The following is a 107,938-nucleotide window of genomic DNA, read 5'->3' on the forward strand; positions in this document are numbered from 1 at the left end:
ATGGCTTACACCCTCTGCTATATTGTGGATAAAGAGTTACCTGTGTTACGAACCGACTCGAAGCCCTTAACAAAAAGGGAGACAACGTAGAGATCAAGGAATAACAAAAATATATTTATTAACTGAAGCAACCTATATACAATTAACAATGGTGTATGTAGTCAGTAAGTGAGTGGTAGCGTGCATAGATGTGATAATGAGGGGTGTTGAAAGGTGCCAAAGCAAACAAACAAAATGGCCACAAAAATGCCACAACCAAAATCCAACAGTGTGTCTGGGTCCAGGTGTGTCCCATTTCACTGACGACCCTCTCAGCTCCGCCCACTGACATCCTATTAAGGAAAACAAGAACAAAGAGAAGAATCCGGCAAACAGAGTGGGCGGGTCATCAGCGAAATGGGACACACCTGGGCCCGGTCTAACAGAACACAATGGAAGCCTCTCCTACATAATCCACGTAGAATCAGGAATTCCCCAGGACAGCTGTCTAGGCCCATTACTTTTTTCAATCTTTACTACCGACATGCCACTGGCTTTGAGTAAACCCAGTGTGTCTATGTATGCGGATGACTCAACACTTTACACGTCAGTTACTACAGCGACTGAAATGACTGCAACACTTAACAAAGAGCTGCTGTTAGTTTCAGAGTGTGTGGCAACGAATAAGTTAGTCCTAAATATACTGCTCAAAAAAATAAAGGGAACACTTAAACAACACATCCTAGATCTGAATGAAAGAAATAATCTTATTAAATACTTTTTTCTTTACATAGTTGAATGTGCTGACAACAAAATCACACAAAAATAATCAATGGAAATCCAATTTATCAACCCATGGAGGTCTGGATTTGGAGTCACACTCAAAATTAAAGTGGAAAACCACACTACAGGCTGATCCAACTTTGATGTAATGTCCTTAAAACAAGTCAAAATGAGGCTCAGTAGTGTGTGTGTGGCCTCCACGTGCCTGTATGACCTCCCTACAACACCTGGGCATGCTCCTGATGAGGTGGCGGATGGTCTCCTGAGGGATCTCCTCCCAGACCTGGACTAAAGCATCCGCCAACTCCTGGACAGTCTGTGGTGCAACGTGGCGTTGGTGGATGGAGCGAGACATGATGTCCCAGATGTGCTCAATTGGATTCAGGTCTGGGGAACGGGCGGGCCAGTCCATAGCATCAATGCCTTCCTCTTGCAGGAACTGCTGACACACTCCAGCCACATGAGGTCTAGCATTGTCTTGCATTAGGAGGAACCCAGGGCCAACCGCACCAGCATATGGTCTCACAAGGGGTCTGAGGATCTCATCTCGGTACCTAATGGCAGTCAGGCTACCTCTGGCGAGCACATGGAGGGCTGTGCGGCCCCCCAAAGAAATGCCACCCCACACTATGACTGACCCACCGCCAAACCGGTCATGCTGGAGGATGTTGCTGGCAGCAGAACGTTCTCCACGGCGTCTCCAGACTCTGTCACGTCTGTCACGTGCTCAGTGTGAACCTGCTTTCATCTGTGAAGAGCACAGGGCGCCAGTGGCGAATTTGCCAATCTTGGTGTTCTCTGGCAAATGCCAAACGTCCTGCACGGTGTTGGGCTGTAAGCACAACCCCCACCTGTGGACGTCGGGCCCTCATACCACCCTCATGGAGTCTGTTTCTGACCATTTGAGCAGACACATGCACATTTGTGGCATGCTGGAGGTCATTTTGCAGGGCTCTGGCAGTGCTTCTCCTGCTCCTCCTTGCACAAAGGCGGAGGTAGCGGTCCTGCTGCTGGGTTGTTGCCCTCCTACGGCCTCCTCCACGTCTCCTGATGTACTGGCCTGTCTCCTGGTAGCGCCTCCATGCTCTGGACACTACGCTGACAGACACAGCAAACCTTCTTGCCACAGCTCGCATTGATGTGCCATCCTGGATGAGCTGCACTACCTGAGCCACTTGTGTGGGTTGTAGACTCCGTCTCATGCTACCACTAGAGTGAAAGCACCGCCAGCATTCAAAAGTGACCAAAACATCAGCCAGGAAGCATAGGAACTGAGAAGTGGTCTGTGGTCCCCACCTGCAGAACCACTCCTTTATTGGGGGTGTCTTGCTAGTTGCCTATAATTTCCACCTGTTGTCTATTCCATTTCCACAACAGCATGTGAAATTTATTGTCAATCAGTGTTGCTTCCTAAGTGGACAGTTTGATTTCACAGAAGTGTGATTGACTTGGAGTTACATTGTGTTGTTTAAGTGTTCCCTTTATTTTTTTGAGCAGTGTATTTCAAAAACTAAAGGCATTGTATTTGGGACAAATCATTCACTAAAACCTAAACCTCAACTAAATCTTGTAATAAATCATGTGGAAATTGAGCAAGTTGAGGTGAGTAAACTGCTTGGAGTAATCGTGGATTGTAAACTGTCATGGTCAAATAATATTGATACAACAGTAGCTAAGATGGGGAGAAGTCTGTCCATAATAAAGCACTGCTCTACCTTCTTAACAGCACTATCAACAAAGCAGGTCCTACAGGCCCTAGTTTTGTCGCACCAGGACTACTGTTCAGTCGTGTGGTCAGATGCCACATAAAGGGACTTTGCAATTGGCTCAGAACAGGGCAGCACGGCTGACCCTTGGATGTACACAGAGAGCTAACATTAATAATATGCATGCCAATCTCTCCTGGCTCATTGTGGAGGAGAGATTGACTTAATCCCTACTTGTATTTACAGTGCATTCGGAGGTATTCAGACCTCTTTACTTCTTCCACAATTTGTTACGTTACAGCCTTATCCTCATCAATCTACACACAATACCCCATAATAACAAAGCAAAAACAGCTTTTTAGAAATGTTAAGATTTGGGGATTTTTTAAACACGGAAATATCACATTTACATAAGTATTCAGACCCTTTTCTCAGTACTTTGTTGAAGCACCTTTGGCAGCGATTACAGCCTCGAGTCTTCTTGGGTACAAGCATGGCACACCTGTATTTGGGGAGTTTCTCCCATTCTTCTCTACATATCCTCTCAAGCTCTGTCAGGTTGGATGGGGAGCGTTGCTGCACAACTATTTTCAGGTCTCTCCAGAGATGTTCGATTGGGTTCATGTCTGGGCTCTTGCTGGGCCACGCAAGGACATTCAGAGACTTGTGACAAAGCCATTCCTGCATTGTCTTGGCTGTGTGCTTAGGGTTGTTGTCCTGTTGGAAGGTGAACCTTCACCCCAGTCTGAGGTCCTGAGTACTCTGGAGCAGGTTTTCATCAAGATCTCGCTGTACTTTGCTCCGCTCATCTTTCCCTCGATCCTGATTAGTCTCCCAGCCCCTGCCGCTGAAAAACATCCCCACAGCATGATGATGCCACCACCATGCTTCACCGTAGGTATGGTGCCAGGTTCACTCCAGACGTGACACTTGGCATTCAGGCCTAAGAGTTCAATCTTGGTTTCATTAGACCAGAGAATCTTGTTTTTGATGGTTTGAGAGTCTTTTAGGTGCCTTTTGGCGAACTCCAAGCAGGCTGTATTTACGTTTTTTTTTTTTTTATAAATTAGAAAACATTTCTAAAAACCTGTTTTCACTTTGTCATTATGGGTTATTGTGTATAGATTGATGGGGGAATTAAAAAATATATATATTTTAGAATAAGGCTTATGACGTAACAAAATGTGTAAAAAGGAAAGGGGTCTTAATACTTTCCGATTGCACTGTATGAGAGTTATTGACATGTTGAACGCACCGAGCTGTATTTGAGCTACTGGCGCACAGCTCGGACACCCATGAATATCCCACAAGACATGCCACAAGAGGTCTCTTCACAGTCCCCAAGTTCAGAACAGACTATGGGAGATGCATAGTACTACATAGAGCCATGACTACATGGAAAACTATTCCACATCAAGTAATTTATGCAAGCAGTAAAATTTGATTTAATAACATACAAATACACCTTATGGAACAGCAACACCTTGGGGATCCAAAATTAATACAAATACATAACGAGGGCAAGTATTGACATTAGCTTTCTGATTACAATGAAGAGCAAAACGTACCACTCTGTTCTGTGCCAGCTGCAGCTTAACTAGGTCCTTCTTTGCAGCACTTGGCCATATAACTGGACAATAATCAAGATCAGATAAAACTAGAGCCTGCAGGACTTGCTTTGTGGAGTGTGGTGTCAAAAAAGCAGAGCATCTCATTAGCAAGGACAGACCTCTTCCCATCTTTACAACCATTGAATCTATATGATCTGACCATGACAGTTTACAATCTAAGGTAACAGCAAGTAATTTAGTCTCCTCAACTTGTTCAACAGCCACAACATTCACCGCTTTTTACCAAATATGATGCTCTTCATTTTAGAGATGTTCAGGACAATTTTAATACTGGCCACCCATTTCAAAACTTACTGCAACTCTTTGCTAAGGGTTTCAGTGACTTCACTAACTGTGGTTGCTAACGCGTATAGGGTTGAATCATCGGCATGGGCACACAGATTGTTTTAAATGCCAGTGGCAGGTCATTAGTAAAAATAGAAAAGAGTAGAGGGCCAAGAGAGCTGCCCTGCGGTACACCACACTTTACATGTTTGACATTAGAGAAGCGTTCTATTAGATAGATAGCTCTGAATCCACGAAATAGCAGAGATTGAAAAGCCATAACAGATAACTTGGTGTTATTGTGGTGTATTGCTAGATATTACTGCACTGTAGTAGCTAGGAACATAAGCATTTCACTGCACACGTCATAAAATCTGCAAAATATGTGTACGCGACCAATAAAATTGGGTTTGATATCATGATGATTTGTATCAAGAGTGTGGTCTTTTGTTTTGCAAACTCTGGTAGACTTCAGTGCAGCTTTTGATATTATCGATCATACTGTAGTCTGCTGCTGGAAAAACGTATGTGTTAAGGCTTTACACCCCCTGCTATATTGTGGATAAAGAGTTACCTGTCTAACAGAACACAGAGGGTGTTCTTTAATGGAAGCCTCTCCTACATAATCTACATAGTCAAGGAAAATGAATGGAGTAAAAAGTACATGATTTTCTTTAGGAATGGAGTGAAGTAAAATTATAAGTTGTCAAAAATATAAATAGTAAAAATAAAAACCTTAAGTAGTACTTAAAATATTTTTACTTAAGTATTTTACACCACTGGTGTCACACACACAGTGTTTACCATTGTCCTAGCTAGCTAGAGTAGCGGTGTCACCTCCTGCCTGTGTCTTTGATCTTTTTTGTGTGTTATTATGGTGAATAAATGTATTGGCTGGTAAGAATTCTGAGTGTGGTATATTTTTTCATCTAGCTGCCACAGCGGCTGGTGGGCCAAAAATGTTGTTTTTAGGCCCTGTTCGTAAACCATGTCGAAGGTCATTCCAAATCCACTCAAAGGCATTTGTTTACACCTTGTTCCTTCATGTTAACTCAATAGTTAGTTAAAAACCTGGTTAATTTACCAGATTATCTAAACATTTGGGGGCACAGAAAGAAAGGAAAATGACTAGCTTCTTTAGAAAATCAATGATCATAGCAATATAAAATGACTGATCTCTTGCATGTCGTCACTCAAAAACGTTGCGTTCTTAAAGAGACAGTGTAGAATTTTCTATTTAATGCATCTCAATAGGTAGTGCTTTTACACCATGTAGAAACCTACTGTTCCACAAACGGCTTTGAATTAGTTTCAATTACAGGTTTTTGTATCAACATTTTATCTTTTTATAATAAACAAATATCTTTACAGGGTTAAATATTGGTTTCTAGAGCACAACATGTGCTTCAAAAGTAGATATAGGCCCAATATACTATATATCGATCAATTAAAAAATATTCTGGTTCTCCTAGATTTCATGTTGTGCTCCTAACTTTTAAAAATTAGGAGCACCAGTGCTACCAATGAACAATATTAATTTAGAGCCGTGTGTGTGTTTGAAGAGGAAGATAGGAAGGAAAGGGCAAAAATATGGAATCAGAAGAGCTACTGTGCATCATGACGGCCCGCCCTTGTGCGCCATGGTATCTCTATGGACACAACAACATGCACTTACTTCACAGGCACTGAACGAGCCTGAGTCTACATGCGGAGTGCTGATGTCACTAGTTGCTGGGCTACTTTTCAAAGGAATTAAATAGATCAGTCACTGTCCACCAACCACCACAAGCTGTGACAACTCACAAGTTCTCTATTTGATTCAAATAATTAAAGACGAAAAATTGTTCAAGTGGGGTAGGCTCATAGATTGTATACTGAACAGAAATATAAATGCAACAATTTTAACGATTTTACATGTTGTGTTTGTATTTTTGTTCACTATATATACACTGTATGTGTATATAGGATACACTGTAGATATTATTATATGGGTGTCACATCTGTTCAAATGATCAGACCAACGTGCAGCATGGTTGTAGTTCCACATCTTTATATTTATTGTGAAACGTTGCAATACACCAAATACTGAAATACAAAAACAACAAACCGTGACGCAGAGAGGAAAACACACTACCGTAAATTCTGGACTATAAGCCGCCAGTTTTTCCCAGGCTTTGAACCTCGCGGCTTAAACAATGACGCGGCTAATATATGGATTTTTCCAGCTTTCAATTTTTTTTTTCTCCAAAAAAACACATTCTGTGACGTGCTCAGTTTTTTGGCGGCATGAAACTTTCATTAGACCAATGAAATTGCCGAACAGGTTAAGGTCAAACAACTTTTTTGTTTACTGTTTAGATTAAATCGAGCGCTCTCAAACTTCCCATCATTCTGATTACGGTAGTCATTTTGTCACCCTCATCATGGCAAAGACACGGAGAAATGCATATGATGCAGCTTTCAAGTTGAAGGCGATTGATCTGGCTGTTGGAAAAGGAAATAGAGCTGCTGCACGGGAGCTTGGTCTTAATAATGAGTCGATGATAAGACGTTGGAAACAGCAGCGTCTGGAATTGACTCAGTGCAAAAAGACAATTAAAGCTTACTGCTAATTTTTTATTTTTTGTTACAAGCCGTGTTTCGTTAAAGCCTATTTATTTTTGTTACAAGCCGTGTTTCGTTAAAGCCTGTGTAAAGTTCATTTGTTTCAATGTACCGGTAGGCACCTGCGGCTTATAGACATGTGCGGCTTATTTATGTTCAAAATAATATATATTTTTTAATTCAGTGGGTGCGGCTTATATTCAGGTGTGCTTAATAGTCCGGAAATTACGATACTCAAAATAAACAACCCACAAACCCAAAAGGAAAAACCCCTTCTTAAATATGATCTCCAATCAGAGGCAACAAGGACCAGCTGCCTCCAATTGGAGATCAACCCCCCCCCCAAAAAAAACTAGAAATAGAAAACCTAGAACACAAAACATAGAAATAGAAAACTAGAAAACCAACCAAACACCCCCTGTCACACCCTGACCCATCTTTTGTAGTTAATGAACTCTTACAAGGATCAGGAAGTGACAAATGGTGAATTTGTTTGTTTTTTAAACATTGCCTGGATGTGCATTTAAAAATATTATTTAAATTAATTTCAAATGTAGGTTGCAACTTTCAATACACATTGTCTGAATGGAGTTGAAGTGAGTTAAATCAATTATCTCTTAATCTAATCCACTGTACAAGTGTTGTCAGCTACTTAAATTGCGGTATGGCTCTTTACTGTTGAGCTTCCCCACTGGGCACAGACGTCATTTCAACATCTATTCCACGTTGGTTCTTGAAATGACGTGGAAACAACATTGATTCAACCAGTGTGTGCCCAGTGGGTCAAGTCTGTTTGTTTACCTCGATCTTCTCTGCACGTGGTTAGGGAGGGAGTGTTGGCGGATTAGCGCGCTCTGATCATCATAGTCTACGTGCTACCATAACAATAGTGAATGAAGAAAAGGCAGTTTAGGATACAGTTTTCTCCTCATTGCTCGTGTTTGTCAGTGTGAGAATCTCTCTCTCTGAATTTAAATCATCCTTCGGCCACTAACCATGTCTCTGTCAGGTTCGCAGACTCCAGAGGACGGCTTGTACGGTAAGGGTTTGGGGGACTGAGCTGGCCGGGGTGGTTACTTTGTGTCAATGTATAAAAAATTCTTTATTGTTTTTGGGTCAATGCAAAGTCGGGTCAATGATGATTGATTTGTGTGTTACTATCAAATGTTTCTAAAAGCCTTGTTACTGCCCTAGGATGACTCTTTCTCTGTGTTTACCATAGGGATTAACTATGTCCAAGTGTTTTCTAGGTTACATTCTTTATAAATAATTCCAAAAGGGGTCATCAGGAAAATAACACTATTGATGTATAAATGATTATGTTCATCCTTAGGCCTATAACGCTTATTTGTTAGTAACAATCAATTAATGATGCATGAACATTGACCTCTTTCATTAGAAGAAGGTTGTTTGCTACATTTTACTTAATTCACACACAACACTTATATAATCATTAACCATGACAGAATACATGGATAGCGTGGACTAAAAGGGCAGGTTAGGGGAGAAACGTTAGCACACCCGTTTGGAGTTGTTGCAACTGACATGTCATTGTGTAAACGGATTTCATGACTCACCTTTTTCTATCTTCCTAAACCAATTAAACCCGGGAGATTTCCCTGAGGCTTATAGCTCACCGTACAGTTTGCTTATAGCCTCAACAGTACATGGGTGTCACGATCGTCATTGTAATCATACTCAGACCAAGGCGCAGCGTACATAGAGTTCCACATCTTTATTAAATGAAACTCACAAAAACAATAAAGGGCAACGAACACGTGAAGCTATGGCGTGCTCACAGACAACTACACATAAACAAGATCCCACAAACACCAGTGGGGAAATGGCTGCCTAAATACGATCCCCAATCAGAGACAACGATAAACAGCTGCCTCTGATTGGGAACCATACCAGGCCAACATAGAACTAGACAACCTAGATAGGAACACCCCCCCCCTAGTCACACCCCGACCTAACCAAAATATAGAATAAAAAAGGCTCTCTATGGTCAGGGCGTGACAATGGGAGATGTTGTCCAGCTGTCAATGTATAGACAACTCATACACAGATGGGAATAGTACATTGGACATGGTTGAACCGTAAACAGATTTATAAAGCCATAATATCTTGGACTTTAACGCAACGCTTTGGAACGAGCACAACAACACATTTGTGCTTTGTTTTTCAAGAACTAGGCCTATATTAACAGACATTACATAAACCTGATTGGCACTAATTCTATGGATGGATACTGGACTATCGACAGGCATTGGGTATTGCTGCAGTGCAACATGGTCAAGGCCACAGAGAGAGAAAGAGAGAGAGAAACAGCAGGCTGGCAGCCAGTGATTATGTCATAACTCTCTTTCTCTGGGAGGAAAACTAGGGCAACAGCATAGTTTCCCCTCTGTGCTCTCTCCTCCCCGCTCTCCTCTATTCATATGCCCTCTCCACTGTTACTGTTTACATGATCTCTCACTTCCTTAAAGAAAAGATAAAAGGGGAAGAGACAAACAGAGGGGATGAGGGTTGATGATGTTTGCATACATGCATTCCAGAGAGAGAGATAATGAGATAGGAGAGAGGAGATCATCTCATACAGAAATAAGATCTTATGTAAGCAGACGGCACTCTGTCAGGGCACTCTGTCAGGTCACTCTGCCAGGGCACTCTGCCAGGGCACTCTGCCAGTGCTTGGTCCTGTTTGTTTGTGTGTGTTGTGTTCGTCCGTGTGCATGTGTTGCATGTGCTTATCATGGAACACTCAAACAATGCAACGGACTAGTTTCAGAGGGAGCAGTGATGAGATTATCATTTTAAAGACCAGAGACCAGTAGGTTTAAAGATAAGTGCTAAATGCATTTTAAGGAATATAGTTGTAGTTGTTATCATAATAAAATATATACAATTCACAACGTGATTCACACAATAAACAATGTTCACAATAGGCCTAGTTACATTTCCATATCTCGGGTAAATAGTCTATTAGTATTTCAATACCTTGGATAAATAGTCTATGGGTATTTCAGTACCTCAGGTGCACCCATCTAATATCAATAATCACCGGTATATCACCAGATCAATTCAATATAGAACTTCGCTAGCACAGACTGGAATATGTCCGGGATTCATCCAATAACATTGAGGAGTTGACCACATCCCCGGCTTCTTCAATTAGTGCTACGACGACGTCTTCCCCACAGTGACCGTACATACATATCCCAACCAGAAGCCATCGATTACAGGAAACATCCGCACTGAGCTAAAGGCTAGAGCTGCTGCTAATCCAGACTCTTATAACAAATCCCGCCACAACCTCCGACGAGCCATCAAACTTGCAAACGTCAATGCAGGACTAATATCGAATCCTACTACGCCGGCCCTGACACTAGTCGGATGTGGTAGGGCTTGCAAACTATCACAGACTACAAAAGGAAATCCAGCCGCGAACTGCCCAGTGACGCGAGTCTACCAGATGACCTAAATGTACTGAACAAAAATAGAAATGCAACAATTGTTGGTCCCATGCTGAAATAAAAGATCTCAGAAATGTTCAATGTGCACAAAAAGCTTGTTTCTCTCAAATGCTGTGCACACATTGGTTATATCCTTGTTAGTGAGCATCTCTTCTTTGTCAAGACAATCCATCCACCTGACAGGTGTGGCATATCAAGAAGCTGATTAAATAGGATGATCATTACACAGGTGCACCTTGTGCTGAGGACAATAAAACGCCACTCTAAAATGTGCAATTTTGTCACAACACAATGCCACAGATGACTCAAGTTTTGAGGGAGTGTGCAATTGGCATGCTGACTGCAGGAATGTCCACCACAGCTGTTGCCAGAGTTAGAGAGAATTTGGCAGTACGTCCAACTGGCTTCACAACCGCAGCCCATGTGTAACCACGGCAGCCCAGGACCTCCATATCTGGCTTCTTCAACTGCGGGATCGTCTGAGACCAGCCACAAACTGTCAGAAATCGTCTCAGGGAAGTTCATCTGCGGGCTTGTCGTCCTCACTAGGGTCTTGAAGTTAGTATTGGCCCAGTAACGCGACGCAAACACAGTAGCTTAATTTGTGAAAAATTTTACTTAATAAGTAATGGTCCACAAACTCATTCAACCAGTCTCAGGACGAGCCCCAAATTAACTGTAGTATAGATCCATTACACTTTGTGATAAATAATGGGAAAGGGGAACCAGGATTGTTTTATTTTATATTAATTAATATATACAGTAATATATAGTAATATATACATTACCAGTCAAAAGTTTGGACTCACCTACTCATTCCAGGGTTTTTCTTTAGTTTGACTATTTTCTACAGTGTAGAATAATAGTGAAAACATCAAAACAATGAAATAACACATATGGAATCATGTAGTAACCCAAACAAATCAAAATATATTTTATATTTGAGATTCTTAAAGTAGCTCAAATAAGCATAGAGAAATGACAGTCCATCATTACTTTAAGACATGAAGGTCAGTTAATGCGGAAAATTTCAAGAACTTGGAAAGTTTCTTCAAGTGCAGTCATAAAAACCATCAAGCGCTTTGATGAAACTGGCTCTCATGAGGACTGCCAAAGGAAAGGAAGACCCAGAATTACCTCTGCTGCAGAAGACAAAATAAGCCCAAATAAATGCTTCACAGATTTCAAGTAACAGACACATCTCAACATGGTCGATTTGCTGCAAAGAAACCACTACTAAAGGACACTAATAAGAAAAAGAGACTTGCTTGGACTAAGAAACACTAGCAATGGACATTAGACAGGTGGAAGGTGGTCGCTTTGGTCTGATGAGTCCAAATTTGAGATTTTTGGTTCCAACCGTCACGTCTTTGTGAGATGCAGAGTAGGTGAACGGATGATCTCCGTATGTGTGGTTCCCACCGTGAAGCAAGGAGGACAAGGTGTGATGACGTGGTGGTGCTTTGCTGGTGACACTGTCTGTGATTTGTTTAGAATTCAAGGCACACTTAACCAGTATGGCTACCACAGCATTCTGCAGCGATACGCCATCCCATCCGGATTGCGCTTTGTGGGACTATCATTTGTTTTTCAACAGGACAATGACCCAACACATCTCCAGGCTGTGTAAGGGCTATTTGACCAAAAAGGAGAGTGATGGAGTGCTGCATCAAATGACCTGGCCCCACAATCTCCCGACCTCAACCCAATTGAGATGGTTTAAGATGAGTTGGAATGCAGTGAAGGAAAAGCAGCCAACAAGTCCTCAGCATATGTCGGAACTCCTTCAAGACTGTTGGAAAAGCACTCCAGGTGATATGTATATATATAAATATTGTATTACCCTACCTACTAACCCTATACTGATTAAAACCTGTAACTTATTCCAATCAATCAATCAAATGTATTTATGAAGCCCTTCTTACATCAGCTGTACAGAAACCCAGCCTAAAACCCCAAACAGTAAATAATTCCACTACTTTAACCCTATCTGATCCTACCCCAGGCCAATGTCCTGAGAGGACGGGACACTACTCAACACACTCTGTAACTCTTCTGAAGTCAAATCTCATACCCCCCTCATACCCCCCAAGTACTTCTCTGCAGCTGGCACCACAACATCTATTTTCTGTGATTCACGTTCCATTTCTGTGGTACAGTTGATAACCATTGCTATGAATGCTAAGCCAACCTTACTGAAGCATATGTCACTCATTGGTCTATCCCTCCCTGCTGGAACAGATCTACTATTCACAGGGATCCTCTCAGAATCCCTGACTACTGACCCATCCTCCTCTACTTTTTTCACTGCCTCAGTATACAACAACTTCTGAACTACTCTGACTCTAGCCACAACTTCTGCACTACTCTGACTCTAGCCACCTCAACCTGGACACTTCTGATCCCCAGCAACATGTGCACCCCTACAGCTGACACACACAACATTATCCACCAAAACTACACAGTCCTCTATCCCATGCCTTCCTGCACACTTCCCACATCTTGGAATCTCCCACCTGCACATAGCTGTGACATGACCATAAACGTTGCACCTGAAACAGTGCAGTGGATTCGCCACAAACACTCTAACAGGATAATTGATATATTCTAACATGACCTTGTCAGGTAAAGACTCTGACTCAAAACTCAAAAGGACTGACAGTGACTCCTCTGTTTCACCACGCTCACCACCGGGTCTGCGTCACACCAAACGGTGGGCGTCACAAACACCAGGAATCTTCAACTTCAAATGCTCCACCTCCACACGTAATGCTACCCCAGTTTTCACTCCTTTCAATCGTGCCCTGTTCCTAAGAGCAAAGCAAAAAACAGATCTTGACCCAAGTTGCATCGCATGGAGCGCCTCCTCCCTCTGATCTGAAGAAACCCAAACAAACATCACAAGACCACTTTGTGTTACCTTCACCGACTCAATAGAAAAGAAATGCAAAGGCTAGATTTTTCAAGCAGAAATTTACTTCCTGTAACACAAACTCAAAAAAGTTCTGGGACACTGTAAAGTCCTTGGAGAATAAGATCACCTCCTCCCAGCTGCCCACTGCACTGAGGATAGGAAACTCTGTCACCACCGATAAATCCACTATAATTGAGAATTTCAATAAGCATTTTTCTACGGCTGGCCATGCTTTCCACATGGCTAACCCTACCCTGGTCAACAACACTGCACCCCCCACAGCAACTCGCCCAAGCCTTCCCGATTTCTCCTTCTCCCAAATCCAGTCAGCTGATGTTCTGAAAGAGCTGCAAAATCTGAACCCCTACAAATCAGCCGGGCTAGACAATCTGGACCCTTTCTTTCTAAAATGATCTGCCGAAATTGTTGCAACACCTATTACTAGCCTGTTCAACCTCTCTTTCATGTCGTCTGAGATTCCTAAAGATTGGAAAGCAGCTGCGGTCATCCTCCTCTTCAAAGGGGGGGACACTCTTGACCCAAACTGCTACAGACCTATATCTATCCTACCCTGCCTTTCTAAAGTCTTCGAAAGCCAAGTCAACAAACAGAGGGGGGTATGCTAGTTCTGAACGTCACATGCTAATGTAAAAAGCTGTTTTTTGATATAAATATGAACTTGATTGAACAAAACATGCATGTATTGTATAACATAAAGTCCTAGGGTTGTCATCTGATGAAGATCATCAAAGGTTAGTGCTGCATTTAGCTGTCTTCTGGGTTTTTGTGACATTATATGCCAGCTTGAAAAATGGGTGTCTGATTATTTCTGGCTTGGTACTCTGCTGACATAATCTAATGTTTTGCTTTCGCTGTAAAGCCTTTTTGAAATCGGACAGTGTGGTTAGATAAAGGAGAGTCTTGTCTTTAAAATGCTGTGAAATAGTCATATGTTTGAAAAATTGAAGTTTTTGTATTTTTGAGGAATTTGTAATTCGCGCCACGCCTTTCATTGGAAATTGGAGCAGGTGTTCCGCTAGCGGAACGTCTAGATGTAAGTTAACACACTGCTCGCTTAACCTGGAAGTCAGCCATACCAATGTGTCAGAGGAAACACTGTTCAACTGATGACTGAAGTCAGTTTGCAAGCGCCGAGCACGCCACAAGAAGTCTCTAGAGCACGATGAGTCAATGACAGCCCCCCGGCCAAACCCTCCCCTGACTCATGCGCCGCCCTATGGTGTCAACTGTGACACAGCCTGGGATCAGCTCTTCGATGTAAGCTCTTCGATTAAAAAAAAATTAATTCAGAATATTTAGGCAAGTTAGCTGGCTAACTCATTGATCCTACTTTGTAGTATACCCCTCTGCATTACGTGTCTTAACCTTAAGACAGCCGTCTACTGTAATGATAAAGCAACAACAGACAATTAAAAAGCCTGTTTAGATCAAATCAAATGCTTTTGGTCGAGTACACATATTTTGCAGCTGTTATTGCAGGTACAGCGAAATCCTTATGTTAGTATACCTAACAATAGAAAACAACACAAGCAAATCCAAAAAATTTAAATAAAGAAATGAAGAAATATAGTACCCGCAAAACACTAGTCTCAACGTCAACAGTGAAGAGGCGACTCCGGGATGCTGGTCATCTAGGCAGAGTTCCTCTGTCCAGTGTCTGTATTCTTTTACCCATCTTAATCTTTTATTTTTATTGGCCAGTCTGAGATATGAATTCTTCATTGCAACTCTGCCTAGAAGGTCAGCATCCTGGAGTCGCCTCTTCACTGTTGACGTTGAGACTGGTGTTTTGCGGGTACTATCTAATGAAGCTGCCAATTGAGGACTTGTGAGGTGTCTGTTACTCAAACTAGAAACTCTAATGTACTTCTCCTTTTGCTCAGTTGTGTACTGGGGCCTCCCACTCCTCTTTCTATTCTGGTTAGAGCCAGCTCGCGCAGTTCTGTGAAGGGAGTAGTACACAGCGTTGCACGAGATCTTCAGTTTCTTGGCAATTTCTCACATGGAATAGCCTTCATTTCTCAGAACAAGAATAGACTGACGAGTTTCAGAATAAAAATATTTGTTTCTGGCCATTTTGAGCCTACTCAACTAGTCTAAAGAGGGCCAGTTTTATTGCTTCTTTAATCAGAACAACAGTTTTCAGCTGTGCTAACATAATTGCAAAAAGGTTTTCTAATGATCTGTGACGTAGAAGTCCGTCACTGGCCACGGGCAGCATTTGGTACTTTAACGCACGCACACATTCATCACTCCTCCCTGCTTCATTATCAGATAAGTTAACAATGTGGGTCGACACACAAGTTAACTTCTCTATCTTAGTACATACATTTCACACTTACTTCAGTAACCGGTTATGGTATAAAGAAATAAACAGACAGGTGTTCATATTTAATATAAGCAATATTTAGTATACTTATCGATGTTATGGATGAGCGCGGTTGTTTGTTCTGTTCCTCTCTCTCTCCATCTCTATAGCTTACGGGTATGCTGGATAAGGACCCGAGCTAAGGGAATTGGGCTTACTTTGTAGTGCCTGTCCGGAATAGCTTATTAACGTAAATGGGCATATTGGAAGACAGTCAGTAGTGATGTAATTTTGTAAATGTTATATTGTGATGTTGTTTCATAAACGTGTTGCAATGTATATATTTTGGTATGTTTAGATAAATGGAAACTGTATGTTGAATAGGTAATTGCTTAATTAATTAGTGTTAATTGTTCTGAGGGGAGGGGCTACCCCTACAAAAGGAGCCTCTCTTTCAGTTCATTGAGAGGCATTTTGGATTGAGCTGTGGGTGGGGCAGCTTTGTTTTTAAGCTGTCCCATAAGGTATACGTTTGATGGCAGTACTGTTGTTTTGTTCCGGAATCACTATGTAAATAAACACCTTTGCACAGAAGAACTTTTGTGGCTCCGCCATCTTTTTATTTTTTAATAGAGGTTAGGTTTTCCAGTTTAGCCTTCTGGCCTACTCTACGTGACATGATCAATTAGGCTTTTAAAATGATAAACTTGGATTAGCTAACACAATGTGCCACTGGAACACAGGAATGATGATTGCTGATAATGGGCCTCTGTACGCCTTTGAAGATATTCCATAAAAAATCTGCCGTTTCCAGCTACAATAGTCATTTACAAAATTAACAATGTCTACACTATATTTCTGATCAATTTGATGTTATTTTAATGAACAAAGAAATGTATGTGACCCCAAACCTTTGAACGGTAGTGTATATACAGTTGAAGTCGGAAGTTTTCATACACCTTAGCCAAATACATTTAAACTGAGTTTTTCACAATTCCTGACATTTAATCCAAGTAAAAATTCCCTGTCTTAGGTCAGTTAGAATTCGCTTCATTTTAAGAATGTGAAATGTCAGAATAATAGTAGAGTGAATAAATTATTTCAGCTTTTATTTCTTTCATCACATTCCCAGTGGGTCAGAAGTTTACATGCACTCAATTAGTATTTGGTAGCATTGCCTTTAAATTGTTTAACTGGGTCAAACGTTTCAGGTAGCCTTCCACAAGCTTCCCACAATAAGTTGGCCCATTCCTCCTGACAGAGCTGGTGTAACTGAATCAGGTTTGTAGAACTCCTTGCTCGCACACGCTTTTTCAGTTCTGCCCACACATTTTCTATAGGATTGAGGTCAGGGCTTTGTAATGGCCACTCCAATACCTTAACTTTGTTGTCCTTAAGCCATTTTGCAACAACTTTGGAAGTATGCTTGGGGTCATTGTCCATTTGGGAGACCCATTTGCTACCAAGCTTGAACTTCCTGACTGATGTCTTGAGATGTTGCTTCAATATATCCACATAGAATTCTCACTCCCCATGATGCCATCTATTTTGTGAAGTGCACCAGTCCCTCCTGCAGAAAAGCACCCCCACAACATGATGCTGGCACCCCCGTGCTTCACAGTTGGGATGGTGTTCTTCAGCTTGCAAGCCTCCCCCTTTTTCCTCCAAACATAACGATATTCATTACGGCCAAACAGTTCTATTTTTCTCCAAAAAGTACGATCTTTGTCCCCATGTGCAGTTGCAAACCGTAGTCTAGCTTTTTTATGGCGGTTTTTGAGCAGTGGCTTCTTCCTTGCTGAGCGGCCTTTCAGGTCATGTCGATATAGGACTTGTTTTACTGTGGATATAGACACTTTTGTACCTGTTTCCTCCAGCATCTTCACAAGGTCCTTTGCTGTTGTTCTGGGATTGATTTTCACTTTTTACACCAAAGTACGTTCATCTCTAGGAGACAGAACGTGTCTCCTTCCTGAACGGTATGACGGCTGCATGGTCCCATAGTGTTTATACTTGCGTACTATTGGTTGTACAGATGAACGTGGTACCTTCAGGCATTTGGAAATTGCTCCCAAGCATGAACCAGACTTGTGGAGGTCTACAATAATTTTTCGGAGGTCTTGGCAGATTTCTTTTGATTTTCCCATGATGTCAAGCAAAGAGGCACTGAGTTTGAAGGTAGGCCTTGAAATACATCCACAGATACACCTCCAATTGACTCAAATGATGTCAATTAGCCTATCAGAAGCTTCTAAAGTCATGACATCAATTTCTGGAATTTTCCAAGCTGTTTAAAGGCACAGTCAATTTAGTGAATGTAAACTTCTGACCCACTGGAATTGTGATACAGTGAATTATAAGTGAAATAATCTGTCTGTAAACAATTGTTGTAAAAATTACTTGTGTCATGCACAAAGTAAATGTCCTAACCGACTTGCCAAAACTATTGTTTGTTAACAAGAAATTTGTGGAGTAGTTGAAAAACGAGTTTTAATGAATACAACCTAAGTGAATGTAAACTTCCGACTTCAACTGTACATAGGGCAGCAGTCTCTAAGGTGCTGGGTGAAGGACATGGATGTTAGCCGGCTAGTAACAGTGACTAAGTTCAGGGCAGGGTACTTGGAGCAGGCTGGCTAGTGGTGACTATTTAAAAATCTGATGGCCTGGAATTTTTCAGACTCTTGGTCCCAGCTTTGATGTACCTGTACTGTCTCTGCCTTCTAGATGGTAACGAGGTGAACAGGCCATGGCTCAGGTGGCTGAGGTCCTTCATGGTCTTCTGGGCCTTCCTGTGACATAGCGTGCTGTAAATGCCTTGGAGGGCAGATTTATTTGTCTATTTTTAGTGTGCTCATGCTGTGTCCCTCACTTGCATGGCTGCTGGCTGATAGGCGGTTGCCAAACCCTCCTGGTTTAGCCTACAGTCTTCCAGAATGGGGATTTAGTAAAGTTATTGCGGGAGATTGAATAAGATTAACTGAAAAGTAAACTATGGAATGTTCCAGAATTAGCTCAGCTCTCAGTTTGCAACATTGCTGACAGGTTGCATGTCTCTGTCTCTGTCTCTCTCTCTCACACACACACACACACACACACACACACACACACACACACACACACACACACACACACACACACACACACACACACACACACACACACACACACACACACAGACTCGTGGGTGGAGCTGGAGGAGCTGCTATCAGCAGTGAGCAGCAGGGAGAGTCTGACAGGACAAGAACAGGACACAGCCTCCTGGGCCCTGCAGGGGGAGCTACAGAGGATCCTGCTAGAGGCACAGCTCGAGAGTAAAGACGGGTTAGTAGCTGAGAGGAGTAATGACAGGTTAGTAGCTGAGAGAGGAGTAATGACAGGTTAGTAGCTGAGAGGAGTAATGACAGGTTAGTAGCTGAGAGGAGTAATGCCAGGTTAGTAGCTGAGAGGACTAAAGACGGATTAGTAGTTGAGAGGAGTAATAACAGGTTAGCAGCTGAGAGGAGTAATGCCAGGTTAGTAGCTGAGAGGACTAAAGACGGATTAGTAGTTGAGAGGAGTAAAGACGGATTAGTAGTTGAGAGGAGTAATAACAGGTTAGCAGCTTAGAGAGGAGTAATGACAGGTTAATAGCTGAGAGGAGTAATGACAGGTTAGCAGCTGAGAGGAGTAATGACAGGATAGTAGCTGAGAGGAGTAATGACAGGTTAGTAGCTGAGAGGAGTAAAGACGGATTAGTAGTTGAGAGGAGTAATAACAGGTTAGCAGCTTAGAGAGGAGTAATGACAGGTTAGTAGCTGAGAGGAGTAATGACAGGATAGTAGCTGAGAGAGGAGTAATGACAGGTTAGTAGCTGAGAGAGGAGTAATGACAGGTTAGTTGCTGACAGGAGTAATGACAGGTTAGTAGCTGAGAGAGGAGTGATGACAGGTTAGTAAATTGTTGAGGAGTAATGACGGGTTAGTAGCTGAGAGGAGAAACAACAGGTTAGTAGCTGAGAGAGGAGTAATGACAGGTTAGTAGCTGAGAGAGGAGTAATGACAGGTTAGTAGCTGAGAGAGGAGTAATGACAGGTAAGTAGATGAGGGAGGAGTAATGACAGGTTATTATCTGAGAGGAGTAATGACAGGTTAGTAGCTGAGAGAGGAGTGATGACAGGTTAGTAAATTGTTGAGGAGTAATGACGGGTTAGTAGCTGAGAGGAGAAACAACAGGTTAGTAGCTGAGAGAGGAGTAATGACAGGTTAGTAGCTGAGAGAGGAGTAATGACAGGTTAGTAATTGAGAGAGGAGTAATGACAGGTTAGTAGCTGAGAGAGGAGTAATGACAGGTTAGTAGTTGAGAGAGGAGTAATGACAGATAAGAAGCTGAGGGAGGAGTAATGACAGGTTAGTAGCTGAGAGGAGTAAAGACGGGTTAGTAGCTGAGAGGAGTAATAACAGGTTAGTAGCTGAGAGAGGAGTAATGACAGGTTAGTAGCTGAGAGAGGAGTAATGACAGGTAAGTAGATGAGGGAGGAGTAATGACAGGTTATTATCTGAGAGGAGTAATGACAGGTTAGTAGCTGAGAGGAGTAAAGACATGTTATTAGCTGAGAGGAGTAATGTCCGGTTAGTAGCTGAGAGAGGAGTAATCACAGGTTAGTAACTGAGGAAGAGTAATGACAGGTTAGTAGCTGAGAGGTGTAAAGACAGGTTAGTAGCTGACAGGAGAAATGACAGGTTAGTAGCTGAGAGAGGAGCAATGACTGGTTAGTAGCTGAGAGAGGAATAATGACAGGATAGTAGCTGAGAGAGGAGTAATGACAGGTTAGTAGCTGAGAGGATTAAATACGGGTCAGCAGCTGAGAGGAGTAATGACAGGTTAGTAGCTGAGAGAGGGGTAGTGACAGGTTAGTTGCTAAGAAGAGAAAAGACAGGTTAGTAGCTGAGAGAGGAGTAATGACAGGTTAGTAGCTGAGTGGAGTAATGACAGGTTAGTGGCTGAGAGAGGAGTAATGACAGATTAGAAGCTGAGGGCGGAGCAGTGACAGGTTAGTAGCTGAGAGAGGAGTAATGACAGGTTAGTAGCTGAGAGGAGTAATGACAGGTTAGTAGCTGAGAGAAGTAAAGATGGGTTAGTAGCTATGAGGAGTAATGAGAGGTTAGTAGCTGAGAGAGGAGTAATGACAGGTTAGTAGCTGAGGGAGGAGTAATGGCAGGCTAGTTGCTGAGAGGAGTAATGACAGGTTAGTAGCTGAGAAAGGACTAATGACAGGTTAGCAGCTGAGAGAGGAGTAATGACAGGTTAGAAGCTGAGAGGAGTAAAGACAGGTTAGTAGCTGAGAGAGGAGTAATGACAGGTTAGTAGCTGATAGGAGTAAAGACAGGTTAGTAGCTGAGAGAGGAGTAATGACAGGTTAGTAGCTGAGAGAAGTAAAGATGGGTTAGTAGCTATGAGGAGAAATGACAGGCTCATAGCTGAGAGGAGTAATGATAGGTTAGTAGCTGAGAGAGAGGAGTAAAGACAGGTTAGCAGATGAGGGAGGAGTAATGACAGGTTAGCAGCTGACAGGAGTAATGACAGGTTAGTAGCTGAGAGAGAGGAGTAAAGACAGGTTAGTAGCTTAGAGAGGATTAATGACAGGTCAGTAGCTGAGAGAGGAGTAATGACAGGTTAGTAGCTGAGAGAGGAGTAATCACAGGTTAGTAACTGAGGGAGGAGTAATGACAGGTTAGTAGCTGAGAGGAGTAAAGACGGGTTAGTAGCTGAGAGGAGTAAAGAAGGGTTAGTAGCTGAGAGGAGTAAAGAAGGGTTAGTAGCTGAGAGAGGAGTAATGACAGCTTAGTAGCTGAGAGAGGAGTAATGACAGATTAGAAGCTGAGGGAGGAGCAATGATAGGTTAGTAGCTGAGGGAGGAGTAATGGCAGGTTAGTTGCTGAGAGGAGTAATGACAGTCTAGTAGCTGAGAAAGGAGTAATGACAGGTTAGTAGCTGAGAGAGGAGTAATGACAGGTTAGTAGCTGAGAGGAGTACAGACAGGTTAGTAGCTGAGAGAGGAGTAATGACAGGTTAGGAACTGAGAGAGGAATAATGACAGGTTAGTAGCTAAGAGAGGAGAAATGACAGATTAGTAGCTGAGAGAGGAGTAATGACAGATTAGAAGCTGAGGGAGGAGTAATGACAGGTTCGTAGCTGAGAAAGGATTAATGACAGGTAATTAGCTGAGAGGAGTAAAGACAGGTTATTAGCTGAGAGGAGTAATGACCGGTTAGTAGCTGAGAGAGGAGTAATCACAGGTTAGTAACTGAGGGAGGAGTAAAGACAGGTTAGTAGCTGAGAGAGGAGTAATGACAGGTTATTAGCTGAGAGAAGAGTAATGACAGGTTAGTAGCTGAGAGAGGAGTAATGACAGGTTAGTAGCTAATAGAGGAGAAATGACAGGTTAGTAGCTGAGAGAGGAGTAATGACAGGTAAGGAGCTAAGAGGAGTAAAGACGGGTTAGTAGCTGAGAGGAGTAAAGATGGGTTAGTAGCTGAGAGAGGAGTAATGACAGGTTAGTAGCTGAGAGAGGAGTAATGACAGGTTAGTAGCTGAGAGACGAGTAATGACAGGTTAGTTGCTGAGAGGAGTAATGACAGGTTAGTAGCTGAGAGAGGAGTAAAGACGGGTTAGTAGCTGAGAGGAGAAATGACAGGTTAGTAGCTGAGAGAGGAGTAAAGACAGGTTAGTAGTTAAAAGGAGTAATGACATGTTATGAGCTGAGAGAGGAGTAAAGACAGGATAGTAGCTGAGAGAGGGGTAATGACAGTTTAGTATCTGAGAGGAGTAATGACAGGTTAGTAGCTGAGAGAGGAGTATTGACAGGTTAGTACCTGAGAGGAGGAAAGACAGGTTAGTAGCTGAGAGAGGAGTAATGACAGTTTAGGATCTAAGAGAGTAGTAATGACCAGTTAGTAGCTGAGAGGAGTAAAGATGATTTAATAGCTGAGAGAGGAGTAATGACAGGTTAGTAGCTGAGAGAGGGGTAATGACAGATTAGAAGCTCAGAGAGGAGTGATGACATGTTAGTGGCTGAGAGAGGAGTAATTACAGGTTTGTAGCTGAGAGAGGAGTAATGACAGGTTAATAGCTGAGAGAGGAGTAAAGACAGGTTTGTACCTGAGAGAGGAGAAATGACAGCTTAGTAGCTGAGAGGAGTAATGACAGGTTACATTTACATTACATTTAAGTCATTTAGCAGACGCTCTTATCCAGAGCGAATTACAAATTGGTGCATTCACCTTATAATATCCAGTGGAACAACCACTTTACAATAGTGCATCTAAATCTTTTAAGGGGGGGTTAGAAGGATTACTTTATCCTATCCCAGGTATTCCTTAAAGAGGTGGGGTTTCAGGTGTCTCCGGAAGGTGGTGATTGACTCCGCTGTCCTGGCGTCGTGAGTGAGCTTGTTCCACCATTGGGGTGCCAGAGCAGCGAACAGTTTTGACTGGGCTGAGCGGGAACTGTGCTTCCTCAGAGGTAGGGAGGCGAGCAGGCCAGAGGTGGATGAACGCAGTGCCCTTGTTTGGGTGTAGGGCCTGATCAGAGCCTGAAGGTACGGAGGTGCCGTTCCCCTCACAGCTCCGTAGGCAAGCACCATGGTCTTGTAGCGGATGCGAGCTTCGACTGGAAGCGTGGAGTGGAGAGAGCGGAGGAGCGGGGTGACGTGAGAGAACTTGGGAAGGTTGAGCACCAGACGGGCTGCGGCGTTCTGGATGAGTTGTAGGGGTTTAATGGCACAGGCAGGGAGCCCAGCCAACAACGAGTTGCAGTAATCCAGACGGGAGATGACAAGTGCCTGGATTAGGACCTGCGCCGCTTCCTGTGTGAGGCAGGGTCGTACTCTGCGAATGTTGTAGAGCATGAACCTACAGGATCGGGTCACCGCCTTGACGTTAGTGGAGAACGACAGGGTGTTGTCCAGGGTCACGCCGAGGCTCTTAGCACTCTGGGAGGAGGACACAAGGGAGTTGTCAACCGTGATGGCGAGATCATGGAACGGGCAGTCCTTCCCAGGGAGGAAGAGCAGCTCCGTCTTGCCGAGGTTTAGCTTGAGGTGGTGATCCGTCATCCACACTGATATGTCTGCCAGACATGCAGAGATGCGATTCACCACCTGGTTGTCAGAAGGGGGAAAGGAGAAGATTAATTGTGTGTCATCTGCATAGCAATGATATGAGAGACCATGTGAGGATATGACAGAGCCAAGTGACTTGGTGTATTGGGAGAATAGGAGTGGGCCTAGAACAGAGCCCTGGGGGACACCAGTGGTGAGAGCACGTGGTGCGGAGACAGATTCTCGCCACGCCACCTGGTAGGAGCGACCTGTCAGGTAGGACGCAATCCAAGCGTGGGCCGCGCCGGAGATGCCCAGCTCGGAGAGGGTGGAGAGGAGGATCTGATGGTTCACGTTATCAAAGGCAGCAGATAGGTCTAGAAGGATGAGAGCAGAGGAGAGAGAGTTAGCTTTAGCAGTGCGGAGAGCCTCCGTGACACAGAGAAGAGCAGTTTCAGTTGAATGCCCAGTCTTGAAACCTGACTGATTAGGATCAAGAAGGTCATTCTGAGAGAGATAGCAAGAGAGCTGGCCAAGGACGGCACGTTCAAGAGTTTTGGAGAGAAAGGAGAGAAGGGATACTGGTCTGTAGTTGTTGACATCGGAGGGATCGAGTGTAGGTTTTTTCAGAAGGGCTGCAACTCTCGCTCTCTTGAAGACGGAAGGGACGTAGCCAGCGGTCAAGGATGAGTTGATGAGCGAGGTGAGAAGGTCTCCGGAAATGGTCTGGAGAAGAGAGGAGGGGATAGGGTCAAGTGGGCAGGTTGTTGGGCGGCCGGCCGTCACAAGACGCGAGATTTCATCTGGAGAGAGAGGGGAGAAAGATGTCAAAGCACAGGGTAGGGCAGTGTGAGCAGGACCAGCGGTGTCGTTTGACTTAGCAAACGAGGATCGGATGTCGCCAACCTTCTTTTCAAAATGGTTGACGAAGTCATCCGCAGAGAGGGAGAAGGGGGGGGAGGGGGAGGAGGATTCAGGAGGGAGGAGAAGGTAGCAAAGAGCTTCCTAGGGTTAGAGGCAGATGCTTGGAGTTTAGAGTGGTAGAAAGTGGCTTTAGCAGCAGAGACAGAAGAGGAAAATGTAGAGAGGAGGGAGTGAAAGGATGCCAGGTCCGCAGGGAGGCGAGTTTTCCTCCATTTCCGCTCGGCTGCCCGGAGCCCTGTTAGTAGCTGAGAGAGAAGTAAAGACAGGTTTGTAGCTGAGAGTGGAGTAATGACAGGTTAGTTGCTGAGAGGAGTAATGACAGGTTAGTTGCTGAGAGAGGAGTAAAGATCGGTTAATAGCTGAGAGTAGTAATGACAGGTTAGTAGCTGTGAGAGGAGTAATGACAGGTTAGTAGCTGAGAAGAGTAATGGTAGGTTAGTAGCTGAGAGAGGAGTAATGACAGGTTAATGGCTGAGAGAGGAGTAATGACAGGTTAGTAGCTGAGAGAGGAGTATTAACAGTTTAGCAGCTGAGAAAGGAGTAATGACAAGTTAGAAACTGAGAGGAGTAAATACGGGTTAGTAGCTGAGAGGATTATAGATGGGTTAGTAGCTGAGAGGAGTAATGACAGGTTAGTAGCTGAGAGGAGTAATGACAGGTTAGTAGCTGAGGGAGGAGTAATGACAGGTTAGTAGCTGAGGGAGGAGTAATGACAGGTTAGTAGCTAAGAGGAGTAAAGACAGGTTAGTAGCTGAGAGACGAGTAATGACAGGTTAGTTGCTGAGAGGAGTAATGACAGGTTAGTAGCTGAGAGAGAAGTAAAGATGGGTTAGTAGCTGAGAGGAGAAATGACAGGTTAGTAGCTGAGAGAGGAGTAATGACAGGTTAGTAGCTGAGAGAGAAGTATGAAAAGTTTGTAGCTGGGAGAAGAGTAATGACAGGTTAGTAGCTGAGAGGAGTAATGACAGGTTAGTAGCTGAGAGGAGTAATGACAGGTTAGTAGCTGAGAGGAGTAATGACAGGTTTCAAGCTGAGAGGATTATAGATGGGTTAGTAGCTGAGAGGAGTAATGACAGGTTAGTAGCTGAGAGGAGTAATGACAGGTTAGTAGCTGAGAGGATTATAGATGGGTTAGTAGCTGAGAGGAGTAATGACAGGTTAGTAGCTGAGAGGAGTAATGACAGGTTAGTAGCTGAGGGAGGAGTAATGACAGGTTAGTAGCTGAGGGAGGAGTAATGACAGGTTAGTAGCTAAGAGGAGTAAAGACAGGTTAGTAGCTGAGAGAGGAGTAATGACAGGTTAGTTGCTGAGAGGAGTAATGACAGGTTAGTAGCTGAGAGAGAAGTAAAGATGGGTTAGTAGCTGAGAGGAGAAATGACAGGTTAGTAGCTGAGAGAGGAGTAATGACAGGTTAGTAGCTGAGAGAGAAGTATGAAAAGTTTGTAGCTGGGAGAAGAGTAATGACAGGTTAGTAGCTGAGAGGAGTAATGACAGGTTAGTAGCTGAGAGGAGTAATGACAGGTTAGTAGCTGAGAGGAGTAATGACAGGTTTCAAGCTGAGAGGATTATAGATGGGTTAGTAGCTGAGAGGAGTAATGACAGGTTAGTAGCTGAGAGGAGTAATGACAGGTTAGTAGCTGAGAGGGGTAATGACAGGTTAGTAGCTGAGAGAGGGGTAAAGACAGGTTAGTAGCTGAGGAAGGAGTAATGACAGGTTAGTAGCTAAGAGGAGTAAAGTCAGGTTAGTAGCTGAGAGACGAGTAATGACAGATTAGTTGCTGAGAGGAGTAATGATAGGTTAGTAGCTGAGAGAGGAGTAAAGACGGGTGAGTAGCTGAGAGTAGAAATGACAGGTTAGTTGCTGAGAGAGGAGTAATGACAGGTTAGTAGCTGAGAGAGAAGTAATTAAAAGTTTGTAGCTGGGAGAGGAGTAATGACAGGTTAGGAAATGAGAGAGGAGTAAAGACAGGATATTAGCTGAGAGAGGGGTAGTGACAGTTTAGTAGCTGAGAGGAGTAATGACAGGTTAGTAGCTGAGAGAGGAGTAAAGACAGGTTTGTAGCTGAGAGTGGAGTAATGACAGGTTAGTATCTGAGAGGAGTAATGACAGGTTAGTAGCTGAGAGAGAAGTAAAGACAGGTTTGTAGCTGAGAGTGGAGTAATGACAGGTTAGTTGCTGAGAGGAGTAATGACAGGTTAGTTGCTGAGAGAGGAGTAAAGATCGGTTAATAGCTGAGAGTAGTAATGACAGGTTAGTAGATGTGAGAGGAGTAATGACAGGTTAGTAGCTGAGAAGAGTAATGGTAGGTTAGTAGCTGAGAGAGGAGAAATGACAGGTTAATGGCTGAGAGAGGAGTAATGACAGGTTAGTAGCTGAGAGAGGAGTAATGACAGGTTAGTAGCTGTGAGAGGAATAATGACAGGTTAGTAGCTGAGAGAGGAGTATTGACAGGTTAGTAGCTGAGAGGAGTAAAGACGGGTTAATAGCTGAGAGTAGTAACGACAGGTTAGTAGCTGAGAGAAGTAATGACAGGTTAGTAGCTGAGAGAGGAGTAATGACAGGTTAGTAGCTGAGAGGAGTAATGACAGGTTAGTAGCTGAGAGGAGTAATGACAGGTTAGTAGCTGAGAGAAGTAAAGATGGGTTAGTAGCTATGAGGAGTAATGAGAGGTTAGTAGCTGAGAGAGGAGTAATGACAGGTTAGTAGCTGAGAGAGGGGTAATGACAGGTTAGTAGCTGAGATAGGGGTAATGACAGGTTAGTAGCTGAGGAAGGAGTAATGACAGGATATTAGCTGAGAGAGGGGTAGTGACAGTTTAGTAGCTGAGAGGAGTAATGACAGGTTAGTAGCTGAGAGAGGAGTAAAGACAGGTTTGTAGCTGAGAGTGGAGTAATGACAGGTTAGTATCTGAGAGGAGTAATGACAGGTTAGTAGCTGAGAGAGAAGTAAAGACAGGTTTGTAGCTGAGAGTGGAGTAATGACAGGTTAGTTGCTGAGAGGAGTAATGACAGGTTAGTTGCTGAGAGAGGAGTAAAGATCGGTTAATAGCTGAGAGTAGTAATGACAGGTTAGTAGATGTGAGAGGAGTAATGACAGGTTAGTAGCTGAGAAGAGTAATGGTAGGTTAGTAGCTGAGAGAGGAGAAATGACAGGTTAATGGCTGAGAGAGGAGTAATGACAGGTTAGTAGCTGAGAGAGGAGTAATGACAGGTTAGTAGCTGAGAGAGGAATAATGACAGGTTAGTAGCTGAGAGAGGAGTATTGACATTTTAGTAGCTGAGAGGAGTAAAGACGGGTTAATAGCTGAGAGTAGTAACGACAGGTTAGTAGCTGAGAGAAGTAATGACAGGTTAGTAGCTGAGAGAGGAGTAATGACAGGTTAGTAGCTGAGAGGAGTAATGACAGGTTAGTAGCTGAGAGGAGTAATGACAGGTTAGTAGCTGAGAGAAGTAAAGATGGGTTAGTAGCTATGAGGAGTAATGAGAGGTTAGTAGCTGAGAGAGGAGTAATGACAGGTTAGTAGCTGAGATAGGGGTAATGACAGGTTAGTAGCTGAGAAAGGAGTAATGACAGGTTAGTAGCTGAGGAAGGAGTAATGACAGGTTAGTAGCTAAGAGGAGTAAAGTCAGGTTAGTAGCTGAGAGACGAGTAATGACAGATTAGTTGCTGAGAGGAGTAATGACAGGTTAGTAGCTGAGAGAGGAGTAAAGACGGGTTAGTAGCTGAGAGTAGAAATCACAGGTTAGTAGCTGAGAGAGGAGTAATGACAGGTTAGTAGCTGAGAGGAGTAATGACAGGTTAGTAGCTGAGAGGAGTAATGACAGGTTAGTAGTTGAGTGGAGTAATGACAGGTTAGTAGCTGAGAGGAGTAAAGACAGGTTAGTAGCTGAGAGCAGTAATGACAGGTTTGTAGCTGAGGGAGGAGTAATGACAGGTTAGTAGCTCAGGGAGGAGTAATGGCAGGTTATTAGCTGAGAGAGGGGTAATGACAGGTTAGTAGCTGAGAGGAGTAAAGACAGGTTTGTAGCTGAGAGGAGTAATGACAAGATAGGAGCTGAGAGAGGAGTAATTACAGGTTAGTAGCTGAGAGAGGAGTAATGACAGGTTAGTAGCTGAGAGAGGAGTAATGACAGGTTAGTAGCTGAGAGAAGTAATGAAAGGATAGTAGCTGACAGGAGTAATGACAGGTTAGTAGCTGAGAGAGGAGTATTGACAGGTTAGTAGCTGAGAGGAGTAAAGACGGGTTAATAGCTGAGAGTAGTAACGACAGGTTAGTAGCTGAGAGAGGAGTAATGACAGTTTAGGAGCTAAGAGAGTAGTAATGACAAGTTAGTAGCTGAGAGGAGTAAAGATGATTTAATAGCTGAGAGAGGAGTAATGACAGGTTAGTAGCTGAGAGAGGGGTAATGACAGATTAGAAGCTCAGAGAGGAGTAATGACATGTTAGTAGCTGAGAGAGGAGTAATGACAGGTTTGTAGCTGAGAGAGGAGTAATGACAGGTTAGTAGCTGAGAGAGGAGTAATGACAGGTTAGTAGCTGAGAGGAGTAATGACAGGTTAGTAGCTGACAGGAGTAATGACAGGTTAGTAGCTGAGAGAGGAGTAAAGACAGGTTAGTAGTTGAAAGGAGTAATGACATGTTATGAAATGAGAGAGGAGTAAAGACAGGATATTAGCTGAGAGAGGAGTAGTGACAGTTTAGTAGCTGAGAGGAGTAATGACAGGTTAGTAGCTGAGAGAGGAGTAAAGACAGGTTTGTAGCTGAGAGTGGAGTAATGACAGGTTAGTATCTGAGAGGAGTAATGACAGGTTAGTAGCTGAGAGAGAAGTAAAGACAGGTTTGTAGCTGAGAGTGGAGTAATGACAGGTTAGTTGCTGAGAGGAGTAATGACAGGTTAGTTGCTGAGAGAGGAGTAAAGATCGGTTAATAGCTGAGAGTAGTAATGACAGGTTAGTAGATGTGAGAGGAGTAATGACAGGTTAGTAGCTGAGAAGAGTAATGGTAGGTTAGTAGCTGAGAGAGGAGTAATGACAGGTTAATGGCTGAGAGAGGAGTAATGACAGGTTAGTAGCTGAGAGAGGAGTAATGACAGGTTAGTAGCTGTGAGAGGAATAATGACAGGTTAGTAGCTGACAGGAGTAATGACAGGTTAGTAGCTGAGAGAGGAGTAATGACAGGTTAGTTGCTGAGAGAGGAGTAATGACAGTTTAGTAGCTGAGAGAGGAGTAATGACAGGTTAGTAGCTGAGAGAGGAGTAATGACAGTTTAGGAGCTAAGAGAGTGGTAGTGACAAGTTAGTAGCTGAGAGTAGTAAAGATGATTTAATAGCTGAAAGAGGAGTAATGACAGGTTAGTAGCTGAGAGAGGAGTAATGACAGGTTAGTAGCTGAGAGAGGGGTAATGACAGGTTAGTAGCTGAGAGAGGGGTAATGACAGGTTAGTAGCTGAGGAAGGAGTAATGACAGGTTAGTAGCTGAGAGAGGAGTAATGACAGGTTAGTAGCTGTGAGAGGAATAATGACAGGTTAGTAGCTGACAGGAGTAATGACAGGTTAGTAGCTGAGAGAGGAGTAATGACAGGTTAGTAGCTGAGAGAGGAGTATCGACAGTTTAGCAGCTTAGAAAGGAGTAATGACAAGTTAGAAACTGGGAGGAGTAAAGACAGGTTAGTAGCTGAGAGGATTATAGATGGGTTAGTAGCTGAGAGGAGTAATGACAGGTTAGTAGCTAAGAGGAGTAATGACAGGTTAGTAGCTGAGAGACGGGTAATGACAGGTTAGTAGCTGAGGGAGGAGTAATGACAGGTTAGTAGCTGAGGGAGGAGTAATGACAGGTTAGTAGCTAAGAGGAGTAAAGACAGGTTAGTAGCTGAGAGAGGAGTAATGACAGTTTAGGAGCTAAGAGAGTAGTAATGACAAGTTAGTAGCTGAGAGTAGCAAAGATGATTTAATAGCTGAAAGAGGAGTAATGACAGGTTAGTAGCTGAGAGAGGAGTAATGACAGGTTAGTAGCTGTGAGAGGAATAATGACAGGTTAGTAGCTGACAGGAGTAATGACAGGTTAGTAGCTGAGAGAGGAGTATTGACAGGTTAGTAGCTGAGAGGAGTAAAGACGGGTTAATAGCTAAGAGTAGTAACGACAGGTTAGTAGCTGAGAGAAGTAATGACAGGTTAGTAGCTGAGAGAGGAGTAATGACAGGTTAGTAGCTGAGAGAGGAGTAATGACAGGTTAGTAGCTGAGAGAGGAGTAATGACAGGTTAGTAGCTGAGAGGAGTAAAGACAGGTTAGTAGCTGAGAGAGGAGTAATGACAGTTTAGGAGCTAAGAGAGTGATAATGACAAGTTAGTAGCTGAGAGTAGTAAAGATGATTTAATTGCTGAAAGAGGAGTAATGACAGGTTAGTAGCTGAGAGAGGAGTAATGACAGGTTAGTAGCTGAGAGAGGAGTAATGACAGGTTAATAGCTGACAGGAGTAATGACAGGTTAGTAGCTGAGAGAGAAGTAAAGACAGGTTTGTAGTTGAAAGGAGTAATGACATGTTATGAACTGAGAGAGGAGTAAAGACAGGATAGTAGCTGAGAGAGGGGTAATGACAGGTTAGTAGCTGAGAGAGGAGTAACGACAGGTTTGTAGCTGAGAGTGGAGTAATGACAGGTTAGTAGCTGAGAGGAGTAATGACAGGTTAGTAGCTGAGAGAGAAGTAAAGACAGGTTTGTAGCTGAGAGTGGAGTAATGACAGGTTAGTTGCTGAGAGGAGTAATAACAGGTTAGTTGCTGAGAGAGGAGTAAAGATCGGTTAATAGCTGAGAGTAGTAATGACAAGTTAATAGCTGTGAGAGGAGTAATAACAGGTTAGTAGCTGAGAAGAGTAATGGTATGTTAGTAGCTGAGAGAGGAGTAATGACAGGTTAATGGCTGAGAGAGGAGTAATGACAGGTTAGTAGCTGAGAGAGGAGTAATGACAGGTTAGTAGCTGAGAGAGGAGTATCGACAGTTTAGCAGCTGAGAAAGGAGTAATGACAAGTTAGAAACAGAGGAGTAAATACGGGTTAGTAGCTGAGAGGATTATAGATGGGTTAGTAGCTGAGAGGAGTAATGACAGGTTAATAGCTGAGAGGAGTAATGACAGGTTAGTAGCTGAGAGACGGGTAATGACAGGTTAGTAGCTGAGGGAGGAGTAATGACAGGTTAGTAGCTGAGGGAGGAGTAATGACAGGTTAGTAGCTAAGAGGAGTAAAGACAGGTTAGTAGCTGAGAGATGAGTAATGGCAGGTTAGTTGCTGAGAGTAGTAATGACAGGTTAGTAGCTGAGAGAGGAGTAAAGACGGGTTAGTAGCTGAGAGGAGAAATGACAGGTTAGTAGCTGAGATAGGAGTAATGACAGGTTAGTAGCTGAGAGAGAAGTATGAAAAGTTTGTAGCTGGGAGAAGAGTAATGACAGGTTTGTAGCTGAGAGGAGTAATGACAGGTTAGTAGATGAGAGGAGTAATGACAGGTTAGTAGCTGAGAGGAGTAATGACAGGTTAGTAGCTGAGAGGAGTAATGACAGCTTTGAAGCTGAGAGGATTATAGATGGGTTAGTAGCTGAGAGGAGTAATGACAGGTTAGTAGCTGAGAGAGGGGTAATGACAGGTTAGTAGCTGAGGAAGAAGTAATGACAGGTTAGTAGCTAAGAGGAGTAAAGACAGGTTAGTAGCTGAGAGACGAGTAATGACAGGTTAGTAGCTGAGAGAGAAGTAATGAAAAGTTTGTAGCTGGGAGAGGAGTAATGACAGGTTAGTAGCTGAGAGGAGTAATGACAGGTTAGTAGTTGAGAGGAGTAATGACAGGTTAGTTGCTGAGAGGAGTAATGACAGGTTAGTCGCTGAGAGAGGAGTAATGACAGGTTAGTAGCTGAGAGAGGAGTAATGACAGGTTAGTAGCTGAGAGGAGTAAAGACAGGTTAGTAGCTGAGAGAGGAGTAATGACAGTTTAGGAGCTAAGAGAGTAGTAATGACAAGTTAGTAGCTGAGAGGAGTAAAGATGATTTAATAGCTGAGAGAGGAGTAATGACAGGTTAGTAGCTGAGAGGAGTAATGACAGGTTAGTAGCTGACAGGAGTAATGACATGTTAGTAGCTGAGAGAGGAGTAAAGACAGGTTTGTAGCTGAGAGTGGAGTAATGACAGGTTAGTTGCTGAGAGGAGTAATGACAGGTTAGTTGCTGAGAGAGGAGTAAAGATCGGTTAATAGCTGAGAGTAGTAATGACAGCTTAGTAGCTGAGAGAGGAGTAATGACAGGTTAATGGCTGAGAGAGGAGTAATGACAGGTTAGTAGCTGAGAGAGGAGTAATGACAGGTTAGTAGCTGAGAGAGGAGTAATGACGGTTTAGCTGAGAGAGGAGTAATGACAGGTTAGTTGCTGAGAGAGGAGTAAATATCAGTTAATAGCTGAGAGTAGTAATGACAGGTTAGTAGCTGTGAGAGGAGTAATGACAGGTTAATGGCTGAGAAAGGAGTAATGACAAGTTAGAAACTGAGAGGAGTAAAGACAGGTTAGTAGCTGAGAGGATTATAGCTGGGTTAGTAGCTGAGAGGAGTAATGACAGGTTAGTAGCTGAGAGGAGTAATGACAGCTTTGAAGCTGAGAGGATTATAGATGGGTTAGTAGCTGAGAGGAGTAATGACAGGTTAGTAGCTGAGAGAGGAGTAATGACAGGTTAGTAGCTGAGAGGAGTAAAGACAGGTTAGTAGCTGAGAGAGGAGTAATGACAGTTTAGGAGCTAAGAGAGTAGTAATGACAAGTTAGTAGCTGAGAGGAGTAAAGATGATTTAATAGCTGAGAGAGGAGTAATGACAGGTTAGTAGCTGAGAGGAGTAATGACAGGTTAGTAGCTGACAGGAGTAATGACATGTTAGTAGCTGAGAGAGGAGTAAAGACAGGTTTGTAGCTGAGAGTGGAGTAATGACAGGTTAGTTGCTGAGAGGAGTAATGACAGGTTAGTTGCTGAGAGAGGAGTAAAGATCGGTTAATAGCTGAGAGTAGTAATGACAGGTTAGTAGCTGAGAGAGGAGTAATGACAGGTTAATGGCTGAGAGAGGAGTAATGACAGGTTAGTAGCTGAGAGAGGAGTAATGACAGGTTAGTAGCTGAGAGAGGAGTAATGACAGTTTAGCTGAGAGAGGAGTAATGACAGGTTAGTTGCTGAGAGAGGAGTAAATATCAGTTAATAGCTGAGAGTAGTAATGACAGGTTAGTAGCTGTGAGAGGAGTAATGACAGGTTAATGGCTGAGAAAGGAGTAAAGACAAGTTAGAAACTGAGAGGAGTAAAGACAGGTTAGTAGCTGAGAGGATTATAGCTGGGTTAGTAGCTGAGAGGAGTAATGACAGGTTAGTAGCTGAGAGACGGGTAATGACAGGTTAGTAGCTGAGGGAGGAGTACTGACAGGTTAGTAGCTGAGGGAGGAGTAATGACAGGTTAGTAGCTAAGAGGAGTAAAGACAGGTTAGTAGCTGAGAGACGAGTAATGACAGGTTAGTTGCTGAGAGGAGTAATGACAGGTTAGTAGCTGAGAGAGGAGTAAAGACGGGTTAGTAGCTGAGAGGAGAAATGACAGGTTAGTAGCTGAGAGAGGAGTAATGACAGGTTAGTAGCTGAGAGAGAAGTATGAAAAGTTTTTAGCTGGGAGAAGAGTAATGACAGGTTAGTAGCTGAGAGGAGTAATGACAGCTTTGAAGCTGAGAGGATTATAGATGGGTTAGTAGCTGAGAGGAGTAATGACAGGTTAGTAGCTGAGAGAGGAGTAATGACAGGTTAGTAGCTGAGAGAGGAGTAATGACAGGTTAGTAGCTGAGAGGAGTAATGACAGGTTAATAGCTGAGAGAGGGGTAATGACAGGTTAGTAGCTGAGGAAGGAGTAATGACAGGTTAGTAGCTAAGAGGAGTAAAGACAGGTTAGTTGCTGAGAGACGAGTAAAGACAGGTTAGTAGCTGAGAGACGAGTAATGACAGGTTAGTCGCTGAGAGGAGTAAAGACAGGTTTGTAGCTGAGAGGAGTAATGACAGGTTAGTAGCTTAGAGAGGAGTAATGACAGGTTAGGAGCTGAGAGAGGAGTAATTACAGGTTAGTAGCTGAGAGGAGTAATGACAGGTTAGTAGCTGAGAGGAGTAATGACAGTTTAATAGCAGAGAGAGGAGTAATGGCAGGTTAGTAGCTGAGAGAGGAGTATTTACAGGTTCATAGCTGAGAGGAGTAATTACAGGTTAGTAGCTGAGAGGAGTAAAGACGGGTTAATAGCCTGAAGAAGTAATGACAGGTTAGTAGCTGACAGGAGTAATGACAGGTTAGTAGCTGAGAGAGGAGTAATGACAGGTTTGTAGCTGAGAGAGGAGTAATGACAGGTTAGTAGCTGTGAGAGTGAATAATGACAGGTTAGTAGCTGACATGAGTAAAGACGGGTTAATAGCTGAGAGTAGTAATGACAGGTTAGTAGCTGACAGGAGTAATGACAGGTTAGTAGCTGAGAGAGGAGTAATGACAGGTTAGTAGCTGAGAGAGGAGTAAAGACGGTTAATAGCTGAGAGTAGTTACGACAGGTTAGTAGCTGAGAGGAGTAATGACAGGTTAGTAGCTGAGAGAGGAGTAATGACAGGTTAGTAGCTGTGAGAGGAGTAATGACAGGTTAGTAGCTGAGAGAGGAGTAATGACAGGTTAGTAGCTGAGAGAGGAGTAATGACAGGTTAGTAGCTGAGAGGAGTAAAGACAGGTTAGTAGCTGAGAGGATTATATATGGGTTAGTAGCTGAGAGGAGTAATGACAGGTTAGTAGCTGAGAGGAGTAATGACAGGTTAGTAGCTGAGAGAGGGGTAATGACAGGTTAGTAGCTGAGAGGAGTAAAGACAGGTTAGTAGCTGAGAGACGAGTAATGACAGGTTAGTTGCTGAGAGGAGTAATGACAGGTTAGTAGCTGAGAGAGGAGTAAAGACGGGTTAGTAGCTGAGAGGAGAAATGACAGGTTAGTAGCTGAGAGAGGAGTAATGACAGGTTAGTAGCTGAGAGAGAAGTAATGAAAAGTTTGTAGCTGGGAGAGGAGTAATGACAGGTTAGTAGCTGAGAGGAGTAATGACAGGTTAGTTGCTGAGAGGAGTAATGACAGGTTAGTAGCCGAGAGGAGTAATGACAGATTTGTAGCTGAGAGGAATAATGACAGGTTAGTAGCTGAGAGAGGAGTAATGACATGTTAGTAGCTGAGAGGAGTAATGACAGGTTATTAGCTGAGAGGAGTAAAGACAGGTTAGTAGCTGAGAGGATTATAGCTGGGTTAGTAGCTGAGAGGAGTAATGACAGGTTAGTAGCTGAGAGGAGTAATGACAGCTTTGAAGCTGAGAGGATTATAGATGGGTTAGTAGCTGAGAGGAGTAATGACAGGTTAGTAGCTGAGAGAGGAGTAATGACAGGTTAGTAGCTGAGAGGAGTAAAGACAGGTTAGTAGCTGAGAGAGGAGTAATGACAGTTTAGGAGCTAAGAGAGTAGTAATGACAAGTTAGTAGCTGAGAGGAGTAAAGATGATTTAATAGCTGAGAGAGGAGTAATGACAGGTTAGTAGCTGAGAGGAGTAATGACAGGTTAGTAGCTGACAGGAGTAATGACATGTTAGTAGCTGAGAGAGGAGTAAAGACAGGTTTGTAGCTGAGAGTGGAGTAATGACAGGTTAGTAGCTGAGAGGAGTAATGACAGGTTAGTTGCTGAGAGAGGAGTAAAGATCGGTTAATAGCTGAGAGTAGTAATGACAGGTTAGTAGCTGAGAGAGGAGTAAAGACAGGTTAGTAGCTGAGAGGAGAAATGACAGGTTAGTAGCTGAGAGAGGAGTAATGACAGGTTAGTAGCTGAGAGAGGAGTAATGACAGTTTAGCTGAGAGAGGAGTAATGACAGGTTAGTTGCTGAGAGAGGAGTAAATATCAGTTAATAGCTGAGAGTAGTAATGACAGGTTAGTAGCTGTGAGAGGAGTAATGACAGGTTAGTAGCTGAGAAAGGAGTAATGACAAGTTAGAAACTGAGAGGAGTAAAGACAGGTTAGTAGCTGAGAGGATTAATGACAGGTTAGTAGCTGAGAGGAGTAATGACAGGTTAGTAGCTGAGAGAGGAGTAATGACAGGTTAGTAGCTGAGAGAGGAGTAATGACAGGTTAGTAGCTGAGAGAGGAGTAATGACAGTTAGTAGCTGAGAGAGGAGTAATGACAGGTTAGTAGCTGAGAGAGGAGTAATGACAGTTAGTAGCTGAGAGTAGTAATGACAGGTTAGTAGCTGAGAGGAGTAATGACAGGTTAGTAGCTGAGAGAGGAGTAATGACAAGTTAGAAACTGAGAGGAGTAAAGACAGGTTAGTAGCTGAGAGGATTATAGCTGGGTTAGTAGCTGAGAGGAATAATGACAGGTTAGTAGCTGAGAGAGGAGTAATGACAGGTTAGTAGCTGAGAGAGGAGTAATGACAGGTTAGTAGCTGAGAGAGGAGTAATGACAGGTTAGTAGCTGAGAGAGGAGTAATGACAGGTTAGTAGCTGAGAGGAGTAAAGACAGGTTAGTAGCTGAGAGGATTATATATGGGTTAGTAGCTGAGAGGAGTAATGACAGGTTAGTAGCTGAGAGGAGTAATGACAGGTTAGTAGCTGAGAGAGGGGTAATGACAGGTTAGTAGCTGAGAGGAGTAAAGACAGGTTAGTAGCTGAGAGACGAGTAATGACAGGTTAGTTGCTGAGAGGAGTAATCACAGGTTAGTAGCTGAGAGAGGAGTAAAGACGGGTTAGTAGCTGAGAGGAGAAATGACAGGTTAGTAGCTGAGAGAGGAGTAATGACAGGTTAGTAGCTGAGAGAGAAGTAATGACAGGTTTGTAGCTGGGAGAGGAGTAATGACAGGTTAGTAGCTGAGAGGAGTAATGACAGGTTAGTTGCTGAGAGGGAGTAATGACAGGTTAGTAGCTGAGAGGAGTAATGACAGATTTGTAGCTGAGAGGAGTAATGACAGGTTAGTAGCTGAGAGAGAGTAATGACAGGTTAGTAGCTGAGAGGAGTAATGACAGGTTATTAGCTGAGAGAGGAGTAAAGACAGGTTAGTAGCTGAGAGGAGCAATGACAGGTTAGTAGCCGAGAGGAGTAATGACAGGCTTGAAGCCGAGAGGATTATAGATGGGTTATTAGCTGAGAGTAGTAATGACAGGTTAGTAGCTGAAAGGAGTAATGACAGGTTAGTTGCTGAGAGAGGGGTAATGACAGGTTAGTAGCTGAGAGAGGGGTAATGACAGGTTAGTAGCTGAGAGAGGAGTAATGACATGTTAGTAGCTGAGAGGAGTAATGACAGGTTAGTAGCTGAGAGGAGTAAAGACAGGTTAGTAGCTGAGAGAGGAGTAATGACAGGTTTGTAGCTGAGAGAGGAGTAATGACAGGTTAGTAGCTGTGAGAGGAATAATGACAGGTTAGTAGCTGACATGAGTAAAGACGGGTTAATAGCTGAGAGTAGTAATGACAGGTTAGTAGCTGACAGGAGTAATGACAGGTTAGTAGCTGAGAGAGGAGTAATGACAGGTTAGTAGCTGAGAGAGGAGTAATGACAGTTTAGCTGAGAGAGGAGTAATGACAGGTTAGTTGCTGAGAGAGGAGTAAATATCAGTTAATAGCTGAGAGTAGTAATGACAGGTTAGTAGCTGTGAGAGGAGTAATGACAGGTTAATGGCTGAGAAAGGAGTAATGACAAGTTAGAAACTGAGAGGAGTAAAGACAGGTTAGTAGCTGAGAGGATTATAGCTGGGTTAGTAGCTGAGAGGAGTAATGACAGGTTAGTAGCTGAGAGACGGGTAATGACAGGTTAGTAGCTGAGGGAGGAGTACTGACAGGTTAGTAGCTGAGGGAGGAGTAATGACAGGTTAGTAGCTAAGAGGAGTAAAGACAGGTTAGTAGCTGAGAGACGAGTAATGACAGGTTAGTTGCTGAGAGGAGTAATGACAGGTTAGTAGCTGAGAGAGGAGTAAAGACGGGTTAGTAGCTGAGAGGAGAAATGACAGGTTAGTAGCTGAGAGAGGAGTAATGACAGGTTAGTAGCTAAGAGGAGTAAAGACAGGTTTTTAGCTGAGAGACGAGTAATGACAGGTTAGTAGCTGAGAGGAGTAATGACAGGTTAGTAGCTGAGAGAGGAGTAAAGACGGGTTAGTAGCTGAGAGGAGAAATGACAGGTTAGTAGCTGAGAGAGGAGTAATGACAGGTTAGTAGCTGAGAGAGAAGTATGAAAAGTTTTTAGCTGGGAGAAGAGTAATGACAGGTTAGTAGCTGAGAGGAGTAATGACAGCTTTGAAGCTGAGAGGATTATAGATGGGTTAGTAGCTGAGAGGAGTAAAGACAGGTTAGTAGCTGAGAGAGGAGTAATGACAGGTTAGTAGCCGAGAGAGGAGTAATGACAGGTTAGTAGCTGAGAGGAGTAATGACAGGTTAGTAGCTGAGAGAGGGTAATGACAGGTTAGTAGCTGAGAAGGAGTAATGACAGGTTAGTAGCTAAGAGGAGTAAAGACAGGTTAGTTGCTGAGAGACAGTAAAGACAGGTTAGTAGCCGAGAGACGAGTAATGACAGGTTAGTCGCTGAGAGAGTAAAGACAGGTTTGTAGCTGAGAGGAGTAATGACAGGTTAGTAGCTTAGAGAGGAGTAATGACAGGTTAGTAGCCGAGAGAGGAGTAATTACAGGTTAGTAGCTGAGAGGAGTAATGACAGGTTAGTAGCTGAGAGGAGTAAAGACAGGTTAGTAGCTGAGAGAGGAGTAATGACAGGTTTGTAGCTGAGAGAGGAGTAATGACAGGTTAGTAGCTGTGAGAGGAGTAATGACAGGTTAGTAGCTGACATGAGTAAAGACGGGTTAATAGCTGAGAGTAGTAATGACAGGTTAGTAGCTGACAGGAGTAATGACAGGTTAGTAGCTGAGAGAGGAGTAATGACAGGTTAGTAGCTGAGAGAGGAGTAATGACAGGTTAGTAGCTGAGAGAGGAGTAATGACAGGTTAGTAGCTGAGAGGAGTAAAGATCAGGTTAGTAGCTGAGAGTAGTAATGACAGGTTAGTAGCTGAGAGAGGAGTAATGACAGGTTAGTAGCTGAGAGAGGAGTAATGACAAGTTAGAAGCCGAGAGAGAGTAAAGACAGGTTAGTAGCTGAGAGGAGTAATGACAGGTTAGTAGCTGAGAGGAGTAATGACAGGTTAGTAGCTGAGAGACGAGTAATGACAGGTTAGTAGCTGAGAGAGGAGTAATGACAGGTTAGTAGCTGAGAGAGGAGTAATGACAGGTTAGTAGCTGAGAGGAGTAAAGACAGGTTAGTAGCTGAGAGACGAGTAATGACAGGTTAGTAGCTGAGAGGAGTAATGACAGGTTAGTAGCTGAGAGAGGAGTAAAGACGGGTTAGTAGCTGAGAGGAGAAATGACAGGTTAGTAGCTGAGAGAGGAGTAATGACAGGTTAGTAGCTGAGAGAGAAGCATGAAAGGTTTTTAGCTGGGAGAAGAGTAATGACAGGTTAGTAGCTGAGAGGAGTAATGACAGCTTAGTAGCTGAGAGGAGTAATGATAGGTTAGTAGCCGAGAGGAGTAATGACAGGTTAGTAGCTGAGAGAGGAGTAATGACAGGTTAGTAGCCGAGAGAGGAGTAATGACAGGTTAGTAGCTGAGAGGAGTAATGACAGGTTAGTAGCTGAGAGAGGAGTAATGACAGGTTAGTAGCTGAGAAGGAGTAATGACAGGTTAGTAGCTGAGAGGAGTAAAGACAGGTTAGTAGCTGAGAGACGAGTAAAGACAGGTTAGTAGCTGAGAGAGGAGTAATGACAGGTTAGTAGCTGAGAGAGGAGTAAAGACAGGTTTGTAGCTGAGAGGAGTAATGACAGGTTAGTAGCTTAGAGAGGAGTAATGACAGGTTAGTAGCTGAGAGAGGAGTAATTACAGGTTAGTAGCTGAGAGAGGAGTAATGACAGGTTAGTAGCTGAGAGGAGTAATGACAGGTTAGTAGCTGAGAGAGGAGTAATGGCAGGTTAGTAGCTGAGAGAGGAGTAATGACAGGTTCGTAGCTGAGAGGAGTAATTACAGGTTAGTAGCTGAGAGGAGTAATGACGGGTTAGTAGCTGAGAGAAGTAATGACAGGTTAGTAGCTGAGAGGAGTAATGCCAGGTTAGTAGCTGAGAGAGGAGTAATGACAGGTTAGTAGCTGAGAGAGGAGTAATGACAGGTTAGTAGCTGAGAGAGGAGTAATGACAGGTTAGTAGCCGAGAGGGAGTAAAGACAGGTTAGTAGCTGAGAGGAGTAAAGACAGGTTAGTAGCTGAGAGGATTATATACGGGTTAGTAGCTGAGAGGAGTAATGACAGGTTAGTAGCTGAGAGGAGTAATGACAGGTTAGTAGCTGAGAGAGGGTAATGACAGGTTAGTAGCTGAGAGGAGTAAAGACAGGTTAGTAGCTGAGAGACGAGTAATGACAGGTTAGTTGCTGAGAGGAGTAATGACAGGTTAGTAGCTGAGAGAGGAGTAAAGACGGGTTAGTAGCTGAGAGGAGAAATGACAGGTTAGTAGCTGAGAGAGGAGTAATGACAGGTTAGTAGCTGAGAGAGAAGTAATGACAGGTTTGTAGCTGGGAGAGGAGTAATGACAGGTTAGTAGCTGAGAGGAGTAATGACAGGTTAGTTGCTGAGAGGAGTAATGACAGGTTAGTAGCTGAGAGGAGTAATGACAGATTTGTAGCTGAGAGGAATAATGACAGGTTAGTAGCTGAGAGAGGAGTAATGACATGTTAGTAGCTGAGAGGAGTAATGACAGGTTATTAGCTGAGAGGAGTAAAGACAGGTTAGTAGCTGAGAGGATTATAGCTGGGTTAGTAGCTGAGAGGAGTAATGACAGGTTAGTAGCTGAGAGGAGTAATGACAGCTTTGAAGCTGAGAGGATTATAGATGGGTTAGTAGCTGAGAGGAGTAATGACAGGTTAGTAGCTGAGAGAGGAGTAATGACAGGTTAGTAGCTGAGAGGAGTAAAGACAGGTTAGTAGCTGAGAGAGGAGTAATGACAGTTTAGGAGCTAAGAGAGTAGTAATGACAAGTTAGTAGCTGAGAGGAGTAAAGATGATTTAATAGCTGAGAGAGGAGTAATGACAGGTTAGTAGCTGAGAGGAGTAATGACAGGTTAGTAGCTGACAGGAGTAATGACATGTTAGTAGCTGAGAGAGGAGTAAAGACAGGTTTGTAGCTGAGAGTGGAGTAATGACAGGTTAGTTGCTGAGAGGAGTAATGACAGGTTAGTTGCTGAGAGAGGAGTAAAGATCGGTTAATAGCTGAGAGTAGTAATGACAGGTTAGTAGCTGAGAGAGGAGTAATGACAGGTTAATGGCTGAGAGAGGAGTAATGACAGGTTAGTAGCTGAGAGAGGAGTAATGACAGGTTAGTAGCTGAGAGAGGAGTAATGACAGTTTAGCTGAGAGAGGAGTAATGACAGGTTAGTTGCTGAGAGAGGAGTAAATATCAGTTAATAGCTGAGAGTAGTAATGACAGGTTAGTAGCTGTGAGAGGAGTAATGACAGGTTAATGGCTGAGAAAGGAGTAATGACAAGTTAGAAACTGAGAGGAGTAAAGACAGGTTAGTAGCTGAGAGGATTATAGCTGGGTTAGTAGCTGAGAGGAGTAATGACAGGTTAGTAGCTGAGAGACGGGTAATGACAGGTTAGTAGCTGAGGGAGGAGTACTGACAGGTTAGTAGCTGAGGGAGGAGTAATGACAGGTTAGTAGCTAAGAGGAGTAAAGACAGGTTAGTAGCTGAGAGACGAGTAATGACAGGTTAGTTGCTGAGAGGAGTAATGACAGGTTAGTAGCTGAGAGAGGAGTAAAGACGGGTTAGTAGCTGAGAGGAGAAATGACAGGTTAGTAGCTGAGAGAGGAGTAATGACAGGTTAGTAGCTGAGAGAGAAGTATGAAAAGTTTTTAGCTGGGAGAAGAGTAATGACAGGTTAGTAGCTGAGAGGAGTAATGACAGCTTTGAAGCTGAGAGGATTATAGATGGGTTAGTAGCCGAGAGGAGTAATGACAGGTTAGTAGCCGAGAGAGGAGTAATGACAGGTTAGTAGCTGAGAGAGGAGTAATGACAGGTTAGTAGCTGAGAGGAGTAATGACAGGTTAATAGCTGAGAGAGGGGTAATGACAGGTTAGTAGCTGAGGAAGGAGTAATGACAGGTTAGTAGCTAAGAGGAGTAAAGACAGGTTAGTTGCTGAGAGACGAGTAAAGACAGGTTAGTAGCTGAGAGACGAGTAATGACAGGTTAGTCGCTGAGAGGAGTAAAGACAGGTTTGTAGCTGAGAGGAGTAATGACAGGTTAGTAGCTTAGAGAGGAGTAATGACAGGTTAGGAGCTGAGAGAGGAGTAATTACAGGTTAGTAGCTGAGAGGAGTAATGACAGGTTAGTAGCTGAGAGGAGTAATGACAGTTTAATAGCAGAGAGAGGAGTAATGGCAGGTTAGTAGCTGAGAGAGGAGTATTTACAGGTTCATAGCTGAGAGGAGTAATTACAGGTTAGTAGCCGAGAGGAGTAAAGACGGGTTAATAGCTTGAAGAAGTAATGACAGGTTAGTAGCTGACAGGAGTAATGACAGGTTAGTAGCTGAGAGAGGAGTAATGACAGGTTTGTAGCTGAGAGAGGAGTAATGACAGGTTAGTAGCTGTGAGAGTGAATAATGACAGGTTAGTAGCTGACATGAGTAAAGACGGGTTAATAGCTGAGAGTAGTAATGACAGGTTAGTAGCCGACAGGAGTAATGACAGGTTAGTAGCCGAGAGAGGAGTAATGACAGGTTAGTAGCCGAGAGGAGTAAAGACGTGTTAATAGCTGAGAGTAGTTACGACAGGTTAGTAGCTGAGAGGAGTAATGACAGGTTAGTAGCTGAGAGAGGAGTAATGACAGGTTAGTAGCTGAGAGAGGAGTAATGACAGGTTAGTAGCTGAGAGAGGAGTAATGACAGGTTAGTAGCTGAGAGAGGAGTAATGACAGGTTAGTAGCTGAGAGGAGTAAAGACAGGTTAGTAGCTGAGAGGATTATATATGGGTTAGTAGCTGAGAGGAGTAATGACAGGTTAGTAGCTGAGAGGAGTAATGACAGGTTAGTAGCTGAGAGAGGGGTAATGACAGGTTAGTAGCTGAGAGGAGTAAAGACAGGTTAGTAGCTGAGAGACGAGTAATGACAGGTTAGTTGCTGAGAGGAGTAATGACAGGTTAGTAGCTGAGAGAGGAGTAAAGACGGGTTAGTAGCTGAGAGGAGAAATGACAGGTTAGTAGCTGAGAGAGGAGTAATGACAGGTTAGTAGCTGAGAGAGAATTAATGAAAAGTTTGTAGCTGGGAGAGGAGTAATGACAGGTTAGTAGCTGAGAGGAGTAATGACAGGTTAGTTGCTGAGAGGAGTAATGACAGGTTAGTAGCTGAGAGGAGTAATGACAGATTTGTAGCTGAGAGGAATAATGACAGGTTAGTAGCTGAGAGAGGAGTAATGACATGTTAGTAGCTGAGAGGAGTAATGACAGGTTATTAGCTGAGAGGAGTAAAGACAGGTTAGTAGCTGAGAGGAGTAATGACAGGTTAGTAGCTGAGAGGAGTAATGACAGGTTTGAGGCCGAGAGGATTATAGATGGGTTATTAGCTGAGAGTAGTAATGACAGGTTAGTAGCCGAAAGGAGTAATGACAGGTTAGTTGCCGAGAGAGGGTAATGACAGGTTAGTAGCTGAGAGAGGGTAATGACAGGTTAGTAGCTGAGAGAGGAGTAATGACATGTTAGTAGCTGAGAGGAGTAATGACAGGTTAGTAGCTGAGAGGAGTAAAGACAGGTTAGTAGCTGAGAGGAGTAATGACAGGTTAGTAGCTGTGAGGAGTAATGACAGGTTTAGGCTGAGAGGATTATAGACGGGTTAGTAGCTGAGAGTAGTAATGACAGGTTAGTAGCTGAAAGGAGTAATGACAGGTTAGTTGCTGAGAGAGGGGTAATGACAGGTTAGTAGCTGAGAGAGGGGTAATGACAGATTAGTAGCTGAGGGAGGAGTAATGAAAGGTTAGTAGCTAAGAGGAGTAATCAAATTTCAAATCAAATTTGACAGGTAATGACAGGTTAGTTGCTGAGAGGAGTAATGACAGGTTAGTAGCTGAGAGGAGTAAAGACAGGTTAGTAGCTGAGAGGAGTAATTACAGGTTAGTAGCTGAGAGGAACAATGACAGGTTTGTAGCTGAGAGGATTATAGATGGTTAGTAGCTGAGAGTAGTAATGACAGGTTAGTAGCTGAGAGGAGTAATGACAGGTTAGGAGCTGAGAGAGGGGTAATGACAGGTTAGCAGCCGAGAGAGGGGTAATGACAGGTTAGTAGCTGAGGGAGGAGTAATGACAGGTTAGTAGCCAAGAGGTGTAAAGACAGGTTAGTAGCTGAGAGACGAGTAATGACAGGTTAGTTGCTGAGAGGAGTAATGACAGGTTAGTAGCTGAGAGAGAAGTAACGAAAAGTTTGTAGCTGGGAGAGGAGTAATGACAGGTTAGTAGCTGAGAGGAGTAATGACAGGTTTGTAGCTGAGAGCGGAGTAATGACATGTTAGTAGCTGAGAGGAGTAATGACATGTAAGTAGCTGAGAGGAGTAATGACAGAGAGAGAAGTAACGAAAGGTTTGTAGCTGAGAGAGGAGTAATGACAGGTTAGTAGCTGTGAGAGGAATAATGACAGGTTAGTAGCTGAGAGACGAGTAATGACAGGTTAGTAGCTGAGAGAGAAGTAATGAAAAGTTTGTAGCTGGGAGAGGAGTAATGACAGGTTAGTAGCTGAGAGGAGTAATGACAGGTTAGTAGTTGAGAGGAGTAATGACAGGTTAGTTGCTGAGAGGAGTAATGACAGGTTAGTCGCTGAGAGGAGTAATGACAGATTTGTAGCTAAGAGGAATAATGACAGGTTAGTAGCTGAGAGAGGAGTAATGACAGGTTAGTAGCTGAGAGAGGAGTAATGACAGGTTAGTAGCTGAGAGAGGAGTAATGACAGGTTAGTAGCTGAGAGAGGAGTAATGACAGGTTAGTAGCTGAGAGGAGTAAAGATGATTTAATAGCAGAGAGAGGAGTAATGACAGGTTAGTAGCTGAGAGGAGTAATGACAGGTTAGTAGCTGACAGGAGTAATGACATGTTAGTAGCTGAGAGAGGAGTAAAGACAGGTTTGTAGCTGAGAGTGGAGTAATGACAGGTTAGTTGCTGAGAGGAGTAATGACAGGTTAGTTGCTGAGAGAGGAGTAAAGATCGGTTAATAGCTGAGAGTAGTAATGACAGGTTAGTAGCTGAGAGAGGAGTAATGACAGGTTAATGGCTGAGAGAGGAGTAATGACAGGTTAGTAGCTGAGAGAGGAGTAATGACAGGTTAGTAGCTGAGAGAGGAGTAATGACGGTTTAGCTGAGAGAGGAGTAATGACAGGTTAGTTGCTGAGAGAGGAGTAAATATCAGTTAATAGCTGAGAGTAGTAATGACAGGTTAGTAGCTGTGAGAGGAGTAATGACAGGTTAATGGCTGAGAAAGGAGTAATGACAAGTTAGAAACTGAGAGGAGTAAAGACAGGTTAGTAGCTGAGAGGAGTAAAGACAGGTTAGTAGCTGAGAGAGGAGTAATGACAGTTTAGGAGCTAAGAGAGTAGTAATGACAAGTTAGTAGCTGAGAGGAGTAAAGATGATTTAATAGCTGAGAGAGGAGTAATGACAGGTTAGTAGCTGAGAGGAGTAATGACAGGTTAGTAGCTGACAGGAGTAATGACATGTTAGTAGCTGAGAGAGGAGTAAAGACAGGTTTGTAGCTGAGAGTGGAGTAATGACAGGTTAGTTGCTGAGAGGAGTAATGACAGGTTAGTTGCTGAGAGAGGAGTAAAGATCGGTTAATAGCTGAGAGTAGTAATGACAGGTTAGTAGCTGAGAGAGGAGTAATGACAGGTTAATGGCTGAGAGAGGAGTAATGACAGGTTAGTAGCTGAGAGAGGAGTAATGACAGGTTAGTAGCTGAGAGAGGAGTAATGACAGTTTAGCTGAGAGAGGAGTAATGACAGGTTAATGGCTGAGAGAGGAGTAATGACAGGTTAGTAGCTGAGAGAGGAGTAATGACAGGTTAGTAGCTGAGAGAGGAGTATCGACAGTTTAGCAGCTGAGAAAGGAGTAATGACAAGTTAGAAACTGAGAGGAGTAAAGACATGTTAGTAGCTGAGAGGATTATAGTTGGGTTAGTAGCTGAGAGGAGTAATGACAGGTTAGTAGCTGAGAGGAGTAATGACAGGTTAGTAGCTGAGAGACGGGTAATGACAGGTTAGTAGCTGAGGGAGGAGTAATGACAGGTTAGTAGCTGAGGGAGGAGTAATGACAGGTTAGTAGCTAAGAGGAGTAAAGACAGGTTAGTAGCTGAGAGAGGAGTAATGACAGTTTAGTAGCTGAGGGAGGAGTAATGACAGTTTAGTAGCTGAGGGAGGAGTAATGACAGGTTAGTAGCTGAGAGGAGTAATGACAGGTTAGTAGCTGACAGGAGTAACGACATGTTAGTAGCTGAGAGTAGTAATGACAGGTTAGTAGCTGTGAGAGGAGTAATGACAGGTTAATGGCTGAGAAAGGAGTAATGACAAGTTAGAAACTGAGAGGAGTAAAGACAGGTTAGTAGCTGAGAGGATTATAGCTGGGTTAGTAGCTGAGAGGAGTAATGACAGGTTAGTAGCTGAGAGGAGTAATGACAGCTTTGAAGCCGAGAGGATTATAGATGGGTTAGTAGCCGAGAGGAGTAATGACAGGTTAGTAGCCGAGAGAGGAGTAATGACAGGTTAGTAGCTGAGAGGAGTAAAGACAGGTTAGTAGCCGAGAGAGGAGTAATGACAGTTTAGGAGCTAAGAGAGTAGTAATGACAAGTTAGTAGCTGAGAGGAGTAAAGATGATTTAATAGCAGAGAGAGGAGTAATGACAGGTTAGTAGCTGAGAGGAGTAATGACAGGTTAGTAGCCGACAGGAGTAATGACATGTTAGTAGCTGAGAGAGGAGTAAAGACAGGTTTGTAGCTGAGAGTGGAGTAATGACAGGTTAGTTGCTGAGAGGAGTAATGACAGGTTAGTTGCTGAGAGAGGAGTAAAGATCGGTTAATAGCTGAGAGTAGTAATGACAGGTTAGTAGCTGAGAGAGGAGTAATGACAGGTTAATGGCTGAGAGAGGAGTAATGACAGGTTAGTAGCTGAGAGAGGAGTAATGACAGGTTAGTAGCTGAGAGAGGAGTAATGACGGTTTAGCTGAGAGAGGAGTAATGACAGGTTAGTTGCTGAGAGAGGAGTAAATATCAGTTAATAGCAGAGAGTAGTAATGACAGGTTAGTAGCTGTGAGAGGAGTAATGACAGGTTAATGGCTGAGAAAGGAGTAATGACAAGTTAGAAACTGAGAGGAGTAAAGACAGGTTAGTAGCTGAGAGGATTATAGCTGGGTTAGTAGCTGAGAGGAGTAATGACAGGTTAGTAGCTGAGAGGAGTAATGACAGCTTTGAAGCTGAGAGGATTATAGATGGGTTAGTAGCTGAGAGGAGTAATGACAGGTTAGTAGCTGAGAGAGGAGTAATGACAGGTTAGTAGCTGAGAGGAGTAAAGACAGGTTAGTAGCTGAGAGAGGAGTAATGACAGTTTAGGAGCCAAGAGAGTAGTAATGACAAGTTAGTAGCCGAGAGGAGTAAAGATGATTTAATAGCTGAGAGAGGAGTAATGACAGGTTAGTAGCCGAGAGGAGTAATGACAGGTTAGTAGCTGACAGGAGTAATGACATGTTAGTAGCTGAGAGAGGAGTAAAGACAGGTTTGTAGCTGAGAGTGGAGTAATGACAGGTTAGTAGCTGAGAGGAGTAATGACAGGTTAGTAGCTGAGAGAGGAGTAAAGATCAGGTTAGTAGCTGAGAGTAGTAATGACAGGTTAGTAGCCGAGAGAGGAGTAATGACAGGTTAGTAGCTGAGAGAGGAGTAATGACAGGTTAGTAGCTGAGAGAGGAGTAATGACAGGTTAGTAGCTGAGAGAGGAGTAATGACAGTTTAGCTGAGAGAGGAGTAATGACAGGTTAGTGGCTGAGAGAGGAGCAATGACAGGTTAGTAGCTGAGAGAGGAGCAATGACAGGTTAGTAGCTGAGAGAGGAGTAACGACAGGTTAGCAGCTGAGAAAGGAGTAATGACAAGTTAGTAGCTGAGAGGAGTAAAGACAGGTTAGTAGCTGAGAGGATTATAGCTGGGTTAGTAGCTGAGAGGAGTAATGACAGGTTAGTAGCTGAGAGGGAGCAATGACAGGTTAGTAGCTGAGAGACGAGTAATGACAGGTTAGTAGCTGAGAGAGGAGTAATGACAGGTTAGTAGCTGAGAGAGAGTAATGACAGGTTAGTAGCTAGAGAGGAGTAATGACAGGTTAGTAGCCGAGAGAGGAGTAATGACAGTTTAGTAGCTGAGAGAGGAGTAATGACAGGTTAGTAGCTGAGAGAGGAGTAATGACAGGTTAGTAGCTGAGAGGAGTAATGACAGGTTAGTAGCTGACAGGAGTAACGACATGTTAGTAGCTGAGAGGAGTAATGACAGGTTAGTAGCTGAGAGAGGAGTAATGACAGGTTAGTAGCTGAGAGAGGAGTAATGACAAGTTAGAAGCTGAGAGGAGTAAAGACAGGTTAGTAGCTGAGAGGATTATAGCCGGGTTAGTAGCTGAGAGGAGTAATGACAGGTTAGTAGCTGAGAGGAGTAATGACAGCTTTGAAGCCGAGAGGATTATAGATGGGTTAGTAGCTGAGAGGAGTAATGACAGGTTAGTAGCTGAGAGAGGAGTAATGACAGGTTAGTAGCCGAGAGGAGTAAAGACAGGTTAGTAGCTGAGAGAGGAGTAATGACAGTTTAGGAGCTGAGAGAGTAGTAATGACAAGTTAGTAGCTGAGAGGAGTAAAGATGATTTAATAGCCGAGAGAGGAGTAAAGACAGGTTAGTAGCTGAGAGTGAGTAATGACAGGTTAGTAGCTGAGAGGAGTAATGACAGGTTAGTAGCTGAGAGAGGAGTAAAGACAGGTTAGTAGCTGAGAGTAGTAATGACAGGTTAGTAGCTGAGAGAGGAGTAATGACAGGTTAGTGGCTGAGAGAGGAGTAATGACAGGTTAGTAGCTGAGAGAGGAGTAATGACAGGTTAGTAGCCGAGAGAGGAGTAATGACAGGTTAGTAGCTGAGAGAGGAGTAATGACAGGTTAGTGGCTGAGAAAGGAGTAATGACAAGTTAGAAACTGAGAGGAGTAAAGACAGGTTAGTAGCCGAGAGGATTATAGCCGGGTTAGTAGCTGAGAGGAGTAATGACAGGTTAGTAGCTGAGAGACGGGTAATGACAGGTTAGTAGCTGAGGGAGGAGTACTGACAGGTTAGTAGCTGAGGGAGGAGTAATGACAGGTTAGTAGCTAAGAGGAGTAAAGACAGGTTAGTAGCTGAGAGACGAGTAATGACAGGTTAGTTGCTGAGAGGAGTAATGACAGGTTAGTAGCTGAGAGAGGAGTAAAGACGGGTTAGTAGCTGAGAGGAGAAATGACAGGTTAGTAGCTGAGAGAGGAGTAATGACAGGTTAGTAGCTGAGAGAGAAGTATGAAAAGTTTTTAGCTGGGAGAAGAGTAATGACAGGTTAGTAGCCGAGAGGAGTAATGACAGCTTTGAAGCTGAGAGGATTATAGATGGGTTAGTAGCTGAGAGGAGTAATGACAGGTTTGTAGCTGAGAGGGAGTAATGACAGGTTAGTAGCTGAGAGAGGAGTAATGACAGGTTAGTAGCTGAGAGGAGTAATGACAGGTTAATAGCCGAGAGAGGGTAATGACAGGTTAGTAGCTGAGAAGGAGTAATGACAGGTTAGTAGCCAAGAGGAGTAAAGACAGGTTAGTTGCTGAGAGACGAGTAAAGACAGGTTAGTAGCTGAGAGACGAGTAATGACAGGTTAGTCGCTGAGAGGAGTAAAGACAGGTTTGTAGCTGAGAGGAGTAATGACAGGTTAGTAGCTTAGAGAGGAGTAATGACAGGTTAGAGCTGAGAGAGGAGTAATTACAGGTTAGTAGCTGAGAGGAGTAATGACAGGTTAGTAGCCGAGAGGAGTAATGACAGTTTAATAGCAGAGAGAGGAGTAATGGCAGGTTAGTAGCTGAGAGAGGAGTATTTACAGGTTCATAGCTGAGAGGAGTAATTACAGGTTAGTAGCTGAGAGGAGTAAAGACGGGTTAATAGCCTGAAGAAGTAATGACAGGTTAGTAGCTGACAGGAGTAATGACAGGTTAGTAGCTGAGAGAGGAGTAATGACAGGTTTGTAGCTGAGAGAGGAGTAATGACAGGTTAGTAGCTGTGAGAGGAATAATGACAGGTTAGTAGCCGACAGGAGTAAAGACGGGTTAATAGCTGAGAGTAGTAATGACAGGTTAGTAGCTGACAGGAGTAATGACAGGTTAGTAGCCGAGAGAGGAGTAATGACAGGTTAGTAGCCGAGAGGAGTAAAGACGGTTAATAGCCGAGAGTAGTTACGACAGGTTAGTAGCCGAGAGGAGTAATGACAGGTTAGTAGCTGAGAGAGGAGTAATGACAGGTTAGTAGCTGAGAGAGGAGTAATGACAGGTTAGTAGCCGAGAGAGGAGTAATGACAGGTTAGTAGCTGAGAGAGGAGCAATGACAGGTTAGTAGCTGAGAGGAGCAAAGACAGGTTAGTAGCTGAGAGGATTATATATGGGTTAGTAGCTGAGAGGAGTAATGACAGGTTAGTAGCTGAGAGGAGTAATGACAGGTTAGTAGCTGAGAGAGGGGTAATGACAGGTTAGTAGCTGAGAGGAGCAAAGACAGGTTAGTAGCTGAGAGACGAGTAATGACAGGTTAGTTGCTGAGAGGAGTAATGACAGGTTAGTAGCTGAGAGAGGAGTAAAGACGGGTTAGTAGCTGAGAGGAGAAATTACAGGTTAGTAGCTGAGAGAGGAGTAATGACAGGTTAGTAGCCGAGAGAGAAGTAATGAAAAGTTTGTAGCTGGGAGAGGAGTAATGACAGGTTAGTAGCTGAGAGGAGTAATGACAGGTTAGTAGCTGAGAGGAGTAATGACAGGTTAGTAGCCGAAAGGAGTAATGACAGATTTGTAGCTGAGAGGAGTAATGACAGGTTAGTAGCTGAGAGAGGAGTAATGACAGGTTAGTAGCTGAGAGGAGTAAAGACAGGTTAGTAGCTGAGAGACGAGTAATGACAGGTTAGTAGCTGAGAGGAGTAATGACAGGTTAGTAGCTGAGAGAGGAGTAAAGACGGGTTAGTAGCTGAGAGGAGAAATGACAGGTTAGTAGCTGAGAGAGGAGTAATGACAGGTTAGTAGCTGAGAGAGAAGTATGAAAAGTTTGTAGCTGGGAGAAGAGTAATGACAGGTTAGTAGCCGAGAGGAGTAATGACAGCTTTGAAGCTGAGAGGATTATAGATGGGTTAGTAGCCGAGAGGAGTAATGACAGGTTAGTAGCTGAGAGAGGAGTAATGACAGGTTAGTAGCTGAGAGAGGAGTAATGACAGGTTAGTAGCTGAGAGGAGTAATGACAGGTTAGTAGCTGAGAGAGGGGTAATGACAGGTTAGTAGCTGAGGAAGGAGTAATGACAGGTTAGTAGCTAAGAGGAGTAAAGACAGGTTAGTTAGCTGAGAGACGAGTAAAGACAGGTTAGTAGCTGAGAGACGAGTAATGACAGGTTAGTCGCTGAGAGGAGTAAAGACAGGTTTGTAGCTGAGAGGAGTAATGACAGGTTAGTAGCTTAGAGAGGAGTAATGACAGGTTAGGAGCTGAGAGAGGAGTAATTACAGGTTAGTAGCTGAGAGGAGTAATGACAGGTTAGTAGCTGAGAGGAGTAATGACAGTTTAATAGCAGAGAGAGGAGTAATGGCAGGTTAGTAGCTGAGAGAGGAGTATTTACAGGTTCGTAGCCGAGAGGAGTAATTACAGGTTAGTAGCTGAGAGGAGTAAAGACGGGTTAATAGCCTGAGAGAGAGTAATGACAGGTTAGTAGCCGACAGGAGTAATGACAGGTTAGTAGCTGAGAGAGGAGTAATGACAGGTTTGTAGCTGAGAGAGGAGTAATGACAGGTTAGTAGCTGTGAGAGGAATAATGACAGGTTAGTAGCTGACATGAGTAAAGACGGGTTAATAGCCGAGAGTAGTAATGACAGGTTAGTAGCTGACAGGAGTAATGACAGGTTAGTAGCTGAGAGAGGAGTAATGACAGGTTAGTAGCTGAGAGAGGAGTAATGACAGGTTAGTAGCCGAGAGAGGAGTAATGACAGGTTAGTAGCTGAGAGAGGAGTAATGACAGGTTAGTAGCTGAGAGGAGTAAAGACAGGTTAGTAGCTGAGAGGATTATATATGGGTTAGTAGCTGAGAGGAGTAATGACAGGTTAGTAGCTGAGAGGAGTAATGACAGGTTAGTAGCTGAGAGAGGGGTAATGACAGGTTAGTAGCTGAGAGGAGTAAAGACAGGTTAGTAGCTGAGAGACGAGTAATGACAGGTTAGTTGCTGAGAGGAGTAATGACAGGTTAGTAGCTGAGAGAGGAGTAAAGACGGGTTAGTAGCTGAGAGGAGAAATGACAGGTTAGTAGCTGAGAGAGGAGTAATGACAGGTTAGTAGCTGAGAGAGAAGTAATGAAAAGTTTGTAGCTGGGAGAGGAGTAATGACAGGTTAGTAGCTGAGAGGAGTAATGACAGGTTAGTTGCTGAGAGGAGTAATGACAGGTTAGTAGCTGAGAGGAGTAATGACAGATTTGTAGCTGAGAGGAATAATGACAGGTTAGTAGCTGAGAGAGGAGTAACGACATGTTAGTAGCTGAGAGGAGTAATGACAGGTTATTAGCTGAGAGGAGTAAAGACAGGTTAGTAGCTGAGAGGAGTAATGACAGGTTAGTAGCTGAGAGGAGTAATGACAGGTTTGAGGCTGAGAGGATTATAGATGGGTTATTAGCTGAGAGTAGTAATGACAGGTTAGTAGCTGAAAGGAGTAATGACAGGTTAGTTGCTGAGAGAGGCGTAATGACAGGTTAGTAGCTGAGAGAGGGGTAATGACAGGTTAGTAGCTGAGAGAGGAGTAATGACAGGTTAGTAGCTGAGAGGAGTAATGACAGGTTAGTAGCTGAGAGGAGTAAAGACAGGTTAGTAGCTGAGAGAGGAGTAATGACAGGTTAGTAGCTGAGAGGAGTAATGACAGGTTTGAGGCTGAGAGAGATTATAGATGGGTTAGTAGCTGAGAGTAGTAATGACAGGTTAGTAGCTGAGAGGAGTAATGACAGGTTAGTTGCTGAGAGAGGGGTAATGACAGGTTAGTAGCTGAGAGAGGAGTAATGACAGGTTAGTAGCTGAGAGAGGAGTAATGACAGGTTAGTAGCTAAGAGGAGTAAAGACAGGTTAGTAGCTGAGAGACGAGTAATGACAGGTTAGTTGCTGAGAGGAGTAATGACAGGTTAGTAGCTGAGAGGAGTAATGACAGTTTAGTAGCAGAGAGAGGAGTAATGGCAGGTTAGTAGCTGAGAGAGGAGTATTTACAGGTTCGTAGCTGAGAGGAGTAATGACAGGTTAGTAGCTGAGAGGAGTAAAGACGGGTTAGTAGCTGAAGAAGTAATGACAGGTTAGTAGCTGAGAGGAGTAATGACAGGTTAGTAGCTGAGAGAGGAGTAATGACAGGTTTAGTAGCTGAGAGAGGAGTAATGACAGGTTAGTAGCTGAGAGAGGAGTAATGACAGGTTAGTAGCCGACAGGAGTAAAGACGGGTTAATAGCTGAGAGTAGTAATGACAGGTTAGTAGCTGAGAGGAGTAATGACAGGTTAGTAGCTGAGAGAGGAGTAATGACAGGTTAGTAGCTGAGAGAGGAGTAATGACAGGTTAGTAGCTGAGAGAGGAGTAATGACAGGTTAGTAGCTGAGAGAGGAGTAATGACAGGTTAGTAGCTGAGAGGAGTAAAGACAGGTTAGTAGCTGAGAGGATTATATATGGGTTAGTAGCTGAGAGGAGTAATGACAGGTTAGTAGCTGAGAGGAGTAATGACAGGTTAGTAGCTGAGAGAGGGGTAATGACAGGTTAGTAGCTGAGAGGAGTAAAGACAGGTTAGTAGCTGAGAGACGAGTAATGACAGGTTAGTTGCTGAGAGGAGTAATCACAGGTTAGTAGCTGAGAGAGGAGTAAAGACCGGTTAGTAGCTGAGAGGAGAAATGACAGGTTAGTAGCTGAGAGAGGAGTAATGACAGGTTAGTAGCTGAGAGAGAAGTAATGAAAAGTTTGTAGCTGGGAGAGGAGTAATGACAGGTTAGTAGCTGAGAGGAGTAATGACAGGTTAGTTGCTGAGAGGAGTAATGACAGGTTAGTAGCTGAGAGGAGTAATGACAGATTTGTAGCTGAGAGGAATAATGACAGGTTAGTAGCTGAGAGAGGAGTAATGACATGTTAGTAGCTGAGAGGAGTAATGACAGGTTATTAGCTGAGAGGAGTAAAGACAGGTTAGTAGCTGAGAGGAGTAATGACAGGTTAGTAGCTGAGAGGAGTAATGACAGGTTTGAGGCTGAGAGGATTATAGATGGGTTATTAGCTGAGAGTAGTAATGACAGGTTAGTAGCTGAAAGGAGTAATGACAGGTTAGTTGCTGAGAGAGGCGTAATGACAGGTTAGTAGCTGAGAGAGGGGTAATGACAGGTTAGTAGCTGAGAGAGGAGTAATGACATGTTAGTAGCTGAGAGGAGTAATGACAGGTTAGTAGCTGAGAGGAGTAAAGACAGGTTAGTAGCTGAGAGGAGTAATGACAGGTTAGTAGCTGAGAGAGGAGTAATGACAGGTTTGAGGCTGAGAGTGATTATAGATGGGTTAGTAGCTGAGAGTAGTAATGACAGGTTAGTAGCTGAAAGGAGTAATGACAGGTTAGTTGCTGAGAGAGGGGTAATGACAGGTTAGTAGCTGAGAGAGGGGTAATGACAGATTAGTAGCTGAGGGAGGAGTAATGACAGGTTAGTAGCTAAGAGGTGTAAAGACAGGTTAGTAGCTGAGAGACGAGTAATGACAGGTTAGTTGCTGAGAGGAGTAATGACAGGTTAGTAGCTGAGAGAGAAGTAACGAAAAGTTTGTAGCTGGGAGAGGAGTAATGACAGGTTAGTAGCTGAGAGGAGTAATGACAGGTTTGTAGCTGAGAGCGGGTAATGACATGTTAGTAGCTGAGAGGAGTAATGACATGTAAGTAGCTGAGAGGAGTAATGACAGAAGAATAACGAAGGTTTGTAGCTGAGAGAGGAGTAATGACAGGTTAGTAGCTGAGAGAGGAATAATGACAGGTTAGTAGCTGAGAGACGAGTAATGACAGGTTAGTAGCTGAGAGAGAAGTAATGACAAGTTTGTAGCTGGGAGAGGAGTAATGACAGGTTAGTAGCTGAGAGGAGTAATGACAGGTTAGTAGTTGAGAGGAGTAATGACAGGTTAGTTGCTGAGAGGAGTAATGACAGGTTAGTCGCTGAGAGGAGTAATGACAGATTTGTAGCTAAGAGGAATAATGACAGGTTAGTAGCTGAGAGAGGAGTAATGACAGGTTAGTAGCTGAGAGGAGTAATGACAGGATAGTAGCTGAGAGAGGAGTAATGACAGGTTAGTAGCTGAGAGGAGTAATGACAGGATAGTAGCTGAGAGAGGAGTAATGACAGGTTAGTAGCTGAGAGAGGAGTAATGACAGGTTAGTAGCTGAGAGAGGAGTAATGACAGGTTAGTAGCTGAGAGGAGTAAAGACAGGTTAGTAGCTGAGAGAGGAGTAATGACAGTTTAGGAGCTAAGAGAGTAGTAATGACAAGTTAGTAGCTGAGAGGAGTAAAGATGATTTAATAGCAGAGAGAGGAGTAATGACAGGTTAGTAGCTGAGAGGAGTAATGACAGGTTAGTAGCTGACAGGAGTAATGACATGTTAGTAGCTGAGAGAGGAGTAATGACAGGTTAGTTGCTGAGAGGAGTAATGACAGGTTAGTTGCTGAGAGAGGAGTAAAGATCGGTTAATAGCTGAGAGTAGTAATGACAGGTTAGTAGCTGAGAGAGGAGTAATGACAGGTTAATGGCTGAGAGAGGAGTAATGACAGGTTAGTAGCTGAGAGAGGAGTAATGACAGGTTAGTAGCTGAGAGAGGAGTAATGACGGTTTAGCTGAGAGAGGAGTAATGACGGTTTAGCTGAGAGAGGAGTAATGACAGGTTAGTTGCTGAGAGAGGAGTAAATATCAGTTAATAGCTGAGAGTAGTAATGACAGGTTAGTAGCTGTGAGAGGAGTAATGACAGGTTAATGGCTGAGAAAGGAGTAATGACAAGTTAGAAACTGAGAGGAGTAAAGACAGGTTAGTAGCTGAGAGGATTATAGCTGGGTTAGTAGCTGAGAGGAGTAATGACAGGTTAGTAGCTGAGAGGAGTAATGACAGCTTTGAAGCTGAGAGGATTATAGATGGGTTAGTAGCTGAGAGAGAGTAATGACAGGTTAGTAGCTGAGAGAGGAGTAATGACAGGTTAGTAGCTGAGAGGAGTAAAGACAGGTTAGTAGCTGAGAGAGGAGTAATGACAGGTTTGTAGCTGAGAGCGGGTAATGACATGTTAGTAGCTGAGAGGAGTAATGACATGTAAGTAGCTGAGAGGAGTAATGACAGAGAGAGAAGTAACGAAAGGTTTGTAGCTGAGAGAGGAGTAATGACAGGTTAGTAGCTGTGAGAGGAATAATGACAGGTTAGTAGCTGAGAGACGAGTAATGACAGGTTAGTAGCTGAGAGAGAAGTAATGACAAGTTAGTAGCTGGGAGAGGAGTAATGACAGGTTAGTAGCTGAGAGGAGTAATGACAGGTTAGTAGCTGAGAGGAGTAATGACAGGTTAGTAGCTGAGAGGAGTAATGACAGGTTAGTCGCTGAGAGGAGTAATGACAGATTTGTAGCTAAGAGGAATAATGACAGGTTAGTAGCTGAGAGAGGAGTAATGACAGGTTAGTAGCTGAGAGGAGTAATGACAGGTTAGTAGCTGAGAGAGGAGTAATGACAGGTTAGTAGCTGAGAGAGGAGTAATGACAGGTTAGTAGCTGAGAGAGGAGTAATGACAGTTTAGGAGCTAAGAGAGTAGTAATGACAAGTTAGTAGCTGAGAGGAGTAAAGATGATTTAATAGCAGAGAGAGGAGTAATGACAGGTTAGTAGCTGAGAGGAGTAATGACAGGTTAGTAGCTGACAGGAGTAATGACATGTTAGTAGCTGAGAGAGGAGTAATGACAGGTTAGTTGCTGAGAGGAGTAATGACAGGTTAGTTGCTGAGAGAGGAGTAAAGATCGGTTAATAGCTGAGAGTAGTAATGACAGGTTAGTAGCTGAGAGAGGAGTAATGACAGGTTAATGGCTGAGAGAGGAGTAATGACAGGTTAGTAGCTGAGAGAGGAGTAATGACAGGTTAGTAGCTGAGAGAGGAGTAATGACGGTTTAGCTGAGAGAGGAGTAATGACAGGTTAGTTGCTGAGAGAGGAGTAAATATCAGGTTAATAGCTGAGAGTAGTAATGACAGGTTAGTAGCTGTGAGAGGAGTAATGACAGGTTAATGGCTGAGAAAGGAGTAATGACAAGTTAGAAACTGAGAGGAGTAAAGACAGGTTAGTAGCTGAGAGGATTATAGCTGGGTTAGTAGCTGAGAGGAGTAATGACAGGTTAGTAGCTGAGAGGAGTAATGACAGCTTTGAAGCTGAGAGGATTATAGATGGGTTAGTAGCTGAGAGGAGTAATGACAGGTTAGTAGCTGAGAGAGGAGTAATGACAGGTTAGTAGCTGAGAGGAGTAAAGACAGGTTAGTAGCTGAGAGAGGAGTAATGACAGGTTTGTAGCTGAGAGCCGAGTAATGACAGGTTAGTAGCTGAGAGGAGTAATGACATGTTAGTAGCTGAGAGGAGTAATGACAGAGAGAGAAGTAACGAAAGGTTTGTAGCTGAGAGAGGAGTAATGACAGGTTAGTAGCTGTGAGAGGAATAATGACAGGTTAGTAGCTGAGAGACGAGTAATGACAGGTTAGTAGCTGAGAGAGAAGTAATGAAAAGTTTGTAGCTGGGAGAGGAGTAATGACAGGTTAGTAGCTGAGAGGAGTAATGACAGGTTAGTAGTTGAGAGGAGTAATGACAGGTTAGTTGCTGAGAGGAGTAATGACAGGTTAGTCGCTGAGAGGAGTAATGACAGATTTGTAGCTAAGAGGAATAATGACAGGTTAGTAGCTGAGAGAGGAGTAATGACAGGTTAGTAGCTGAGAGGAGTAATGACAGGATAGTAGCTGAGAGAGGAGTAATGACAGGTTAGTAGCTGAGAGAGGAGTAATGACAGGTTAGTAGCTGAGAGAGGAGTAATGACAGGTTAGTAGCTGAGAGGAGTAAAGACAGGTTAGTAGCTGAGAGAGGAGTAATGACAGTTTAGGAGCTAAGAGAGTAGTAATGACAAGTTAGTAGCTGAGAGGAGTAAAGATGATTTAATAGCAGAGAGAGGAGTAATGACAGGTTAGTAGCTGAGAGGAGTAATGACAGGTTAGTAGCTGACAGGAGTAATGACATGTTAGTAGCTGAGAGAGGAGTAATGACAGGTTAGTTGCTGAGAGGAGTAATGACAGGTTAGTTGCTGAGAGAGGAGTAAAGACCGGTTAATAGCTGAGAGTAGTAATGACAGGTTAGTAGCTGAGAGAGGAGTAATGACAGGTTAATGGCTGAGAGAGGAGTAATGACAGGTTAGTAGCTGAGAGAGGAGTAATGACAGGTTAGTAGCTGAGAGAGGAGTAATGACGGTTTAGCTGAGAGAGGAGTAATGACAGGTTAGTTGCTGAGAGAGGAGTAAATATCAGTTAATAGCTGAGAGTAGTAATGACAGGTTAGTAGCTGTGAGAGGAGTAATGACAGGTTAATGGCTGAGAAAGGAGTAATGACAAGTTAGAAACTGAGAGGAGTAAAGACAGGTTAGTAGCTGAGAGGATTATAGCTGGGTTAGTAGCTGAGAGGAGTAATGACAGGTTAGTAGCTGAGAGGAGTAATGACAGCTTTGAAGCTGAGAGGATTATAGATGGGTTAGTAGCTGAGAGGAGTAATGACAGGTTAGTAGCTGAGAGAGGAGTAATGACAGGTTAGTAGCTGAGAGGAGTAAAGACAGGTTAGTAGCTGAGAGAGGAGTAATGACAGTTTAGGAGCTAAGAGAGTAGTAATGACAAGTTAGTAGCTGAGAGGAGTAAAGATGATTTAATAGCAGAGAGAGGAGTAATGACAGGTTAGTAGCTGAGAGGAGTAATGACAGGTTAGTAGCTGACAGGAGTAATGACATGTTAGTAGCTGAGAGAGGAGTAAAGACAGGTTTGTAGCTGAGAGTGGAGTAATGACAGGTTAGTTGCTGAGAGGAGTAATGACAGGTTAGTTGCTGAGAGAGGAGTAAAGATCGGTTAATAGCTGAGAGTAGTAATGACAGGTTAGTAGCTGAGAGAGGAGTAATGACAGGTTAATGGCTGAGAGAGGAGTAATGACAGGTTAGTAGCTGAGAGAGGAGTAATGACAGGTTAGTAGCTGAGAGAGGAGTAATGACAGTTTAGTAGCTGAGGGAGGAGTAATGACAGGTTAGTAGCTGAGAGGAGTAATGACAGGTTAGTAGCTGACAGGAGTAACGACATGTTAGTAGCTGAGAGTAGTAATGACAGGTTAGTAGCTGTGAGAGGAGTAATGACAGGTTAATGGCTGAGAAAGGAGTAATGACAAGTTAGAAACTGAGAGGAGTAAAGACAGGTTAGTAGCTGAGAGGATTATAGCTGGGTTAGTAGCTGAGAGGAGTAATGACAGGTTAGTAGCTGAGAGGAGTAATGACAGCTTTGAAGCTGAGAGGATTATAGATGGGTTAGTAGCTGAGAGGAGTAATGACAGGTTAGTAGCTGAGAGAGGAGTAATGACAGGTTAGTAGCTGAGAGGAGTAAAGACAGGTTAGTAGCTGAGAGAGGAGTAATGACAGTTTAGGAGCTAAGAGAGTAGTAATGACAAGTTAGTAGCTGAGAGGAGTAAAGATGATTTAATAGCTGAGAGAGGAGTAAAGACAGGTTTGTAGCTGAGAGTGGAGTAATGACAGGTTAGTTGCTGAGAGGAGTAATGACAGGTTAGTTGCTGAGAGAGGAGTAAAGATCGGTTAATAGCTGAGAGTAGTAATGACAGGTTAGTAGCTGAGAGAGGAGTAATGACAGGTTAATGGCTGAGAGAGGAGTAATGACAGGTTAGTAGCTGAGAGAGGAGTAATGACAGGTTAGTAGCTGAGAGAGGAGTAATGACAGTTTAGCTGAGAGAGGAGTAATGACAGGTTAATGGCTGAGAAAGGAGTAATGACAAGTTAGAAACTGAGAGGAGTAAAGACAGGTTAGTAGCTGAGAGGATTATAGCTGGGTTAGTAGCTGAGAGGAGTAATGACAGGTTAGTAGCTGAGAGACGGGTAATGACAGGTTAGTAGCTGAGGGAGGAGTACTGACAGGTTAGTAGCTGAGGGAGGAGTAATGACAGGTTAGTAGCTAAGAGGAGTAAAGACAGGTTAGTAGCTGAGAGACGAGTAATGACAGGTTAGTTGCTGAGAGGAGTAATGACAGGTTAGTAGCTGAGAGAGGAGTAAAGACGGGTTAGTAGCTGAGAGGAGAAATGACAGGTTAGTAGCTGAGAGAGGAGTAATGACAGGTTAGTAGCTGAGAGAGAAGTATGAAAAGTTTTTAGCTGGGAGAAGAGTAATGACAGGTTAGTAGCTGAGAGGAGTAATGACAGCTTTGAAGCTGAGAGGATTATAGATGGGTTAGTAGCTGAGAGGAGTAATGACAGGTTAGTAGCTGAGAGAGGAGTAATGACAGGTTAGTAGCTGAGAGAGGAGTAATGACAGGTTAGTAGCTGAGAGGAGTAATGACAGGTTAATAGCTGAGAGAGGGGTAATGACAGGTTAGTAGCTGAGGAAGGAGTAATGACAGGTTAGTAGCTAAGAGGAGTAAAAGACAGGTTAGTTGCTGAGAGACGAGTAAAGACAGGTTAGTAGCTGAGAGACGAGTAATGACAGGTTAGTCGCTGAGAGGAGTAAAGACAGGTTTGTAGCTGAGAGGAGTAATGACAGGTTAGTAGCTTAGAGAGGAGTAATGACAGGTTAGGAGCTGAGAGAGGAGTAATTACAGGTTAGTAGCTGAGAGGAGTAATGACAGGTTAGTAGCTGAGAGGAGTAATGACAGTTTAATAGCAGAGAGAGGAGTAATGGCAGGTTAGTAGCTGAGAGAGGAGTATTTACAGGTTCATAGCTGAGAGGAGTAATTACAGGTTAGTAGCTGAGAGGAGTAAAGACGGGTTAATAGCTTGAAGAAGTAATGACAGGTTAGTAGCTGACAGGAGTAATGACAGGTTAGTAGCTGAGAGAGGAGTAATGACAGGTTTGTAGCTGAGAGAGGAGTAATGACAGGTTAGTAGCTGTGAGAGGAATAATGACAGGTTAGTAGCTGACATGAGTAAAGACGGGTTAATAGCTGAGAGTAGTAATGACAGGTTAGTAGCTGACAGGAGTAATGACAGGTTAGTAGCTGAGAGAGGAGTAATGACAGGTTAGTAGCTGAGAGGAGTAAAGACGTGTTAATAGCTGAGAGTAGTTACGACAGGTTAGTAGCTGAGAGGAGTAATGACAGGTTAGTAGCTGAGAGAGGAGTAATGACAGGTTAGTAGCTGAGAGAGGAGTAATGACAGGTTAGTAGCTGAGAGAGGAGTAATGACAGGTTAGTAGCTGAGAGAGGAGTAATGACAGGTTAGTAGCTGAGAGGAGTAAAGACAGGTTAGTAGCTGAGAGGATTATATATGGGTTAGTAGCTGAGAGGAGTAATGACAGGTTAGTAGCTGAGAGGAGTAATGACAGGTTAGTAGCTGAGAGAGGGGTAATGACAGGTTAGTAGCTGAGAGGAGTAAAGACAGGTTAGTAGCTGAGAGACGAGTAATGACAGGTTAGTTGCTGAGAGGAGTAATCACAGGTTAGTAGCTGAGAGAGGAGTAAAGACGGGTTAGTAGCTGAGAGGAGAAATTACAGGTTAGTAGCTGAGAGAGGAGTAATGACAGGTTAGTAGCTGAGAGAGAATTAATGAAAAGTTTGTAGCTGGGAGAGGAGTAATGACAGGTTAGTAGCTGAGAGGAGTAATGACAGGTTAGTTGCTGAGAGGAGTAATGACAGGTTAGTAGCTGAAAGGAGTAATGACAGATTTGTAGCTGAGAGGAATAATGACAGGTTAGTAGCTGAGAGAGGAGTAATGACATGTTAGTAGCTGAGAGGAGTAAAGACAGGTTAGTAGCTGAGAGACGAGTAATGACAGGTTAGTTGCTGAGAGGAGTAATGACAGGTTAGTAGCTGAGAGAGGAGTAAAGACGGGTTAGTAGCTGAGAGGAGAAATGACAGGTTAGTAGCTGAGAGAGGAGTAATGACAGGTTAGTAGCTGAGAGAGAAGTATGAAAAGTTTTTAGCTGGGAGAAGAGTAATGACAGGTTAGTAGCTGAGAGGAGTAATGACAGCTTTGAAGCTGAGAGGATTATAGATGGGTTAGTAGCTGAGAGGAGTAATGACAGGTTAGTAGCTGAGAGAGGAGTAATGACAGGTTAGTAGCTGAGAGAGGAGTAATGACAGGTTAGTAGCTGAGAGGAGTAATGACAGGTTAATAGCTGAGAGAGGGGTAATGACAGGTTAGTAGCTGAGGAAGGAGTAATGACAGGTTAGTAGCTAAGAGGAGTAAAGACAGGTTAGTTGCTGAGAGACGAGTAAAGACAGGTTAGTAGCTGAGAGACGAGTAATGACAGGTTAGTCGCTGAGAGGAGTAAAGACAGGTTTGTAGCTGAGAGGAGTAATGACAGGTTAGTAGCTTAGAGAGGAGTAATGACAGGTTAGGAGCTGAGAGAGGAGTAATTACAGGTTAGTAGCTGAGAGGAGTAATGACAGGTTAGTAGCTGAGAGGAGTAATGACAGTTTAATAGCAGAGAGAGGAGTAATGGCAGGTTAGTAGCTGAGAGAGGAGTATTTACAGGTTCATAGCTGAGAGGAGTAATTACAGGTTAGTAGCTGAGAGGAGTAAAGACGGGTTAATAGCTTGAAGAAGTAATGACAGGTTAGTAGCTGACAGGAGTAATGACAGGTTAGTAGCTGAGAGAGGAGTAATGACAGGTTTGTAGCTGAGAGAGGAGTAATGACAGGTTAGTAGCTGTGAGAGGAATAATGACAGGTTAGTAGCTGACATGAGTAAAGACGGGTTAATAGCTGAGAGTAGTAATGACAGGTTAGTAGCTGACAGGAGTAATGACAGGTTAGTAGCTGAGAGAGGAGTAATGACAGGTTAGTAGCTGAGAGAGGAGTAATGACAGGTTAGTAGCTGAGAGAGGAGTAATGACAGGTTAGTAGCTGAGAGAGGAGTAATGACAGGTTAGTAGCTGAGAGGAGTAAAGACAGGTTAGTAGCTGAGAGGATTATATATGGGTTAGTAGCTGAGAGGAGTAATGACAGGTTAGTAGCTGAGAGGAGTAATGACAGGTTAGTAGCTGAGAGAGGGGTAATGACAGGTTAGTAGCTGAGAGGAGTAAAGACAGGTTAGTAGCTGAGAGACGAGTAATGACAGGTTAGTTGCTGAGAGGAGTAATCACAGGTTAGTAGCTGAGAGAGGAGTAAAGACCGGTTAGTAGCTGAGAGGAGAAATGACAGGTTAGTAGCTGAGAGAGGAGTAATGACAGGTTAGTAGCTGAGAGAGAATTAATGAAAAGTTTGTAGCTGGGAGAGGAGTAATGACAGGTTAGTAGCTGAGAGGAGTAATGACAGGTTAGTTGCTGAGAGGAGTAATGACAGGTTAGTAGCTGAGAGGAGTAATGACAGATTTGTAGCTGAGAGGAATAATGACAGGTTAGTAGCTGAGAGAGGAGTAATGACATGTTAGTAGCTGAGAGGAGTAATGACAGGTTATTAGCTGAGAGGAGTAAAGACAGGTTAGTAGCTGAGAGGAGTAATGACAGGTTAGTAGCTGTGAGGAGTAATGACAGGTTTGAGGCTGAGAGGATTATAGATGGGTTATTAGCTGAGAGTAGTAATGACAGGTTAGTAGCTGAAAGGAGTAATGACAGGTTAGTTGCTGAGAGAGGCGTAATGACAGGTTAGTAGCTGAGAGAGGGGTAATGACAGGTTAGTAGCTGAGAGAGGAGTAATGACATGTTAGTAGCTGAGAGGAGTAATGACAGGTTAGTAGCTGAGAGGAGTAAAGACAGGTTAGTAGCTGAGAGGAGTAATGACAGGTTAGTAGCTGTGAGGAGTAATGACAGGTTTGAGGCTGAGAGGATTATAGATGGGTTAGTAGCTGAGAGTAGTAATGACAGGTTAGTAGCTGAAAGGAGTAATGACAGGTTAGTTGCTGAGAGAGGGGTAATGACAGGTTAGTAGCTGAGAGAGGGGTAATGACAGATTAGTAGCTGAGGGAGGAGTAATGACAGGTTAGTAGCTAAGAGGTGTAAAGACAGGTTAGTAGCTGAGAGACGAGTAATGACAGGTTAGTTGCTGAGAGGAGTAATGACAGGTTAGTAGCTGAGAGAGAAGTAACGAAAAGTTTGTAGCTGGGAGAGGAGTAATGACAGGTTAGTAGCTGAGAGGAGTAATGACAGGTTTGTAGCTGAGAGCGGGGTAATGACATGTTAGTAGCTGAGAGGAGTAATGACATGTAAGTAGCTGAGAGGAGTAATGACAGAGAGAGATAACAAAGGTTTGTAGCTGAGAGAGGAGTAATGACAGGTTAGTAGCTGTGAGAGGAATAATGACAGGTTAGTAGCTGAGAGACGAGTAATGACAGGTTAGTAGCTGAGAGAGAAGTAATGAAAAGTTTGTAGCTGGGAGAGGAGTAATGACAGGTTAGTAGCTGAGAGGAGTAATGACAGGTTAGTAGTTGAGAGGAGTAATGACAGGTTAGTTGCTGAGAGGAGTAATGACAGGTTAGTCGCTGAGAGGAGTAATGACAGATTTGTAGCTAAGAGGAATAATGACAGGTTAGTAGCTGAGAGAGGAGTAATGACAGGTTAGTTGCTGAGAGAGGAGTAATGACAGGTTAGTAGCTGAGAGAGGAGTAATGACAGGTTAGTAGCTGAGAGAGGAGTAATGACAGGTTAGTAGCTGAGAGAGGAGTAATGACAGGTTAGTAGCTGAGAGGAGTAAAGACAGGTTAGTAGCTGAGAGAGGAGTAATGACAGTTTAGGAGCTAAGAGAGTAGTAATGACAAGTTAGTAGCTGAGAGGAGTAAAGATGATTTAATAGCAGAGAGAGGAGTAATGACAGGTTAGTAGCTGAGAGGAGTAATGACAGGTTAGTAGCTGACAGGAGTAATGACATGTTAGTAGCTGAGAGAGGAGTAATGACAGGTTAGTTGCTGAGAGGAGTAATGACAGGTTAGTTGCTGAGAGAGGAGTAAAGATCGGTTAATAGCTGAGAGTAGTAATGACAGGTTAGTAGCTGAGAGAGGAGTAATGACAGGTTAATGGCTGAGAGAGGAGTAATGACAGGTTAGTAGCTGAGAGAGGAGTAATGACAGGTTAGTAGCTGAGAGAGGAGTAATGACGGTTTAGCTGAGAGAGGAGTAATGACGGTTTAGCTGAGAGAGGAGTAATGACAGGTTAGTTGCTGAGAGAGGAGTAAATATCAGTTAATAGCTGAGAGTAGTAATGACAGGTTAGTAGCTGTGAGAGGAGTAATGACAGGTTAATGGCTGAGAAAGGAGTAATGACAAGTTAGAAACTGAGAGGAGTAAAGACAGGTTAGTAGCTGAGAGGATTATAGCTGGGTTAGTAGCTGAGAGGAGTAATGACAGGTTAGTAGCTGAGAGGAGTAATGACAGCTTTGAAGCTGAGAGGATTATAGATGGGTTAGTAGCTGAGAGGAGTAATGACAGGTTAGTAGCTGAGAGAGGAGTAATGACAGGTTAGTAGCTGAGAGGAGTAAAGACAGGTTAGTAGCTGAGAGAGGAGTAATGACAGGTTTGTAGCTGAGAGCGGGGTAATGACATGTTAGTAGCTGAGAGGAGTAATGACATGTAAGTAGCTGAGAGGAGTAATGACAGAGAGAGAAGTAACGAAAGGTTTGTAGCTGAGAGAGGAGTAATGACAGGTTAGTAGCTGTGAGAGGAATAATGACAGGTTAGTAGCTGAGAGACGAGTAATGACAGGTTAGTAGCTGAGAGAGAAGTAATGAAAAGTTTGTAGCTGGGAGAGGAGTAATGACAGGTTAGTAGCTGAGAGGAGTAATGACAGGTTAGTAGTTGAGAGGAGTAATGACAGGTTAGTTGCTGAGAGGAGTAATGACAGGTTAGTCGCTGAGAGGAGTAATGACAGATTTGTAGCTAAGAGGAATAATGACAGGTTAGTAGCTGAGAGAGGAGTAATGACAGGTTAGTAGCTGAGAGGAGTAATGACAGGATAGTAGCTGAGAGAGGAGTAATGACAGGTTAGTAGCTGAGAGAGGAGTAATGACAGGTTAGTAGCTGAGAGAGGAGTAATGACAGTTTAGGAGCTAAGAGAGTAGTAATGACAAGTTAGTAGCTGAGAGGAGTAAAGATGATTTAATAGCAGAGAGAGGAGTAATGACAGGTTAGTAGCTGAGAGGAGTAATGACAGGTTAGTAGCTGACAGGAGTAATGACATGTTAGTAGCTGAGAGAGGAGTAATGACAGGTTAGTTGCTGAGAGGAGTAATGACAGGTTAGTTGCTGAGAGAGGAGTAAAGATCGAGTTAATAGCTGAGAGTAGTAATGACAGGTTAGTAGCTGAGAGAGGAGTAATGACAGGTTAATGGCTGAGAGAGGAGTAATGACAGGTTAGTAGCTGAGAGAGGAGTAATGACAGGTTAGTAGCTGAGAGAGGAGTAATGACGGTTTAGCTGAGAGAGGAGTAATGACAGGTTAGTTGCTGAGAGAGGAGTAAATATCAGTTAATAGCTGAGAGTAGTAATGACAGGTTAGTAGCTGTGAGAGGAGTAATGACAGGTTAATGGCTGAGAAAGGAGTAATGACAAGTTAGAAACTGAGAGGAGTAAAGACAGGTTAGTAGCTGAGAGGATTATAGCTGGGTTAGTAGCTGAGAGGAGTAATGACAGGTTAGTAGCTGAGAGGAGTAATGACAGCTTTGAAGCTGAGAGGATTATAGATGGGTTAGTAGCTGAGAGGAGTAATGACAGGTTAGTAGCTGAGAGAGGAGTAATGACAGGTTAGTAGCTGAGAGGAGTAAAGACAGGTTAGTAGCTGAGAGAGGAGTAATGACAGGTTAGTAGCTGAGAGCGGGGTAATGACAGGTTAGTAGCTGAGAGGAGTAATGACATGTAAGTAGCTGAGAGGAGTAATGACAGAGAGAGAAGTAACGAAAGGTTTGTAGCTGAGAGAGGAGTAATGACAGGTTAGTAGCTGTGAGAGGAATAATGACAGGTTAGTAGCTGAGAGACGAGTAATGACAGGTTAGTAGCTGAGAGAGAAGTAATGAAAAGTTTGTAGCTGGGAGAGGAGTAATGACAGGTTAGTAGCTGAGAGGAGTAATGACAGGTTAGTAGTTGAGAGGAGTAATGACAGGTTAGTTGCTGAGAGGAGTAATGACAGGTTAGTCGCTGAGAGGAGTAATGACAGATTTGTAGCTAAGAGGAATAATGACAGGTTAGTAGCTGAGAGAGGAGTAATGACAGGTTAGTAGCTGAGAGGAGTAATGACAGGATAGTAGCTGAGAGAGGAGTAATGACAGGTTAGTAGCTGAGAGAGGAGTAATGACAGGTTAGTAGCTGAGAGAGGAGTAATGACAGGTTAGTAGCTGAGAGGAGTAAAGACAGGTTAGTAGCTGAGAGAGGAGTAATGACAGTTTAGGAGCTAAGAGAGTAGTAATGACAAGTTAGTAGCTGAGAGGAGTAAAGATGATTTAATAGCAGAGAGAGGAGTAATGACAGGTTAGTAGCTGAGAGGAGTAATGACAGGTTAGTAGCTGACAGGAGTAATGACATGTTAGTAGCTGAGAGAGGAGTAATGACAGGTTAGTTGCTGAGAGGAGTAATGACAGGTTAGTTGCTGAGAGAGGAGTAAAGATCGGTTAATAGCTGAGAGTAGTAATGACAGGTTAGTAGCTGAGAGAGGAGTAATGACAGGTTAATGGCTGAGAGAGGAGTAATGACAGGTTAGTAGCTGAGAGAGGAGTAATGACAGGTTAGTAGCTGAGAGAGGAGTAATGACGGTTTAGCTGAGAGAGGAGTAATGACAGGTTAGTTGCTGAGAGAGGAGTAAATATCAGTTAATAGCTGAGAGTAGTAATGACAGGTTAGTAGCTGTGAGAGGAGTAATGACAGGTTAATGGCTGAGAAAGGAGTAATGACAAGTTAGAAACTGAGAGGAGTAAAGACAGGTTAGTAGCTGAGAGGATTATAGCTGGGTTAGTAGCTGAGAGGAGTAATGACAGGTTAGTAGCTGAGAGGAGTAATGACAGCTTTGAAGCTGAGAGGATTATAGATGGGTTAGTAGCTGAGAGGAGTAATGACAGGTTAGTAGCTGAGAGAGGAGTAATGACAGGTTAGTAGCTGAGAGGAGTAAAGACAGGTTAGTAGCTGAGAGAGGAGTAATGACAGTTTAGGAGCTAAGAGAGTAGTAATGACAAGTTAGTAGCTGAGAGGAGTAAAGATGATTTAATAGCAGAGAGAGGAGTAATGACAGGTTAGTAGCTGAGAGGAGTAATGACAGGTTAGTAGCTGACAGGAGTAATGACATGTTAGTAGCTGAGAGAGGAGTAAAGACAGGTTTGTAGCTGAGAGTGGAGTAATGACAGGTTAGTTGCTGAGAGGAGTAATGACAGGTTAGTTGCTGAGAGAGGAGTAAAGATCGGTTAATAGCTGAGAGTAGTAATGACAGGTTAGTAGCTGAGAGAGGAGTAATGACAGGTTAATGGCTGAGAGAGGAGTAATGACAGGTTAGTAGCTGAGAGAGGAGTAATGACAGGTTAGTAGCTGAGAGAGGAGTAATGACGGTTTAGCTGAGAGAGGAGTAATGACAGGTTAGTTGCTGAGAGAGGAGTAAATATCAGTTAATAGCTGAGAGTAGTAATGACAGGTTAGTAGCTGTGAGAGGAGTAATGACAGGTTAATGGCTGAGAAAGGAGTAATGACAAGTTAGAAACTGAGAGGAGTAAAGACAGGTTAGTAGCTGAGAGGATTATAGCTGGGTTAGTAGCTGAGAGGAGTAATGACAGGTTAGTAGCTGAGAGGAGTAATGACAGCTTTGAAGCTGAGAGGATTATAGATGGGTTAGTAGCTGAGAGGAGTAATGACAGGTTAGTAGCTGAGAGAGGAGTAATGACAGGTTAGTAGCTGAGAGGAGTAAAGACAGGTTAGTAGCTGAGAGAGGAGTAATGACAGGTTAGTAGATGAGAGGAGTAAAGACAGGTTAGTAGCTGAGAGAGGAGTAATGACAGTTTAGGAGCTAAGAGAGTAGTAATGACAAGTTAGTAGCTGAGAGGAGTAAAGATGATTTAATAGCTGAGAGAGGAGTAATGACAGGTTAGTAGCTGAGAGGAGTAATGACAGGTTAGTAGCTGACAGGAGTAATGACATGTTAGTAGCTGAGAAAGGAGTAAAGACAGGTTTGTAGCTGAGAGTGGAGTAATGACAGGTTAGTAGCTGAGAGGAGTAAAGACGTGTTAATAGCTGAGAGTAGTTACGACAGGTTAGTAGCTGAGAGGAGTAATGACAGGTTAGTAGCTGAGAGAGGAGTAATGACAGGTTAGTAGCTGAGAGAGGAGTAATGACAGGTTAGTAGCTGAGAGAGGAGTAATGACAGGTTAGTAGCTGAGAGAGGAGTAATGACAGGTTAGTAGATGAGAGGAGTAAAGACAGGTTAGTAGCTGAGAGGATTATATATGGGTTAGTAGCTGAGAGGAGTAATGACAGGTTAGTAGCTGAGAGGAGTAATGACAGGTTAGTAGCTGAGAGAGGGGTAATGACAGGTTAGTAGCTGAGAGGAGTAAAGACAGGTTAGTAGCTGAGAGACGAGTAATGACAGGTTAGTTGCTGAGAGGACTAATGACAGGTTAGTAGCTGAGAGAGGAGTAAAGACGGGTTAGTAGCTGAGAGGAGAAATGACAGGTTAGTAGCTGAGAGAGGAGTAATGACAGGTTAGTAGCTGAGAGAGAAGTAATGAAAAGTTTGTAGCTGGGAGAGGAGTAATGACAGGTTAGTAGCTGAGAGGAGTAATGACAGGTTAGTTGCTGAGAGGAGTAATGACAGGTTAGTAGCTGAGAGGAGTAATGACAGATTTGTAGCTGAGAGGAATAATGACAGGTTAGTAGCTGAGAGAGGAGTAATGACATGTTAGTAGCTGAGAGGAGTAATGACAGGTTAGTAGCTGAGAGGAGTAAAGACAGGTTAGTAGCTGAGAGGAGTAATGACAGGTTAGTAGCTGTGAGGAGTAATGACAGGTTTGAGGCTGAGAGGATTATAGATGGGTTAGTAGCTGAGAGTAGTAATGACAGGTTAGTAGCTGAAAGGAGTAATGACAGGTTAGTTGCTGAGAGAGGGGTAATGACAGGTTAGTAGCTGAGAGAGGGGTAATGACAGGTTAGTAGCTGAGAGAGGAGTAATGACATGTTAGTAGCTGAGAGGAGTAATGACAGGTTAGTAGCTGAGAGGAGTAAAGACAGGTTAGTAGCTGAGAGGAGTAATGACAGGTTAGTAGCTGTGAGGAGTAATGACAGGTTAGTAGCTGAAAGGAGTAATGACAGGTTAGTAGCTGAGAGGAGTAAAGACAGGTTAGTAGCTGAGAGGAGTAATGACAGGTTAGTAGCTGAGAGTAGTAATGACAGGTTAGTAGCTGAAAGGAGTAATGACAGGTTAGTTGCTGAGAGAGGGGTAATGACAGGTTAGTAGCTGAGAGAGGGGTAATGACAGATTAGTTGCTGAGGGAGGAGTAATGAAAGGTTAGTAGCTAAGAGGAGTAATCAAATTTCAAATCAAATTTGACAGGTAATGACAGGTTAGTTGCTGAGAGGAGTAATGACAGGTTAGTAGCTGAGAGGAGTAAAGACAGGTTAGTAGCTGAGAGGAGTAATGACAGGTTAGTAGCTGAGAGGAACAATGACAGGTTTGTAGCTGAGAGGATTATAGATGGTTAGTAGCTGAGAGTAGTAATGACAGGTTAGTAGCTGAGAGGAGTAATGACAGGTTAGGAGCTGAGAGAGGGGTAATGACAGGTTAGCAGCTGAGAGAGGGGTAATGACAGGTTAGTAGCTGAGGGAGGAGTAATGACAGGTTAGTAGCTAAGAGGTGTAAAGACAGGTTAGTAGCTGAGAGACGAGTAATGACAGGTTAGTTGCTGAGAGGAGTAATGACAGGTTAGTAGCTGAGAGAGAAGTAACGAAAAGTTTGTAGCTGGGAGAGGAGTAATGACAGGTTAGTAGCTGAGAGGAGTAATGACAGGTTTGTAGCTGAGAGCGGGGTAATGACATGTTAGTAGCTGAGAGGAGTAATGACATGTAAGTAGCTGAGAGGAGTAATGACAGAGAGAGAAGTAACGAAATGTTTGTAGCTGAGAGAGGAGTAATGACAGGTTAGTAGCTGAGAGAGGAGTAATGACAGTTTATGAGCTAAGAGAGTTGTAATGACAAGTTAGTAGCTGAGAGGAGTAAAGAAGATTTAATAGCTGAGAGAGTAGTAATGACAGGTTAGTAGCTGAGAGAGGGGTAATGACAGATTAGAAGCTGAGAGAGGAGTAATGACAGGTTAGTAGCTGAGAGAGGAGTAATGACAGGTTTGTAGCTGAGAGAGGAGTAATGACAGGTTAGTAGCTGAGAGGAGTAATGACAGGTTAGTAGCTCAGAGGAGTAATGACAGGTTAGTAGCTGAGAGAGGAGTAATGACAGGTTAGTAGCTGAGAGGGATAATGACAGGTTAGTAGCTTAGAGGAGTAATGACAGGTTTGTAGCTGAGAGAGGGGTAATGACATGTTAGTAGCTGAGAGGAGTAATGACATGTAAGTAGCTGAGAGGAGTAATGACAGAGAGAGAAGTAACGAAAAGTTTGTAGCTGAGAGAGGAGTAATGACAGGTTAGTAGCTGTGAGAGGAATAATGACAGGTTAGTAACTGAGAGGAGTAATGATAGGTTAGTAGCTGAGAGAGGAGTAATGACAGGTTAGTAGCTGAGAGAGGAGTAATGACAGGTTAGTAGCTGAGAGGAGTAAAGACAGGTTAGTAGCTGAGAGAGGAGTAATGACAGTTTATGAGCTAAGAGAGTTGTAATGACAAGTTAGTAGCTGAGAGGAGTAAAGATGATTTAATAGCTGAGAGAGTAGTAATGACAGGTTAGTAGCTGAGAGAGGGGTAATGACAGATTAGAAGCTGAGAGAGGAGTAATGACAGGTTAGTAGCTGAGAGAGGAGTAATGACAGGTTTGTAGCTGAGAGGTAATACAGTTAGTAGCTGAGAGGAGTAATGACAGGTTAGTAGCTCAGAATAATACAGGTTAGTAGCTGAGAGAGGAAGACAGGTTATTAAGTATATAAAATAAAACAGGTTAGTAGCTGAGAAATTAGCTAAGAGTAATGACAGGTTAGTAGCTGAGAGGAGTAAAGACAGGTTAGTAGCTGAGAGGAGTAATGACAGGTTAGTAGCTGTGAGGAGTAATGACAGGTTTGAGGCTGAGAGGATTATAGATGGGTTAGTAGCTGAGAGTAGTAATGACAGGTTAGTAGCTGAAAGGAGTAATGACAGGTTAGTTGCTGAGAGAGGGGTAATGACAGGTTAGTAGCTGAGAGAGGGGTAATGACAGGTTAGTAGCTGAGGGAGGAGTAATGAAAGGTTAGTAGCTAAGAGGAGTAAAGACAGGTTAGTAGCTGAGAGACGAGTAATGACAGGTTAGTTGCTGAGAGGAGTAATGACAGGTTAGTAGCTGAGAGAGAAGTAACGAAAAGTTGGTAGCTGAGAGGAGTAATGACAGGTTGGTAGCTGTGAGGAGTAATGACAGGTTTGAGGCTGAGAGGATTATAGATGGGTTAGTAGCTGAGAGTAGTAATGACAGGTTAGTAGCTGAAAGGAGTAATGACAGGTTAGTTGCTGAGAGAGGGGTAATGACAGGTTAGTAGCTGAGAGAGGGGTAATGACAGGTTAGTAGCTGAGGGAGGAGTAATGAAAGGTTAGTAGCTGAGAGGAGTAATGACAGGTTAGTAGCTGAGAAGAGAAATGACACTTTAGTAGCTGAGAGAGGAGTAATGATAGGTTAGTAGCTGAGAGAGAAGTAATGAAAAGTTTGTAACTGGGAGAGGAGTAATGACAGGTTAGTAGCTGAGAGGAGTAATGACAGGTTAGTAGCTGAGAGGAATAATGACAGGTTAGTTGCTGAGAGGAGTAATGACAGGTTAGTAGCTGAGAGGAGTAATGACCGGTTAGTAGCTAAGAGGAGTAATGACAGGTTAGTAGCTGAGAGGAGTAATGACAGGTTTGTAGCTGAGAGGATTATAGATGGTTAGTAGATGAGATTAGTAATGACAGGTTAGTAGCTGAGAGGAGTAATGACAGGTTAGTAGCTGAGAGAGGGGTAATGACAGGTTAGTAGCTGAGAGAGGGGTAATGACAAGTTAGTAGCTGAGGGAGGAGTAATGACAGGTTAGTAGCTAAGAGGTGTAAAGACAGGTTAGTAGCTGAGAGATGAGTAATGACAGGTTAGTTGCTGAGAGGAGTAATGACAGGTTAGTAGCTGAGAGAGAAGTAACGAAAAGTTTGTAGCTGGGAGAGGAGTAATGACAGGTTAGTAGCTAAGAGGGGTAATGACAGGTTAGTAGCTGAGAGGAGTAATGACAGGTTTGTAGCTGAGAGAGGGCTATACTAGAATAACAGTTATAGCTGAAGATAATGACAATTATAGCTGAGAGGAAGTAAAGAAAAGTTTGTAGCTGAGAGAGGAGTAATGACAGGTTAGTAGCTGTGAGAGGAATAATGACAGGTTAGTAGCTGAGAGGAGTAATGATAGGTTAGTAGCTGATAGAGGAGTAATGACAGGTTAGTAGCTGAGAGAGGAGTAATGACAGGTTAGTAGCTGAGAGGAGTAAAGACAGGTTAGTAGCTGAGAGAGGAGTAATGACAGTTTATGAGCTAAGAGAGTAGTAATGACAAGTTAGTAGCTGAGAGGAGTAAAGATGATTTAATAGCTGAGAGAGTAGTAATGACAGGTTAGTAGCTGAGAGAGGGGTCATGACAGATTAGAAGCTGAGAGAGGAGTAATGACAGGTTAGTAGCTGAGAGAGGAGTAATGACATGTTAGTAGCTGAGAGGAGTAATGACAGGTTAGTAGCTGAGAGAGGAGTAAAGACAGGTTAGTAGTTGAAAGGAGTAATGACATGTTATGAAATGAGAGAGGAGTAAAGACAGGACAGTAGCTGAGAGAGGGGTAATGACAGTTTAGTAGCTGAGAGGAGTAATGACAGGTTTGTAGCTGAGAGAGGAGTAATGACGGGTAGTAGCTGAGAGAGGGGTTATGACAGATTAGAAGCTGAGAGAGGAGTAATGACATGTTAGTAGCTGAGAGAGGAGTAATGACAGGTTTGTAGCTGAGAGAGGAGTAATGACAGGTTAGTAGCTGAGAGAGGGGTAATGACAGATTAGAAGCTGAGAGAGGAGTAATGACAGGTTAGTAGCTGATAGAGGAGTAATGACAGGTTTGTAGCTGAGAGAGAAGTAATGACAGGTTAGTAGCTGAGAGGAGTAATGACAGGTTAGTAGCTGAGAGAGAAGTAACGAAAAGTTTGTAGCTGAGAGAGGAGTAATGACAGGTTAGTAGCTGTGAGAGGAATAATGACAGGTTAGTAGCTGAGAGGAGTAATGATAGGTTAGTAGCTGATAGAGGAGTAATGACAGGTTAGTAGCTGAGAGAGGAGTAATGACAGGTTAGTAGCTGAGAGGAGTAAAGACAGGTTAGTAGCTGAGAGAGGAGTAATGACAGTTTATGAGCTAAGAGAGTAGTAATGACAAGTTAGTAGCTGAGAGGAGTAAAGATGATTTAATAGCTGAGAGAGTAGTAATGACAGGTTAGTAGCTGAGAGAGGGGTAATGACAGATTAGAAGCTGAGAGAGGAGTAATGACAGGTTAGTAGCTGAGAGAGGAGTAATGACATGTTAGTAGCTGAGAGGAGTAATGACAGGTTAGTAGCTGAGAGAGGAGTAAAGACAGGTTAGTAGTTGAAAGGAGTAATGACATGTTATGAAATGAGAGAGGAGTAAAGACAGGACACTAGCTGAGAGAGGGGTAATGACAGTTTAGTAGCTGAGAGGAGTAATGACAGGTTTGTAGCTGAGAGAGGAGTAATGACGGGTAGTAGCTGAGAGAGGGGTTATGACAGATTAGAAGCTGAGAGAGGAGTAATGACATGTTAGTAGCTGAGAGAGGAGTAATGACAGGTTTGTAGCTGAGAGAGGAGTATTGACAGGTTAGTAGCTGAGAGAGGGGTAATGACAGATTAGAAGCTGAGAGAGGAGTAATGACAGGTTAGTAGCTGATAGAGGAGTAATGACAGGTTTTTGCTGAGAGAGAAGTAATGACAGGTTAGTAGCTGAGAGGAGTAATGACAGGTTAGTAGCTGAGAGGAGTAATGACAGGTTAGTAGCTGAGAGGAGTAATGACAGGTTAGTAGCTGTGAGAGGAGTAATGACAGGTTAGTAGCTGAGAGGAGTAATGGTAGGTTAGTAGCTGAGATAGGAGTAATGACACGTTAATGGCTGAGAGAGGAGTAATGACAGGTTAGTAGCTGAGAGAAGTAATGGTAGGTTAGTAGCTGAGATAGGAGTAATGACACGTTAATGGCTGAGAGAGGAGTAATGACAGGTTAGTAGCTGAGAGGAGTAATGGTAGGTTAGTAGCTGAGATAGGAGTAATGACACGTTAATGGCTGAGAGAGGAGTAATGACAGGTTAGTAGCTGAGAAAGGAGTAATGACAGGTTAGTAGCTGAGAGAGGGGTAATGACAGGTTAGTAGCTGAGAGAGAAGTAATGAAAAGTTTGTAGCTGAGAGAGGAGTAATGACATGTTAGTAGCTGAGAGGAGTAATGACAGGTTAGTAGCTGAGAGGAGTAATGACAGGTTAGTAGCTGAGAGGAGTAATGACAGGTTAGTAGCTGAGAGAGGGGTAATGACAGGTTAGTAGCTGAGAGAGAAGTAATGAAAAGTTTGTAGCTGAGAGAGGAGTAATGACATGTTAGTAGCTGAGAGGAGTAATGACAGGTTAGTACCTGAGAGGAGTAATGACAGGTTAGTAGCTGAGAGGAGTAATGACAGGTTAGTAGCTGAGAGGAGTAATGACAGGTTAGTAGCTGAGAGAGGAGTAATGACAGGTTAGTCGCTGAGACCGGAGCAATGACAAGTTAGTAGCTGAGAGAGGAGTAATGACAGGTTAGTCGCTGAGACCGGAGCAATGACAAGTTAGTAGATGGGAGGAGTAATGACAGGTTAGTAGCCTACACCAACAGAAATAAGACAAGCTTTATGCTCCTCTTGCACTCTCTCCCTCTTTCTTTTATGTCTCCCTCTTTTTCTCTCACACTCTGTGCGTGTGTGTGTGTGTGTGTGTGTGTGTGTGTGTGTGTGTGTGTGTGTGTGTGTGTGTGTGTGTGTGTGTGTGTGTGTTGTTACTGAGAAGTCCTGTTGACTTGCTCTCTGTGTTCAGTCCTCCACAGGTGGTGACTCCTCCACAGACCGTTGCTACCCCTCCCCACAGTGAAGGCAGTAGCAGTACAGACTGTGTTACCATACAGGTACTAAACAAACACACATAACATTCACATCACATGTTTTACTGTAGCAGTAGCAAGCCTTTGCTATTAGATAGCTTTAACACCACACAAGTCAGTGTTTTCATGATGGCAAATGTACTTATTAAATTACATTTAACTTTACCTCTCTTCTCCCGTCTCAGTCCGAAGAAGAAGGGGAGAGGGGGCTGACTTCTGAGTGGGTATGGGACTGGTCCAGTCGGCCTGAGAACCTTCCACCAAAGTAAGAACCTACGCATATAATTGGAATGACTCCAAATTGATTTTCACTGTAATTCATTCTAATTCCATTGACCTTCCTTGACCAGTTGCTATGTGAACACATTAACTAACATACACACAGTACTTGGCTGCTTAGAACAAGCACTGACTCATGAGGGGCCTATGGATGTGCTAGAGGGAATGTAGTTATTATTTTAATACATAATGAATAAAACTGTGTACAATAGCATTGAAACCTGACAGATAATATCTCTCCATTACGTCTGAACATGACATGATTGTCTTTTCATGGTATGAGACTACAGAATTTCTCCTGAGAAATCTCCTTTTATCTTGAGGAAAAAGACAAACCAAAATGTTTCATTTATGTCTTCCCCCTCTCTCCTTCTCTTCCTCCTTTCCTTCTATCTATGTTCCCATTTCTCTTGATCTCTCTAAATCTCTTTCTTTCTTCATCTCCCTTGTTTCCCTTCCCCCCATCTCTCTCACTCCCCCAGGGAGTTTGTGTTCCAGCACCCGAAGCAGCAGTCAGGCTCCCTGAGTGTAAGGAAGAGTGAGGTGATGAAGAGAGGCCTGTTCTCCTCCGACGTCCTCATGATCCTCATCCCCTCACTGCTGGTCTCACACCTTCTCACACTGGGAGTGGGGTAAGACACACACACACATACTACCGTTCAAAAGTTTGGGGTCACTTAGAAATGTCTTTGTTTTTGAAAGAAAAGCACATATTTTGTCCATTAAAATAACGTCAAATTAATCAGAAATACAGTGTAGACAATGTTCATGTTGTAAATGACTATTGTAGCTGGAAACGGCAGATTTGTTAATGGAATATCTACATAGGCGTACAGAAGCCCATTATCAGCAACCATCACTCCTGTGTTCCAATGGCACGTTGTGTTAGCTAATCCAAGTTTGTAACTTTAAAAGGCTAATTGATCATTAGAAAACCCTTTTGCAATTATGTTAGCACAGCTGAAAACCGTTGTTCTAATTAAAGAAGCAATAAAACTGGCCTTCTTTATTAGACTAGTTGAGAATCTGGAGCATCAGCATTTGTGGGTTCGATTGCAGGCTCAAAATTGCCAAAAACAAATAACTTTCTTCAGAAACTCCGTCTATTCATGTTCTGAGAAATGAAGGCTGTTCCATGCGAGAAATCACCAAGAAACTGAAGATCTCGTACAATGCTCTGTACTACTCCCTCGACAGAACAGCGCAAACTGGCTCTAACCAGAATAGAAAGAGGAGTGGGAGGCGGCGGGGCACAACTGAGCAAGAGGACAAGTACATTAGAGTGTCTAGTTTGAGAAACAGACGCCTCACAAGTCCTCAACTAGCAGCTTCATTAAATAGTACCCGCAAAACACCAGTCTCAACGTCAACAGTGAAGAGGCGACTCCGGGATGCTGGCCTTCAGGCAGAGTTCCTCTATCCAGTGTCTGTGTTCTTTAGCCCATCTTAGTCTTTTGTTTTTATTGGCCAGTCTGAGATATGGCTTTTTCTTTGCAACTCAGCCTAGAAGGCCAGCATCCCAGAGTCGCTTCTTCCCTGTTGACATTGAGACTGGTGTTTTGCGGGTACTATTTTATGAAGCTGCCAGTTTCTCAAACTAGACACTCTAATGTACTTGTCCTCTTGCTCAGTTGTGCACCGGGGCCTCCCACTCCTCTTTCTATTCTGGTTAGTGCCAGTTTGTGCTGTTCTGTGAAGGGATTAGTATACAGCGTTGTACGAGATCTTCTGTTTCTTGGCAATTTCTTGCATGGAATAGCCTTCATTTCTCAGAACAAGAGTAGACTGACGAGTTTCAGAATAAAGTTTTGTTTCTGGTTATTTTGAGCCTGTAATCGAACCCACAAATGCTGATTCTCCAGATATTCAACTAGTCTAAAGAAGGCCAGTTTTATTGCTTCTTTAATCAGGACAACAGTTTTCAGCTGTGCCAACATAATTGCAAAAGGGTTTTCTAATGATCAATAAGCCTTTTAAAATTATAAACTTGTATTAGCTAGCACAACGTGTCATTGGAACACAGGAGTGATGATGGTTGCTGATAATGGACCTCTGTACGCCTATGTAGATATTCCATAAAAAATCTGCTGTTTCCATCTACAATAGTCATTTACAACATTAACAATGTCTACACATTATTTCTGATCAATTTGATGTTATTTTAATGGCCAAAAAAAAAAAATCTTTAAAAAACAAAGACATTTCTAAGTAACCCCAAACTTTTCAATGGTAGTGTATATATATAACAGAGAAGTACAGGACATATTAGCTACCAGCAGAGATAATGAGATGCAGTTTGTCTTAGTAATGATAATGAAGTAGCCTACTATTTGGCCACCACCACCTGACTGTTTCCTAATGGCAGCAATCTGTTTTCATACAACAACCAGGTAAATGTGGTTAAAAAATTGCAGATTAAAGTTATAAGTATAAGTATTGTGTTGTCAATATTAGCAGTATATTTCTCTCTCCCTTTCTCAGGATATACATAGGGAAGCGATTGGCTGCCTCCACAACTAGCACTCTGTGACATGTGCTCCAGGACAGCGCTCCCATTTGTTGACGGCAGACCAATAGGAATGCAGCCCTTGCCACAACACACCTGTTGCCCCCCTCTCTCCCTGTCATGGGGCAACATAGGACCAGGCTTTTCTTTACCACTGTCTCTCTGTCTGTCTCTCTATGTCTGTCTGTCTGTCTGTCCACCACCCACCAGCACTTTGTGTGTCTGTCCATCAGTCAGTCACCCAGCATCTCTGAATCTGTGATTGTCCCAGGGCCAGAGAGAGAGAGAGAGTGTAGTGTGTGTGTGTGTGTGTGTGTGTGTGTGTGTGTGTGTGTGTGTGTGTGTGTGTGTGTTGTCAGGGCCGGAGAGAGACTGCTATACAGACATTGTGTTAATAACTCAGACTGAGATCGCTATTACTTTACCAGCAGAGTAACACTGATCTCAGTAAACTAACAGAGAGAAACGAGTGATGCGATGGAGAGAGAAAAAGGAGAGAGAAAGGAGAGAGAAAAAAAGAGAGTAACGCCTCACTAAATCCCCATGGAAGGTGAGAGCAGGGCGTTGAAGAAATGGGGTATATAGTCCAATGCTTGCCCAAATTTAAACCAAAATCGAATTCTGGTGAAAGAAAGTCCCCAACAGTATATCTTTATATGACTTTGGCCACCAATAATATGTGTCAGAAATAACAGATCTGTGATAAGCCCGTGTGGTTTGTATAACGTTGAGGAATGGTTTGTATAACGCTCTAAGTGGTTTATGACAACACAGGTGGCGCTGGTTGTTTTCGTTGTCCTCTATAACCATCTGACTGTTTAAACCCTGAACTGTTTGAAGGACCATAAGCCCATTAAACTTCATTCCTCATACAGCTCCTCATGCCTGTGGTCCATTTGTCTCTCTTACTAGATCGTTCCTTTTTTATACACTTTTATTGTGTTTGGTTACGCAATCATTTTATCCTAATAATGATACAAGTGCTAGAGAGCAGTGACATAATAACATATACAGTACCAGTCAAAAGTTTGGACACACCTACCGTAATTTCCGGACTATTAAGCGCACCTGAATATAAGCCGCACCCACTGAATTATTTTTTGTATTTTATTTTGAACATAAATAAGCCGCACATGTCTATAAGCCGCAGGTGCCTACCGGTACATTGAAACAAATGAACTTTACACAGGCTTTAACGAAACACGGCTTGTAACAAAAATAAATAGGCTTTAACGAAACACGGCTTGTAACAAAAAATACAAAATTAGCAGTAAGCTTTAGTTGTCTTTTTGCACCGAGTCAATTCCTCACGCTGCTGTTTCCAACGTCTTATCATCGACTCATTAAGACCAAGCTCCCGTGCAGCAGCTCTATTTCCCTTTCCAACAGCCAGATCAATCGCCTTCAACTTGAAAGCTGCATCATATGCATTTCTCCGTGTCTTTGCCATGATGAGGGTGACAAAATGACTACCGTAATCAGAATGATGGGAAGTTTGAGAGCGCTCGATTTAATCTAAACAGTAAACAAAAAAGTTGTTTGACCTTAACCCGTTCGGCAATTTCATTGGTCTAATGAAAGCTTCATGCCGCCAAAAAACCTGAGCACGTCACAGAATGTGTTTTTTTGGGAGAAAAAAAATTTAAAGCGGGAAAAATCCATATATTAGCCGCGTCATTGTTTAAGCCGCGGGGTTCAAAGCGTGGGAAAAAAGTTGCGGCTTATAGTCCGGAATTTACGGTACACATTTAAGGGTTTTTCTTTATTTTTTACTATTTTCTACATTGTAGAATAAAAGTGAAGACGTCCAAACTATGATATTACACATATGGAATCATGTAGTAACCAAAAAAGTTTTAAACAAATCTAAATGTATTTTATATTTGAGATTCTTCAAAGTAGCCACCCTTGGCCTTGATGACAGCTTTGCACACTCTTGGCATTCTCTCAACCAGTTTAATGAGGTAGTCACCTGGAATGCATTTCAATTAACAGGTGGACCTTGTTAAAAGTTAATATGTGGAATTTCTTTCCTTCTTAATAAGTTTGAGTCAATCAGTTGTGTTGTTTTTTTAATTTATTTTTTGTTTCACCTTTATTTAACCAGGTAGGCAAGTTGAGAACAAGTTCTCATTTACAAGTGCAACCTGGCCAAGATAAAGCAAAGCAGTTGTCACGTCCTGACCAGTAAAGGGGCTGTTTGTTATTGAAGTTTGGTCAGGGCGTGGCAGGGGGTGTTTGTTTAGGGTGTTTCGGGGTTGTTTGGGTTATGTTCTATGTTAGTGTATTTCTATGTTATTTCTAGTTGGTCTATTTCTATGTGGTGTTTATTGGGTTGACCTTCAATTGGAGGCAGCTGCTTCTTGTTGCCTCTGATTGAAGATCCTATTTATAGGGGTGTTTGTTCTATGGGGGTTTGTGGGTAGTTATTTCCTGGTTTAGTGTTTGTTGCACCTGACGGGACTGTTTGGAGTCGTTTGTTTTGTATACGTGTTTATTTTGTTTTTCCTTCTTCAAATAAAAAAAGAAGATGAGTATTCATATTTCCGCTGCGTTTTGGTCCACTCCTTACGACAATCGTGACAGCAGTTTGACACATACAACAACACAGAGTTACAGATGGAGTAAAACAAACATACAGTCAATAATACAGTAGAAAAATAAGTCTATATATGTGAGCAAATGAGGTGAGATAAGGGAGGTAAAGGCAAAAAAAGGCCATGGTGGCAAAGTAAATCCAATATAGCAAGTAAAACACTGGAATGGTAGATTTGCAGTGGAAGAAAGTGCAAAGTAAAAATATAAATAATGGGGTGCAAAGGAGCAAAATAAATAAGTAAATACAGTAGGGGAAGAGGTAGTTGTTTGGGATAAATTATAGATGGGCTATGTACAGGTGCAGTAATCTGTGAGCTGCTCTGACAGCTGGTGCTTAAAGCTAGTGCTTAAAGCTAGTGAGGGAGATAAGTGTTTCCAGTTTCAGAGCTTTTTGCAGTTTGTTCCAGTCATTGGCAGCAGAGAACTGGAAGGAGAGGCGGCCGAAGGAGGAATTGGCTTTGGGGGTGAACAGTGAGATATACCTGCTGGAGCACGTGCTACAGGTGGGTGCTGCTATGGTGACTGAGATAAGGGGGGACTTTACCTAGCAGGGTCTTGTAGATGACCTGGAGCCAGTGGGTTTGGCGACAAGTATGAAGCGAGGGCCAGCCAACAAGAGCGTACAGATCGCAGTGGTGGGTAGTATATGGGGCTGTGGTGACAAAACGGATGGCACTGTGATAGACTGCATCCAATTTATTGAGTAGGGTATTGGAGGCTATTTTGTAAATGACATCGCCGAAGTCGGTAGGATGGTCAGTTTTACGAGGGTATGTTTGGCAGCATGAGTGAAGGATGCTTTGTTGCGAAATAGGAAGCCAATTCTAGATTTAACTTTGGATTGGAGATGTTTGATGTGAGTCTGGAAGGAGAGTTTACAGTCTAACCAGACACCTAGGTATTTGTAGTTGTCCACATATTCTAAGTCAGAACCGTCCAGAGTAGTGATGCTGGACGGGCGGGCAGGTGCAGGCAGCGATCGGTTGAAGAGCATGCATTTAGTTTTACTTGTATTTAAGAGAAGTTGGAGGCCACGGAAGGAGAGTTGTATGGCATTGAAGCTCATCTGGAGGGTTGTTAACACAGTGTCCAAAGAAGGGCCAGAAGTAAACAGAATGGTGTCGTCTGTGTAGAGGTGGATCAGAGACTCACCAGCAGCAAGAGCGACATCATTTATGTATACAGAGAAGAGAGTTGGCCCAAGAATTGAACCCTGTGGCACCCCCATAGAGACTGTCAGAGGTTGTGACAAGGTAGAGGTGGTATACAGAAGATAGCCTTGCTTGATGAAAGACCAAGTCCATATTATGGTAAGAACTGCTCAAATAAGCAAAGAGAAATGACAGTCCATCATTACTTTAAGACATGAAGGTCAGTCAACACGGAAAATGTAAAGAACTTTGAAAGTTTCTTCAAGTGCAGTCGCAAAAACCATCAAGCCCTATGATGAAACTGGCTCTCAGGAAGTCTCAGAGTTACCTCTGCTGTAGAGGATAAGTTCATTAGAGTTACCCTACTCAGAAATTGCAGTCCAAATAAATGCTTCACAGAGTTCAAGTAACAGACATATCGCAACTGTTCAGAGGAGACTGCATGAATCAGGCCTTCATGGTTGATTTGCTGCAAAGAAACCACTACTAAAGGACACCAATAAGAATAAGAGACTTGCTTGGGTCAAGAAACATGAGCAATGGACCAGTGGAAAACTGTCCTTTGGTCTGATGAGTCCAAATTTGAGATTTTTGGTTCCAACCGCCGTGTCTTTGTGAGACGATGAGTAGGTGAACGGATGATCATTGCATGTGTGGTTCCCACCGTCAAGCATGGAGGAGGAGGTGTGATGGTGTGAGGGTGCTTTGCTGGTGACACTGTCTGTGATTTATTTAGAATTCAAGGCACACTTAACCAGCATGCCTACCACAGCATTCTGCAGCAATACGCCATCCCATCTGGTTTGCGCTTAGTGGGACTATCATTTGTTTTTCCACATTACAATGACCCAAAATACACCTCCAGGCTGTGTAAGGGCTATTTGACCAAGAAGGAGAGTGATTGAGTACTGCATCAGATTACCTGGCCTCCACAATCACCGACCTCAACCCAATTGAGATGGTTTGGGATGAGTTGGACCGCAGAGTGAAGGAAAAACAGCCAACAAGTGCTCAGCATATGTGGGAACTCCTTTTGAAAAAGCACACCAGGTGAAGCTGGTTGAGAGAATGCCAAGGGTGTGCAAAGCTGTCAAGGCAAAGGGTGGCTACTTTGAAGAATCTAAACTATAATATATATTATGATTTGTTTAACACTTTTTTAGTTACTACATGATTGCATATGTGTTATTGCATAGTTTTGATGTCTTCACTGTTATTCTACAATGTAGAAAATAGTACAAATAAAGAAAAACCTTTGAATTAGTAGTTTCTTTTGACTGATACTGTATATCAAAACTCAGACATTTGTATAAGTTAGCCCTGATTCTCATTCAATTATCTGTCAGACTTGTTTGTGTTAAGCCATTGTGTCACCGCAATATATTCTCATTTAGTCATACATCAGTGGAGGAACAGGCTACTTCAGTAACGCGAATGTTGGTAAGTCATTTTCTGTACCGTAAACTGCAACATCTGTTGGCCATTTTACAGCTTTTCCATGGGAGGTGAATCATTGTGCATCAAAGTGTTTATATGGTAAATAAGTTCACCTGGCTACTTCTGGATTTCTTGTGTGTGTTGAGACTATATCCAGAACACACTCAGCTACACACTCAGACACACACACACACACACACACACACACACACACACACACAGTCTGAAGGTTTTACAGGAATGCAGTGACATCATCAACACCATAATTTATCCGTGTGTATTTTCCCCCATATGTCTTCATCCCCCCAACCCCCCCAATTCAGACCTTAACACTTTTATTTTCTCAGTCCTCCTGACATCCCTTCAGACCTTAACCCTTTTATTTTCTCAGTCCTCCTGACATCCCTTCAGACCTTAACCCTTTTATTTTCTCAGTCCCCCTGACATCCCTTCAGACCTTAACCCTTTTATTTTCTCAGTCCTCCTGACATTCCTTCAGACCTTAACCCTTTTATTTTCTCAGTCCCCCTGACATCCCTTCAGACCTTAACCCTTTTATTTTCTCAGTCCCCCTGACATCCCTTCAGACCTTAACTCTTTTATTTTCTCAGTCCCCCTGACATCCCTTCAGACCTTAACCCTTTTATTTTCTCAGTCCTCCTGACATCCCTTCAGACCTTAACCCTTTTATTTTCTCAGTCCCCCTGACATCCCTTCAGACCTTAACCCTTTTATTTTCTCAGTCCCCCTGACATTCCTTCAGACCTTAACCCTTTTATTTTCTCAGTCCCCCTGACATTCCTTCAGACCTTAACCCTTTTATTTTCTCAGTCCCCCTGACATCCCTTCAGACCTTAACCCTTTTATTTTCTCAGTCCCCCTGACATTCCTTCAGACCTTAACCCTTTTATTTTCTCAGTCCCCCTGACATCCCTTCAGACCTTAACTCTTTTTTAAAAATGTAAGTGTGCTGACATGAAATCAGTCAAGACTTTTACACTTGCAGCTTTCCCATGAACCGAACACCGACCATGTGTAATGCATGCCCTCTTACCCCATTTAACATCTCATATAAAATAACGGGGCTTGGCTGGGCCTGGCCGGGGGAGTGGAGTGCTATTTTACTGCCTGGGGTAAATTGCTCCCATTTGTTCTGAGCCCTGGCCCAACTAAATGGGTTTTTCATCCATCAGCAGGGTGTTTGATGTGAAGGCTCCTGCTGGGGTCACACTGCTAGCTGACAGTGCAATCGCTGTTGTACATACTGTTGTTGGAAGAGCACAAAAACACCTGGTTTCCATTCTCAAACAGACAAATGCAGACACACACGGCCACATGGTTATACACATATGTTTACACACACAAACACACGGCATGCGTTGTGTTCTGTACTGCACCGTTTTTACACAATATTTTACACATGCATTAATTAAAGAACAAGCGCTAGGTTGATTGTAATTGGTCAATTTAGATTAAGTAATGTTATAGAAGCAGTTTAGGAGGACGAGTGGATTTGAATGTTTACATGTTTACATTTGAGTAATTTCGCAGATGCTCTTATCCAGAGTGACTTACAGGAGCAATTGGGGTGCCTTGCTCAAGTGCACATCAACATATTTTTCACCTAATCGGCTTGGTGATTCAAACCAGGGATCTGTCGTTAAGTAGCCCAACGCTCTTAACCTCTAGGCTACCTGCCGTCTTCTACAGTGATCCACCCTGTACCCCTCTGTCCCCCTCTCACCCAGAACCAGTTCACACAGTAAGAATCTGGCTCCCACAGGTGGTACAGAGAACCCCCTAACCCCCCTAAGAAATCCATTCATTTCCTGAACCTCCGCTTCAGAGAGTGGGACGTCTGTCTCTCTGTAAAAAGCATTATCTTTTGGCCTCTCTTTCCCACCAAACAGGAAATAGAGACTCCAGTTTCATACGGCCTGGGCCGAACGAAGGAATGCATTTAAATTGGCATGTCAGATCCATGACTTAACATTCAACAAGGTGACCAGATTACACCAAGCTCCGCTCAAGAAATTGCATTTCCCACATGTGTTCATTCAAAGGGTTAGAACCTAAATTATTTTCCAATCGTTTCGTTCTGAACAGAACCACCATTTTTTGGTTTTCGTTCCACTGCTCTGGCCAGAAAAATAAAGTTCTGAACTGGTTAGAACCCCAAAAAGTACAGGTTTACATTGTTCCTTTTTAACCTGTGAAATTAACAGTTGTTTACATTTAGCTCATTAAATGACTTCACCAATCAGTGCGGATAGAGCAGGAAAGCTAGTTGTTTACATGCGTGATGGACAGAGAAGTGTAGCCACGGGTGGGGAGAGATCAAGAGAGGGTTCAGGAGGAGGCTTGAAGCGCAGGGCATCTTGTTATGACATGCATTATGTGAATTAGGTCCATATAATTATACCTAGGAAGAGCGGCATCTATGGAGAAACTTTGAATGTCCTTTGAGCTAGCTAGCTAACGTGCTTGTGTGTGCAAAGCAGCACCAGAATTAAAAACACGTCGTTCCTTTTTTTAGTTAATAAATCCAATGTGAAACGTGATAACTAGGCCTATAGTATCCTTAACTAGCATTGAAAAATGTAATCCATTCTTCTCTATCTATTTCAAAATTTCTCTCCCTATCTTCTGAATCAAGCTTGTAACGTCAGTACATGTCACGTTCGTTGTATGGAGTAGACCAAAATGCAGCGGGAATGTGTATGCTCATCTTCTTATTTATTAAAGAAACGAAACAAAACACTTGAACAAAACAACAACAAAACAACAGTCCCGTAAGGACAAATGACTATACGGAGAAACAACTACCCACTAATCCCATAGAAAAAACACCCCTATTAAATAGGGCCTTCAATTAGAGGCAACGAGGAACAGCTGCCTCCAATTGAAGGTCAACCCAATAAACTAAGCATAGAAATAGAATAACTAGACACAGACATAGAAATAGACTAACATAGAACATTGCCCAACAAACCCAGAAACACTCTAAACAAACACCCCCTGCCACGCCCTGACCAAAATACAATAACAAACAACCCCTTTTACTGATCAGGACGTGACAGTACCCCCCCCCCAAAGGTGCATACCCCGGATGCACCTCAAACAAAAAAAACATAAAAATAAACCCCAAAACAAAAATAATCCCAATCTAAAGGGAGGGAAGGGAGGGTGGCCACCGTCACCAACGGTTCTTGTGCTATACCCCCCCCTCCCCAATCCTCCAACTACGGAGGTGGCTCAGGCTCAGGCCTTAGTCTCCAACCTAACCTGTCCACCCCACTGAAGGCTCAGTGCTAAGGCGCTGAGGCGCTTCGCTGGGGACCTCAGGCTGGAAGGCGCGTCGCTGGAGACCTCGGGCTGGAGGGCGACTCTGGGAGCTCCGGACTGGAGGGCGACTCTGGGAGCTTCGGACTGGAGGGCGACTCTGGCTGCGCCGGTTCCGGACTGGAGGGCGACTCTGTCTGCGCCGGTTCCAGACTGTAGGGCGACTCTGGCTGCGCCGGTTCCGGACTGTAGGGCGTCTCTGTCGGTTCCGGACTGTGGGCCGTCTCTGTCGGTTCCGGACTGTGGGCCGTCTCTGTCGCTTCCGGACTGTGGGCCGTCTCTGTCGCTTCCGGACTGTGGGCCGTCTCTGTCGCTTCCGGACTGTGGGCCGTCTCTGTCGCTTCCGGACTGTGGGCCGTCTCTGTCGCTTCCGGACTGTGGGCCGTCGCCGGAAGCACTGGACGGGGCACTGTCGCCGGAAGCTCTAGACGGGGCACTGTCGCCGGAAGCTCTAGACGGGGACTGCGCACTAAAGGCCTGGTGCATGGGGATGGCTTTGGAGACACCAACCTAGGGACACGCACCACAGGGCTAGTGCGAGGAGCAGGAACAGGACGTACTGGACTGGGCTGACGCACTGGAGGCCTGGTGCGTGGTGCTGGCTTTGGAGGCGCCAGACTAGGGACACGCACCTTAAGGCTAGTACGAGGAGCAGGAACTGGATACACCGGGCCATGAACAAGCACTGGAGGTCTGGAGCGCACAGCCTGCACCACCCGTCCTGGCTGGGTAGTCACAGTAGTCCTGCACGGACGGAGTGCTGGCACAGGGCGAACTGGGCTGTGCAGAGGCCTGATGGCTGCCGTGTGTAGAGCAGGCGCAGGGTAGCCTGGGCCTAGGAGAAGCACTGGTGGCCAGATGTGCTGCGCAGGCATACTCCTACCTGGCTGGATGCCCACTCTAGCACGGCACTTGCGAGGGGCAGGGATCGCTCGCGCCGGACTGGGCGTGCGCATGGGCGAGATCGTGCGCACTTCCGCATAGACCGGCGCTCTCATGATCCGCTGCTCCCCATAATAAGCACAGGGCGTTGGCTTAGGGCTCATCCTTGGCCCAGCCAAACTACCCGTGTGCCCCCCCCAAACATTTTTTTGGGGGTGCCTCTCGTGCTTCCGTCGTTGGGCTCGCTCTTCGTACTGTCGCCGGTCCTCCCTCGCTGTCTCCACCTGTTTCCATGGCAGGGTCTTGTCCCCTGCCATTACCTCCTCCCATGTCCATGACATCCTCCACTCCCTTCTTTCCCTGGCCCAGGATCCTTGCTCCTCCTGGGCCCGCTGCTTGGTCCGTTGGTGGTGGGTAGTTCTGTCACGTTCGTCGTATGGATTAGACCAAAATGCAGCGGGAATGTGTATGCTCATCTTCTTATTTATTAAAGAAACGAAACAAAACACTTGAACAAAACAACGACGAAAAACAGTCCCGTATGGACAAATGACTATATAGAGAAACAACTACCCACAAATCCCATAGACAAAACACCCCTATTAAATAGGACCTTCAATTAGAGGCAACGAGAAACAGCTGCCTCCAATTGAAGGTCAACCCAATAAACTAAGCATAGAAATAGAATAACTAGACACAGACATAGAACTAGACTATCATAGAACATTGCCCAACAAACCCTGAAACACACTAAACAAACACCCCCTGCCACGCCCTGACCAAACTACAATAACAAACAACCCCTTTTACTGGTCAGGGCGTGACAGTACAGTAGCCTATGCTTCAGAGGGGGAGGGGCAGGTAGCCTAAACACACACAGGTAAAGATTTTCAGCTTGCAGGCAGACACTGGAAAAAGTTTGTGAGTGACAGAGGGAGGGCTTTGCATAGGCACTTTGTTGTGGAACTAGAAAAAAATGCCTGGAACTTAAAATAAACTTATTAAGCAGTTCCCATCCTTTTAAAATAACAGGTTTTTCCTGGAACAGTTTGGATCACTTTTGTTCCAGGTTCCGTTTTTCTTCCTTGAAAAAAGTATTCATCTTCCGGTTTTCGGTTCTGTTCCCTGAACCGGTTCCAACCCCTGGTTCCTTCACTTTTCCTCTCCGTGATCCATTTATTGTAATGAACAATTTACCTCATAATTTATCATAAGGAACAATATGCCTCATTATTTATTATAAGGAACAATATACCTCATCATTTATCATAAGGAACAAAGTACCTCATCATTTATCATAAGGAACAATATACCTCATCATTTATTATAAGGAACATTATAAACCGGGTAGTTTGATCCTTGAATTCTGATTAGCTAAAAGCCGTGATATATCAAACCGTATACAATGGGTATGACAAAACATTACTTTTACTGTTCTAATTACATTGGTAACCAGTTTATAATAGCAATAGGGCACCTCAGGGATTTGTGGTATATTGTGGTATATGGCCAAAAAGGTTGTATCCAGGCACTCCACGTTGCGTCCTGCATAAGAACAGTCCTTAGCGTTGGGATTTTGGCCATATACCACACCTCCTCGGACTTTATAGCTTAAATATACCTCATAATTTATCATAAGGAACAATATACTTCATTGCACCATCACACACTCATACTATGCAAGCGGCCAAAGCACAATAACACACTGTCTGATATGCAACCGACCTCACTCCCACGCATAGCTTCACACACTATCTATCAACTTCACATTGGGGGAGAAAGTACTGGGAATCCTAGATTCTAGTAAAATCCTTGAATTCAAATAATTTAACTTTGTGAACTCTATGGGAACAACATCATGTCCCACACGTCCACCCTAATTCCACCCCAACACACAATATAATCCCTACTACACACACTATAAAACATTGTTCTGAATCCTGAATCCTGAATGATATGTCAAACTGAATATGGTCTACACAGAGAGACAACCAACACCTCAGTGATACCAGCCTTCAGCACACTGGTGGATGCCATGACAACTCACCACTATGTTTCTCTAACTCACATCAACACCAACCTTCCCCCACACATTTGACTAAGTTTCTTTTGATCACAGCAGAGACTGTTCCCAGTCAGCACACCAAGGTGAACATAAGGATGAAAGAGATTCCTTTGTGTTGCTACTGGGTTGTTCTGGTGTGTGGTTTTCCCCCCGACGTGCAACCAAACACGTGAAGACAGCTTTGCCAGATTGTGGACCGATTAACCAGTGTCAAAATGGTGTGTGTGTGTGTGTGTGTGCGCGTGCGTGTGTGTCTGTGTGTATCAGAGCCAGATTGTGAAATCAACGTCATAATAGTTTCCATGTGGAGTCTACTCTCTCCTCCTATTTCCACTCTCTTCCCAGCAGTAGTCAGTCATATGCCCTGTGGACTGACAAGGACTACAGTGTACTACTGTGCCATTTCCCATTTGATTTCATTGGTGGACTAAACCCATCCAGCCCAGACATGCTTGGCTCAATGAGGCATTATTCATCAAAGGCTTAGAATGAAAGATGGGATGGAGACACACGCACACACACATACACTGTACGACAATGTACATTACTGTAAGCAAGTAATGCCAGGTAAGCAAAGAGGTGTTTTGTCCTCACATCTTGGGCTAAATACAATTCTTTGACGTATGCCTTAAAGCTAGAATCCTTCATTGCTACATAACTTTTTGGACTTATAAATTAATAATATTTACCCATTTATTCTTGAGTAATATAACTTATAAATGCATTGAGAGCTTAGTTCAACTGTCGTACCCCACCAGAACCCGAAATATAAGCTGTTTTTACACAAATATTTGTAAACAACGTAAATGTAAACAAAGACTGTATAAAACATGGTTAAAACTATCATTTTGATATGATGGATGATCAGTCCTTGCATCCATAGCTCTCGCTATGAATTTGAGAGTGGCTACATTTCTCCAGGCCCATCCCTCAGCCTTTTACCGAAACAGAGGTTTGGTGTGCACTTTGTTATTGTTTCAATTAAGGATTCTAGCTTTAATCTATGCAAAGAACAGACTGAAATATTCTTTTTTTGGCACAAGAGAGAGAGAGAGACATGTATCAGATGCTTAGCAGGCTCTGCTCACACTTACTGTGGAGGCCAAACCACACGACTAACAACATTGGACACTTTATGGAACACAAAGCCTTCACTATCTCATCCTGGAATATCCCAGGCTTGAGGTCATTGGCCTTTGGCCTAAAGAGCAGGAACCTGGACTTTACCAAAGAAATTAGAAATACAGACATTGTCATCCTACAATGACCATGGTATAGAGGAGATGGACACACTGGTTGCCCTCTAGGTTACAGAGAGCTGGTAGTCCCATCCACCAAACTACCAGGTGTGAAACAGGGAAGGAACTCAGGGTGTATGCTAATTTGGTATAAAGCGGACCTAACACATTCTATTAAATTAATCAGAACAGGAACATTTTACGTGTCTAGAAATTCAAAAGGAAATTATCTCAACAGAGAAAAATATCCTCCTGTGTGCTACCTATATCCCGCCACTAGAATCCCCATACTTTAATGAAGACAGTTCTCCATCCTGGATGGGGAAATTAATCATTTCCAGGCCCAGGGACATGTACTAGTCTGTGGCAACCTAAATGCCAGCACTGGACAAGAAACTGACAAGAACCTGACACCCTCAGCACACAGGGGGACAAACACCTACCTGGAGGTGACAGCATTCCCTCCCCCATATGCCCCCTTGGCACAACTACAACAACATAACCAACAAAAACGGTAACAACACCTGCAGCTCTGTTGCACGCTGGGCATGTACAGTACATAGTCAATGGTAGGCTTTGAGGGGACTCCTACGGTAGGTACACCTATAGCTCATCTCTTGGCAGTAGTACTGTAGACTACTTTATCACTGACCTCAACCCAGAGTCTCCCAGAGCATTCACAGTCAGCCCACTGACACCCCTATCAGATCACAGCAAAATCACAGTCTACTTGAACAGAGCAATACTGAATCATGAGGCATCAAAGCCAAAGGAACTGAATAATATAAATAAACTCAGCAAAAAAGAAACGTCCTCTCACTGTCAACCTCGTTTATTTTATTTTCAGCAAACTTAACATGTTATGTTCATACAAATATTTACACAAGATTCAACAACTGAGTCATAAACTGAACAAGTTCCACAGACATGTGACTAACAGAAATAGAATAATGTGTTCCTGAACAAAGGGGAGGGCCACCAGCTGCATTAAGTACTGCAGTGCATCTCCTCCTCATGGACTGCACCAGATTCCTGTCTGGTCCAGAGACGGTGGGTTTGTGCCCATAGGCGACGTTGTTGCCGATGATGTCTGGTGAGGACCTGCCTTACAACAGGCCTACAAACCCTCAGTTCAGCCTCTCTCAGCCTATTGCGGACAGTCTAAGCACTGATGGAGGGATTGTGCGTTCCTGGTGTAACTCGGGCAGTTGTTGTTGCCGTCCTGTACCTGTCCCGCAGGTGTGATGTTCAGATGTACCAACCCTGTGCAGGTCTTGTTACATGTGGTCTGCCACTGCATGGATGATCAGCTGTCCGTCCTGTCTCCCTGTAGCCCTATCTTAGGCGTCTCACAGTACAGACATTGCAATTTATTGCCCTGGCCACATCTGCAGTCCTCATGCCTCCTTGCAGCATGCCTAAGGCACGTTCACTCAGATGGGCAGGGACCCTGGGCATCTTTCTTTAGTTGTTTTTCAGAGTCAGTTTTCATAACTGTGACCTTAATTGCCTACTGTCTATAAGCTGTTAAGGACCGTTCCACAGGTGCATGTTCATTAATTGTTTATGGTTCATTGAACAAGCATGGGAAACAGTGCTTAAACCCTTTACAATGAAGACCTGTGAAGTTATTTGGATTTTTACGAATTATCTTTGAAAGACAGGGTTCTGAAAAACTGATGTTTCTATAGAGTTTTACTATAGATGGAAGGAAAGTAGTGTGGAAACCTACCAAAAAACAATTAGGCAACAACAAATTCAAGCCTTTTTAGACAACTTCCTCAACAAAATGTTTCACTGCAATAGTGAAGGCGTAAACTTGGTAGGAGAAAACCTAAACAGTATATTTGACCTCTCAGCTTTCCTATCAAATCTAAACATTTCAAGCAGACAACCTAAGAAAATTAACAACAATGACAAAGGGTGTCACGTTCTTCCCCGTCATTCGCAGGAGAAAGAGACTGAAAAGGTATTGCGGAAGGAGATCGAGGTGCCTTGTGAGGATCCGCCGACGAGTGCCTAATCTGCCTTCGCCATCGGTACTATTGGCCAACTGTTAGGGCTTGGTAATTGTGGAGGAGGAATGAGGCGCAGGAACCAGCGAACACAGGGTAGTGGTGTTTTTAATATACACTCACCAAAAAAAACTAATGTTCCCACACACAGGGGAGAAAATACATGCGGCGTACAACAACGTCGACATGAACACAAGCCGTCACACAAGAAACAATCATTAATCCCGCACGAACAGGAGCGGGCCAGCTAAACTAAATAGCCCCTCTAATGGCTAATTGACCACAGGTGTCACAAAATAAAAAAAGGGAAAAGCAAAAGGGAATCGGTGGCAGCTAATAGGCCGGTGACGACGACCGCCGAGCGCCACCCGAGCAGGAGGGGGCGCCACCGTCGGTGGGAATCGTGACAGTACCCCCCTCCTGACGCGCGGCTCCCGCAGCGCGCCGACACCGGCCTCGAGGTCGACCCGGAGGGCGAGGGGCAGGGCGATCCGGACGGAGGTGGTGGAACTCCCTCAACATAGATGGGTCCAGGACGTCCGCCGCCGGCACCCAGCACCTCTCCTCCGGGCCGTACCCCTTCCAGTCCACGAGGTACTGTAGGCCCCTCGCCCGGCGTCGCGAGTCCAGAATGGCCCCTTACGCTGTACGCCGGGGACCCCCCGATGTCCAGAGGGGGCGGAGGGACCTCCGGCACCTCATCTTCGTGAAGGGGACCAGCTACCACCGGCCTGAGGAGAGACACATGAAACGAGGGGTTAATACGGTAATAGGAAGGGAGTTGCAACCGATAACACACCTCGTTTATCCTCCTCAGGACTTTGAAGGGCCCCACACACTGCGGCCCCAGCTTCCGGCAGGGCACGCGGAGGGGCAGGTTCCGGGTCGAGAGCCAGACCCTGTCTCCCGGTGCGAATACGGGCGCCTCACTGCGGTGGCGGTCAGCACTCCTCTTCTGCCGCGCACTGGCCTCCTTTAGTGAGTCCTGGACGGCTCTCCAGGTCTCCTTGGAGTGCTGGACCCAGTCCTCCACCGCAGGAGCCTCGGTCTGACTCCGGTGCCATGGTGCCAGGACCGGCTGGTAACCTAACACACACTGAAAGGGTGATATGTTAGTAGAGGAGTGGCGAAGTGAGTTCTGGGCTAACTCAGCCCAGGGAATATACCTCGCCCACTCCCCTGGCCGGTCCTGGCAATACGACCTCAGGAACCTGCCCACCTCCTGGTTCACCCTCTCCGCCTGCCCATTGCTCTCGGGGTGATAACCGGAGGTCAAACTGACCGAGACCCCCAGCCGCTCCATAAACGCTCTCCAGACCCTGGATGTGAACTGGGAACCTCGATCAGAGACAATGTCCTCCGGCACCCCGTAGTGCCGGAAGACGTGGGTAAATAGGGCCTCCGCAGTCTGCAGGGCCGTAGGGAGACCGGGCAATGGGAGGAGACGGCAGGACTTAGAGAACCGATCCACAACCACCAGAATCGCCGTGTTCCCCTGAGAGGGGGAAGATCTGTCAGGAAGTCAATGGACAGGTGCGACCATGGTCGTTGTGGAACGGGGAGGGGCTGTAACTTCCCTCTTGGTAGATGCCTAGGAGCCTTACTCTGGGCACACACCGAACAGGAAGAGACATAGGCCCTCACGTCCTTAGCTAAGGTGGGCCACCAGTACTTCCCCCTTAGACTCCCCCACTGTCCTCGCCTCACCAGGATGACCCGCAGTAGGTAGCGTGTGCGCCCACCGAATCAAACGATCACGAACACCGAGCGGCACATACATGCGCCCCACGGGCACCTGCGCAGGCGCAGGTTCCAACACCAGTGCCCGCTCGATGTCCGCGTCCACCTCCCATACCACAGGTGCCACCAGCCTAGACGCTGGAATGATGGGAGTTGGATCGATGGGCCGGTCCTCCGTGTCATAGAGACGGGACAGCGCGTCGGCCTTAGTATTTAGGGAACCCGGTCTATAGGAGATGGTAAACCTAAACCGGGCGAAGAACATGGCCCACCTCGCCTGACGTGGATTCAGTCTCCTCGCTGCCCGGATGTACTCCAGGTTTCGGTGGTCGGTCCAGATGAGAAAGGGGTGTTTAGCCCCCTCAAGCCAGTGCCGCCACACCCTCAAAGCTTTAACCACTGCTAGCAACTCCCTGTCCCCCACATCGTAGTTACGCTCCGCCGAACTGAGCTTCTTCGAAAAGAAAGCGCAGGGGCGGAGTTTCAATGGCGCACCCGAGCGCTGTGATAGCACGGCACCCACCCCAGCCTCGGATGCGTCCACCTCCACTACGAACGCTAAAGACGGGTCCGGGTGCGCCAACACGGGTGCGTCGGTGAACAGCGTCTTCAATTTCTTGAAGGCTCCGTCCGCCTCCGTCGACCATCGCAAACGCACCGGCCCCCCTTCAGCAGTGAGGTAATGGGAGCCGCTACCTGGCCAAAACCCCGGATAAACCTCCGGTAGTAATTGGCAAAGCCTAAAAACCGCTGCACCTCCTTCACCGTGGTTGGAGTCGGCCAATTACGCACGGCCTTAACGCGGTCACACTCCATCACCACCCCCGTGGTGGAAATGCGATAACCCAGAAAGGAGACGGCTCGTTTGGAAAACTCACACTTCTCAGCCTTAACGTATAGGTCATGCTTCAGCAGTCTACCAAGCACCTTGCGCACCAGGGACACATGCGCGGAGCGGGTGGCGGAATATATCAGAATGTCATCGATATATACAATCACGCCCTGCCCGTCAACAAAGGATTGAAAGACGGCTGGAGCATTTTTCAACCCATACGGCATGACGAGGTACTCATAATGGCCCGATGTGGTACTAAAGGCGGTTTTCCACTCGTCTCCCTTCTTGATACGCACCAGGTTATACGCGCTCCTGAGATCCAGTTTTGTGAAGAACTGCGCTCCGTGAAATGATTCCACCGCCGTAGCGATGAGAGGTAGTGGGTAACTAAACCCCACCGTAATAGCGTTTAGACCTCGGTAATCAATGCACGGACGCAGACCTCCCTCCTTTTTCTTCACAAAAAAGAAACTCGAGGAAGCGGGTGAGATGGAGGGCCGAATGTACCCCTGTCCCAGGGATTCCGTGACATATGTCTCCATAGCCGCCGTCTCCTCCTGTGACAAGGGGTACACGTGACTCCTGGGAAGCGCAGCGTTAACCTGGAGATCTATCGCACAATCCCCCTGTCGATGAGGTGGTAATTTAGTCGCCCTCTTTTTACAAAAAGCGATCGCCAAATCGGCGTATTCGGGGGAATGCGCACGGTGGACACCTGGTCTGGACTCTCCACCGACGTGGCACCTATGGAAACTCCTAGGCACCTACCTGAACACTCCTCTGACCACCCCTGGAGAACCCCCTGTTTCCACGAAATACGGGGATTGTGACCAGCCAGCCAGGGGACCCCCAGCACCACCGGAAACGCAGGCGAGTCAATAAGGAAAAAACGAATGCGTTCCTTATGATTCCCCAGCGTTACCATGTCCAGTGGCACCGTAGACTCCCTGACTAGCCCTGACCCTAATGGTCGGCTATCTAGGGAGTGCACGGGGAAAGGAGAATCTATCGGCACCCGCGGAATGCCCAGCTTAATGGCAAGTCCACGGTCCATAAAATTCCCAGCTGCGCCTGAATCGACTAGCGCCCTATGCTGGGAAGAGGGAAAAAATTTAGTAAACAAAACAGGTAAAAACACATGACCAACAGGGGGTTCTGGGTGAATCTGGTGCTGACTCACCTGAGGTAACCGAGAAGTGTTCTGCCTACCATCTCGACTCCCAGACTGGCTCCTCCGGCACCGGTCGGCCGTGTGTCCTCTCCGACCACAGCTGGTGCAGGAGGAGCCACCTCCTCCGGTGCCCCTTGGCACGGCCCCCCTACCTCCATAGGGGTAGGGGCGGGGTGCACGGGGGTGGAACGGGCAGGACCCTCTCCGAACGCCCGCGGGCAGCCAGCAAGTTGTCCAGTCGTATGGACATATCTATCAGTTCGTCCAGGGACAGAGCTGTGTCCCGACAGGCCAGCTCCCCTGCGGACGTCCGCCCGGAGACTGCAGCGGTAGTGGTCTATGAGGGCCCTGTCGTTCCACCCCGCCCCAGCAGCCAAGGTCCTGAAGTCCAGCGCGAAGTCCTGGGCACTCCTCGTCTCCTGCCTGAGGTGGAACAGCCGTTCACCCGCCGCTCTTCCTTCCGGAGGGTGGTCGAACACGGCCCGAAAGCGGCGGGTGAACTCCGGGTAGTGGTCCCTCGCCGAGTCTGGACCGTTCCAGACCGCATTCGCCCACTCCAGAGCTCTGCCCGTCAGGCAGGAAACGAGGGCACTCACGCTCTCCTCCCCGTGGGAGCAGGTCTAACGGTGGCCAGGTACAGCTCAAGCTGGAGCAAAAACCCCTGGCACCCAGCCGCCGCCCCATCGTACTCCCTCGGGAGCGCCAGACGAAGCGCGCCAGAGCCAGACGTCATGGGAGGCGAAGATGGCTGTATCGGGGCAGGTGGAGGTGGAGAGAGGATACCACTTCTCTCCCATCTGTCCATCCTCTCCATCATCTGGTCCATTGCCGATCCGATGCAATGGAGGACTGTCGTGTGGTGGAGTACGCGTTCCTCCATCGAGGGCAGAGGAGTGGCCGCTGCTCCCGCTGATTCCATGCCTTCTATCGTGGTGCGGGATTCTGTTAGGGCTTGGTAATTGTGGAGGAGGAATGAGGCGCAGGAACCAGCGAACACAGGGTAGTGGTGTTTTTAATATACACTCACCAAAAAAACAAATGTTCCCACACACAGGGGAGAAAATACATGCGGCGTACAACAACGTCGACATGAACACAAGCCGTCACACAAGAAACAATCATTAATCCCGCACGAACAGGAGCGGGCCAGCTAAACTAAATAGCCCCTCTAATGGCTAATTGACCACAGGTGTCACAAAATAAAAAAAGGGAAAAGCAAAAGGGAATCGGTGGCAGCTAATAGGCCGGTGACGACGACCGCCGAGCGCCACCCGAGCAGGAGGGGGCGCCACCGTCGGTGGGAATCGTGACACCAACGTACAATCACTGGATAATAAATTGGACAAACTACAATAGAGATTACAATAGAGTGCAATAGAGATTGCATCATCTGTAGATCTGTTGGGCCGGTATGCAAATTGGAGTGGGTTTAGGGTTTCTGGGATAATGGTATTGATGTGATCCATGACCAGCCTTTCAAAGCACTTCATGGCTACAGACGTGAGTGCTATGGGTCGGTAGTCATTTAGACAGGTTACCTTAGTGTTCTTGGGCACAGGGACTATGGTAGTCTGCTTGAAACATGTTGGTATTACAGACTCAGACAGAGGTTGAAAATGTCAGTGAAGACACTTGCCAGTTGGTCAGCCCATGCTCGGAGTACACGTCCTGGTAATCCGTCTGGCTCTGCGCTTTGTGAATGTTGACCTGTTTAAAGGTCTTACTCACATCAGCTAAGGAGAGCGTGATCAGTTGTCTGAAACAGCTGATGCTCTCATGCATGTTTCAGTGTTACTTGCCATGAAGCGAGCATAGAAGTAATTTAGCTCATCTGGTAGGCTCGTGTCACTGGGTAGCTCGCAGCTGTGCTTCCCTTTGTAATCTGTAATAGTTTGCCAGCCCTGCCACGTCAGACGAGCATCGGAGGTGGTGTAGTACGATTCGATCTTAGTCCTGTATTGACGCTTTACCTGCTTGATCGTTTGTCGTAGGGCATAGCAGGATTTCTTATAAACTTCCAGGTTAGAGTCCCGCTCCTTGAAAGCAGCAGCTCTACCCTGTAGCTCAGTACAGATGTTTCTTTCTTGTAAGGAGGAAATCAGGAAGATATAATTGTGGTCAGATTTGCCAAATAGAGGGTGAAGGAGAGCTTGGTACGCGAGGGAGAGCTTTGTTTATGAGCACAAAGCCTTCACTATCTCATCCTGGAGTGAAGGTGGTCTAGAGTTTTTTTCCCTCTGGTTGCACATTTAACATGCTGGTAGAAATAAGGTCAAATTGATTTAAGTGTCCCTGCATTAAAGTCCCCGGCCCCTTGGAACGCTGCTTCTGGTTGAGCCCTTTTTTGTTTGTTTATGTGTCATGTTTGTTGTAAGAGATGGACCAAGGCGCAGCGTGTGTTGAGGTCCACATATTTATTTAATGTGTAACTTCTTCAACAAAACAACTAACAAGCAACAAAACGTGACTACGTGGTGCAACAAGCACAAAACCAAACAATATCCCACAAAACAAGTGGGAAAAAGGCTACCTAAATATGATCCCCAATTAGAGGCAACGATTACCAGCTGCCTCTAATTGGGAACCATACAAAACACCAACATAGAAATAATGAACTAGAACACCCCCTAGTCACGCCCCAACCTACTACACCATAGAGAACCAAGGGCTCTCTATGGTCAGGGCGTGACATTATGGCGGTATTCAGCTCATTGAGTGCGGTCTTAGTGCCAGCTTCGGTTGGTGGTGGTAAAAAGACAGCCACGAAGAATATAGATGAAAACTCTCATGATAAGCTGTAGACCACACTATCTCATGTGAGCAAAACCTTGAGACTTCCTTTGATATCGTGCACTAGATGTTGTTTACTAATATACATAGACCGCATCCCCGTGTCTTACCAGAGGCTGATGTTCTATCCTGCCGATATAGTGTATAACCCATGTTATTCATGTTGTCGTTCAGCCACAACTCGGTGAAACATAAGATATTACAGTTTTGAATGTCCTGTTGCTAGTATATACGTGCTTGTAGTTTGTCCACTTTATTATCCAATGATTGTACGTTGGCCAATATTTCCGATGGTAAAGGCAGATTAGCCACTTGTCGCCGGATCCTTACAAGACACCCCAACCTCCTTCCGCAATATCTCTGTCTCTTTCTGCTGCGAATGATGGGGAAGAGGGCCTTGTTGGGTGTCTGGAGTAAATTCCTCTCGTCCGACTCATTACAGAACAATTCTTTGTCCAGTTCATTTACATTTACATTTAAGTCATTTAGCAGACGCTCTTATCCAGAGCGACTTACAAAATGGTGCATTCACCTTATGATATCCAGTGGAACAACCACTTTACAATAGTGCATCTAAATCTTTTAAGGGGGGGGTTAGAAGGATTACTTAATCCTATCCCAGGTATTCCTTAAAGAGGTGGGGTTTCAGGTGTCTCCGGAAGGTGGTGATTGACTCCGCTGTCCTGGCGTCGTGAGGGAGCTTGTTCCACCATTGGGGTGCCAGAGCAGCGAACAGTTTTGACTGGGCTGAGCGGGAACTGTGCTTCCTCAGAGGTAGGGGGGCCAGCAGGCCAGTGGTGGATGAACGCAGTGCCCTTGTTTGGGTGTAGGGCCTGATCAGAGCCTGAAGGTATGGAGGTGCCGTTCCCTTCACAGCTCCGTAGGCAATCACCATGGTCTTGTAGCGGATGCGAGCTTCAACTGGAAGCCAGTGGAGAGAGCGGAGGAGCGGGGTGACGTGAGAGAACTTGGGAAGGTTGAACACCAGACGGGCTGCGGCGTTCTGGATGAGTTGTAGGGGTTTAATGGCACAGGCAGGGAGCCCAGCCAACAGCGAGTTGCAGTAATCCAGACGGGAGATGACAAGTGCCTGGATTAGGACCTGCGCCGCTTCCTGTGTGAGGCAGGGTCGTACTCTGCGAATGTTGTAGAGCATGAACCTACAGGATCGGGTCACCGCCTTGATGTTAGTGGAGAACGACAGGGTGTTGTCCAGGATCACGCCAAGGTTCTTAGCACTCTGGGAGGAGGACACAAGGGAGTTGTCAACCGTGATGGCGAGATCATGGAACGGGCAGTCCTTCCCCGGGAGGAAGAGCAGCTCCATCTTGCCAAGGTTCAGCTTGAGCTGGTGATCCGTCATCCACACTGATATGTCTGACAGACATGCAGAGATGCGATTCGCCGCCTGGTTATCAGAAGGGGAAAGGAGAAGATTAATTGTGTGTCGTCTGCATAGCAATGATAGGAGAGACCATGTGAGGATATGACAGAGCCAAGTGACTTGGTGTATAGCGAGAATAGGAGAGGGCCTAGAACAGAGCCCTGGGGGACACCAGTGGTGAGAGAGCATGGTGCGGAGACAGATTCTCGCCACGCCACCTGGTAGGAGCGACCTGTCAGGTAGGACGCAATCCAAGCGTGGGCCGCGCCGGAGATGCCCAACTCGGAGAGGGTGGAGAGGAGGATCTGATGGTTCACAGTATCAAAGGCAGCAGATAGGTCTAGAAGGATGAGAGCAGAGGAGAGAGAGTTAGCTTTAGCAGTGCGGAGAGCCTCCGTGACACAGAGAAGAGCAGTCTCAGTTGAATGCCCAGTCTTGAAACCTGACTGATTAGGATCAAGAAGGTCATTCTGAGAGAGATAGCAGGAGAGCTGGCCAAGGACGGCACGTTCAAGAGTTTTGGAGAGAAAAGAAAGAAGGGATACTGGTCTGTAGTTGTTGACATCGGAGGGATCGAGTGTAGGTTTTTTCAGAAGGGGTGCAACTCTCGCTCTCTTGAAGACGGAAGGGACGTAGCCAGCGGTCAAGGATGAGTTGATGAGCGAGGTGAGGAAGGGGAGAAGGTCTCCGGAAATGGTCTGGAGAAGAGAGGAGGGGATAGGGTCAAGTGGGCAGGTTGTTGGGCGGCCGGCCGTCACAAGACGCGAGATTTCATCCGCAGAGAGGGAGGAGGGGGGGGGGAGGGGGAGGAGGATTCAGGAGGGAGGAGAAGGTAGCAAAGAGCTTCCTAGGGTTAGAGGCAGATGCTTGGAATTTAGAGTGGTAGAAAGTGGCTTTAGCAGCAGAGACAGAAGAGGAGAATGTAGAGAGGTGTGAGTGAAAGGATGCCAGGTCCGCAGGGAGGCGAGTTTTCCTCCATTTCCGCTCGGCTGCCCGGAGCCTTGTTCTGTGAGCTCGTAGTGAGTCGTCGAGCCACGGAGCAGGAGGGGAGGACCGAGCCGGCCTGGAGGATAGGGGACAGAGAAAATCAAAGGATGCAGAAAGGGAGGAGAGGAGGGTTGAGGAGGCAGAATCAGGAGATAGGTTGGAGAAGGTTTGAGCAGAGGGAAGAGATGATAGGATGGAAGAGGAGAGAGTAGCGGGAGAGAGAGAGCGAAGGTTGGGACGGCGCAATACCATCCGAGTAGGGGCAGAGTGAGAAGTGTTGGATGAGAGCAAGAGGGAAAAGGATACAAGGTAGTGGTCGGAGATTTGGAGGGGAGTTGCAATGAGATTAGTGGAAGAACAGCATCTAGTAAAGATGAGGTCAAGCGTATTGCCTGCCTTGTGAGTAGGGGGGGAAGGTGAGAGGGTGAGGTCAAAAGAGGAGAGGAGTGGAAAGAAGGAGGCAGAGAGGAATGAGTCAAAGGTAGACGTGGGGAGGTTAAAGTCACCCAGAACTGTGAGAGGTGAGCCATCCTCAGGAAAGGAACTTATCAAGGCGTCAAGCTCATTGATGAACTCTCCAAGGGAACCTGGAGGGTGATAAATGATAAGGATGTTAAGCTTGAAAGGGCTGGTAACTGTGACAGCATGGAATTCAAATGAGGAGATAGACAGATGGGTCAGGGGAGAAAGAGAGAATGTCCACTTGGGAGAGATGAGGATTCCAGTGCCACCACCCCGCTGGCTCGATGCTCTAGGGGTATGCGAGAACACGTGGGCAGACGAAGAGAGAGCAGTAGGAGTAGCAGTGTTATCTGTGGTAATCCACGTTTCCGTCAGCGCCAGGAAGTCTAGGGACTGGAGGGTAGCATAGGCTGAGATGAACTCAGCCTTGTTGGCCGCAGACCGGCAGTTCCAGAGGCTGCCGGAGACCTGGAACTCCACGTGGGTCGTGCGCGCTGGGACCACCAGGTTAGAGTGGCAGCGGCCACGCGGTGTGAAGCGTTTGTATGGCCTGTGCAGAGAGGAGAGAACAGGGATAGACAGACACATAGTTGACAAGCTACAGAAGTATTGTTTCTTGTATTATTGTCTCCTGTGTCTTTAGAGAACTGTTTCACTTTGATATCCTTTTTCTTCTGTCCTGATTTTCTCTTTCTTTTCTTCTGTTAACTAGATATTCTTTGTTGTTCTTCGTTAGCTAGCTAGCTTCTTCCAAAAGAGTCCCTAGCAACTGCTTAGCAACTGGTAAACAATTCAGCTTGCTAAGATAACTACAATTTTATGAAAAATAGTTATTTTTCAAAAGCCTATCTTCTTTGTTTGTTGCTTGTTTTTTCTCCTATTCAGTCTTGCAGTTTTCTTTTGCTTTTTTCCGATGTACTTCACTCTAAAAACCATGTAAATTTCAATATTTGTAGGAGCTCATTTTTCAGCTGCTGCTGCTCAAATTGGAGTTCCGGAACACGGAACCGATTAAAACAGTTCAAGGAGAGTAATCACTGTTCTGATGTACAGAAGCTATTTTCGGTCATGAGAGACGGTAGAAGCAACATTATGTACACAATAAGTTAAACAATGCGAAAAAACAACAACTAAATAGCACGGTTGGTTAGGAGCCCATAAAACGTCAGCCATCCACTCCGGCGCCATCTCAGTTTTGTCCCTATAACAAATAACAAACAGCAAAAACATATACATGATCAAATACAAATCTTAGAATCAACTATTAAAGACTAGCAGAACCCACAGGATTCTGCAATTACACTGAATAATACATGACAAAATACAAACCCTCCAACCCAAAAAGGCCTGTGGTGTTGATGGTATCCTGAATGAAATTATAAAATATACAGACCACAAATTCCAATTGGCTATACATAAACTCTTTAACTTAATTCTTAGCTCTGGCATCTTCCCCAATATTTGAAACCAAGGACTGATCACCCCAATGCACAAAAGTGGAGACAGATTTGACCCCAATAAATACCATTGTCACGCCCTGATCTGTTTCACCTGTCTTTGTGCTGAGACAGGGATGCAGCTTAAGCCCCACCCTCTTCAACATATACATCAACGAATTGGTGAGGGCACTAGTACAGTCTGCAGCCCCCGGCCTCACCCAACTAGAATCTGAAGTCAAATGTCTACTATTTGCTGATGATCTGGTGCTTCTGTCCTCAACCAAGGAGGGTCTACAGCAGCACCTAGATCTTCTGCACAGATTCTGTCTGACCTGGGCCCTGACAGTAAATCTCAGTAAGACAAAAATAAAATGGTGTTCCAAAAAAGGTCCAGTTGCCAGGACCACAAATACAATTGCACACAAACTATACACACCACGGCCTAAACATCAGTGCCACAGGTAACTTCCACAAAGCTGTGAACGATCTGAGAGACAAGGCAAGAAGGGGCTTCTATGCCATCAAAGGGAACATAACATTTGACATACCAATTAGGATCTGGCTAAAAACACTTGAATCAGTTATAGAACCCATTGCCCTCTATGGTTATGAGGTCTGGGTGCCGATCACCAACAAAGATTTCACAAAAAGCGACAAACCCCAAATTGAGACTCTGCATGCAGATTTCTGCAAAAAATATCCTCCGTGTACAACATAAAACACCAAATAATGCATGCAGAGCAGAATTAGGCTAATACCCGCTAATGATCAAAATCCAGAAAAGAGACGTTAAATTCTACAACCACCTAAAAGGAAGCGATTCCCAAACCTTCCATAACAAAGCCATCACCTACAGAGAGATGAACCTGGAGAAGAGTCCCCTAAGCAAGCTGGTCCTGGGGTTCTGTTCATAAACACAAACAGACCCCCCCAAAAGATAATTACTTGACACATTGGAAAGAACTAACAAAAAACAGAATAAACTAGAATGCTATTTGGCGCTAAACCGAGAGTACACAGTGACACAAAACCTGACCACTGTGATTGACCCAAACTTAAGGAAAGCTTTGACTATGTATAGACTCAGTGAGCATAGCCTTGCTATTGAAAAGGCAGACCTGGCTCTCAAGAGAAGACAGGCTATGTGCACACCGCCCACAAAATGAGGTGGAAACTGAGCTGCCCTTCCTAACCTCCTGCCCAATGTATGACCACATTAGACACACATATTTCCCTCAGATTACACAGACCCACAAAGAATTTGAAAACAAATCCAATTTTGATAAACTCCCGTATCTACTGGGTGAAATACCACAGTGTGCCATCACAGCAGCAAGATTTGTGACCTGTTGCCACAAGAAAAGGGAAACCAGTGAACACCATTGTAAATACAACCATATTTACGTTTATTTTTTTCCCTTTTATACTTTAACTATTTGCACATCGTTACCACACTGTATATTGACATAATACTATATTTGAAATGTCTTTATTCTTTTGGAACTTTTGTGAGTGTAATGTTTACTCGTAATTTTTTATTGTTTGTTTCACTTTTGTTCATTATCTATTTCACTTCCTTTGGCAATGCAAACATTTGTTTCCCATGCCAATAAAGTCCCTTAAATTGAAATTGAGAGAGAGAGATGGCCAAGAGAGAGAAATACACAGAAAGACAACAAGATGGTAGGAAGACAGAAAGAGAGCGAGAGAGAGAGAGAGAGTGGGTGAGTGGGTTGAGGGTGGTGAAAGGTGATGTACGTGCTGAATGGTGCCTGTGTGCAGTTAGTGGAACAGCTCCTGGCTAGTCTGTGGGCTGACTGACTGGATGGGTCCATCTGGTAAGAGCATTACCTGGGTCCTCTTACCACTGAGGGGGCCTCCATTAGCTAGTCTTGGACAATCCTTACTGAGAATTTCAGTGGGCACTAAAAGGCTGTGATGTTTTAGAAATTATACATTTCCCCTCACATGTACTGTAGTTGTTTTGAGAATACCTTAGTAGGTACACCTTGTGTAATAATTACGCTTACAGGAAAAGTATAATTCCTCCACTTTTCCACAGTGGAGAACATTTTGAGTGATTTCACAGACAACTTCATTGATTGGTAGATAGACTTTATGGCCAAGCA

At 44.3% G+C, this 107,938-nt stretch overlaps 1 long non-coding RNA gene across 1 annotated transcript; it reads left to right on the plus strand.

Annotated features, from left to right (window-relative positions):
- The first annotated feature begins 7,748 nt into the window (after positions 1-7,748).
- LOC106568353 (uncharacterized) lies at positions 7,749-81,532 on the plus strand. Its single transcript, XR_001320269.2, has 5 exons — positions 7,749-8,006; positions 77,425-77,512; positions 77,674-77,753; positions 78,250-78,399; positions 80,249-81,532. It is a non-coding gene; the product is annotated as an uncharacterized lncRNA (long non-coding RNA).
- Positions 81,533-107,938: the final 26,406 nt, after the last annotated feature.

The sequence above is a fragment of the Salmo salar genome, chromosome ssa13, assembly GCF_905237065.1.
Source record: "Salmo salar chromosome ssa13, Ssal_v3.1, whole genome shotgun sequence".
Lineage (NCBI taxonomy): Eukaryota > Metazoa > Chordata > Actinopteri > Salmoniformes > Salmonidae > Salmo > Salmo salar.